Raw genomic sequence first — 126,344 nt, forward strand, 5'->3', positions numbered from 1 at the left:
ATCGGCTTCGATCCCCAAAACAGGGCGAGCTTTGCTTAAGTTTCGAAGCTTGAATCTTTCGTGGTAGCTTGTACGGGCTTCCTTTGTATCTTGGCTCTAGTTTCGGGTGGAGAATCAATGTTTCCTTTCGTGAAACTTTCATGCAACTCGCCAGTTTCCGTAGAAGGTATTTACTTAACCTCGTTTCTTCATCATCACGAGGTCGCACAAATGCAGGTTATCTTACCCTCCCTCCGGGAGTGACGTCTGCGTTTGCTTATTTGATTACTCCAGAGAAGCGGCACGAAACAAAACATAAAACGAAACAATGAAGAAGAAAACGAGAAAGTGCTGTCCGAAAAGTGAAACGCGCATCCTTCTGCTCACACGCGCGTGTCAAAACAAACAAGCCGATGAACACTGAGCAGTGCACGCTTCAAGTAAAAATTTACGGAGAAAGAGACAACGGATAAAACCAGATCGCACAGCGACAGGAAGCGAAGCCGTCAGGCTGGCGGCGCGTCTGCGTGGTACGTCGTGTGTGACCTAGATGGCGCCTCAAGCATTGCGGGTAGCAGCTCCACACCACTCCGCTATTCAAGCCTGCGTGACGCGTACACACGCGTGCAAGCCCGCCTGTTGACGTCGTATGAAAGGAGCGCGCGAGGCGCTCTTAGCCAGTGTAGCGCAGCCGTTCTGTCGGTTCGCTCGCAGGATAGCCAGGCTAGCTCAGGCACTGCTACTCAACCTCGCTCGTGAGCGGACGTGGTGATGGATGGGCGCGGCTGCGTGAAAGATGTCGGCTCGTGTGTACGGCCCGAGGTGCATGCGCCGCCGGTGCCAAGTGCAAACACTGCGTTAAGAGTAATTGCGCCCGCTGCTGCGAAGCACGCTGCTCGCCTGCACGACGGACGGTGCAGGTTTAGGGGAGAGAGAAGGAGCACCGCTGAAAATTAGGGGGAGGGAGGGGGGGTGCAACGCGGGCAAAGAACACCAAAGCACTCTTCTGGGCTGAGCAGCCGAAGCGTGGTGGATTCGATCAACGAGCAGCAATGTTGCTGCCTCTGCTGCTCTTGCGTTCTTTTTGCTTGCGCTCTGCCTATGGCTACGGCTACGTAAAAAGGGCCGCGAAAGGGAGGACTATACAGAGCGGAGAAAACTACGGGTACACTCGTGTTTTACACGGCCACCGACGCTATATACTAGAGTGCGCGTCACAGTGCGCGGCATCGCGTTGTTGCTTTCCTGTTTATCTTGTCATTGTTTCCGGATATCGCTTCGTCATCGCTCTCTCTCGTTGTTATTTTCTATTTCTTCTCGTAATTTTGTCCACCGCGCTACCGCGTGTTTGTGTTTACCGAGAGGTAACAGAGGCAGCAGGCGCCCGCGCGATCGTTGGCGTGATGAGCCTGAGATGAAATTGTTGTAACGAGTGACGTGGACGTTCTCCTGCGTAGTATACTAGTCGGTCTACGCGACAGCTCTATACACACGCAGCGGAGTTTCGCAATTTCGTCCGGGGACACGTAGAGCGAGCGTGCACGCCGGAATCCCTCCGCGACAAGGTTTAATGCCTGCCGTGAAGATAGGATGCTCGTGTGTATGACAGAAATAGGAGGGGAGGGGGCACTGGTTGGTTGGTTCCGGCTAGTTGAGCCGAGCGAAGTGCACGAGCCTGGAAAATTATGGAGAATTGCAACCAGGGAGGTCACTGACAAAACGGCATGTGCCGTTTCTTTAATGAGTAATGGACCCGGAAGAAAGAGGAAAAGAAGAAAAGGAAAACTTTTGTGGGAAAAGCGATAGGAAGAGAGGGTAACTAAAGATTAACGCAGGGGTTTCATTACGAAGAGCTATCCGATTAAAAGGAAGTTAAGGCTAAAAAGATAATGAAAGACACACAAAGAGTAATAAATGCAAGAAAAGGGTGAGGAAGTGGTTGCTATGGAAAAGCAGAGGTAAAGGATACTTCGTTTCCAGGACCGTGAATGTCTCGTTTTAGGCTGGGCAGAAGAGACATCATGAGAATTCAGTGGTCCGAAGTCCCTTCCACGTTCGGGGACCAATGCCAGTAAGATAATGTGGCGATATTTCATTATAACAAGAAAAAGACTAACAACGCGACGCGCCGTTATAGCCGCACACAGACAAAAGCGAGAAACTAACAACCTGTCGACGTTTGCGGTACCTGGTTGTCCTGTTCGTAGAGTTGTGTGCACTAGGTACGGATGCGGACGGTTGGCCTTTTGCCCATTGGTTTAAAACATGTGCCAAAAGATTACTTGCTTGAGAGCCATTTAGACACGTTTACTTTTCCTGACGGGTCTGCGAGGGACACAATGTTGAAAAAAATCGGGGTAGATTGCACTAGTGGCGCAAGGGTAAAGACACAGCGGAGCTGATCGGTTCCTAGCTGGTCCTGGCTATACGAAGTGATGCTGAGTTATAAGAAGTAATTCCAAGTGACGCTAAGTTATACGAAGTGTACAAGCATTTCCTCGTGGTCCGTGGCATCGGGGAACGCCTCGCGAAGCACTTGCAGTTCGAGCACACGTAGGGGAAGTGGAGCGAAAGCTATGCATAGTGTACGGGCGGCGCACAGCGGACGACACGTTGGTATGACGTCACGCCGCATGCGCAGTAGCGCGCAGCTGATGGGAACTCAACCGAGCCGCCGCCAGAGGCGCCTGATGCAGTCACGGACACCGCGAGCGTTCGGCGCTATGCGGGGAGACGTCGAAGTGCGGATGGCGTCGGCAGCACCTCTGCGCGTTACCTCGTTGGTGCTGCTACAATTTGTTTCTCGGTCTCTCTCTCTCTCTCTCTCTCTCTCTCTCTTTCTCTCATTTTCTCTTTCTCTCTCCCGAGCATATCGCGCGACGCTCCGCGAGGTGGTTGCTTCTGTCTCCTTAGAATAGCGCGTGACGCGCGCACCATCTCTCACTCTCATTTTCTCTTTCTCTCTTCTCCCGAGCACAGCCCACGACGCTCCGCGAGGTGGGGGCTAGGCAACGCAGTGGCAGGCGGTATACATTACGGCCGGCTTAAACAGCCCCGCTGTTACAAATATCGAAAGGAGATTGGGAAGATTCCATACACGGTGAGAATCTATGTTATGCGAAGCATTTTTGCGGGTACTTGGCTATCCAGCATTGCTTGGGGTTCCCCAAAACGATGCCAGGTGAACCAACGTGTTCCTGTAAGCTGAGTAGTCGTGTGTTTGGGTCACGAGCGTACGTGCATGTGAGTACATCAGCACGACGACAACCACATTGTGGACGATCGTATGGCCTCAATGGCACAATTTCCATGTCGGCCATTCGGACGCAAGCCTACGACGGCGATTGTTGGGTTCTGCATAGGTAGTGGACGAGCGTAAGGGAGAGAAACATGGATTGTGACGTCATCAGCGACTACGTACGTGTTATACAGTCGTACGTACACATGGTTATTTCGTGTGGTGTTTGTTAAAACGAGGGTGGCGCTTGCACTTCAGCGAATAAGTGTTAAAACTTGGTTAACTTGGGCGTTCATGAAGTCTGCACAACGTTGCACAGTTTCTACGCAGCGTAAGAAGCCGCTACGAGGAAAGAAGTGGGCAAAGTGGGACAGTCCCGAAGATAGTACAGTCTAACACAACGCCTCAAAGCGCGAGTTGTCAGAAGGAAAGAAGATGACAAAGGTGCACGTGGTGCACGCGCCGAGTGTTTCAGTCAGATGGCTGGCTGGGAGTCGTGTGCGCAATCGTGGCCTAATAGTTAGAGCACCCGGTTGATGTGCTTAGACAGTGGAGGTTCGATTCCCACATCGGTCACACATTGTCATTTTTTTTTCTCTCAAAGCAAGGCGAAACAGGAACCTACTTACCGCAAAGTGCCAAGAATGAGGCAAGAAATGCTTCACATTAAAAAAAAGTGCAATTCTCTCCTTGTCCTCTTCTGGACGCAGCATGCAACTTCAGTGGCCTTCCAGCTAGGAAAATTCGAAGGTTATTGTCTCCGCGAAGTCGAGAGGTCTGCAGAAATTAACAGTATTACCGTTAGAAACCATATCACGGCTCGGCGTCGACTGCAGCGGCGACCGCCTGCAAGGCACATCACCTTGCTCCTCAATCCTTTGGTTCAATGGTGTTTTCTTTTTCTTTGCATTTTTTTACGTATTGCAATTACCATCGACGCTCGGCTGCTTCGATTCCCGACTTCATCACTTCTCCGTGGCCGACTACTTCCTCACTTGTTGCCTCTGGTTGGTTCCTCACTTGTTGCCTCACTTGTTTCCTCTGGCAAGAAACTGAAAGCTGCCAAACCACCTAGATGCAACCGCTAAATACTAAAAATTTTTGACCTTCTGTAGCGGTGTTCTTTAGCATGCAAGCACGGTAAACGAGCGGTTTTGAATTGCGCCCCCAATCGGAATGCAGCCGCTTTGGCTGGCTCGGAATCGAATCCGCAGTAGACAAACATAGTTAACTTTTCTTTTATCCGTTTCCCCCTAACAAGACATTTGATTTCATAGGGGCTGAAGTACTTTGCAGGGCCCGCTGAGTTGCGCTTCTGAAGTCGCTTATTTAAAGCCCTCATCTCAGGTGTGACCACTGTCAGTGCAGTCTGTTGGAAACAAGAAAATTTATCCTACTTAATTCTTTGATGCCAAAAATTCTCGTGTACCGTGCCTTGGGTGCACGTTAAAAAGAACCCCAGCTGGTCAAAATCCGTAGCTCTCCACCACGTCGTCTCTCATGAAACAAACTCTGCAGTTTCGGGACGTTAAACCACACAATTTAATTTTAAGTCATATGACTCCTGTCTACTCTTTTTTATGCATCTCTCACAACAGCAGTGGCTATCGGCTATTCTATAATCCAAGATAATAAAAATGAGGATAAATTCGCACCAGTGTCTATAAAATTAAGATATAACGTCCATTTCGCGTAATCAACTAAGCGGATGATAACTAGAGTTGCTGAGCTACTCTTATAATAACGTCGTTAGAATCGACTCTGAAAGCGTTGAGATCGAAGATCCCAGACAAGCGCATCCATTATAAACGACCCTGGAGCGATGGGTTCAAGACTAATTTTAACCTGCTAGTGTTAATTAAGGGGAATAAAAAAATCGCTGAGCATCTATCCTTTGGAGCTGATTGAGAACTTTAATGCGATTTGCAATCTTTCTTATGCGATTGGTGATGCTATCTGTGATATGTTATGATTGTTATGGATGCTTTATATATATGGTGACTGTTTTACATGTTATGCTGATCGCAATGGCTATCCCTCAAGCCACCGCACTCAGTGCGGATGGGGTGCTGTATATATTTAAGGCTACATAACCCTCGTGTCACCTTGGCACATCCATTCTGGGACATTGACCAAGAATGGGCACATATACCAATACCGCATAGGCAAGGGTAAAGTTGTATGCTTGTGCATATACCCTGCGGCTCCACACACTGTGACCCAAGTCGTCTACTATATAGGCCAGACAGCAGCCAGTTGTATATTCGTTGTCTGCATGTTGTCTGCGCGGAAACAAAGCAGTCTATAGTAGGCAACTTGGGTCACTGGATGTGGGAACTAGGTTAACAAACATACCGCCAGCTTAATGAATTTCCCCAAGAATGCTAATCACATAATGTCAGCAGACATGAGTTGCAGTGCGGCAGCAGCAGCAACTGATGATGATGATGATCGACTGATGGAATTTAACGCCCAAAAGCAACTGAAGGGCTATGGAGAAGCGCGGTAATGGAGTGCCTTGGCCTAATTTTGATCACCTGAGCTGATTTGAGGTGCGCAGAATTATAAATACAAGAGTGTTTCATGCTTTCCGCCTCATGTCAGAATTAAATTATGGGGTTTTCACGTGCCAAAACAACGATCTGATTATAAGGCATGTCGTAGTGGGGGACTCCGGAATAATTTGGACCACCTGGGGATCTTTAACGTGCACCTAAATTTAACTACACGGGTGTCTTCGCATTTCAGCCCATCGAAATGTGGCCGCCGTGGCCGGGATTTGATCCCGCGACCTCGTCCTTAGCAGCTCAACACCAGCCTCATGTCAGAATACAGCCGAAACGAACGGGCGAATTTATGCTCGGCAACAATACGCCACAGTCACTGACTGGCGCCGCAGGGCCTGTATTGGAATCGAACCTACGACATCATTCTGGGGGTGGAACGCTATAACCATTCAGCTACCGCGGTCCTTAGTTTCTTCAATGACTTGTCGACGATGATTTGTCAATTTCCACTGCGGCATTTTTAGTACTTTCTGAAAATTTTATTGTGCATAAAAAAAAAAAACAGAAGCAGAAACGTCTTACATCACGCGCCAGTACTGAGTCAGAATGCGTCACCGACCATCTGCTTGCGCTCCTTTATATACGAAAATGCCACTACACTTGTTTCGGCAGCTGGAGTTACAAAACACAAAAAGTCGCGAAAGATTTCTAGCGAGAATCGCAATCGCCTTATCGGCGGATTCGGCTCTTATCAAATACCGCGCACAGTTGTTGCAAGCACAACAGCACGCGGGATTCATTTCGCGTTATTGCTTTTCTGCTTGAAGTGCCCATCCCGAACGGTCGTAATTCTAGCTTCAGTGGTTTCTTGTCTCTATCACAAAGGATTGGGTAGTCGCCGGTCGTTTCTTTTTACGCGCGCGCGCGCGTGTGTGTGTGTGTGTGTGTGTGTGTGTGTGTGTGTGTGGTGTGTGTGTGTGTGTGTGTGTGTGTGTGTGTGTGTGTGTGTGTGTGTGTGTGTGTGTGCTGTGCGTGTGTGCGTGCGTGCGTGCGTGCGTGCGTGCGTGCGTGCGTGCGTGAGTGTGCGTGTGTGTGGTGTGTGTGTGTGTGTGTGTGTGTGTGTGTGTGCGTGCTGTCGTGTGTGTGCGTGTGCGTGTGTGTGTGTGGTGTGTGTCGTGTGTGTGGTGTGTGTGTGTGTGTGTGTGTGTGTGTGTGTGTGTGTGTGTGTGTGTGTGTGTGTGTGTGTGTGCGTGCGTGCGTGCGTGCGTGCGTGCGTGTGTGCGCGCGCATGTTTCTCGTCCCTTTGGCGCTAGAGCAACTGCTGCTTTGCGCGCAGCTGCTCCGATTGCAGATGTAGGAGAAAATAATACACGGAACAACCTAACAAAAATATTTTAGAGGACAAACAAGTCTCTCACTTCCTCCAAATAGTATTCACACGCACTCTTGTTGGCTTCCACAGTGGTATGACAGGTCCAATGTGCGTCATCAGCCCGCCTCTACGTTGCTACGCAGCAGTCACGTTTGCAAGGCCGAAGTCCTGTTTGACACAGTAGCACGCGTACAGTGTACGTTTCATGAGACGTTTGCCACGATGCTCATCACTAATATTGATAACTGAAAAGCTTTCGACAGCTATAGCCAAAATAAGGCACGTCTTGGTAATTTTGAATTCGCGTCTTTCTTGGAAGTGCGGCTGTATCCAGTTAAATCTTTTCTCCCAAGTGTTTACAACAGAAGCGCCAGCCGTCACCACGGCGTGTGATACAGTGCGTTCTTGCAATATTTCAACTACGTAAAATAGTGCTAGATTCGTAGTCGGCAGCGTGTATTCCCAAGGCGGCTGAGAGTATTATGAGGTGGGATCATGTATAGTAATGTAATGGACACTTCAGACATGGCGTTGAATTCAAGCGTTATGCGAAGAATGCACTGCTCCTTTTAATCGACAACCAGCATTTAGCTCCTTCATTTGTTTGTTCCGAAGCAACGAGCCGGCAATTCTAAGAGACCATACACAAAAATACCAGGACAGTTTGTTCAGTTGCATTAATTAGCCACCACGGGGCGCGTGACAGGCTTCTGTCGAGACTCCAGCTCCAGTCGAAACACTCTGCTAAAAAAAGCATTTCATGCTTAATAAAATTCCTGTTGGCGTTGCACGCGTGTTTTCTTTTCAAGGAAGCAAAAGCCGATTCAGCAACATACGAAAAGCCACTTGTGCACTCCAATTAACGCAGTACATCGCGAGCAAGTCGTTCTTTACTGGTCATCATTCGACGATTTTCATCGTTTTCATTAGTTTGAAACCTTGCACGCGTTTAGCAAAGCAAAACAGAATGGCGTCGAAGAGCATTACTGCTGCCAAGAGAACAGCGCACAATAGGCAAATTACAAACCACACGCACAAAAAATAAATGTCACAGTTTCGCCCTAAGGGCGAAGCAATGAATGCGATAGCAACACAGCAATGTCATACGAAGTAAGGTGAGCGGCTTTGGTAGCAATATGAATTGTAGTAAACATGAGCTGATTAAGTAAGCAGGTGTGCTGCGGCGTAAGTAGACCGACATGAAGAGAGACTCGATGACCACGAGAAGGCGCGTGTGAAACCGTGATGTTGATGAGAAGCGCTTCCCGTGGGCAGCGCGTGCGAAGGGACACACCTGTAGTGCTGCACTGCCGATCCGGGCAGCATTGCATGTGTTGCGTGCGTTGGAAAATGTGGCCCGACTATTACGAACTGAATGAACAAGCGTGGTGTGAGCGCGCACAAACAAACAATCACACTGAACGACTGCAGACAACGACTGTCAAAACGCTGGCAGCGAGCGTATATACGCCGCAGCGGGCGAAGATACGTGCGGTCTATCGCTTCAACGGAAACTGAGCGGCGAATGCACGGCGCATAAAGGTCAGAGCCGTGTGGAGATAAGAGACGGTGCGGACGAGCGACGAGCGCGGTTGTTGGCAGCGTAGAAGTGCGCCCCCCCCTCCCCCCCCCCCCCGCGCTCCCTCCGGCGCTGGCTTCCCGCTCCCTTGCTTGCGCGTGGGTGATTGAGTGCGTTCGCTCTCCGTGAAGCGCGCGTCCCCGCACGCTTCCGCTCGGGCATACGGCGCGCGGCGAAGATTTTATCTATAGGGAACCTCACGGCGACGGCGACGGCGACGGCAGAAATCCGGTAGAAGTGTCCATATAATTGCTATCGCAATAAAAATATGCAAGGAACAGAAAGACCCAAATGTACGTGATAGGAACATGAACCGCGCTTGCGGTAAGAATTATTTTTCTCGGTTGCTTTCGCTACCTCTCTGATTAGTAGCTATTCGCCAAAAATGACGCGGCATTGCAGGGCCCGTTTCGACCTCCCCGTCGCTATAGATACGCTCCAAATGCACGTGTGTAATTTGAACTCTTGTCTTCTCTCTATCTCTTTTACTCCTACCTCCCCACGTGTAGGGTAGCAAACTGGTTAACTTTCTCGCCTTTCCTTTCTTCTTAACTACGGGTACGGTTGAGTCAGCCACAGCACACCATCTGCTATATATATGGATACGTCCCGGCCTATCCACACAGCGAAAAATCTGTCTTGCTGGGCTACAGAGCTCAGCCGTTACGTTCAAGGCCTGGATCCTGCAGCTATAGCCTTTCTACAGGCCACTGGGTTAGACATCTGACTTTAGAGGTGCTGCAACGCTGTGGACTTGCACATACGCTCCTCCTTCTCTCATCATCGTCATATTCATCACCATTCCCTTTTTTTCTTCCCGTCCCTAATTTCCCCAGTGTAGAGTAGCAGGTCAACGCAAGCTATAGCTCAGGCCAACCTCTCTGCCTTTCTGTAAATAAATTTATCTCTCTGGATCCTTGTTTATGTCTATGCGCTATACCGTTCCCAATGTCAGCCGAACCCAGACCTATCAGCCCCATCCCCTTGAGCGGTGGGAGGCACTGCTGTCCCAGGGAGCTGGACTCAATATCCACTGCGGCTGGTTTGCTCCGCATTCCAGCCTTGCTTCATCTATCAAACACAGTTTCGGCGCCCTACCAATGGCTGCGGCGCGCAAGCGGTGCGTGTGCTCAGACGCATCAACGCCTCAGCGGGTGTAGCGATGGTCTTTCACCGCTGTGCGGCGGCTTACCCATGCCTGATTCGAGGCTGCTGGATTCGTTGACCTAGTGCTCCCGCTCATACCGCGACAGACATCGCATGCCATCCCTCGACGGTTGTGCACCCATTGCCTTTGCTCATCCTTCTACACTCTGAGACAGTGGACATTCACAGATAAATTCTTTTGGCGCGCAACGCCAGCTCTCATACCTCCGTGTGGTTCCGGCCTCCCGGGTGGACTTACCCATCAAGAGGATGCATCGCTCCGAAGAGTTCGCGTTAGTGTGGCTGTCACACCGTCTATCCGCGCGCGGTGGAGTATATCGACGCCTCTTCTAGATGCCCGTACTGTCCTGTGCCAGCACTGGAGGCTGAACTACAGCACTTGCTATGGACATGCCCTGGTCTGCAAACGGCTAGTGACTTCATATCAGCCGTGTGGGTCATCACCCTTACCAGGCGCCAGACTTATACAAGTGGACTTATGGCCGTCATCACCGCTTCTTTTCGGACTTTATGTAGGAGGCAGAGCTTCCTAACCATGCGTAACCTTTTTCTTTTGATGCCGTAGAGCAAACTGACGGAATAAAGAAAATAACTGCTGCTGGTCGAACCAACACGGAACACGTCTACCTGAAATAAGGATCCACCTCATATACAGATCTGATCAATAAACATGCTTTCTCTCTCTCTCTCTCTCTCTCTCTTCGTGAGAAACAAAAATTGCGGATTACTGTGCGAGATAAGCCGCGCGAATTAGTTGTAGTCTATTCGATTGAGACATACGCAAAGGTAACTCTTAATTTATAACCATTGATTACTACATTTCAAGGCAAATTCGTGTTCTTCGACGCAGGATGCGCTATTGTCTATTCTGTGATTGATATTAATATACTTTCATTGAAAAAGGTCGATACCGACATTTGATACCGACCCCGCCGTCGGCCTTCCCTTCGATACTGCAGCACGGAAACCATTGCAGAACTCCCGCTAAAGATTCACAGTAAAAACAAAAAACAAAAATCGGTCGCCATTAGCAGCTTCATTTGTCCGTACGTATATAGGGTCAACTTTCTCCTTCATCTGGCCATCAGACCAACGCATCTCTGACAGCTTCCAAGATCGGTGAATCGGATGCTCGAACGATGGTTCACCCACTTCTTGCTCAATGTCGTAATACATTCTTCGGCCATGTGAATTCACGTCCTCCTCTGTAAATCTCTATCCAAGCATCTTCTAAACAGGATGGCGACGGTGCGTACATATTCTTTAGCCACGACACAGCCGATATCGTGCGCACAGTCCAACATTTTCCATTCGTCTTCTGATGCGCGACATACGCTATGCCGACGGGGGAAGCGCCGAATGGCTCACGGCTTCAACGGCACCGTGCCGGTTTTGGAATCGTCTGTGAGTCGTGTTTCATTTGCAGACGATTCACTGTGAATTGTGAATCACTGTGAAATCGCCTGTGAAATTGCATACGAAAACAATGAAAAGAGTTTAGAAAAGTATAAAATAACATTGTGTAATAACAAGCTTTTGAGCCAACTAATATTATCTGTGTTTATGGTACTTACATAAGGCTGTGATGCAATGCTGTATTTAACAAACATTGAGCTTAGGTTGTATAATTAGCAAATAATTTGTGTAATCTCACTTTTCCTTTCTCTCCTGTTGTCTAATCTGTAACCCACATCCATCTCTCATGCCGAAAGGTAGTGAGGGCACAATAAATAAATAAATAAATAAATAAATAAATAAATAAATAAATAAATAAATAAATAAATAAATAAATAAATAAATAAATAAATAGTTGCAATGAGGCAGCCACATCAGATGTACTAGCTGTAAAGAGCTTTTCAACGGACCTCTCCACCCCCCCCCCCCCGGCCCTTTATTGTTCTAATCGAAGAATGGAATGCATTTTTTATTTTATTTCGTTTTTATTTCGTTATTAGTATTTAATTAATTTTTCAACGGCAGAAGCCTAAGAACTACGACGCACTTTTCCAATTAAAACCCCATCTAGATGCTTTCTAATAACAGTTTATACTTAAACTAATTCAGCAACAAGTGTCTTTAAAATGAACTGTGTGTCTAAACTGGCTAATGCGATTATATTTGGGGTGATTATTCATAATACTTAAGAATGTACCAGTTAAAGAACCTCGAAACGAGCAACTGATCTTCTTTCTTTCTTTCATTTATTTATTTATTTACTTGTTTATTTTTGCTTACTCGTGGTCGTCATCACTTTAGCCTTTTATTACACAACTTCTTGCCGTTTGAATCAGCATCACAGCGCTGCGGGCTATTTAAGTAAGAAAAAAGTAAAAAGAAAAAAAAGTGTTTTGACGTTTCCCGGCAAGCTGTCTTTCTTGTGCGCTTAAGTGCAGTGCAATGAAGCCACTTTTGGGGCAACGCATCTCGGGAAGAGAACGGCATTTTGCGGCGCCTTGCTGTGTGATGCAAACTGCTGCGAGATTGAAAAATAAAGAGGCGCAATAGCAACAGGCAGCAAGATTGAATATCAATGCAGCCAATGGCGGAAGAAAGGATAAAGCTATATAGCATAAATGCTTCGGTCTCAATGTGAACGAATGATTGACGCCTTTGCTTGAAGAAAGATGGCGCCATGTCCTACATGTTTCGAAATAAAGAAGAAAGCGCGCCGGCATTCTCACAGCTTATGATATTTTGCGGTGAAAAAAATGCTACGAATGACAAGGGCCAAAATAGCAACATCATCGTGGATCATTGCCACGGATTTAAACAGCAAGTGTTCGCACGAACACGGTGCTTTCTATCGGCGCTTATACGAGCCCCTTTATATAAAGGCTTAGATGTCATATACTAGCAATTTTTACGAAGCGGAATGACATTCTACTTGGTTTGATTTCGTAAATGCCTGCACGTACGCCATGCGGGACAAAGCAATGTAGAGCTGTGTTGAACGCCGGGCCAACAAGAGCAAAATTTGTCACGACGACGTCAGTGCCAAAAAGGACAACCGTAAGTTCATCGAAGAATAGCAACGAGTAGTAAATTGTTTTTAATTATAAGCACATGTCTCTGTAGCAGTCGCGGTTTCTAACTTTATTCGCGAAATGAGGAAATGAAGATGTGGCGCATGAAAATCAAACGCGCCACCAATACGTGGAAGTCATACCCGCCATTTATTATATTTCGGTTCACGTTCTCCATACATTGACCTGTTTCGGCGTATAAAAGCCCGATTTTATAGCTATTTACGTAACGGCGTTTATCACTATAAGTGGAAAAACTTATATCTGCCCAGTGCTGAACAGCCTATAAGGGGCTCAAGATAAAGACTAAAATCTTTAGACTGACAAACTATTTTTTCATAAGTCGTTTTTCGTTAATTTGACAGCAAATTGTCAATTGTTAGAAGTGAAAATGAAGTCAAAATTTATTTTTTTTAATTTCTCGTCCGAACTGCAGTGGTGATACGTCAGTGCGATGCCATGGATTTCAAGTATGTTTTCGTATTCGGCCCACTGCGGCGCAATAAATGTCCTAGAAACTTGCTAAATTGAGTCTTTGGTTCATTTATAGTGTGATATAGTGCATCTGTATAGTGTTCTAAAACAAAAAGAAAGTTAAAGTAGGGCCAAGCAAATACCATTATATCTGTGCCGTTAGCCGGCGAATGAATGAGGTGAGTCACGAATAAGATAACCTATGTTTGGGACGAGAAATGTCCAAGGTCTGGCCGCAGCGGTCTGCACTGGTCCGGGTTCATCGTCCGAAGGTCACCAATTTTGTAGGAGTCAGCCGGGGAATAAACGAGGCGGGCCGCAAATAAGGGAGCGTATTTTTGGCACGAGAAATGGCCATTGTCTGGCCGCAGTGGTCTGCCCTGCGTCTTTAGAGGGTTGAGCTAAGCCCCATGACGGTACCACGTCTCCCGATGCGTCCCTGCTGGTTCTTGCCCCTGCTTTGCGCCACGCGAACCGTGCGTGTCACGCCGTCGAGAAAAGACGGTGCACTTCGTCGTCGTTGTCGTCGGAAGCCGGCGCGTCCTCTGTTGCAACCGTGAATTCGCAGCAGCTAATGGCGTTTGCAAATCTATGACGTCACGGTGCGCTGGCGCGGGAACTTCAAGGCGGCGTCACCACGGGCCTATTGTTCTCGCGTCTTTTCTGGCTTGCCTGGACTCCTGTGCGGTATGACAGCCTTTTAGTTTTTTGGTTTTATATTGTCATTATGGTATATAGGGTAATTTACTAATATGAATCACCTTTATTTTCTCTTTACGCTCGCGGACAACTTCTTTCGCGTTTTCAGTCGCATTACTTTAAATCACGGCCTTCGAGCATTTCCCAGTTTATTGTTGTAACTGAGAGTAGAGGGGATAATATGGTTACAGAAAAACGAAAAAAAAGAAGAAAAAGGACTCCAGCTCTCAGCGCACATTTTAACTGACTGCTGTACCGTTCAACAGTGGTATAAAAAGTCACATTTTCGCCCGAAATGCGATTGCGATAGCAAATATTAGACAGTTCTACGAAAGAGAATTTTTCTGACTTGGTATATAAACAGTAAACCAAGGTTTCAAATGCTGCAGCTCTATAAATTTTAGTCTCACATCTGGTAGAAACAAGAGGTATGATCGTGACTGCTTTCGTTTTAAGGCGAAATCCTTAGGTGTCAATGTTGGCGGTGACCTTGGCGAAACTGTGCCGTGACGTAAAATGGCCGACACTGCAAAGAATAAAAACTCATCTAAAATGATCGGATTGACGTCACATTTCTCAGGGAGGTTCCTGTAAACAAAGTAAATTAGTGGCTTTGAAAAGAAAATTTTGTAAATTTCGGTCTGGGTGGGAATCGAACCCGGGCCTCAGCGGTGCCAGACGAGCACGCTTCCCTGAAGCCATGGCTACTTTTTCTTCTTTTATTACATGAGAGTAGAATCTTCAGCAAAACAAAAAAAAATAAAAAAACGATGTGTTACAGAAATTTAAGGTCACTGAAAACACATTCAAAAGTCAGGCAAGCATGTGCAAGCGTCCAATAAAGGCATCCAGTCCGGCGCTGTTTCTTGTGCAGCGTACATACCCTGAACGCAGGCAGCAGATTCCCGAAAAAAAAAAACGATCGACTGCTTCGCGGTCGTTCAGCGTGCCTGTCACACATTCTACTGCACCAAAGGCTATGTAGGCCAAGTGCCATGAACATGTCATATGGTGGGCCACAGGAATCTTCAAAAGGTAAGAAACGAATTGTGTATGGTGCGATGTCTAAATCATTTGTAAGTGTTCTTTGGAGAATGTCCCAGAAGAACACGGCATCCCTACAATCGACAAAACAGTGATCAGTCGTTTCAGCATGTGGACACAAACGGCAGTTTGTCGACCACGGCACGAAACAGCCCCTTCTTTTCTAAGCAGGTTTTGACAGGAAGGGTTGTCGAATGTAACTTAAAGAAAAATGTTTTGATCCCTGGAGGAATGATCGTTCGACGGGCACGCTTAAGTACATCTTCGCAGACATTCCAAATAAGGCGCACGATAATGTGGAACAGGAAACTATGTGGCTATGTGTGCAGCAGAAATTTCTTTACGGGATGCAGTGAAAATATAATCCATGCTAAAGCGAGCCTTAAGAAAGTGAAAGCCTTCCACAACCTCCTTCAAGAGGACCCAAGGAGCAGGTGGTGCATTTCTGACAGATGACGACGAAACTATTTCTGGAAGGTAATTGATTAATCGATGTTTCAACATCTCTCTTATAAGTGGACTGTTTACATCACAAAAGGGGAATAACCTGGATACAAGTTGCCTAAAAAAACGGTGTACTAGTCCAAGACTCCCACACTCAAGAGGAAAAAGAAGGTTATCACGCCGCATGGCCTCAACACGTGAGCTCCATACATAGGTAGCAAACACACGATGGAAAGCTTGCAACCTAAGCCGCGAGCAGTGTTATACTTGCAGGACATACATAAATCGAGCTGCTAGGAACACATTGAAGCTTCAGCTCGGCTAAACATGGACAACTGCCGCCACTGCCAGTTAAGCTTACGTTGTACTTCTGCAAATTTCGCTGACCAGTGTGGATTACTATTGCGATATTGAGAGAGAGGCGTACACCTAAGTACTTAAAGTATTGCCTCCACTGAATACCTGCGAAGTGGGTTGGAATTGTACACCATAGACCGAACCAAAACCCTGAACTCTTCTCAAAGTTTACTGCTGCAGCAGAAGCTGAACAAAACTGTTGCGTTATGACAAGGGCAGCCTCTACACTTTAGTTGTCAGCACAGAAGGCGGCTATGTCATCTGCATAGGCAACTCCCCGGAGCTCATTGGATAACAATTTGAACCCGTGAAAGGGATTCATTTCACATGATTGCGATTTCAACAATGCGACTGATGCGACGCCCAGGGTTGCTTGCTGCCAGGTTTTGTCGCACACACCGCATAATTCCTTTAATGTAATGAAAAGGACGTGCGCGTTGTAAGATAATTGACCTCTCTTTATTAGGACCAAATAATATGTGTATTTTGTAATTTCAAAACGTTTTGAAGTTTAAATTTGTTTTGGAGCGCGCAGCGAGGGTTCCTATGCATGACTTACGTAAACAGCTTTTCGCAGCTGGTTGTTCAGCGCTGTGTGTTGTCTCGTGTGCCTTCTATGTGTCGCTATGCCTGAATAGAATAAACATTCCTCGATATATTCAAGGTTTATTGGTTTCTGCGTAGGAAAAAAATACTCCATCAAAGAAGATGCAACTTAACGTGCATGGAGTATTCGAAAACAAATTGACTCTGTTTATTCAAGCCATGGAGTTAAATAGAGATGCTGTTGTAGAAAATTGATCACGATAGCCTGCACGCTTGGCATGTCAAATTTAATAAGCAAGTGAGGCAAGACAACCTTTCAAAATGCATCAGGAAGTTTACGCCTGTGGAAATCCGACAGGAAAAGAATGCATCTAAACGGTCGCGCGTTCAGCGCAACTTTGAAACTTCGGGTACTTTGCTGCCTTGTCATTTGCCCTTGCAGAGGTTTTAATTATTTAAACTGCTCCGTACGCGTGATTTTTGTATGCTACTCAACAAATTAAAATTGTGAAGACACCAAAAGGCAATGTCGTCTCGTGGGGATCGAAGACCTCGTAGCATTGGGAACTCGCATAGAAGTGTCTACAGAATACTAAGCAAAGGTGAAAATACACTTCGTTTGCTACGTAACGCGTCAACGAACGCATAGAAATGGGAGAATGGAACCTGCGGCACAAGTTTTTTATTCTCCCTTCGTGTACGTACCGGATTCAGCAATTCACCTCCACGCGCATAGCACTTGTTGAACGAGACGCCATGTTTCAAAACAGACCGCGAAATAGCTCTCGGCGCAATTTCGACGGAAAATCGCAGCGATCGTAGCGACGTTGCGACCAACCGGTTGGTCGCAGCCAAGAAACGCAGAGACTGCGATTTTTGTCGCATGCGACAGAAATCGCACTTACGGTGCGATGAAAATCGCATCATGTGAAACGGCCTTTATGCGACGCGTTTCAGTTTTTCTTCGACCGTCGGAGAACTGGGCCCGCACAAAGCGCGGGGGTTACGGAGCAACATTATGGTACTACCGGGAGCTGGGAGAGTGCGCGTGTGTTATGCTCCAGGTTTGGAAACTCTGTGCGCCTCGGAAACGACGTCAATGCGGTCGCTATATTTAACGGTGCTTTTTTCCCGTCAATTTCGGCAGGCAGTCTGTCAACATTGAACCTAGAGTCTGGCAAGCGACTTCTACCACACCAGTCAGAACTTTGTCGTTACAAGCGCGCGTAGACTGTTGAACATCCGTTGAGGGCAGGCTATCCAGCTGTATCCAAGCGCATACATGCACCCAAACACAGGACAACTTCTTCGATGCCGCAGCGTGCAGAGTTTTGTAGACGAACGGAAACACATTCCGCGCAAATATCTCCCCGCTATGATGGCACATGACGAGCACACAAGCGTACACCACACGGTGACAAATTCGGAGCTTTGCGAACATGCCGAGTCAAGCTGCCTAACCATGTATCGCTTCTGTTCGTCACTCACGATGCGTCAAACTCTGTTCCCTGAGCCTTGCTCCACTCTTGAGTACAAATCAAGACATATTTACAGTAAACTAACAAACTGTGGTGGCGTGGATCAGAGGTCGAACACCCGGCTTCTAATCTGAAGGTCGTAAGTTCGAATCCTCCTCCAGTCCATTACATTTTCAGGCATTGAGTGGCGCCTGACACGGGCAAAAAAAATATCGCCGAGAGCTAGTCAGGTGTAACCAAATTAAGAAGGCCCACTAAGCTTCAACAAAGTCACTCCCTCACCAGAACAGAAATTGGCCTCCCTGGTGCAGTATTCGGCCACTACCTCCCTCATGACTCCTACAATTAACCCATGGCCCTCAATCCCCAGCGGCTGCGGAGCACCTGACCTGTCTGACCTGTCACACCTGACACCTGTCAGACCTGCGACGCGGCAGAGGGTGCTAAGAATCTCTGGATCCGAACAGGCCGCCACTGGAAACTGAACCTGGCAACGTTCAACACGCGCGCCCTATCGAGTGCGGCTAGCTTAGCAGGGCTATTTCAAGAATTATCAGGTATTGCCTGGGATATTATTGGCCTTAGTGAGAGAGGAGCTGGTGAGGCTTATACAATGCTGACTAACGGCCACGTCCTCTGCTACAAAGGTCTTCCAGATAAGAGAGAATTCAGAGTAGGATTTCTAGTCCATGAAGACATAGCGGGCAACGTTGATGAATTCTACAGTATTAAAGAGAGGGTAGCAGTCGTCGTAATAAAGCGGCAAAGGAGATGTAGAATGAAGGTAGTACAAGCCTATGCCCCATCCTCCAGTCACGATGATGAAGAACAGTTTTATGAAGATGTTGAATTAGCAATGCGAAAGGTGCAAACTCAGCATAGTGTAGTCATGAGCGACTTCAATGCAAAAGTGGGGGGAAAACAGGCTGGCGAGCAAGCAATTGGCAACTAGGGCATCGATTCTAGGAATGCAAGAGGAGAGATGTTGGTAGAATTCGCGGAAAGGAATCGGCTCCGAATAATGAATACCTTCTTCAGGAAGGGCAGCAACAAGACGTGGACCTGGAAAAGCCCTAATGGAGAAACAAGGAATGAAATAGATTTCATACTCTCTGCCGATCCCAGCATAGTGCAGGATGTAGTGTAGTGTAGTGGATGAAGTGTTAGGTAGGGTAAAGTGCAATGACCATAGGTTAGTAAGGTCTAGGATTTCTCTCAATTTGAAGAGAGAAAGAATAAAATTAGTCAAGAAGAAACAGGCCAACCTTGACGCAGTAAGGGTAAAAGCAGACCAATTCAGGCTGGTGCTCGCAAACAAATAGGCAGCTTTAGAACAGGAACATGAAGACAACATAGAGGTAATGAATGAAACTGTAACTAGGCTGATTTCCGAAGCATCAATTGATGTAAGGCATCAAGGCGATCAGTAGGTAAGCTCTCCCAAGTAACAAAGGACCTAATAAAGAAACGGCAAAACATGAAAGTGTCAAACTCGAGAGATCAGACAGAATTCGCTGAACTGTCGAAATTGATCAACAAGAAGAAAGTAAGGGATATCCGAAATTATAACGTGGAAAAGATTGAGGAAGCAGTAAAATATGGACGCAGCATGAAATCAGTGAGAAGAACACTTGGCATAGGACAAGGCAAAATGTATGCACTGAAAGATAAGCAGGGTGATATCATCAGCAATTTCGATGACATAGTAAAAACAACGGAATAATTCTATGCTGTACAGTACCCAGAGCAGCCAAGCTACTTTCATTCGAAGTAGTGATGAACAGGATACAGAGGCCCCTTCTGTAACTAGCGATGAAGTTAGAAGTGCCTTGAAAGACATGACCAGGAGAAAAGCTGCTGGAGGAGATGGAACAACAGTCGATTTAATCAAAGATGGAGGAGATATCATGCTTGAAAAGATCGCGGCCCTTTATACAAAATGCCTCACGGCTTCAAGTGTACCAGAAAGCTGCAAGAACGCCAACATTGTACTCATACATAAGAAGGGAGACGTTTGTTTAAGAAGGGAGACGTTAAAGAATTGAAGAATTATAGACCCATTAGCTTGCTTTCAGTATTGTATAAAATATTCACCAAGGTCATTTCAGATGGAATCAGGGAAACACTTCAGCCAACCAAGAAAACAGGCTGGCTTCAGGAAGAGATATTGTACGATGGATCATATCCATGTCATCAATCAGGTAATCGAGAAATCTGCCGAGTACAATCAACCTCTCTATATGGCTTTCATAGATTATGAAAAGCATTCGATTCAGTAGAGATACCAGCAGTCATAGAGGCATTACGCAACCAAGGAGTACAGGATGCTTACATGAATATATTGGCAAATATCGACAAGGATTTCACAGTTACCTTGGTTCTCCACAAGAAAAGTAGAAAGTTACCTATCAAGAAAGGGGTCAGGCAAGGAGACACAATCTCTCCAATGCTATTCACTCCATGCTTAGAAGAAGTATTCAAGCTCTTAGACTGGAAAGGATCAACATCGAATATCTCAGGCTTCTCAGCAACCTTCGGTTTGCAGTTGACATTGTCCTATTCAGCAACAATGGGGACGAATCACAACAAATGATTGAGGACATTAACTGAGAAAGTGTAAGAGTGGGATTGAAGATGAATATGCAGAAGACAAAGATAATGTTCAATAGCCTGGCAAGAGAACAAGCATTCAGGATCGCCAGTCAGCCTCTAGAGCCTGTAAGGGGGTACGTTTATCTAGGTCAACTACTCACAGGGGACCCCGATCATGAGGGGGAAACTTACAGAAGAATAAAATTGGGCTGGAGTGCGAACGGCAGGCTTTGCCAAATACTGACTGGGAGCTTACCAATATCGTTGAAAAGAAAAGTGTACAATCATTGCATTCTACCCGTGCTAACATATGGGGCAGAAACTTAGATGTTAACAAAGAAGCTCGGGAACAAGTTAAGGACCGCACAAAGAGCGATGGAACGAAAAATTTTAGGCCTAGCTTTAAGAGATAAGAAGAGAACGGTGTGGATCAGAGAGCAAACTGGGGTAGACGATATTCTAGTTGGCATTAAGCGGAAGAAATGGAGCTGGGCAGGCCATGTAATGCGTAGGATGGATAACCGGTGGACCGTTAGAGTTGCAGAATGGATACCAAGAGAAGGGAAGTGCGGTCGAGGACGCCAGAAAACTAGGTGGGGTGATGAAGTTAGGAACTTTGCAGGTGCAAGTTGAAATCAGCTAGTGCAAGAAAGGGGTAATTGGAGATTGCAGGGAGAGGCCTTCATCCTGCCCTGGACATAAATATAGGCTGATGACGACGATGATGATGAAGGTGGATGGAAAAGGATTAAGGTGCATTAAGGTCTTTGTCTTGATGCTTCTGGTTTGCATGGAGACCGCTAGGGGCGCTGCGGTGCACAAGGGCCATATAAGCGCTGTATATAGTGTACACATGTAGAGTATATATATATATATATATATATATATATATATATTGTAGTGAGAAATACGGGCACCAGCAGAAGACGAAGAATAAGACGTTTGTTGTTGGTGCTCGGGCTCGCTCCGTTTGGCCGTTGCCTGTTTCGGCGCATTCATAAAAACGCCGAGCGTATCTACTATTAAACGCCTACAATCAATTGGTGGAGGTGCTGGGTGTTGTGTATATATATATATATATATATATATATATATATATATATATATATATATATATCATCATCATCATCAGCCTATATTTATGTCCACTGCAGGACGAAGGCCTCTCCCTGCGATCTCCAATTACCCCTGTCTTGCGCTAGCGTATTCCAACTTGCGCCTGCGAATTTCCTAACCTCATCATCCCACCTGACTTTCTGCCGTCCTCGACTGCGCTTCCCTTCTCTTGGTATCCATTCTGTAACCCTAATGGTCCACCGGTTATCCATCCTACGCATTACATGGCCTGCCCAGCTCCATTTCTTCCGCTTAATGCCAACTAGAATATCGTCTACCCCAGTTTGTTCTCTGATCCACACCGCTCTCTTCCTGTCTCTTAACGTTACTCCTAAGATTTTTCGTTCCATCGCTCTTTGTGCGGTCCTTAACTTGTTCTCGAGCTTCTTTGTTAACCTCCAAGTTTCTGCCCCATATGTTAGCACCGGTAGAATGCAATGATTGTACACTTTTCTTTTCAACGACAGTGGTAAGCTCCCAGTCAGGATTTGGCAATGCCTGCCGTATGCACTCCAATATATATATATAGATATATATATATATATAGCTCAATGGTGAGAGCATCGCACGCGTAATGCGAAGACGTGGGTTCGTACCCCACCTGCGGACAGTTGTTTTTTTCATCCACTTTAATTTCTGTTAATTTATCATTTTCTCTAATTGAATTAGTAAGGACAAGTGATATCACCTATGTTGTCCTTGGTGTCATTGTTTGTTGGCTTCTTATGATATGATTAACAAAAATCGGGCCCCTCGGTTCCCTTTCTTCTCGTTCATTACATAACGAGGGCTCGAATCCGGCAACATTGATGCCTTCAGGTAGCATATATCTGGGTTTATTTACCGGTTGCCATCACCCAAAAAGATCACGTGCTCGTGACGCCTGCGGCAGAAAGGATGTTCCACATCCGCCCCTAGGTTTGTGAGTGGTGGCGCTGGCTAACTCTCCCAGGGCGAGTTCTAGTTAAAAACATAAATACCCCAGAAAGTGGATGGGAAAACGGCTCCGCGGTAGCTCAATGGTGGGAGCATCGCACGCGTAATGCGAAGACGTGGGTTCGTTCCCCACCTGCGGATAGTTGTTATTGCAACCACTTTAATTTCTGTGAATTTATCATTTTCTTTAATTGAATTAGTAAGTACAAGTGATTTCCCCTATGTTGTCCTTGGTGTCACTGTTTGTTGGCTTCTTATGATATATATATATATATATATATATATATATATATATATATATATATATATATATATATATATATATATACATGGTGTTTCAGTGAACACTCAAAAATTCCTAAAGCTTGCCTGCAGCAGATAGCACAATGCTAGTTCATGACCTGGTCTACTCGAAGAGGCGGGCATTACTTCCACAATAAATTGAAATGCATAATCGCATAATTAACAGAAAATCACTAATTAAGTTTTTAACTAATTACCTGATGGCCCATATTGCAATTTACAAATTGTAGCCGTGGAGTTCGCAAGGCGGATCCACTTGGAACGAATTCTCGGGAAGACACCAGTTCCGAGATATCAATTCCCGAACTTTGCGGAGAAATGCAATGGCGTTCCAGTTAGGTTCTTAACAAACCGTCGCTTTTTACATTGAAGCACAAAATTAACTGGAACGCCAATGCATTTCTCTGCAAAGTTCAGGAATTAATATCTCGAAACTGGTGTCATGCTGAGAATTAATTCTAAGTGGATCCGCCTGGCGAACTCCACGGCTACAATTTGTAAATTGCAATATGGGCCATGAGGTAATTAGTTAAAAACCTAATTAGTAAATATTTGTTAGTCGATTATGCATTTCAATTTTTTGTGCAAGTAATGTCCGCCTCTTCGAGTAGACCAGCTCATTAACTAGAATTGGGCTATCTACCAGCGGCAACCTTAAATTTTGAAAGTGTTGGTTGAAACATCCTGTATATATATATATATATATATATATATATATATATATATATATATATATATATGATGGGGGATTCACGGTTACCTGAATGATCCCCCGGTGCTTCGCCCACTCATCATCATTCACTTCGTGGATAAGCGGTGTTTCTTTTTCCTTCCTTTTTCTTTCAGATCAAATGCGTGCTTAAATATGGGAAATGGACCTTTTCAGGAACATGCAGCTCCGCGCTTTCCTTTGGCGAGAAGGTGCGCCGGGCAACTGCCGTCAATACGAATGTGAGGGCGTTGTGCGAAGTTTTAGCCTTTTCCAAGTTTTGACTTATCCTTCATGGTTGTCGTTTGCGAGCTGCTAGTGTGCATATACTGCGGCACCTTCGGCAAGCATTTTACGATTATTTCACTGCCTTAAGCATGTCGCAGAAGAAGAAGACCGGTGGCAGGCGAAGGTGATGTATACCCGGCTAAATGTTCGATAGGCAATAACTACAACAAGAGCTTAAGAAAGGAGACGTCATGGCAAAGCGCTTATATGGCTTCGCCGAACAACCTTTTGCCAAATGTGTTAAAGCGTAAATGGTGTATTCTTGAGAGAAGTGCGAATCGCGGACAGCCGATCTTGTAAGCGAACACCTCTCGGCGGGCTCTGGCAGCCCCAATCCACGGACCGCACCTGCTATCCTGCTCCATCAGCTTTATCATAATATCAGGTCCTGAGGCTTCCGTTGGCCGGTATTATTTTTATCTTCGTGTGCTAAATGATCTCACTTCGATATATATGTGTAGGGGGTGGTGGTGAATTGTAGCAACAGGCGGGTTTAGACTGGCGATCAAGGCTGGCAATTGATCCGCCCGAGCGTCTCTTACAATACCGCTGAACGGTTGCACCATATGTGCCTCAAACCAGTCTCTCTTAAGAATTCCATAAGGAGACATGAAGTTTCTTTGCGGGCTATAACTGATCCCTCGGGAAATACAAGGTGTTGCAGGCACGGATGCGGAAGGTCTTTTTTTTGCAGATTCTCCAGGAGAGCTACTTAAGCACATTGAATCTCCCGGATACGAGGCGCTAACATGTAGAAGATTGGGAAACACAACAACCATGGTGATCACATTCCTGGGGAAAACAGTACCATATTACATAAAATTTTCCGGCCTTCTTCTGCGGTGCTACCTTTACAAGAGGACCGTGCCACATTGCCGAGCCTGTAACGAGACAGGCCACAGAGAGGACGTCTTCCCCCATCGCGACGACGGACGCCATCCCATGGCAGGACCTCGAGCCGTGGACGTTCCGCAATTGGCAGGAGGGGAAGCAAGGGAGCAGCGCAGGTCACGCAGCAGGTGAGCTGGGCACAGGTTGTTTCTCCCAAAGCTCGTCTCCCCCCCCCCCCCCATGCTGACACAGAGCTTGCACAGGCACACGCCCACTTTAGGCGTCTCACTGAAGAGAACGCAACACTCAAAGCAGAAATCACTAACGTACATGCAGAGTTCGTAGCACTTAAAGATGAATTGTTAGGAAGAAATAGAAATAGCGGAAACGGGAAGAGCAACCCGCTCACACAGTCACTTCAAATCCGACACCGCAACGAGCAACCGCGCAGCCCACTACGCCACATGGAGGCATTCCCGTCCAATATTCCACTCCCCAGAAGGTATAGGAGATAGTAGCAAAGGCCATTAAGAGCCTTCAGACATCCCTACAAGCTACTATGCAACAACTCACAGCTACACAACAGTCAGCTGCACAACAACAACAATTCGCAACTCAACAACAGTCTAACACTCAGATGGCGGAACGCATCATGAGACTAGAGGAACGCATACTAGCACTGGAAGCTCGTCAAAGCCGGCGCCCCAAGAAAGCAGCTCATCAGACCCTATCAGATTTTTCAGATTCTCTAGGCTCACCAGAAGCCCCCCCCCCCCCCCTGGTGCACGAATCACCAGCCCTTAATAACCAAGATGGTTCCTCCTCAACATATATGCACTATGCGCGGGGGCTCCCCAGGCGAAACCACGGTGTGGCAGTGGAATTACCGGGGCTACAAGAACAAGCATGGATCGCTGATACAATACATCGCCACATCGACAAGACCACCTGAAATCATCGCACTGCAAGAGACGAACACACACGTCCGCCTACCCGGATACGTCACGTATGGCGCCGATACGGGTGACAGCCTTCACACTCTGGTCAGTAAGAAGCTAGTGGCCGTTCAACACCATCTGCCACAATCCGAACCGCTTGCCATTCTGCTCGAAATTATCCCGCAGGCAACAAAGAAGAAGGGTCCCATGTTCGTTCTAAACGCCTACTGTCGGCCGAAAAGCACGCCATCGGTCCTCAAGCAGGTTTTGGAGCAAGCCACGCACGCAGCAGGCAACCATCCGCTTCTAATAGTGGGCGACTTCAATGCAGCCCACCCCATCTGTGGTTCTACGTACACCAACCCCAGGGAAAACCTGCTTGACAAACTTATTGAGGACATGGACCTCACACTCATCAACGATCCAAGGAGTAGCACGAGGCTCAGCACAAGTGTTACAAGAGACACGAACCCCGACTTAACCCTCACCAGAAATATCCCCCAAGCTTGCTGGACCAATCTGGAGGAGTACCTAGGCAGCGACCACGCGCTGCTAGCCACCACTCTCCATGGCCTCGAATACAAAGCTAGGATAGGCACTGCTCGCCTCACGGATTGGACCAAGCTGCGGGAGATAAGAGAAGAAAGAGCTACAAACGAACAGAGCCAACAGCTTCAGTCAATTAAGGACTGGATCATTCAGCTTCGCCAGGATGTGAAGGCGCATACTAAAATACTTGAAACGTCCACCACCACTCCGAGCATCGACACTCGCTTGCTCCACATGTGGGAAGCCCGGCGTAGCCTGCTGAAGTGTTGGAAAAGGCCAAAATTAAATCGCAAGCTCTAGAGGCGAATCGCACTACTCCCACAAGAGGCTGAGGCATGCGCTAACACACTATGCCGTGAAAATTGGCTATCCCTCTGTGACAGCTTGAGAGGAAGACTGAGTACTTCCAAGACGGGGAAGTTATTGAGGTATTTAATCAACCCGGCCAGCATCAAAACGGAATCCAATATGGCCCGAGTAATCCACCAATTTCCAGGAAACGAGGACCTCCTTTTGACTCTCAAAGCCCAGTACTTTCCCACACAGCCATCGGAGCCTCTGCCACCCTACACCGGCACTCTAAACGAGCTCCTAGATGAGGACATTCATCTACATGAAGTGACAGCGGCGATAATGGGCTTGAGACGCCACACAGCCCCGGGAATGGACCAAATCACCAATAAGGCACTTGCCAATCTTGACAACCCCTCGCTACTATAGAGCTTACCGCTCACCTTAACGAAGTATGGAGAGAAGGAAACCTTCCCGAGGACTGGAAAATGGCCGAAGTTCGTCTCATACCGCAGCCAGGCAAGCCACCAGCCATTGAGAACCTAAGACCGATATCCCTCACTTCGTGTGTAGGAAAGCTCCTAGAGCCCATCGTTCTCAACTGGCTACAACCATTCCTGGAGGACTCGGGGAAACTTCCAACAACGATGATAGGATTCCGTCCACACCTCTCAACTCAAGACATCTTACTTCAGCTGAAAGAGGAGGTGATTTTACCAGCGACATGCAACTCCCCCACGGCTATCCTCGCCTTAGATCTTAAAGGGGAGTTCGATAACGTCAAGCATACAGCAATCTTACAGAGGCTAAACACGCTGGACTGTGGGGCCATGGCGTATTCCTATATCAGAGATTTCCTCTCAGATAGAAAAGCCATCTAAAGGTCGGGGACCAAGCCACAAACCCCTTTGTATACTGGGCGGGTGCGGCATACCACAGGGCGCAGTGTTATCCCCTCTCCTTTTCAATATCGCCCTAATAGGCCTTCCGCCGCTTTTCGATAACATCCCGGGGATCCGGCATCGCCTATATGCCGACGACATTACCATCCGGTCGTTCACAGGGTTCATCGGGGCAATAGAGAGCCGCTTGCAGGAAGCGGCAGACGTGGTGAGCCACTATGCTAAGTCATGCGGCCTCAGCTGCGCCCCCAAAAGTCGGAGCTACTCCTGGTCTCACTGCGAAAGAAGCACGCATCCGACTCGCCCACTATCAACATACAACTGGAGGGACACACCATCGTTCCGTCTCAGAGCGTAAAGATATTGGGAATGGTTTTCCAGTCGGATCGCACCAACACAATATTAATTAACAAGCTTAAGAATACAACAGCCCAAGTTACCCACATGATCCGGCGAATAACAACCAAGACAAGAGGCATGGGGGAGGCGGACACGCTTCGGCTTGTCCAAGCCTTCGTCATGTCTCGAATGACTTACGCTATTCCATACGCACTACTCAACGCGGCGGAATTCACGAAAATCAACACAATGATCAGAAAGGCACATAAGCAGGCGATGGGCCTGCCGATCAGTACGTCCACAGAACGCCTACTACAGCTAGGTGTGCACAACACAGCCGAGGAGCTGATCGAGACACAATTATCCAGCCAGCGAACAAGGTTGGCGGTTACGGAAGCAGGGAGGTCCATCCTCTTACGTCTGGGGCTATCTGCTCTTTTCAGCCATCCGCCACCTCAGACTGTTAGCTTACCCCATGCCATCCGGAGCAACGTCACCGTAGCCTCCTCTACATCGCAACATGCACCCAGTGCGCCACGCACAGCGAAGGGAGGCCTGGGCCCGGGCCATACACAAGCGATACGGGACTTTACCCTCTACAGCCTATACGGATGCGGGGTCTTACTACAGACGCGCAGCCACAACAGCCACCGTAATCGTCAAAAAAGAACATCGGAGCAGCATTTCGCTCACCCGATACAATCCCCTCCTAGCCGAGGAAGCGGCCATAGCCCTCGCGCTCTCCCAAACACAGGTTGAAGTCATAGTGACCGACTCCCAACAGGCGCGCCGCAACTTCGCTAGCGGCAGAATTCATGCCACTACGCTCAAGATCATCAATCAAAAGCCGCCAACCAGATCAGTCATGATCATCTGGGCGCCAGCTCATCACGGCATTCCTGGCAACGAGGTCGCCAACCATGTGGCTCGATATTTGACCCACCGAGCCGACGCCGAGGAATCTGAACCCGAGCGCATGCACCCTCTAGTCTCGTACCAAGACATCACACAACACTACAAGCTAACCCGCAGAACATATGCACCCCCACACGTCACTACCTAGAGAGCAGGAGCGATTCCTCCAAGCTCTACAGGTTAATACATCCCCCCCCCCCCCCAACCAGAAACCACCTCATAGCCCCTACACAATTCTCTCCGCAATGCCGCTTCTGCGCAGAGCCCGGGTCCCTCAGGCACATAGTAGGTGGTTGCAGAGAGGCACCACACAATCCTCCTAACCCTTACCACACCAACCAACTTTGGGAGAGAGCCTTGGCCAGCTCCGACCTCGCAGATCAGCAACGGCTGATTGCAAGGGCCCAGGACGTGGCCCGAGCTCAAGGCATTCTAGAATAAAGACGCCTCTCCAAAGCTGCATTTACATAATAAAGATGTTTATTCTCTCTCTCTCTCTCTCCAGGAGAGCGTCCCTTTCATTTTGGAATTTTGGGCACGACCACAGAAAGTGTTCAATATCTCCTGTCTCGTCGCATGCCGTACAGTTTGGAGGATTGATTCGCCCCGTCTTAAATAACCAGGCCGGTGTACTAGCAGATCCTGTCCTGATTCGATATAAAAGTGAGACTTCCTCTCGGAGGAGGATGAGGAGAAGAAATAAACTTTATTTTTGTACAGCAGATTTGTGAGGCCTAGGCCTCTCTACCTAGATGACGGCCTCGAGCCCTTGGGCTCTGGCGGAATCTTCGGCCTGCTGGATTGCCCTAATTTGGTCTTCCGATGCAGAGCTGAGCAGCGCGGTCTCCCACTGCTCTTTGGTCTTGTGCGTTTTATTCTGTGTGGGTGTCCCAGGACAAGCCCGAACCATATGTTGTAAGTCCGCCCTTTCTTGAGAGAATCTGCATCTATCGGTGTAAAGTTCTGGATAGTAACGATGGTTGGCCACCGGGTTCGGATATGTTTCTGTTTGCAACAAGCGCCACGCTGTCGCTTGCCGTCTACTTAGCGAGGAGTGTGCCGGGGGGAAACGGGCCCTGCCCAATTTATAGTGTTTGGTTGTTTCGGTAAAGCTGGTCATCCGGTCTCTCTCCGTTCCCAGTATTCGCGTGTCACCTGCTCGGTTCGTCAGTTCTCGAGCCAAGTTGTGCGCTATTTCGTTCCCGGGAAGGGAGAAGTGTGCGGGTGCCCATATAATGTAAACATCTCGATCTCCACGATAGTTGGCTAAAATTCTTAGCGCTTCCGGCGAGATTCTTCCTTTGGTATAATTCCTCTCGGAGAAATCTTTTTATATCTTTATATCTTTATATCTTCATAGCGATGAAGCTTAAGATCGACTATTATGAAGCGCCTACAATCGTAGAAAAAAGATGTTCTGCTTACCGCAGCTGCGTTCTTGAAGAAATAGCACAAAAATTACCCATAAATATCACTATTTAAAGCCGAGATCGTTCATTGTAACACATCGCGTTATAACTTCCCTAGTTTGTCAAGAGATAACGGGAAATTTGTCTTCGTCTGCACATTTCAGATGCAACCCAAGCAATTATTGGAAGCGAATCTCGAAAGCCATGCTCAGCCTTATTGCAGACGACGGAAGTCCCATAGCCGGCGTATTTTAGAAATTATTTTAGACATATAAAGCTTTCTGCAATTACTTGCCAGGTCTGTCAAGAAAACAGCTGCGAATTGGTAATGTCTGCGCAGTTGGTAATGTCTGAAACATACCTGTAATGTCACTTCCGCCATCTGCAATACGTCCAAAAAGAGCTGCGGTAAGAGTAAAATGTTTTGTCTACATATTAAGAGAAAAACGCACGTCCCTGTATAAAATAATTTGCCGACGGGGCTCGTACTAAAACAAAAAACAACGTAAAAAAGTGCTGACCTACATAGTTTTCCGAGCTTTGAAGTGCGATGACCGAATATTTGTACATAAGGGGGAAATTTAGCAAGCTTGCACATCACTTGCTAACGTAAAACAGAAAGAAAACGCTTGATATTGCTTGCACCCGCCCCAACGCCCATGCAAATAGACGATAGCGGAGCCGGCGCACTTTTATCCGGGTTCCTAAGTGGGCTGCCGCTAGAGGCGCACGTGACTTTCTGAAAAGGTCCGTTGTTGTTACGCTAGTCATAAAACCACTAAAGTTTTGCTGTACTTTCCTTGGTTCGGCCCTTGTAAAATATAACTTTCCGCTTCTATGCGCGTGTTTCCAAAGCATTTGTGAAGGTTGTCATAGCTGAGGCTGCTGGCCACGTATGCAAGGTCGGATCCTTGTATGCGACATTCATCACCAGTCATCAGTCTTTTGGTGCTCAACCCACGCCCTTAAAGGTCCCTCATGAGGCCACATAGAACATTTTGGTTATACAATGGAAGATGTTACGTGCCCTCAAGGCAGCGTTCGACTGCAAGAATTTGTCAAATTGGTACGTTAATAGCCGAGATAGGAATACTCAAGAGTCGCGAACCCATGATTTCAGGAGGCTAGTGTCACCGCCAATATCACTTGCCCCCCGCCTAGCCCAGGCAAACGAAACTCCTTCCCTGCATTCTCCCATACCGGAGCTGGAGAATCGCGTGACGCATACGTCGCGGGCCCCGCCTTCTTTATTTATTAAATGCGAAGCATTTCTTGGCGAACATTTGCTACTTTGACAGTATCTATCGGTCTATCTATCTATATCTATCTATCTATCTATCTATCTATCTATCTATCTATATATCTATATATCTATCTACCTAGCCGCCTACGACTCATAGTCGTTTCGTTAACTTGGTAAGTACCAAAATTGGCATACTATGACAGGAGTGTATGACAAACATAAATTGCATGTCATGACATGAATTTCATGACATGCGTGTCATGTAGGCCATGAAACAGTCGCCTACATCTTGGTTCTCTCATGGTCGTTTCGTTAACTTGGTATGTACCAAAATTGTTATAGTATAACAGGAGTGTATGACGAACATAATGATAGGTCATGACATAAATGTCATGACATGCGTGTCATGTAGGTCATGACAATGACCCAGCGAAAAACATTAACACTCAAAAACCACTGAAATGGGTTCTGAAGTCGGTACTAAGTGAAGGAAAGACTAAAGGATCCTAGTAGAAGTCATAGTCATGAGCATGACTCCGCAAAAATGATAATGACCTCAGCGAAAAAAGATTAACACTCGAAAACCACTGGAATGGATTCGGACATGGACACTAAGGGAAGGAAACACCCAATGAGGATGGTAGAAATCATAGTCATGAGCATGACACAGCAAAAATGACAATGACTCAGCGAAAAAAGTTAACACTAAAAAGCCACTGAAATGGGTTCTGACGTGTGTACTAAGTGAATGAAACACTAAAGCATTGTCTTAAGTACCGGACAGATTTAATTTTGAAGCAATTTAATTTCGAAGAATCGCAAGCGGCAATCTGACAACGGCGGACTGCGGGCATATACCGTTAGTGACGTCGTTCTCTCCGTCGCAGCCTAACATGTGTGTAACCTCATTAAGAAACACAAAGGCGTAACCAATAATCGAGAAATACTTTAATGAACCGTCGGGATTAACCTAGTGATAAACACAGGGGCCGCGCGTTTTGAGCTTCGCTGGTTAACAATCTGTACGGAGTGCTTGGGCGGATGATTTTTAAGAAACACAGCCCACTAAATTCCTGTTTGGTGAAAGTAATGTTATTTAAATTTATTTGATATCTATTGTGACTAGACAGACGAGAAAGGTTGTGGAAGCAGTGACAAGGAAGCGCCATCTCAACATTTTCGGGTTACATGCTGTGCTTTTAATTCTTTTTTTACTGAATATTAGTTTGTGTACAGAAAAGGAACGCTCAGCATCCACCGAAGTTAAGGTACATTGGACCGTTCGATGATCCAATGCCCTTTAGAATTGCAGAACGTTCGCCCACCAGAACCTATGACAGTTCTTGCAGTTACGAAAACCGGAAAATTTACGAAACACGTATTTACTACTAAGTGCCGTAAATACGTGTGTTATTAAAATGGCGTAGCCTCTCGACGTTGCTAACAGAAACTTGTCGAAACGTGGGCGGCCTACTCAAATATCATTTTTTTAATGCTGCCTATTGACTTACGCTGGGGCATTGCAGTGAAGACAGACAGATAGCCGAAGGGGCATTTTCCAAAGTTCCTGGGAATGAAAGGGGGGGGGGGGGGGGGGGCAGATATTTATGAAGGTTCGTGAATAACTTCTCGACTTCTGTTGTCACGACCGTATACATAGGCCGGCACTCCAGCATTCTCTGCTTCGGAAACTGCTGGTCGTCGAGACGGACAAACGCGGTCGCGAGCAATCATCGGTGCTCCCTATATAACGAGGACGCTGGCAAAGAACATGCTCGAAAATTTACTCGCTGCCGCAGTTGTCACAGACTACATTGTCTACCATTCCGATGCGGAAAGCAAATATTTTGTAAACGCTACGACAAGCCACAGTCGGCAAAGCACTGTTGGCTCGGGTCGGCGTAGTCCACATGAAAGACGGACCAATAGGGTGCGTGCGTGCGTGCGTGCGTGCGTGCGTGCGTGCGTGCGTGCTGTGCGTGTGTGCTGTGCGTGCGTGCGTGCGTGCGTGCGTGCGTGCGTGCTGTGCGTGCGTGCTGTGTGCGTGCGTGCGTGCGTGCTGTGCGTGCGTGCTGTGTGTGTGTGTGTGTGTTGGTGTGTGTTGTTGGTGTGTGTTGTGTGGTGTGTGTGTGTGTGTGTTGTGTGCGTGTGTGTGTTGTGTGTGTGTGTGTGTGTGTGTGGTGTGTTGTGTGTGTGTGTGTGTGTGTGTGTGTGTGTGTTGTGTGTGGGTTGGTGTGTGTGTGGTGGTGTGTGTGTGTGTGTGTGTGTGTGTGTGTGGGTGTGTGTGTGGTGTGTGTGTGTGTGTGGTGTGGTGTGTGTGTGTGTGTGTGTGTGTGTGTGTGTGTGTGTGTGTGTGGTGTGTGTGTGTGTGTGTGTGGTGTGTGTGTGTGTGTGCGTGTGTGTGTGTGTGTGTGTGTGTGTGGTGTGTGTGTGTGTGTGTGTGTGTGTGTGTGTGTGTGTGTGTGTGTGTGTGTGTGTGTGTGTGTGTGTGTGTGTGTGTGTGTGTGGTGTGTGTGTGTGTGTGTGTGTGTGTGTGTGTGTGTGGTGTGTGTGTGTGTGTGTGTGTGTGTGTGTGTGTGTGTGTGTGTGTGTGTGTGTGTGTGTGTGTGGTGTGTGTGTGGTGTGTGTGTGTGTGTGTGTGTGTGTGGTGTGTGTGTGTGTGTGTGTGTGTGTGTGTGTGTGTGTGTGTGTGTGGTGTGTGTGTGGTGTGTGTGTGTGTGTGTGTGTGTGTGTGTGTGTGTGTGTGTGTGGTGTGTGTGTGTGTGTGTGTGGTGTGTGTGTGTGTGTGTGTGTGGTGTGTGTGTGTGTGTGTGTGTGTGTGTGTGTGTGTGTGTGTGTGTGTGTGTGGTGTGTGTGTGTGTGTGTGTGTGTGTGTGTGTTCTTCAGCCATCTGTTCGAATGGACTCTCTTTTTTACAAAACGTTCGTGAAATGGAAAGTGTGCTTAATTTTCATTTTCCTGTCGCAAATCTTTTGTCGATGAAGTCACGCATCCCTGTAAACAGAGTCACGCGCTGTACTCCAGTCAAAGGCGCAATGCGTTTAGAGGTGAGTCACGCAGCAGGCGCAAAAGCTACTATTTGTTGCCAGAGAGCTTTACTGCCTCTCTGCACGATCGTGTTCCTAAGGCTGCCGGCACTTATCGCCAACCGAAACGGAGATCTTTACTCGTCATTCACGTGGTGAAGATAAGTACCCGTACCGGCCATGACTCCGGAACAAACGAGGAGGGAATGGCCGTGGAGAGCATAGTATACCCGTCATTCTGTCACAACAACTTTGTCGACGTGGAACCACTGGGGCCGCGTTCTTATACCTTTGCGCTTTCAACTTGATGCTTTGATCGAGCTGCGATTTAGCGAAATGTAGGTTCGCCACCTATAGTAGTTGCCCAGAATTTTATTCGAATTGCTTGTGCCTTCGCTTCTTTTGCAGGCTCAGAGGCGACGAACCGCTTTTACTCTTAATATATTCTCGCAGACAGTCGAAGCATTTGCGTAAAATCGGGCCAACGACGCTTATAACGCTTTCATAGTTATTTGATCAAGATCAGTGTCTGCTTGTTTATGCAACACGCAGTAGCGTTTGGAGCGAGAATAGACAACGGTACCACGCACGGGTCCGGTTTGCTTCCTTGCACGGGAGGAAAGAGGTTAAGGGAATGGGAGAGAAACAACATTGAGGGCGCGGCTTCATACGGAGGGGCACATCGAGATTCAGTTGGTCGCTGAAGCCTGTCGACTTTCAGAGCTTCACATAATTTTTTTCTTCATGGAGCTGTACAACATGGGAAGCATAAGAGAAGTTTGTTCAAAAATAAAGGACCACTTTGCTGTGTCCGCCACAAGTTGAAGAGTTGATAGACTCGTAGCCAGATAGCTAATAGAATTAGATTAGATTGGAAGCAGGTTTGTGAAAACGCACTGACGTAAGGATCAAATGCAAGACCTGAAGTCTCTAACGTGCCACTGGAATATCTATGCACTTCGAAGCAGTGACAATCATAGAGTCATGGTGCCTACTGAAGGCTTACTAAGTATGCAGGTCCTCCAGTAGATGTAATGCGTTTCGAGCTGTTGGTGTCTGCTGGCACGCAAGGAGCGTCAACCACTAACTCCAGTATGGCGACGACCTGCCGGTCTTACTCTGGCAATTTCTCGGTAACATATGAGGTGGTCGATGACGTTGCTGTTACAATGGAAGTCAGAGGATGGATGATGGTGCGATCGGAATGCAGACCAATAATCAATAGTCGTGCTCTCCGCAGCTTCCTTGTCCATGTCCTCTTGGGCTCGATGGAGGGTTGATGACGGTCATGACATGCGTGTCATAGACGCTGCGGTGGTCCTTGATGAACGGTGGTGACGGGAGCGTCGCCGGCGCCGTTTTCGAACGAAGCCGGCAGCTTCTTGGCGACAAGAGTTCTCACTGACCATCTACTTCAAGACTGCAAATTCTCTTTGCGTTTACTGACTCCCTATACAAGCGCTGTCCACGTCGTTCGTGTCGTCATTTCCATCTAAGTAATCCCGTATAATCTATCGTTAACACCGGGGCTGCCGTTAGTGTAATCGACGCCGACTCTCCTAAATGAATTCCATGACAAACAATCCTGCTCAAATATTTTAACGGCTAGTATCTGTCAATGGGACGCGCAGTCGAGTACGGCAGAAACCTAGGTGGGCTGATGAAGTTAGGAAATTTGCAGGTGCAAGTGGGAATCAGCTAGCGCAAGACAGGGGTAACTGGAGATCGCAGGGAGAGGCCTTCGTCCTGCAGTGGACATAAACATAAGCTGATGATGATGATGATGATGATGATGATGATGATGATGATGATGATGATGATGATGATGATGATCTGTCAATGGACCAAACGTTTCAAAAGAAGGGCCAATTGCACTGTCTGTGTACAGCGTCTAAAATGCATAACCGTCTGTTTTGTGGCCGTGAGGAACCTTTGCTGGCCTGTAATTTTGGGGTGCGACTGGTGCAGTCTTGGATGCTATGCATGTCCTTTTGTGGGCAAAAGGAACCACATGTTGCGTCTGCTTTGCTTGTGAAGTTACCGCTAGAGCCCTTGTGTACCGGAATAAAATAATTAATTGCGCAAAGGGAACGAAGGAGTCCCATATAGTCGAACTGGTTCGGCATTTTTCGACCGATAGTTATCTGTTACACTAAATGTTTATTTTCGAGCGTGAAAGGTTGCATCCGGGACCTTCAAGGCATCTAGGCCCGACTTTTCTTATCGGACGTCACTGGCCTGCGTATGCATCCTTTGCCCATAGCCTCACTTCCTCTGGAAGATGTTGTGCCTCATCGACCACGGTGGCGACGCAGGTCAACTGATAGTTGCAGCAAGGTCGCATATCCTGATGGGTACAGGTGCCTGGGTTCGAGTCATTGTGTTTGATCGGACATGCTCTGGAGAGCCGATGGTAGGCGGCCATCTCGAACAATCACCTGTGAGTGGGTACGTAGTGCCCTCAAGCCAGATATGTCGTGAAAAGAGCGCGGCAAGCATCCTTGTGCTCAATCTGAATGCCAAATACATTATTTTAGATGCCGGAAAGAGGCCACCAGTGCAGCTCATTCCTCCCTTTCTGTAACATTTCGAAGTGATTAACATTGATCCCATCGGTCCGCTTGCAAGAACGCCGGACGGTAACCACTACGGGGGCGTATGCACCGACCATTCGACCAAGTATGTGGAGTCTGAGGCTGTACCGTACCCAAGAGCGGCGCACCTGGTTGCCTTTCTTATTGAGAGCTGGGCATTGCGCCGCGGAGCACCGCGCACAGTTATCGCGGACCGTGGCACGCCTTTCATGTCACGGCACTTACACGGCTGCCCTTTAAGGTCATAGAATCACGCACAAGACCACCTGGGTTTGTCACCCAGATACGAATAGCTTGGTAGAGCAGACTAACCGTACCTTGACAGACGTGCTGGCATGTTATCTAAACAAAACTCACAAAGACTGGGAAAGTACTTGGCGACATCAGTCTTCGCACTCGACACTTCGTGCCACAATACGAACTGCAATTTAGTTTTCGAGCTTCTATATGAAAAAATGTCACAGTTTCGCCCTAAGGGCGAAGCAATGAATGCGATAGCAACACAGCAATGTCATACGAAGTAAGGTGAGCGGCTTTGGTAGCAATATGAATTGTAGTAAACATGAGCTGATTAAGTAAGCAGGTGTGCTGCGGCGTAAGTAGACCGACATGAAGAGAGACTCGATGACCACGAGAAGGCGCGTGTGAAACGGTGGTGTTGATGAGAAGCGCTTCCCGTGGGAAGCGCGTACGAAGGGACACACCTGTAGCGCTGCACTGCCGATCCGGGCAGCATTACATGTGTAGCGTGCGTTGGAAAATGTGGCCCAACTATTACTAACTGAATGAACAAGCGTGCTGTGAGCGCGCACAAACTTGAATAGATCACACTGAATGACTGCAGACAACGACTGTCAAAACGCTGGCAGCAAGCCCATACGCTGCAGCGGGCGAAGGTACGTGCGGTCTATCGCTTCAACAGAAACTGAGCGGCGAATGCACAGTGCATAAAGGTCAGAGCCTTGTGGAGATAAGAGACGGTGTGGTCGAGCGACGAGCGCGGTTGTCGGCAGAGTAGAAGTGCCCCCCCCCCCCCTCCCCACTCCCTCCGGCGCTGGCTTTCCGCTTCCTTGCTTGCGCGTGGGAGATTGAGTGCGTTCGCTCTCCGTGATAGCGCGCGTCCCCGCACGCTTCCGCTCGGGCATACGGCGCGCGGCGAAGATTTTATCTATACGGAACCTCACGGCGACGGCGACGGCAGAAATCCGGTTGAAGTGTCCAGATAATTGCTATCGCAATAAAAGTAATTTTACCGGAAGAGCTGTGCCTCGGACAAGCTTGGAAGCCACGCCACTGCCTTCGACTCCAGGAACTATACGCAAAGCAACACGATAAATTATATCGAATAGAGAAGACATCCTTTACGATTAAATTGGCTACACCAATGGGCCAACACATTTGTACCAGACACAGATCCCACTGCCACCACCGAAGCATGATATACGGCAGGCATTTGCTATCTTCTCGAAAAAATCGGCCTAATTATCTGCCACAGCATGTGGCCCATATGTGCAATTTTGTTGCTCAATAATGGCACTCTCTCGCTACTACTGGTACGTGCTTTCCGCGCAGACTGATGCATATGTGCAACTTTTGTGCCAGTGTACGAGGATAGCGGTGGTTTGTAGTAACTAAAATGTCAATCCTGACTCTTTAATGCATTTATGCATAATCAAGAAAACGACACGTGATGAAGGCGGGAACGACAACCCAAGACACTATATTCATTTTTTTTTTTTTTTTTTGAGCCAGAGGATAGCAAAAGAGCTTGCCAAAAGCTGGCATAGAGCAAGCAACATGACAATGCGATAGTTCGGTCGCGGCACGTTATACGCAGCATAAGCACGGTGTGACTGCATGTGCGAGAACGAGCCGGAACCGGCGGAACCGGTTTCGCGCATCGTAAGCGGCGGCACGAGCGGGTCGCGTTTCAGGGCTACTCGGTCACAGGACACCTTGTACGCTTTTATCTAGCGGCCGTACGCGTGCTTTGCTGACAGCACAACTTGCTGTGACCATAAATACATGAAGTTATCGCGAGAGAGGGGCCCAGTCAGTCTCTTTAATGAGGGGTCGATCCGCCCCCACTTTTGGCTACAAATATTGTTAAGTCGTAGGAGCGGTACCGTACAGGCATGTTTCACTTGCGCTCACGCGGTTGAGGAATGTGCTGAGATAGTTAATGCTGCAGCTGAAATATTACACCGTGGTGGTGGCGAATGAAAACAGCATGCAGGGTATGGTGTGAAGAACTTTATTGGGTCCTGAAGGTCAACCCAGGGTTGACGCGGGCCGCTCCCACGTTGGGCCTGTCATGGCCAAGCCCTTCAGCCACATCGCGGGCCTTCTGGACAGCCTGTCGGATAGTGATTCACTGTGTCGCATTTGCCGCCACCATTCTTGTTCCTTGTCACAGTCTGTGAAGACAGCGGGGCACTGCCGAAGCATGTGGTCAAGAGTATTGATGCCATTGCACTTATTACAATAGGTTTGAATTTCCCTCTCCGGATATATCCTGTTAATAAAATCTGGACTTGGGTATGTCCTTGTCTGTAGGAAACGTAATGTGACCGCTTGGGCTCTGCAAAGCTTAGCGTGTGGCATTGGGTATTCCCTTCTGCTTAGATAATAATGCTTCGTAATTTCGTTATAGGTTAATAATCGATCCCTGTGTTCCCCGGGTGAAGTGCAAGTTGCTCGGCCTTGAAGAGCACGGCTAGAAAGTCCTCGTGCTGCTTCATTTGCCACCTCATTGAGGCCTCTCCGAGTTCCGTCCACCAACCCCCCCTCGCCCCCAGATGTGCTGGAAACCAGCGGATTTCGAAACTCTCACGGCTGACCTTGTATAGTAACCTGGTTGCTATCCGTGTCACATATCCGTTGCTGAAATAATTGCTAAAAATAATATCCGTTGCTAAAAATAATATCCGTTGCTGAAGAATTCCTGAAAATATGTGTCCACCGATTGGCCCAGATGGCTAAGGCGACTGCTGCTTGTTCTGCTACTGTTGGGTCCTTGGTATAGACGGTGATGGCATCCCGTATGTTACCTTGAGTGTCTACCACAACTGAGGTATACAGATCCTTATTTTTAACCGCGGCGGCGTCAACAAACACCACCTGCTGCTTATGTTGATCTAGGCTTTGAAGGAGTGCCTTGGCCCTCGCCTTCCGTCTCTCGAGGTTATGTGTCGGGTGCATGTTCCTAGGGAACGGGGTTGTCTTAATTGTTTCTCGTAGTCCCGCTTGCAATTATGTTAATAATTCTCCTTTGTTGGTTTGGTTGTCAATTTCTATGCCTATTTCTTAAAGTAACGCCCTCCCAGGTCGTGTCCCCATTAGTCCCTCCTGGTGGGACACTTGTTGAGCCTCAGCTATCTCTTCTAGTGTGTTATGCATCCCTAGGTGCAATAATATATCATTGACCGTGCTGATGGGAAGTCCTAGTGTATAGTCTTTTTAAGTCGTCTGATAAAAGCGTTTGGCTTGTTCTTATCAGCTTGTGTTCAATGTAGCATGCCTGCCACGGACGAGAAGTGGCAAAAGGTGAATGCATGTACCAATCTTATGGAAATGTCTTCTCCTAGCCCCTTATGCTTGTTGGTAATTCTACGCAGAAGCCTATAATGACTTCTTCTGACTTGTTGGAGATCTGTTGTATCATCCTGCAATAAGAGCCTGCCTGATTGGTTCTCCATTCTGGGCGTATATGTCAATGCGGGGTTCTCCCTCAGGGATATATCCGTTCGGCTTGCCCCCACGCTTACTGCTCCGTAATACCAATAGTTCTGACTTTTTAGCAGAGCAGTTCAGTCCCATACCCTCAAGTATTGTTTCCACCATATAAATGCTCTCCTGTAGTTTGGTCTCTGTTTGTCCCATATTGCCTTCAGCACTCCAGATTGTAATATCATCTGCATATACTGCAAAGTGGATGCGGAAGAAGATTTCTGTTCTCTACGTACTTAGTCTATTGAGTATGAGATGCTCCATGGTTTTGCCCAAACATGATGTTAACGATATAGGTCTTAGGCTATCTAGATTGAGTTGCTTGCCTGGTTTGGGAATAAGAATGGTGTTAGCATTTCTCCAGTCCTCCGGATAATCGCCGTTTTTCCAGAGTTCGTGGAAATACTCTGTTAAATATTTTATAGAATCATCGTCCAGATTTTTCAACAGCCTATTGGAAATTCCATCTGGACCGGCAGCGGATCTACTGTTGAGGAAGTACAGGGCTGCGCGAACTTCGCTTTATGTGAAGTCTTGATCCATAGCCTCACAGTCTTCCCTTGTATATTCAGGCTGGTCTGTACTCTCACTGATATCCTTAAGTGGTAAATACTTAGTTTCGAGCCGATCCAGAATGGCCTCCTACTTTGTGTCCTGACTCTCACGATGGACGAGTCGTGCTACTGATGTTCTCCTATTAGACTTCGTGTCGTTCTTATGGAGCAAATGTCTAAATAAGTTCCAATTTCCACCTCGTTTGATTCGACCATCTATGGAATTACAAAGCTAATCCCATTGTTGTTCCTGTAAACTTCTGGAGTGTTCTTCAATCTCCCTATTCAACAATGCTATACGCTTCCTGAGTCTCCTGCTCAGCCGCTGCATTTTCCGTCTTTTTAAGATGGATTGTTTGGCTTCAATCAAATGCGCCAGCCTACTGTCGATGAAATTTCGATATCTTCCTCTGTGGTAATATCCTTCGTTGCCGCCTTTACATCCTTCCTGCATGCCTGCATGCATGCGCCGCGCCAATTTAATCACGTGTATTTTGTTTCCTAGCAGTTCGAGCCTGTGTATCGCCTTTTGTTTGTTACTCTCTCCACGTGAAACCAGCATGTGCCTCGCGCAAGGGGATCCGCGCATGCTCTATTGGCATTCAGAAAGAAAAAAAGAGAGGCTTATTGACAAGGCTTATCATTCTAAGAGCTGCTGTACAGTTGACAGGTCAGATTGATTGATTGATTGATCGATCGATCGATCGATTGCAACATCCGGGCTATGGAAGATTCCGAAGGGTAAGGCTTTGGATTATATTGGGCACCTTAGTTTGCTTAGTGGCTTTATACTATAGCGTCACACACCCCGTGAACGAGGTGCCAACGCCGGACCAAATTCCAAAGCCGACTTATCAGCTTCCGAAAATAATCCCACGAAAGCAAGGACAATTAGTAATGGGCCCTTTGGTGCGCCAGCGAACGCAGGTTGCTGTCCAAAGACCGAGTCAGAGCCCAGAATCGTCAAAACACAACAAAATACATTCTTCACACAAGGCAATTACACACACACATGCAAACTTAGGCTGGACAAAACACAAGACAAATCAGATGGGTATACACAAAACACAGGAAAATAATTTACGACAAGCACTAAGAGTCCAACACGTAGAGTACAAAATAAATAGGTACACTAAGTGTCCAATCGTATTCACCCATGCTGGTCTTGAGTCAGACGATCTCGGCGTAGTTTAGGGCAAATCTCTAAGAAGGAACTTCTTCAGGAAATGCATACGCTCGATGAACTCGTCGACTAGCTTGCCGGGGAATCCCCTTCTTCCGCAGACGGTCAGTCTCCACGTTACATCTCTTCAGCGGAGCGGTCTGATCCCCCTTCTGATTCTCGCACGGCGGTTATATAGCCGTCACAGCCGTTCTCGAACCTTCCTATCAGAGTCGTGCTCTCGTAGCATGGCCAAAGCCTGGGAATCTTCTAGTCTTTTCTCGCAGCTTTGACCGCCGCCGTCTCAGCATCGTCGAGGGGGTGGTGAGTCATCCTGTTGGCGCACGCTCAAGCTGTAGAATCTCTTTCTCTCTCTCGACTCGCCGGGTGAGAAGGTGTCTTGGCGCCCGCTCTCTCTCTCTCTCTGGTTACCGTCACCTCGTCTATGCTCTTCTAGACATCTAGACGCCGTTGGTCGCGTCGCCCGTTTGAAGCGTATGCGCTCTCCCCCTCTGTTGAAACTGTCGCGGTGCGGGCGTGCTTCATTCGCTGGCTTGCGTGACACGCGGCGCGTGCCCCGACTACGCGCTCTTTTGTGACATATAGACAAGTCGGCACCTCATCTTACGAATCGCTCTAGCGCATGATCTGCCTTTCTCAACTCCCGGACCTAGGATACTCGTACATTCGACCTGAAATTCGGGACAGTCGACGCTCTTGTGGTCTCATTTACCCAGAGTTTCCTACAATTACTAGAGGGAAATCTGGCACTGCGATCATTCGGTAACCATGGGAACGATGGGTAGTACATGGATTTGTCTGATCTTCGTGCTTGGGGCTTCAGACGTTCTAGAGGCTTCGTTCATTACGCTTTATTTGGGTCCAAATTGAACTAAATTTCAAAGCAATTCATACTTTTTTATTGCAGAAGGTAATAAGACTCTGCAAGCACGCATAATCACTGCTAAGTGCAGAGGTTTTGTTTGTCTAAACGTCCGTGGCGTAATGGTTTCAATATGGCTTCTGTGCTGGAGGTCCTGACTTCGAATCCTGCCGTTGGATAATTTTAATGACTTTTATTTAATAATTCATAAAGCAGTACGCAGTATCTGCTATCCCCGTTTGCTCTCTCATCCACAAGAGAGCGGTGTAGATCAGAGAGCAAACGGGGATAGCAGATATTCTAATAGACATTAAGAGAAAAATAAAAGCCGGCAGACCCCACGCCCTGTGGGAATCGATGTTATGCGAAGCAGTGTGCGGGGAGCCTACCAAGTTAAGGAAATGACCATGAGAGCACCAAGACATAGGCGGCTGCTTCATGACCTACATGACACGCATGTCATGACATTCATGTCGTGATTCCTCAGGAGTTCATTTAGCTACGCCTGAGAAATTAAAGCGAAAGCTTTAGTCATGATGATAAGTGGTTCTTGAGGGAAAGGGAAAGGTTGGCGCTATCTTCTGCAGCCCTTGAGGGAGCACGGCTCAGCGCCAAATTTTAGTCATGCTCATGACTATGGCTTCGACCATAAAGAGACAGAGAGAGAAAGCGAAGAGAGGAAAGGCAGGGAGGTCAACCAGACGAACGTCCGGTTTGCTACCCTACACAAGGGGTAATGGAAAGTGGGAATAAAAAGAGGAAGAGAGTGAGCATTGTGTGTGCAGCGAGGCACCATGACACCAAAGTCAAGTCCCATAGCTGGTGATGTGCGTTGAAGACACCTGACATGAACCAAGGGTCAGTGGTCGTTGCGTGAATAGGAGGCGGTGGGTGAGCCACGGGGCTTACTCGAGACTTGCAAGCACTGGATTAAGAATATCCAGTACTTGAACTGCGCTTCGTGCTGACAGAGTATGCAGCTTGCTTAACAGTATACGAAGGGTATTTACAAGAGACCGAAGCATCACAACCACTTGCCAGTCTTCTTCGGGCAATTTATCGGGAGTCGGCATTCTGGACTCTACCGCGGTGCACTGTATACTTTGATCTGACTGTGGTGCCGGCTGTGGCATCGGTTGTGGCTCCGCCTGTGGCCTCGGCTGTGGCGTCGGCTGTGGCTTCAACTGTGGTGTTGGCTGTGGCGTCGGCTGTGGCATCCGCTGTGGCGGCGGCTGTGGCGTTGGCTGTGGCCATGACTGTGGCTTCGACTGTGGCTTCAGCTGGGGTATTCGCTGTGGTTTCGGTTGTAGCTTCTGCTGTGGTGGCGGCTGTAGCTTTGGTAGCGCGGGCCAGGCTTCAGTATTGTTCTCCGGCACGACCTTGTCAGTATTAGACTCGACTCCGCCAGGCCTAGGGGGCAGAGGAGGAGGAGTTGTCGGATGTGCGGCGCTCTTCATAGAGGAATCTTCGTTCTTTGAAGTCCGACGGCGTCGATGGCGTCGGGAGCGTCGCCTTCTAATGGCCGCAACAGCTTCCCGACGAGACGAATGGTCTCTTGCCATCTGCTTCAAGACCGCCCTTTCTTTCCTCATTTTAGGGCAGTCCTTTGAGGTAGCATCATGGGACCCAATGCAATTTGGGCATTTGAGCACCGTGGCTACACAGTAGTCTGCAGCGTGGGGTTGTGCGCAGCGCGAGCAAACCCTCGTATTCTCGCACACAGCGCTCACGTGACCCAGCCTCAGGCAGTTGCGGCATTGGAGTGGTCTTTGGATAAATGGACGCACGGGGTGTCTAAAGTGGCCCACCTTGACGTGTGAGGGAAGAGATTCACCCTTGAAAACCACCTTCACACAGCGGGATGTGCCGAGTCGAGACACGTGAGTGGTAGCGCAGCCATCAACGGCTGGCTTAATTAAAATCGGCAAGTCGGCGCTGGAGATGGAGACGTCCATGTCGCTGATGACACCAGTGGTGGTATCACTGTCCAGAGGAATGCACGAGCGGACCTTCATGCCGCCAAGTTCCGTAAGTTTGCTCAAAGTGATCCGTGCCATCTCATGTATGACGTCAATAGCCAAGACATTTTTGCGTGCGTTGACTCTGACATCCGTGACTTGATTTGGCGCCACCGCTTCGAGAAACACCGAGACACACTGTCGGTTGAGTCGCCTCAGGTTGTCGGTAGCGAGTTCTGGTATAAATAAAATTGTACTGACTGCACTATTCCGAGTTGGTCCTGCAGTCGTCGTGCTTGAAGACAAGTAAGCCCTGGTGTTTCTTCGTTTCGCCTTGCGGCTCTGCACAAGCTGAAAGTCGTCATCGGAGAAGTCCGCACAGCTGAGCGAGTAGACACTGGTATCGTCGCTGTCGGTGTCGCTCTGGAGGCCGGTCCGCTTCCTAGACGCAGCCACCGCTGAAGTCGCCATCCCCAGCAGAGGCACGGGGACGTCAACTTGCATCCGTGCAACAATCCATGACGGCTACCCGGAGATATACAGAGAAATCAGGCGAAAACAGCAGAGCTACAGAAGATGATGATGATGATGATCCCTTATCATGGCTCGCACCTACTGAGGGGGATAGGCTAAGAATCGGGCGGCAGTAGGTAGCTAAAAAAATTCTTTTTGACAATGAGATATGCAAAATAAAAGAAGGCAAAAACAAAAACAAAGAAAATTTTGCATAACTAGAGTAGTGTGCCAACGAGCAGTCAGACTAACTGAAGGGTGAAAAATGTAGTTATTATCAAGGTCAGAAAAAAATACAATGTTACTAACGAAGTAGTGTTCTGACTCGCAGAAACTTCGTCTTCGTCCTTCGACCATAAACATTTAGCCTTTCCGTTAGTACAACAGCCGAACCTATTCCATTGGTTTTTGAGTTAATCTTTTTTCGCTGAGTCATTGTCATTGTCATGATCATGACTATGACTTCTACTATCATCCTTTAGTGTTTCCTTCACTTAGTACCCACTCCGAACCCATTTCAGTGGTTTTAGAGTGTTAATGTTTTTTCGCTGGGTCATTGTCATTTTAGGCGACTGTTTCATGACCTGCATGACACGCATGTCATGACATGACCTATCATTTATGTTCGTCATACACTCTTGTCATACTATGCCAATTTTGTACATACCAAGTTAACGAAGCGACCATGAGAGCACCAAGACATAGGCGGCTAGATAGATAGATAGATAGATAGATAGATAGATAGATAGATAGATAGATAGATAGATAGATAGATAGATAGATAGATAGATAGATAGATAGATAGATAGATAGATAGATAGATAGATAGATAGATAGATAGATAGATAGATAGATAGATAGATAGATAGATAGATAGATAGATAGATAGATAGATAGATAGATAGATAGATAGATAGATAGATAGATAGATAGATAGATAGATAGATAGATAGATAGATAGATACTGTCAAAGTGACAAATGTTCGCCAAGAAATGCTTCGCACTTAAAAATGGAGCTGGGCAGGCCATGTAATGCGTAGGATGGATAACCGGTGCACCATTAGAGTTACAGAATGGATGACAAGAGAAGGAAAGCGCACTCGAGGACGGCAGAAAACTAGGTGGGGTGATGAAGTTAGGAAATTTCCCGGCGCAAGTTGGAATCACCTAGCGCGAGACAGGGGTAATTGGAGACCGCAGGGAGATCGCCTTCGTCCTGCAGTGGACTCAAATATAGGCTGATGACTTTCTTTAAGAATGATCACTTTGCAAGGTCACGAAGCCATTTAAAGCCAGAAGGACGAAGTTTAGGCAAATCAATGTAACTACCCATCATTCCCATGCGGGCATGAACTGCCCTGCTTGCAGCTGCCGTAGACAGTATAGCGCCGCATGCAGTTCCCTCTATAGTAATCATATGAAGCTCTATTATGGCTTAACCCACTGTTTGCCTATTCGTAGGTGACTGTTACGACGGAAATAACTTATCGCCACTCTGAACTGACATTGCAACATTGTAACATCTGTCTATCGCCGTGCGCGCAACCGAGAGTCGCGTACGCTCGTCACGTCCGACGGCGTCACCGACGCGCCGCCAAAGCGCGACCGCACGCGAGGCCGTGTTCGTGGGAACCGGAGGCCACCGAACAAGCACGTGTGGTTCCAGCGTATCACGCCGCACGCGCGTGTTCGGCGTCATGAAACCGAAAAGCGAAGCGCAAAGCCAAATCATCGCGCGAGACGACCACTTCCGCTTGTGATCGGACGGCCGCCGCGGTATAAACAAACGCGCGAGACTCGGATCGCGGTCGGAGCTCGTCGTGTCTCCGCCACCTGCTGAAACCGATGAAGGGCAGTGTGGTACGGTCCGTGCGTCAATAGCGACACGTGATGACAACGGATGCCGCTATTATGCTCCGGGACCTCGCTCGACTTGCATATGCGCAATGCAATATTGATTGCGCTGCGGACTTCTCCCGATTCGTCAATTTCGTTGCGCGGAGTTATTAGCGCCATGAAATACGCACCACCATTCAACGCTCTCTGTATCATCCTATAACGCCGCTGCACCATGGTGGTTCGGGGATTATGGAGTTGTGCTGCTGAGCACGGGGTCGGTGGGCCCGATGCCCACGGCCGCCATGTCAAGAATGCTCGATGTACCATGCTTGTGCACGTTGAATGTCAACAAGTGGTCATCCAATGTTATCGTGTGGTGAAGTTACCAATGCTATGTTATCGTGAGCTAACTTAAAGGAAGTGTCGCACTTCTTAGCCGCTACCTAGATACGGTTAACTTCAAAGCTTCATATAGCTAGCCGACGCGAGTCGCTTGACACAAGTCATTGCACATTGAGCTAAAACATGAGACCATACAGACAAGGAAAAGAGCCTATATACCCATCGCGGTGGCTATGTGGTTATGGCGTTCTGCTGCTCTGAACGAGACCGCGTGTTAAAGACCCAGCCACGGAGGCCACATTTTGGTGGGAGCGGAAGACAATATTTCCTTTATTATAATGTGCAGTAAAGAATTTCGTGGACAGAGAGAGAGAAAGAATGCATAGAAAGGCAGGAAGGTCAATCAGAGGTAGTTCCGGTTGGCTACCCTGCGCGGGGGGGAACGAGTAGGGGGACAAAAAGAGAAAGAGAGTGGAAGGGGGTGAGAGAGAGAGAGAGACACGAGCACAAACAAACCGCGAGCTCTCTAATAATTCTTCTCTCATAGCCCACTGAACAGCTACCCATCTATCTAATTTAAATGTGAGGTTTTACGTGTCAAAACCACGATCTGATTGTGAGTCACGCCCGTAGTGGGGGACTCCGGAACTATTTTCACCACCTGAGGTTCTTTAACGTACACTTCACTCTAAGTACACGAGCGTTTTTGAAATACTGCCCTCATCAGAATACGGCTACCGGGGCCTGTATCAAACCCTCGACCTAGAGCTCGGCAACGCAATGCCATAGCCACTGGGCTACCGCGACCGATCCTGTGCTGTGAAACTCGGCAACCGTGACAACTCAAAGCCGGCAACTCAAAGCCGTGAACTGCGCTGTCTTTACAGGGTGCCTATTCCCCATCCGTCCCTTAATTGCGATTCTGCTGCGACAGGTGTCGTGGCGCTCGCCAGCAAACTGCGGTGTGTCGATGCTAGTGCCCCGCCCCGGAGGTGGACATCGAGCCACCCTACTGCATACTCCACTGTCAGGAGCGTAAAACCACAGCCCCTCCATCCACGCGCCACCGCCGCTTTTGTACGAGTCACAGCAGCAACAGCCGAAGTGTCTGGACGTGGCAAGGGTATGTGTGTGAGTGATTTTAAAGGAAGCCGCCTTCAGCTCCTGGCCTTGCTGCTCGTTTTTTTTTGTTTTTTTTTTTTGTTTTTCTCTCTCTTCTCCCCTCTACCCCACTTTCTCGTGGCAAGGGCGGCGAGGAGAGAGACTACTACCCCAGAGCTTAGGATCACGCAGCCTTTGGTGAGTCAGCCAGCGGTTTCTTATTTTCAGCGCAGTGTTTGTTGTCTCTATCAGTCCTTGTCCTTTCGCGCTGTACGCGTTTTTTTCTTCTTATTTCCAGGTTGTGTTTTGTTTTTCGACGCGTGCTAGATAGGCTCAGTTTTGTATGTCTAGAGAGTCACGCGGTACCGCAACCGCGATGGCTAGCCAAAAGCGCCTAAAGCCTTTTACGTTCTTCGGGCGCGTCCCGCAAGGCGTAAGCACCGCAGTTGACCAAGGTTTTGGCACAGAAGTTCAAGAATAATGAGCTAGTCCCAGACTTCACTGGCGGCAAGTACGAAATCTTTCTGAAGGCGCGTGTGGCTGTCGAGAGGTTCCTAACCGATCCCGCCGTCGTAGTTCAGTTTGAATGCAGAGGAACAAGAGCAAAGGTGGTCCGAGTATTCGGGTACTCTGCCGAGCACCAGGCATTGAACTGTCAAAGGCTCTAGAAAAGTATATGAAGATCTTGAGCGTGCACACGTGAGAGCGTACCCGGGTTTTCCTCGGTGACCACCGACGTCCGCCGCGTGGAAATTGAAATGAAATCCGCGCTGCCAAATTATTTGGAGGTCATTGACCCTACAATTCAGTGTGAGTTTGAAGGCGTTGTGCGAGTCGCAGGCGCTGCGTCTACGAAGGCTATCTTGGCGACGCCTGTCACACTCGCGATACGAGAGATGCGGGGCATACGGCCACGTGGTCGGCAACGACCCATGCCCGAAATGTGGGGACGACCACGCGGTCAGCAAGCGCCAAAAACGCACGTTTGCTGCGGTGGCAGTGCCCTGGTTTGCCCCCCTGTGACGGTGATAGAGAAAACACTGTCCTGGCCGATTACCGGGAGCCGACACGTACAGTGTTCCCCCCACTTTCAGTAGCACAGGCAGGGGATAAAGGCACCCAAGAAGCTGAGAAGCCAGTGGCATGTCTAAGCCAGCCATCAGGTGCAATCTCTAACAATGGCCGGCAGGCTACCCAAGATGGTGCGCAAGAAAAAGGCCGAAGCTGCCCCCACAAGCATCAACACAGAAGACCCTGGGGAAACCCCAAAGGACGCAGCCAGGCGAAAACCGAAAACGAAAAGCCCCACCACCACCCCACCAAGGAAGAAATACGGGGATCTGATGATGAGAGCTCTAGCTCTAAGCGTTCGAGTAAAATGCCAAAACACAGGCGCCAAATACTCGCGAAAGCAATTCAGAAAGCGAGCCAGAGAGTGTAAAATAAATGCACCTGGAGGCGCCCCTATGCAAATTTTGGCACTTGAGTAAATGTGATTCTTCCGAGATGTCGGCCAACACATACTCGTCGTCCAGGGAGGGTCTGCCCTCTGTTGTTGCCTCCCCGTAAGGGAGGGTGTGTTGCAAACTACACACCTAGTTTGCAACACACACGTCTGCATCGACTGGACCCCTGTCTTCGACTTCGACCTCCACCTGGACTATCCCGACCCGAAACAACAGTACTTTGCCGATTGTGGCTTGGTGTCGCATTTACAAAGTCCTTTGCTTTCCGCATTGGATGGGAGGATAGTGCTGCGTGTGACCACTGCGGCGACGAGGAAACAATCGAGCACGTACTGTGTCACTGTCCCCAATACCGCGCACATAGGCAGTCATTCGCGACCGCGCTTGCACGTCTTGACGACCGGCCGCTTTCGGAGCAGACAGTCCTGGAACGCCGGCCTATACAGTCGTCACACAACAAGTCAGTCAAGGCACTCTTGAAGTTTTTGCGATCGAGCGGACTTTCTGACAGACTATAGTTCTCACAGACGTTTCCAACCTCCTCCTTTTTTTTCTTTTTTTTTAATTTCTTGATTTTTTTTTCGTGACTGCTTTTTCTCTTCCCTATTCTTTCCGCCTTTCATTTCCCCTTCCCCTTCCCCCAGTGCAGGGTAGCAAACCAGAATCTTTTCCGGTTAACCTCCCTGCCTTTCCCACCACGTTCCTCTCTCTCTCTCTCTCTCCCCGTAAGGGGAAGGCTGCCCTTTACCATTTCTTTTTAGGTGTGCCTTCTCCCGTCCTTCCAAGATGTCTATATGAGGGATATATCGCTCATATTAGCTGCTCTCAACTGCCCGGGTTTGACATGACCAGTTAAGCAAGCGGAAATAATGCAGTTGTCACGCCGAAAGAGAATTTGCATCCTGGCGCTTCAAGAAACTTACATTCAACACATCGATCAGATGAGGCAATTCGATGTAACTTTTGGAACTAAATCTTACTGGAATTATAGAAGGAAGGGTTCAGCATTTCTTCGAGATTTAAACGTTAAAATGCTTCGTTATGAAAGGGACAATGCCGGTCGTATTTTAAGCATTGATTTAGACAATAGCACACAAATCATTAATTTTTTGCCCCCTGTAAACGCGGTCAAGGAGAATTTTTCCAATCAACAGAACATTAAGCAAAATATTAAGCAAGCAAAATATTAACAAGGTAATTCATGCCTATGGAGGTTCAGAAAAAGACTTTCTACAGGAGATTAAAGAGAAATATATCTCCCAGGCTAGACCAGTTATACACCCAGACTACACAGGAGTAGCAAACAACGAACTTGACAGGGAAATTAGTGAAGGGCAGCCTCGCAAAAACTTCATACTAAATCAGCACCCGGACCAGACGTAATCACAAATAAGATACTCAGGAACCTAGATGATGAGTCTCTAACAAAATTGACAGAATATATCAATGAATGCTGGAAAACCGGCAAAATGCCACAACAATGGAAGACGGCACACGTCATCTTAATACCTAAACCAGGCAGGCGCTTACAGCTGGAGAATCTGAGATCTATATCTCTCACATCTTGCGTTGGAAAGCTGATGGAGCATGCAGTCCTAGCGAGACTAACTAACTATCTCAAGGACAGGGACCTATTTCCCTCCACGATCCTGGGTTTCAGAAGGAATCTTTCCACGCAGGATGCAATGCTCCACCTTAAACACCAAATCATAGACAACCCAGGCAGATTCACTAGAGCCATCCTCGGCTTAGACTTAAAGAAAGCATTTGACAGGGTAACACATCAGAAAATACCTTGAAGCCTTGAAGAGCTAGGATTAGGAAGGAGAATATACAATTATGTTCGAGACTTCCTAACCGGCAGAAAGGCAAAGATCACCGTGGGAGACCTCGTCTCGGAAGAGATTGAGATTGGTAGCGCCGGCACACCACAGGGGTCAGTGATATCACCGTTGCTGTTTAATCTGGCATTATTCGGATTACCAGCGAAACTAGAAGAAATTGAGGGCCTTAACCACACTATATATGCCGATGACATTACCTTATGGGTGAAGGAGGGTAATGATGGGCAGATAGAACAGACACTCCAAAGTGCGACTGAAACAGTCGAACAATACCTAGAGGGAACCGGATTGGTTTGCTCGGCGGAAAAATTGGAATTATTATTGTACAGGCCAACTCGCAGGGGCCGTAAACCAAACAGCTACAGGGGGGCAGACAATGTAGAAACGGACATAGAACTGAGGACTGCCGATGTACCCATATCTAAGGTTGATAAAATCAGAGTTTTGGGACTGCTCATTGAAGCAAAAGGCAACAATGGAGAAACAATTAGGAAGTTGGAAGGGGCAGTATCTCAAGTTATGAGGTTGATCAAAAGGATAGCCAATAGACACAGTGGAATGAAGGAAGGAAACATGATCAGACTGGTACAGTCGTTCGTTATCAGCAGGATCGTGTACGTCGTACTCTACCTTAGATTGTATGCCGCAGAAATGATTAAATTAGAATGCCTCATTAGGAAAATTTATAAACAAGCCGTAGGACTACCAATCAGCACTAGTACCGACAGGCTATTAGAATTAGGCCTGCACAACACAATAGATGAGCTCATAGAGGCGCAGCGGATAGCGCAGTACGAACGCCTTTCCAAGACCAAGACAGGAAGACACATACTAGAAAAACTAGGTATTGGGTACCATACTCCAAACAGAACCAAAGTGGACATCCCGAATTGTGTCAGGGATACGATAACCGTTCCCCCATTACCAAAGAACATGCATCCCGTGTACCATAAAGGCAGAAGACAAAGCAGAGCAATGGTCATACAAAAGAAATTTGGTAATAGTAAAGACGCAGTATTTGTAGACGCTGCTAGATACAAGCACAGGCGCGGCTTTACAGCCGTAGTAATTGATCATGAAAAGAAGTGCAAAACATGCGTTACGGCAACCACAGTAAACATCGAGACTGCAGAGGAGATAGCTATTGCGCTAGCACTATCACAGACCGAAGCGGACGTAATAGTCAGTGACTCTCAGGCGGCAGTACGAAATTTCGCTAATGTCCGAATCTCTCCTGAAGCACTACGAATCCTAATGGCGGGTACCAAAAGTCAAGAAAAAGATGTTTATTTAATATGGACACCCGCTCACAGCTCCACCTCGCCAGCAGACAGCAATAATAATAAGACGGCGCATGACGTTGCTCGAGGGCTTACGGACCGAGTCACGGCCGATAATACGGCCGGCACCTTAGCGTCTCCTGAGAACGAGGATGGAGAGGAGTGGGAATGGAAGGATCGTATGACCAGATTTAATGACATCACACAACACTACAAATTGCAAAGGTGCATTTTCCCACCACCTCACCAAAAGCTCAGCAAAAAGCAATCTGTCACATGGCTGCAATTACAGACCAGAACTTATCCGAACCCGGCGATCTCACATCTCATTTACCCAGACATGTGCAAGACAGATAAATGCAAAAACTGTGGTTCTAGAGCCAATCTGGAACATATGCTATGGGAATGTCGAGGCATAACAAACAATAATGGGGATGCAGCCTCTCGCGATCGCCTCCGCGTGCGCTGGGAGACTGTGTTGCTCAGCTCTGCCCTTGACGATCAACTTTGGGCTGTCCAGTGGGCCTGAGGAAGCCGCCAGGGCTCAAGAGCTCCTGGTCGTCACCTAGGCGGGACCATTTGCCCGTCCCACAAACTCGCAGGGCCTTTAAATAAAGTTATTTGACTGACTGACTGAACAGGACATTACTTTGTATAACCAGCTAAGGTCATTCTCTTAGGGTATTTTAGCTGTGTTTTAGAAATGAATGATGGGCCCTCCAAACGGGGCACGTCCAGGTGGATGGGGCGTGATTACAATGGTGCGCAGACATAGCGCTCTCTGGTAGATGAAACAGGACTTTTAGATGCATGGAAAAACCTTGGCACCTGGGCGGTCAAGAATGATGTGGACAGGTCGCGGTCGTGAGAGCCGCATCGACAGTCTACATGCGTCAAACGCGCTGGTACTTTCGCTACAGTCCACGTGGGTATTTCCCACTGCGTTAAGTCACCATGGATTGATAATCTTCCGCGTCTCTGATTATGATCTAGCTCCGCGAGCAAAGAGATGACGGCGCCTTAATTTAAAACTTCTTGAGTATCCGCGCGTAGTAGATAAAATTAGCAACTTGATAAAAATATCCGTTAAGTCCGCGCCGATCGCTACGGCATGGGAATCTTTTAAAGGGGCCGTTAAAGAACGCCTTCAAATTTGAGGCCCCAAACTAGTCAGAGAAGAACGTGAAGACATAAGGAAAGTGTCAGACGCTATTTTAATCCTTACCGCACCCCTATCCGAAGTCCCAAGCATTGCAGGCGCTCTATGCGATCTTAGAAAAGAACTTTATAGCCTTCTTAACAAAAGATAGGACCGACTGTGCATAAAGATGGGATAGAGAAACATGGTGTTCGAGACATCTCCACCGCTGCCCTCTGGCTACAAAAAGTACCACCCTTTGCGCAATCTCCGACCCAGCCACTGGGGTTACAACAACAAAACTAGAAGAGATAACAGAGGCTGCCAGGCCCTTCTATGAACAATTGTACCAGGAAACCCAGAGCACACCCCGCACCGTCCCTCTGAAGAGCCCAGAAATGAGTCCTGTAGTTGTGAACACGCCCTTTAGTACTGTAGTTGTGAACACTTCGCTTGTGGACGCTACTATTGAGGTAGTAGGACAATTAACGTTGCTCTATTGGCACTCACGCTCGCCTACTCGTGGTATGGTAACAGGGCATTCAATTTCTTCTACCTCATGCAATAGTAAACTGATTTGAATATTAGGTGAGTAAAACGACCCCTAGACGGCGTGTTATAACTTCCTGCGTATATCTAAAATTTGCGATTGGGTCTGCATGAGGGTCTCTTTAATGTGATCGTTTTACTTACAGTAGAGGCTGTGTTATCCAAATACACATCACGTATGCTGTCTTGAAGCTATTGAGTGCTGCTGAACGTCGCCCTCAGTTATTTGTCCTTCGATTCCATACCCGTTTAGTTAACATTATGCATACATGCATACACGGCGGGTACTGAACAAAAGCTTTCTTCATACATTTGCGAGTTCAAAGTAGTCTTATCAGTCACGCTTCTCGAACCTATGGAGTCTGAAAGGCAACACAGTTTCTGTTATGACAAGCAGAGTGCGCTGTTCTCTCATACAAACAGATCGTTATAGTGACACTGAACCCTACTGGTAGCGTTTGCTGGGGAAAAGATATCAGCTGCCTTGTCTGTCACTGGAAACAGAACGTTGAAAAAACGTACCGCCTGACAAGACGACGTAGAGAAAAACACCGTGAGAAAAAGACAAAAACAAAAACAAAAAAAAACAATTGACACTGTACCAGCTGCGAGAGGTTAACAACTGCTCTCTCGTCCATGCGTGCGACCCTTCGGCTCTATCCGTTCCCGCAGCGGGGCTGTAAAAGAAAGTTTGGAAAGAAAGCAAAACAAAAATGTGCGATAACTCAAGCGAACGAATCCAAATACACGAGGAGGGGGCGACGTCACTTCCGTAGACAGCAACGACGTCTCTTCTACCTCACTGATCACGTGGACGCCGACATTGCCTCAGCTGTGCCGGCTGTGCTGTTGCGGCTTCCGGGAGAGAGTGTGTGCTCGAAGCGCTGCCGCCGCCGTCAGTCTCACAGCCGCCAGTTCGCAGTCGGCCTTGAAAGCGCGCGAAAAACCGAGCGTGCGGCTCGCGTTGAGCCGAGTGCGTCGAACGCTGCGCTGCCGACTCGTCCAGGGCGGGAGGTTCCGACTACGTTCTCTCGGTTCTCGGTCGCCACCCCTGCGCTGCCCCTGCCGGTAGCAGCAGCGAGCTCGGACACACAGCTCAAGTCACGTACGAATAAAGCATCCCATCTAGTCGGCACATCGCATTCAGTGAGTACTGAAAGGATTTTGTTGGTACCGCTGCTATAGTGTGTTCGATAGGGAGCCTACATAATGTTCGAGTCAAGGATGGTGTGGTTTCGTTCGAGTTTGCTGGCGGTCTATCCGTTGCATTGACTAGGTGGCATGCGTGGTACACTGCTGCCGAGCGCTAGGTCCTGGGTTCGATTTCCATCCGCGGCGGCCGCATCCCGGAGGGGGCGGAACGCAAAACATTTTGCGCACTTGGATTTAGGTGCACGTTACAGAGCACAAAATGGTCGAAGTTAATCCCGAGATCCCTGCTACGGCGTCCCTCATAATCGATTGTGCAGTTTCGGAACAACGCCACGATTTGCTTTTTTTAGCGTTATTTCTTCGTTTGAAGTCGTTCTGCACTAGCTTATGGACTTGAGCTATACCTCTTGTAGCCTCATGGTCAAGAATCTATTAGACCCGCGAGCTGCAGAAGCGTCCTTTTTGTCACATCTACCGCCAGTACTACCTTTGCAGAGGAATATTTTTTCGTTATTGCCTACAGTTTTTCTTTCTTTTTTAAGATTTCGCCTGCAAGAGGCTCTCGAGTTGCCCCTTCTTCATTCTTTTATTTTTTATCCAGCAGGCACACCAAGAAAACAATCTTGAATTTTGTACTACATAGAACTACGCAAGTCCAGGCGTCAGTGTTTTCCGCGTGAATTGATCACGGGTGACCAGAAGTAGATAAATTCAAGTAACCTGAGAAATGTGGTGGTATTGCTAGCCAGAAGTGTAGAAAAGAAATATATGCAGTTTCGACATCAACAAGAGTGCTTAGGTTCGCGTACGCGGTAATCATGGCGCCTAGTAAGGTTTTAAAAAGCGTGCAAGGGAATCAAAAGTTTCAGCGAAGTTCGACTGCGTACCATTAATCTTTATCCATCGATATAGAAGGAATCGTTCAACGCGCTCTAGAGAGTTCCATAATGTAAAAGATGCTACAGCAATGCTATCGCATTACGCAATGTGTTCCGCAAGTCGTCGCCGATCGCCTATGTTATTTACTATTTGCCAAAGCAAACTTTCTCATATCAGCGTGTGACGCCTTCTTTTTTTGCCTTATCAGTACCCACCAAGACGCGTGAATGATTCTTCGAAAGCACACGCGGAAAACTAATCTCTTCCTCTTGCCAAAACACGCGTTTCCCTGACTTGACTGTTTATGACCAGATAGCCGCCCTTTGGACCGCGAGCAGCTATAGCTACAAGAAAGGCTGGCGTTTTCTTATTCTTTATTGTTTCTAGCTTGCTCGCTCTCGGCGGGCACACGCTTATACGAAAGCGCGACGAAAGCGCGACAATTTATACGAATGCGCGACATTTATCAGGCAAGGTGGTTCAGTGGCTATAGTGTTGCGCTGCTTGAGCACGAGGTCGCCCGTTCGATTCCCGGCCGCTGCGGCAGCAATTCCTATGGCACCGGAATACAAAAACGCTCCTGCACCGGGCTTTGGTGCACGCTAAAAAAAATGGTCAAACTTAATCCGGAGCCCCTATTAGCGCGTCCCTTATAACCCACTGTGTAGTTAAGCCTCACATTTTTATTTTAATGCGCTAAAATTTACTGGCTCTTGCTTCTGCAAGGTTTCACTTTGGTGTACCAGCCAAACGTGTCCACAAGAAAACGGAGTGATAAGTATCGTTCGTTCATTTACTACATGTACGATGCTTCCGTGGACTTGCATTACAATTGGGTTAATTGATGCGACGACGCACGAAGAACGAAAAGCAGGCGAGCCTTGTGTACCAGTCATTTTTCTTACTCCTTGTGTCGTTGTCGCAGGGCTTCATTTATCCCGATATCTCAGTGGAAAATTTTTGGCTATACCTTGTTTTGTATTTCTTGTGAAGAAGAAAATGCCAGCGAAAATAGTAATCTGGCGAAGGAGAAACACTGGAAGAAGCCGTAGCACCCGTTGATGACGCTATAAAATCATTCGGTATGATGATAGTCTGATAAGCTCGCGCTTGTGCACCCGCGAAAGTCGCGACCCGCCATACGAGTGCTGTAACCTCGGTGCGGTTAAACTGCAGCGCAGCGCTCGTTATCGGGTGTTTGAACCCACGACATTTATGGCGCGCGGCGAAATTCTCGAAGCTCGCTTCAGCCCTTCCGCCATACGTATATGGTCCGGACATTCTGCTCCACCTGAGATCAGAGCACCTAGGCGATCCTCTTTTTTTTTTCGGACGCGAGGAAAGGGATTTCATTTACAACTGAAGATTTACAGCTGCGCTCGTTGTCTCGTTCCAACCATGAATCCGCCACAACTGGCCCGGTTATCCACTCTCCTGAAGATGTTAGTCCTGCTATGCAGAGCTGGCTAGTTCAGATGATTGATGTTACACAAAAAATTACTTAAGCGAAAGGCTAACAAGAATAAAATAATGAAAGTAGAACAAATATAAACAAACCAAGCAGGAATAATTAAAGGTCCAAGAGTGTCAAATCAATCCGGACAGACATAAACATAGCAGCAATGGTCTTTATCGCTCGGATTGCGTCCCCATTTCTGTTCCAAGGTCCTGGGAAATGTCCGCGTGTGTCAAGTAATGCCGCTGTCGCATGTCGCGCGGTGGTGTGGCACCGGCAGCGATATAATACGTGCCCATTATTCTCAAGAAGCATGCTCAGGGCCCCATAGCAAACTCGGTCGCCCGATACTCACACGGGATATGACGTTCCCCATGTGGAACACCCGAAGTTTCCAAGGCAACCGGCAGCACCTCCTATATACTCTTCTCTCCGCCTTCGCATCCCAGGTGGACTCTGCCGACGCGATGCTACGCCTGATTTGTCGAATATGGTTAGATAATCAAGGGTTCGATGAAAGTTCGTCTGGTCAGACATGTAAATGAAGGGAATCACGGTCACTGACCAAGTCTGACGAATAATCCGACGTTTCGGAACCGCGTACGGGTTCCTTGTTCACTGAGTTGGACAGGAAATCGTCGTCACTTACGTAGCCAGCACGGGGCGTAACTAACGTGCGTAAATGGCAGGCACAGTCCCTGCTGTCCGGTTCACCGTAGCTGGCGTCGATTGAATGATTAGCGATTCTATAAAAGAGGGGGGGGGGGGGGGGGGGGATCACATGTTCTTTTCTTTGGTGACAACAGTGGCATTGGCCCAGTCAATCTTGTGACTATGTTCCTGCACCTTTGGCAATGAGGCGTTGAGGCGTCTGGAGGACTTCCCTGTTTCGCCAATATATATACTTGGTGGAAATCAGCGCATGGTATCTTATACATGGCTCCTCGGAATGATTCAACGGGTAACCTGCCTTTCACATTCATTAGCTGGTTCCCGAGCTTGCTGGTACGGTTAGGAGGGATGGTTAGGAGTGACTTTTACGAAGTCTTTTGCAATGCGAATCGGATGGGCCTGACGACGCCTCGTGTGATGGCTGTGGTAGCGAGGAGACTCTTCAACACGTTCTCTGTGACTGACCTCGCTGCGATTGACTGAGACGATCGCTCGCAAGTCGCCATCAAAGATCTTTAACAGATGAAATTATTTTAGAATCATTTCTTAAATCATTTTAGAAACGCTTGTGTATGCGCTGATACATCGATGCTTTTAAATTATTACAAATTAATTCGTGTGTGCTTCTGCATGGCGATTGTTGTGTGGTTACAATAACTTTTTTTCGAGCTGGAAGGCCAGCGATCTTAAGCCGTTAGTGCCGACGTCAGTTGCTCTCTTGCTCTATCGGGATGAAGTACGTAGTTCAAGGAGGTCGCGGTATTAAGTTCCCGGTCGCCTTCCGACGGAAGCCGAATGCTTCAGAGAATTCTGCAGATATGTTGGTCTGCGTAAAAGCACTCCTGGTAGTCGTTGGTGAACATTTATTCGCGGGCAGCTGCTGTGGTGTCGATCAGTTATTGCAACAATGCAACGCATTCGCTTGTACCTGCGAGCCAGTCAGCAGTTCCGCGACGGTGTAAAAACGAAAAAGTCGGTAGCATTCCATGGTTCGAGACAAGGATTCGATAGCTTTGCCTCGAATGCATTTTTGATTGCTTTACAAGGGTGCAGACTGCGACTGGCGCGTTGCATTCGGCTCAGCCTGTCATTGTGCCGGTATACCGTATAGGAAACGCTGAAACTTCGCTGCAGACGATTTCACGGGAAGTCACGTGGAACACCAATCCCAGAAGTTGGTTTAAGCGCGTGCGTGCGTTCTTCGATTATAAAGTGCAGCATGCCGCAGCTGCTGCAGCACTCAACGAGTTCCAAAGAGCCTCACTATGTGCCTTGCTGAAACTTGTTATAGATCACAAACTGGGCAAGTTATTATTCCAATATCCTCGTTTTAAGTACTGTCACCTTACGACGAATCTTTGCGGAAACGATGTGTACGTGTTTGAAACAGCCCTGTGGTGGTCATGTGTGCCACATATTGTTACGTGTGGAGAAACAGAATGGGCTGTGTGTCATGTCGCACTGAGGCCGCAGTGTCATTGTAGCGAGCGTTATGTACACAAGCAACTTGTCAAACGAGTCAGTGAAGCAGATGTCGGTTCCTGCTCTGGTCACGTCCTGTTTCTTGCTTTCATGGAGCGCCGTAAGTCACTATTTATGTATTTATTTCCGGTTGTCATGTTCAATCTCTCGCAGCCGTTCGAACTGTCGGGCTCGTTACAACGTTTACATAACTTGACAAGAAAATTTAATAATGATTCGCATAATAGCATAGACTATAACATAGGCAATAACCTGGTCAGCTTGTCGTTTGTTTTATAGCGTATCACACCGCATAATTCGATATATCTTTTTTTCCCGGCTCGGAAAAAAAAAAGAAATCCTTCTTTGGCTTTAAAAGACGTTTCTTTAGTGTTTTGTGGACTTATGGTTTATATGCTCTTAAAAAGGACAACCTAAGTCGCGAGGCTAGAAATTATGTTTGAAATTTCCTGGAAACAATATTTAATCTTGAAGAGTTCGACGGAAACCAGTCTGGCGAGGGGAAAACCCGGCAAAATAAGGCACTCGCCAAAATTAAAAACATAGTGACTAGAACGTGTCATTTCGGGGCCCCTACGTGTTTTGTAGCCCATGCAACCTTGTTCATGATCTCAATGTGTGTTCACAATGTGAACAAGGGATGTGTGTGTGTGTGTGTTATTCGATTGTTATGATTGGATTACTTGTCTCTGATTGGAGAAACTGCAGAACGCGCTGTTTTGTTCCTGATTTTTGTTTCCTGTCATTTTTTTCTATATTGGCTGCTTAATGCACGTTTACGAAATGGGCTTTATTGCCAAGACTTCCTTCATATCACCTCATGTTATCATATAATCACTGAACAATTAATGTTTGGGTGAAGCCGGCGATACAATAGCTGCCAACATTTCCAATTAAACCAAAAGAAAGAAAATAAAATAGAAAACAGATGAATAGCAAAGAATAAAAGAGGAAAGAGAGATAAAACGTCAATTAGTCCACTGGGTGCGCTGAAAAAGCACTCGCTGAGCACTGCATGGTCACCCGTAAAATATCATGATTGGTCTAACGACTCAAACTCGCACCTCAATTGTCCTATCGCATGGCCTAAAAAAAAACGTGGATTATCTGGCATTAGCAACAACATTCTGCGGCATAATGTATGTCGTGTTCTTATACGTCTAAATCTAAAGGGCCGGAACTCATTCCAGGCAAGAACGCGTCACTAAAAAAACAACCAGTTGTTTGAGCGCACGACGTCAAGACGAATGATCTCTGATTCAATTCCTCACACCACTGCGCTGCGTGAGAATTGTTCAAATTTCATACAAATGGACGCACGCGTTAATCGAAATCCCTAACGCGTGAATGTCGTTCGCAGCAAAACGTTCCTAGAACATTCGTGTAGCTCCACACGAAGCTTGACACTACATGACTCGACTAAAGTAACATTTCAAGTGCTTCTCCTTGCCTTGTGCGTGGTTGTAGACAGCTGCTAGAAATAAACAGCAACGTGCACACTAAGAGGCCCAATGGTTACTGGAGCGATCCAAAAGCAGTAATGGAAAACTGGGTGTGAAGCGGTGAAAGATGTCGCGTGTTTGAGGCACACCGATGACATCACTTCCTGCTCCATAGAGGTCAAGTTCAACAACGCAAGAATTTTTTTCACAAATTGGCCCTCATACACAAGTCGGTCGCAAGCTACGTTTTAGTCGTGCCACCGTTCCCTCCCAGCCCTCCTTTTTAGAACTACGTTTTTTGCATCCTGGGCCGCTATCTTGAACGCGTTCGAAAAGCCGGCGTTCGGTTTCGCCTCACCCGATTGGCCTAGGCCGCGATATCGGCACGGCCTGGACAATCGCGTGAGACGAAACCGAAAACGTCCGGTTTTCGAACGCGTACGAGATAGCGGCCCTATCGAAATGAAACTCGCTCTGATACTGATTCCGCGAACTGACGTTAATCAGTGTAACGTAGCACTCTCGGAGTCACCGCGACAAGCCAGGGGTGACTTAAAGTGTAACTTGAAAAAAAAAACTGTCAGACGGTTTGGCTGTACTCAAAACTGTGGATCGCTGTTCTAGTTAGCTATACCTGCGGTGACATCTACCTAGCACGCTAATATAACTACTTTCCCTTTTTGGATTTTAACTTCTTCCGGGCTCCGAACGCGATCGTATTCTCACTTACCATCAGTATGTACGCAGCAAGAGTAACTTATGACTGGAAGGCCTCGTGGCCCACATGTGTTTGTTTATTGTCTTGGGCAAAGCTCGCTTCCCGCCTTTTCCACGCGCGCGTGTGTGTGTGTATCTACATCGCCGCGTCTCTTTGTTTCTAGTCTTTCTACAGAGGCAGAAAGAGCGCACGCTATCCCGGCGTCTCGTCTCTTTACGATGCGCTTCGAAGCGGCGCAGACCGAACACCGTCCCGCTCCCCTTCGGGGTCGCGCGCGAGGGCGACCGACTCCGTACGCATTCCTCCGTAGCCGTAACATGTGACGCCGTATATCACGCAGCACGTTATGTCTTCTCTTGTCACCACGTGAAAACCCCGAGCATTTTACTCGTCGACACAATACTCGGCGGCTCGTAAAGATATACACGTGCAAGCTGCGTCAGCGCCATCTATTGCAGGAATGGCAAAGGCGCTTTTTTTTTTTCGATATGGAAAAAGAAAGCGTCTGCGCGCTCTGTTTCTGCGTGATCAGATTTCGTGACCCAGACGTCCTTTGCGCTAGCAGTAATCCTCTATCGCGAACCATTTGTGAAAAAAAAAAAAAAGCGTCGGTATCATACAGACGCTCGAGTAGAGCTTTCTGGTATAGCAGGAGTTTCAGTTAAGCGTAGATTCACGAATACCCATTCGTTTTTCGCTACGATTGGCGACATACCTTCGTGCGACAGTTTTCGAGTGTGGGGAGTCTATTGATCATCTCCTCTGCATCTGTACCCGCGGCGACGACCAGCGTTCTCTATTAGGCAGCACAATAGATCACTTGGATTCCACGTTATTCTCGTTGACACCCTCGCTTGAACTATGGCCACGTGCTTCAAGTCCAGAAAGCGGTACGTAGACTACTGCAGCACCTTAGGTAGACAGACCTCGGTGAGCGACTGCATAATTTTGATGTGTACCTCCCGACGAACCTCAGTGTTTTCTCTCCTTTGTCTTTCTTTCTTTCTTTCTTTCTTTCTTTCTTTCTTTCTTTCTTTCTTTCTTTCTTTCTTTCTTTCTTTCTTTCTTTCTTTCATTGTGCATGGTAGGCAGCCGGACGTGCGTCTTGCTGACCTTCGATCCTGCCTTTCCTTTCTCTTTCAGTCGCTCTCTGGACAGGCTTCTCCCCTGGACTTCTTTGTCCCGTTCAATAAACCTGCCCATTTCTGTGTATAAAGTTTAGTGTGGTTGGAGAAAAGCCGTAAACATTTCTTTCTTTCGGTTTGTTATATTTGCTACACCTAGACTTGAAGTCGCGTTGTTTACGTAGTCTGCAGCAACAAACGTCTACCAACAAATGTGTAAATTATAAATTCATATAAACTGTCGATAGACAATAAATATTAAGATGCTCATAATATGTACTACTTTCGACAAAGTTAGAACTTACTGCGACAGTCGTCACACTTAATTCGGCTTTCGCGACGTGCCTCGAATGTATCATGTGCACCATGCTGGTGTTTTTTTTTTTTTTTTTTTTTCGAAGAGCTAGTGGGGCCTTGGGATAGGGGCACCACCCTGCTGGACAAACTCCGTCTTTAACCCCCTACCCCCTCTGGGTACTAGGGTAGGAGCCTTTCCGGTTTCTGAATATAATAAAGTTTTACTGCTACTACTACTACTAAGAGATTTTAATTGCACATAAAAGTGTTTAATATGCTCGAACATTAAAGATTAGTCTCGCACTATTTGTTACATCATGATATTTTGTGGTATTTGTAGTTCTCCATGAAACTTAAACAGGGCGCTTAGTGTCAAAAAAGTGCCCGCCTTTTTTTTTTAGGTCGCTTTGACTTGGGAGTCAAATCGTACGCACTTTATGGCACCCTGATAATGCAGTTGGTAATGCGTAGTGGATGACGACTGTACTTTTTGTGACGTCAGAATGCGCACAAGCGCGCGATTTTCTGGCGTAATTAGTTTCGTTGGTTTTGAGGGCGCAGCGCGTCATTTGCCGAGACAGACGCTGACACAGTTTTGTTAGACGATAGACAACTATGCACATGAACGCCAGTTACAGCTTAAGAGAGAAAATAAAAAGGTAAATCGGGAAGGTTAACCAGGTGGCGGCTGGTTTGCTCTACACTTGGCTATAGGAGGAAGCGGGCAGGAAAAGGAAAAATTAAGGGGATAACAAGTGATGCGTGTCGTTTTGATATGGGAGCTCGCAACCGGCTGCAGCCCTGAAATTGCGGCAACTGACTATAAAAAAAATAATAAGGCCTTCCTTTGAATCGCTCTCTGTAATCCTTGTACAAAGGACAATTTATTAGCGGCAGTTCGCGGGCACTAAAGCACACACACACGAAAATTCTAACACAGCCGATAACACCGGCAATTCGGAGGCCAAGTCTCGAAGGCCACGAGCTGGATTGTCTCTTTGCAGCAGCTGCGAGCCTCGTGCTCGGGGCGTGTATGTATATAGCATCGCGCGTCAACACTCACAGCCTTCAAAAAGGCCGATTTCTTCATTTATTTTGTATTCATATCAAATGTTACTGGTTCGTTTTGATTAACATTGTACGTAGTACATGCATTCTGGATCCCTAAATATTTCTACTGTGTGGCACTGAGTACAGTGACGTAAAGCGGCCATGAACTTTTTTTTCTCATATCTTGGGAGCATTCTTAGTGGCCTGATGGGTGTCATTTTCTTGCGACTACTCGTGCAAACGCTTGCTTACGGGAGTCTTAAGTTACAATTTCAGTCTGTGCGATAGGGGGAACCACGAAGTAATTATGAAGCGCGACGCAGCCGTTACTCAAAACTATTTGACTGACGCCATGCTAAAGGGTCGTCTAGTGTTGGGAGAAACACCTCATTAGCATTGACGCACGCATACCAGCCTAACTTTGGCATGAACTCGAGCAGAATTGGCTTTCGATAATTTGCAGATATACGCCTTGCAGATATACGCCGTTACATATGGCACATTTCCCCCATGAAGAGATTCTGAATTTAAACTGGCTTGAATACTGATGAAATGCTTCCACTAAGAGTGGATGACTTTGTACGCTGTACACACTCTCCGCCAATAAAAAAGAGAAGGAAAAAAGCTAGCACCGGAATTTGTGTTCAGAGCCGCTTAATTTCCTTGTGTGTGTTCTTGTAACCAGGAAAAGTTCCACCAGGGGGAGTCTTCAGCAAAAGAACAAAAGAAATAACAGTGAGTGAGGTACTGACTTGCAGTTTCCCAGGAATCGCTGCTTGAACACGGACCAAGTGTTTTCTTTCATATTCGCTTAGAGTGGGAATGCAGTGTAATTTTCTCCGCGCATACGTACGCATCACGACACATCAAACAGAGCGGGTGCGATAATTATCGAAAGTTTGCGTAAACGAGAGCCGGAATTTAAAGAACTTGGCAAACATTTTGTTATTTTTTTTCCTTGATAATCTACCCGAACCACTGCGAATAGAACATTAGGTGTGGCCTGCTTGTAATCCTGACTTCGTTGTATAGGCATCTCTTCAAGATGAAGCGCTCCGTTATGTACGTTGGCTAGGATGACGAAGCACGAGGCGCGCGGTGTCCAGCTAAAGTTGACGAAGCTAATATCGAATGTGATTGTGCTGAGGATTCTATTGCCGCAGCTGCTGCCTTCCTGATCGGAGAGAGAGAGAGAAACATGCTTTAATGAGATGCTGGAGATGTTAGCCTGGCTTTTCGCCTGCCATGCTACTCCAGGTGCTGGATGATGAATATGCAGGAAAGTGTATCTGATTATTTCTTCGTTAAGTCTGATAAGTGCAATACATTTCGACAGAGGAAACCTCAAGCATTTTGGACAGTTACTAGAGCGATGGAATACGTTCTGCGTGAATTGTTTTGCGTAAATATCCGCGTGCTGCAGTTGAAGGCTTATGCGAAAAGTGTCCAGTAATGTTTCTTCCTTTGAAGATGGCCAAGCCTCTTCAATGTGTTAATCGGCGTCGATGAATCAAGGCAGTTTGGAGATGAGAAACTTGGAGAGATAATGCACCAAAATTATCCTGACGACTGCGCCAGTAAAGTTTGTTCTTTCTTCTTTGGAGATGACCAAGTCTCTTCAATGTTTGTTTTTGTTTGGTTGGACAGGTCTACGTTTGCTATGTACCGTTTGCCCAAGCGAGAAGAAGCAAGCCTGGTTTATGATGAACGTCTCCTACGCACACACGTTTAATAAAAAAAATTACAGGGAAATACAATACAGCAATCTTTCATTGCAAATGTAAAAGCCGAACAGATTGGGGCTAAAATCGCCAGACTCCTTTGACTCTTTCATTATGCTAATTGCTTTTAACAGCTATTGCGAGCCCCTGATTCCAGGACACACTTAGAGAATACCACGTTGTCCCGAGCGAAAGCCCAGAGTGCGTCTGGAAAACGCAGAGCATTCATGGCAACTGATCAACAAACGTTAAGAGGCGCGGCAGAAATCTGAAGAAGCATGCAGGTCTCAAGAGCAGCAGCATCAGACGAGCGTTAGGCTACAGTAACTCTAGATGCGCGCGCTCTTTGCAGCTCCGCTCATTGACAAGCAGAACACGCAAAACACGCCCGGTTAGTGAGCCATCCATGAGGTGGCCTTTTGCTGTGGTTGCGTTTACTTTATACTACGTGTATTCGTTCGGCGCAGCAAATTCATAGACGTGTGTAGCCGAGCTACGTGAAATACGACTCCGCAGGGCTGTAACCCGCTTTTGGTTATGCATCTGATGAATGAGGGAATAATAGCTCTGTACAGCAGTTCGGTGCAACGCAAAAAAAAAAAACACCGCATATCCACGGGGTGAATGATGATGAGTGGGCGAAGCTCCGGAGGAAATCATCGGTAAACCGTGAATCTTCCGTGTAATTCGCCCAGTCTCGCCGCACTAAATCGAACGATTGACTTCCACCAATGACACGCGCCATATGTGACGTCATTCCTATTTTATAACAGCGCCCTTCATTATAATTGCACCATCTCCCGCTTAAGGGGACGCTAGCACAAACGCGTTAGAAACGTGCAGTACTCTCTAGTAAGGGGGAGAGGCCACAGCGTCTTACGCAGCCGTTTACACATGCCGGAACGTGCACCGCGTTTGCCGACGCCATCAGCGTTTATGAATACGGGGGTAAGGCGGAGAGGCCACAGCGTCTTACACCAGCTTCTTGCACGGGCCGTAACGCGCTAGCACAAACGCGTTAGAAACGCGCAGTCTTTCGTTAATGTTGGGTATTTATTGCCATCGTGGTGCGTCTGTCCATGTGCGCTTCGTGGCGTATATAGTGGTTAGCGCCACGCGCTCAGAAACGAGGGGTCCCTGGTTCGATTCCGCTACGGCCACAACTCTCGGAATTTTTTTTTCTCATAAAAGTAGACGTGGCTACCTATATACTACGACGACTACTACAACTACAGAGGAGGGACAGACCCACACCCTAAGGAGCTTCGCCCCTAAAAACTACGTAAGCTGTATAATTGCGGCCATGGCTTACGCGTCCCGCAATAACGTGAGTGCCACTGTTCACTGAGCAAATGAAAGACTACAACGTGCACAGCTCGTAGTCCTAGAGCACTACACTCGTAACTGCTCGCTAAATAAGCCGTATATTAATCGCTTTGGTTACGTGTTTGCCTAGCGTAATCGAAACCCGTAACCGAACACCGCTACGTATGTACTATGCCGAGCACCCCTTGTTTCTATAGCGACGTGTTACGTCACACCCGGACGCAGCCACATATGAGAGCAGGTGCGCGCGAGGCATCGCTGTACAGACCCCGTGTTCCCCGTCACGGTCACAGCTCTCGACGAGGTTGTACGCAGACGCGGGGCCCACCGAGGTCGCTCCGGCTTTTCGCCAGCACAACATGCGCCTTGTAACGGGTTGCGTGGAAACGTAAGGCCAGCAGCTTTTACTGTGGCTGTGGCTTATTTGGCGTCGGCGAAAACACTCCTCGCGGCCATCAGGCCTTTGACGTCATATATTGTGAAGTAACGGCCACCTGCGTCAGTGGCGTCTTTTTTTTTTCGGCATCCTGCCTATAGCGACGTTTACATCCGCACAGTGTATGGGCACGCTTTGAAACTGTTGCAGCGCAGAGAGTGATAACAGGTAAGAAAATACCGGGAGATTTACCGGAGGATATCTCCGGTTTGCTACCCTCTACTGGGGAAGGGGAAAAGGGGTATGAAAGAAAGAGAATAGAACAAATGGAGGAAATAATTATCAGGCAGAGAGGCCAACTATACAATATCTCTGTACCGGGCAAGAAAAGGAGAAAGAAACAAACAAACAAAAGAAAAATGAAAAAAATATACGATTTTTGTGTGGGGTGTTGTCTGTCATGCAGTACGGTATGTTTGCAAGGCCTGGAAGATGTAAACATCGTCGGCTCACCCTCGCGTGCTTTCACTCGCACATGCAGCATACGGCGCGCGGCGACGATGTTATTTGCCTTGAACGGAACTTCACGGCGACGCCGACGGCAGGAATGCGCCTGGAGTGTCCACATAATTGCCATCGCAATAAAAGATTCGGCTGCATGATGCTTCATGTAGTCGAAGGCCGCGCGTTGATAAATGCCTTCAACATCTCGCTCTTTTGCTCATACACAGAATACTCGGCATGTGTGCTATAACTTTTTCATTTTTACTGCGTCATTATGAGGCCACGGTATGTGAACGTGCGCATTAGAACCGTTGAAACATGCTAGGAGCGTCTAACGTATATCTCCAGTTGTCTCGTGACTCGCCGCGAACTGTCAAGGTTAGAGAGGAAGTTGCAACGTGTCTAATGGATTGAATCCCTGGTACTGTCGAAGACATCTTGATGCGCTGTTTCTGTTGCTAGGAGAGCGAAAATTTCACGGCCGTGTTTTCACAAAAGCCGCGTAGATGACGTTACCAGGTTATGAATAAAGCTGTGCGGTCATGCCCGCCAAATGTCTGTGCCTGGCATTTTTGTATGAACATCGCCTTTTAAAGTTCCATTTAACGCTCTTTGGAGGCAATCGTTCAGTCACCGGCTTCTAACATGCCCAGGACAACGGCCTAGAATGCTTCCATGCGATTTCCGCAGTTCGCATTTGTTCGAGCATTACTTTTGACCACCGAGGGTTGTTTAACCTGCACTTAAATCTACGTACACGAGCCTTCTTGCATTTCGCCCTCATCGAAATACGACCGCCGCGGCCTGGATTGAACCCGCGACCTGGAGCTCAGCAGCGTAGTGCCGTAGCCACTAAGCTACCGTAGCGGGTCATGCATAACTCGCAATGCAGCAGCACTGTGCCGCGTGCACGTTTCCGTTAGCCCTTGATGTGGCCTTTGATGACGTAGCGCTTTGCCGCGGCTACATCCGTTTTCCTTGCAATTATTTTGGTGTTTTTTTTTTTCGGTCGAGTTACTTATTTTTTTTTTCGCTCACTTGGCACGGCCACACGCACTCGGAAGACCCAATAACGCTTGTCAGGCACGAAAGATATCTTACAGCGATAGCTGCGTCATGTAGCGAACGAAACATCCCCTAATCGTGTAAGCGCGTAAGGTCATCACCCGTGCAACGTAAGGTGTGTTTTCGGCGCAGCATTGCTCGGCGTCATTTCTTCCATATTAGGCTACGCAGCGTCCACGTTGTCTGGCCCCAGCGCATACGTCATTATGTTACCAGTTCAGTCGACTACCATGCCGAAACCATTCATGTAAAGGGAAAAAAAATGGCGCATCTCACGGATATGTGTGAATCGGTGATATACGCTAAGATCTCTTTAGTGTTTACTGAAACGGCCTTAACTTGTGTGTATAGCTCAACGCTTCTCGCTCAATGCATGCTCGGGCTCGTCCCACTTTGTTCCCTTCCCACCGGGGGGGAAGAGGCGAACAGAGCTTCGCATTAATGGGAAGCGATAACCGCGTGCTGTTAGGTGAGATATACGCCAATGCCACGTGTGGTTGCCAGTGCTGTGCACGACTGTGGATGCGGGCACACATACGAGACAAACCGCACTCACTGTTAACCTCCAGTGTATACGGCACTAAAACGCATAAACCCTTGTCCCGGATAGTCCTGGAAAGCGAAAGCAGTTTGTACGCCAAATGTGCAGGCCAGCGTGGCCTAATCGGGTTGTTACCAGTCGCACGTTGGGCCTATGCACTTCTCTGCCGCTATACGGCAACGACATGCGTCGTCGGGCTTGTTCTTGTGCGCGTTCAGTGCGTGAGAGTTCGGCGAAGCGTTTTACTGTTAAATTTGGAGCAGTGATAGATAAAAAGCAGGGAACACGGGAACGTGTAATCTGCTAGCAGTGTTTTAATAACGCTTCAAAGTAAGTTTCCTCATCCAATAGCACGCGCAATAATGGAGCGAGCCGCCCCACCACCAGCTTAGATTCTACGGCTGCTGCGTGACGCGTGCGTGAGCGCCTCCCAGCTCTCTTGACGCATCGCGCGTGCGTCGATACTTTGTGTGAGCCAAGAACCGCAGAGCAAGGAACTCCACGTTGCCGACCAACTGCTCGAGCTCGTCTTTCTTCGGCGAAAAAAAAAGTGTTCGCGCGGCGCGTGAGCTCTCGCTAAGCCGCGGGGGCGTGCGGCGTGAAAAAGCCGGTGCATTCACAGTAGGCAAATGAGGCTCGTGATTCCTTTTGAGCGTCGGCGCCGCTTCGCGCGCCCCGCCATCAATCAGTGTCGGCCGCGAACAACACGTCGTTCTCACTGGCAGGTGTGATAACGAGAAGGGCCACGTTAAGCGTCTCGCACCTGCTACGAGAGCGCCGGGACCCGAATGGAGACGCAGCGTGTCGTGTTGTGTGCGTGCGCATACCGTATACACTCGTCTAAGGCCCGCAATTACGGACCGCGGTATCTAAGTTAGAGGTCGCGGGTTCCATACCGGCTGTGGCGGCCCCGTTTCCAAGAGAGCGAAATGCAAAATGGCTCGTGTGCCTAGAATTAAGTTCGCGTTAAATAGCCCCAGGTGGTCAAATGTAATTCGGAGTCCCCCTACCCCCTCATTTTTGAAATTAAATTAAGGAGATTTGCCGCCATTATTGGCGCAAGCCGCATCTCGCCAGCGTGTCATTTCGGTACAATTCTTTTTTTTTTTCGGCCGCGCTAGATCCCCATCATTCTTTTGGACCAAAAGAGTCAACGCTATTGTTTCTATGACGCATTCATTTGTTCACGCATGCGCACCACGCACTCGGCTCCTGTCTAGTTTCGCGCCCCCTTATCACTGTCTCTGTCACCGCTGCTCAGGCTCACTTCGGCCGCGCACTCGTGGATACGTGTCATCCATGGCGCTAATTATGCATCTTACAAGTTTTTCGCGACAATGTCCGAAGACACTGCACAGACTAGCTCGAATCGGGGCGTGCGCTTTCTCTTTCGATTTAACTCACTTTCTCATTTATTTACTTTTTCGAGTTCCGGACTGCTAATGTGGGGGTGCGGCTCCTTAAAGAGCGCGGCCGTTATACTCCAGTGTATACGGTATGCTTAAGGTGCGCTGTGTACGCCGTGTATTGTGCAGCGAGCGCATCTCTGGCGAGAAACATGTTGCGTGCCGGTAGTCGCGATGCATGGTGCGTGTGTTGCCTTATGCTATATATTAGGTTCGTGCTCTCCTGACAGACCCTGTCTTTCAACCTATGTCTGCTACTAGCTGTATAGACTTCCTTCCGCCCACGCTCGGAACAGTAGAAGCACACGTTGCGCGTGCGATCTATACTCGGCGCTGTGGCTTAGGCGCTAGGGCTCTCTGCAGCTGAGCCCAAGGTCGCGGGTTCGATGCTATTTAGTGCTGCTGCTGTCTTGCCGAATAGTTCATGCTTTAAAAAATTGGAGGAAGCTTAAGCTTCGGATTTAAGAGTAGAATGCCATAGTGTTATCGGGACCCGTTCGCATCGCAACGCGCGGCTGTAGGTCTGGTAGAAATGCTGGAAAATGGTTTTGTGTATGAGTTTCCTCGTAGTAGAATTAGGTTTTCTCGTACATTCAAATTACAGCCCGACGCCGATTGATAAACAGTCTGACGGCGAATCCGACGCCGAATGGTAAAGTCGTACTTTACCATTTTCCTGACTGATTTCACTATGAGAAATTCAATTTTTGTTCACCAAAACCTTACACCACGGGGAGCGCCTGCGTGGTCAGGGTGGTTGGGGATTTTCTCCGCCACCAGCATCGCACGCCGGTTGCCAACGCCGGATTTTCTGCGACACTGGGCCCTTAACGCTGTCGCGTCAAAATTAATTACGTGCTCGATCGTGACGTCGAAGCTTGGTCTCCCAGAACAGTAGCGCGATACTCTAACCATTAGGCCACAATCGCTTTTTTCTTTTCTTTATTGCCTTTACTCAATTCACACCAGAAATGCATTATACAAACATACCAGCCCAACAAGGGCTGAGGAGAGAAATAATAAAATAATAATAATAATTTGCGTAGCTTGCACTGGAGACGCAATGCTAAAGAGACAGCGGAGCTGATGGGCACCTAGCTAGTCCTAGCTTTTGGGCTAGGCTAAGCACTACCAAATAAAAAAAACATTTTTAAAAAAATAAGTCATCCCCGGCATTTTCCGAAATTTATTGACTATTCCGAATTTATTGATAATTTATTGATTATCGATTAGCTATCGCAAGGTATCGGCCACGTATTGGGGCTAGACTGAGCACTGCCAAGTCATCCCCAGAATTTTCCGGAATTTATTGATTATTGATCGATTATCAATTAGCTATTGATTGGCTATCGATGACTAAGCTTAAGTAGTCCCAACCATGCTTAGCTAGACTTAGCCAGGCTCAGCTTCGCTAGTTCACAGGGGTATGTGCATTGCGCTTGGACCCTTTCTGCACTATACCGTCAGGATCGGCCCACATTTTCTGTTTACGCGTCACGGACTTACGGCCGGCTTAAGCAGCTCCGCTGTTAAAACTCTTGCATGTACATCAGCCCTTCTAACCTAGGAAGCCAGCCTGGTTGCGGTTGTTGCAGTTTATACACTTAAAAATATTCTGCTTTACAGCACGTGCATTCTATCGTGCCAACTGCAAGTAGCTCTTTGTGATGATCACCGTGTGTGTCACATTGCGTATACCATGGATGCGCCAGAGTGCGTGCGCGCACCCCTGTTTCCTTGATGCCAAAGACGCAGGAATGAAATCGGTAAATTCATAGCATTTGATTAACCACTTCACGAAAGCTTCGCTTCACATAGATTCCAAGATGTACATATCCAATGCACTCATGGCGCAGCTCGCTAAAGCGTCGGTGTGAAGCGCGTTCCCTGAAAAGCGGCACATACACAGTGCACTTGTGGCACAGCCTGCTAAAGTGTCGAGTCCTTGAGTAACCCTTGTGACTTGAGTTCGATTCCGCTCAGCATCGGATAAGTTTAAAGGTTATTTTAATGGCGTTAACACTCTTACGGTACTTCATGCACTTCCCGGGGGCCAAGTGTTTGTGTGTGTTTCTGTCAGTATAAAAAGAAAGTTTCTAAATCCGATTATGCTACGTTTCATATCGTTCTATTTCTGGATAGAATTATTTCCTTCTGAAATCTCACATATCCCCATTTTTTCTGTTTCCTTCGTGTTTCCGGCTTTTGCATCCGGGCTCGGGAGTTCTGTGCTTGGAAGGTGGCCCTCGTGGGGGACCTTAATTGCAGTTGTCCAGGAACGTCTGTACTTCGTCTACTGCCCAGGAACGTTTGTGTTCTACGTGAACTTTGCAACCGATGTCGCTGTATATGTTTATCCTCATCCTTGCTTCTAAAGTTTTTGTCGTTGTGAACACAATTGTAACGTAAGAGGAGTGAACAAGCCGGTGCCACGTACACGCACTAACATCTCCTGAAACGTAGCTATTTAATAATATGGCAATAGGGTTGAAGTTCTAGCCATCGCGTAGAAAACGCGAGGGCACAAAGTGTATCCACGTTCCGTGGACCAAAGGGCAGGAGGACCCTTGGGCCCTAGGACCTTCCGCGGCGCTCGTTAAAAAGCACGGCCCTTTCTTGGTGCGCGCAGCTGTTCTCACTGTGGAGCGTGTAAGCCCTGCCGGCAGCCGCGCGACCACGGACTGGGCCACGCGGCCAGTTTGTGCAGCTGCTTACGCTGTATGACGAGAATTGGAGTCCGTTCATTGTCAGCGATCCTATGAGGAAGGCATTGGGAACGCCCTGCCTACTTTGAGAATGGTCTCTACAAACGCGCTCTGTAGTAGTCGTTGAGATTATTTTGCTTACCATCTACAAAAGCTCAGCGCTTTCCGGTTGAACATGAAATAACATAAAACTCAAGTTGGGCAGGCTACTCGCCGGAGCGGAGCCACCTTTATGAGGCAGCATTGAAAACCGCTAACCTTACTTCTCAGTTGTCTTCCACTAATGAGCTGATTTTATTAAGAATATTAAGGTTCTCTACTGTGGGGACTGCTGCATGTATAACTAAAGCACGAGCAATAATTTCTATACATCCAATCTATTTGTGTCGTTTCGTGAGTCCGTCTTGCTGTTCACAGCGCAATGTTTTCTGCTTCTTTATTTATATAGACGGCAGTCTATTGTATGTTTACATTTCTATTGTTCGTTTGATTTAACGTATATTCCGAGCGTGCGTTGACTAGTTCAGTGCTTTCTCGAGCACCTCTAGTGGAAGTCTACCGTTCGTTTCTTTGATTCGATTCATATTCCTTCTAATTTCTTTCCTCTGACGCTTCTGTGTGCCTTACCTATACCCTCCAAATTTGGTTTTACGGGCGGTTGTGTCTTTTCCGAAGGCAGTTTCTCGTTTTTACCCTAGTTATTGTTTCGTTCATGTCTCGCTTTTATCGTTCAGTTTGTTTTGAACAGAGAGAGAGAGACAGAAGGGGAAAGGCAGGGAGGTTGACCAGATGGGAAGATCCGGTTTGCTACCCTACGCTGGAGAGAGAGGGGAGGGGGAGGTAAAGTGACAGGAAAGTAGAGATAAAGTAAGAAGCACAGACACAATCACAATCGTGTCCCAATTGTACCCGCATGAAGACCCCCGATATGTTTCATGGGCAATTAATCCACAGTGATTGATTGATTTTCACTCACTCACTCACTCACTCACTCATCTACGAGAGTGACTCGACAATGCAATAAAGGCCACGTGAGCGCAAAGCTTTATCGACGGTGATGCGTTAGCATTGAATCAATATTGTGACGCTACGTATTGTCTCTACTAGTACGCGTGTTTGCTTGAGAACTAAATTTAACATCGCAGGCTAGCCTGCAGCTAGGCCCGTCGTAGAGTACAACTGCGTAACAGATATTTAATCGCGGCGGCCACACTGTCACGTGCCATCACATCACGCGTCATGCCTCGCCAACGTGTGAGCGCAAATACGCATCCTGTTCCTCGAGTCATCGTTTCCCGTTTATACCGAAAAGCATTATCGAACGCGAACTGAAATAGTCTCGTTGTCCCACGTTAGCATGTCCTTCTTTGAGCAGAATGTATATAGGTAGCCATCGGCCTCCATTCCGCTTCCTCGCCAACAGGGCCTTTCAGACGGCACAAGCTTGCTCGCTCATCGGCCCACTCCACCGGATGGTTGTGCAGCCGTCAGGGCTGCGATACCCGCGCAGGAAGGAAATAAGGCACGGTCATCCCTTCTTTGCCGTACACGTACTCAAAGACACGGGAAAGTTGCCCGATTCCTTCCGGGCCACAGCACCGGAGGGCGCGTTCCGGACACGGGCCCCTGTTGAGTCACGTTCCTTTGCCCGACGGACCGCGCGCGGATCGGGTCCTTGAGCGGCAGCCAACCGCGCCGCCTGTGCGAAAGACACGAAGGATTCCTTCGCGCCGTGCTACGCCAGAGTCCCCTTGAACTCGCTTGCCAGCGAGGAGACGCAGCGATGAACCCTGGTATAGCAGTGTACTCATCGTACGCGGCGTGCACGCCTTTACGTACACGTTGAACACGATACGTCCAATGAAACGGGGTGGGGGCCTACACGAAGCGGAGAAGTTTGAGAGGTGATCGGTGGATGTCGTGTGCAAGCACTACCTGCCACGACTCACTGGCTGGTTTCTGAACAAGAATGGCGCGTCCGCGGTGTGCTGCGGTGTGTTTGCTTGCTCGGTGTTAACTCTCACTCTTTGTCCACGATGCCGATGTTCCGGGGCTCTTTTATAAGGCCTCGTTTTGAGTTTGTTAGCTAAGCTCCATCCTTACCTTTGATCATCCGTGTTGACCCTGGGCCGACGACCTCATAAGCGGTGTGCTCAGGCGGCCGCACGAGGCCAATTAGGCAGGGCTTACGTGGAGAGCGGTGCGGCTTGTCGTGGGTCCTCTAGGCTCTGTAGAATCGATCTCGTCTCCTGGAGCGCACCGGTGAACGCGAACGCAGCCATATGTGCTAAGGACCTCTCCTCTGAGAGCGAATGCTTCGAACGATTCGTGGTCTACTCGCCGCAGGCCTCCGTAGGATCTGCTCGTTGAGCCGCCCAAAGTGCACTGTCGTTTCTCGGAGCCCGTAATGAGGTAAGATGAGAGCAGTTGTGCTCAACCCGAACGTGCGTGAAACACAGTACGTACACGCAGAAAGTGTCGCCTGAAGCACGTCCGTAAGATCTTAGGGATAAATCTCCGGTCTGTACTCGGTACTGGGAAGTGAATGTTGTTGACTACGAGTGACTTATGGAAATAACGTACGTAAAAGCTGCTCTTTTTGCGTACGCAAAAGCAGAAGTACGCGAGGACACGAGCGTGCTCGTGAACTTAACTTTATAGCATATGGAGGTTAAGCGTTTGCCGCTCTTAGTGAAACTGCGCACGTTGCATACTTCTGCTTCCGCGGTTTCGACCTTCGCAATGAAATGTCTTTCTCGTTACCCCTGCTTCTTTTTTCTGCTAAATGTCCAGCTTTTATTTGATTGCCCCGAGAGAGCATTGGAGTACCATTCGTGGTTTTGAAGATAAACCGATGAATGAACCGGCCTTAAGGTTAGAGCACTCAACTGCGGTGATCGATGGCAGAGGTTCGATTCTATCATGGGTCACGCGTACATTCTTTCATTTTTTTTTTTTTTTTTGTTCTTAAAGCGAGGCGAGACAGGAACCGATCTACCGCGAAGTGCCAAGAAGGAGCCAAAGAATGATTCGCATTAGATTTTCGTTGTGTACTGTTCGGTGTCGAGCCCGGTTATAGAAATCAACAATTCAAGCCGTCCAAGATGCTTTATAGTAAGTCACCTAAGCGCCATAAAAGCATATGAAGATCAACTCTTTCAAAAGCACAGGTAAACCATTCATCCTTGAGGCCTGCCGTTAGCATTTCCCAATGAGGTGACATTTTCTCGGTCACACAACAGAGGTCCATTTTAATGAGCTTTTAGTGTGCGGTGAAACTGCTGGCTTTACATTTCGTCAGAGCACATGTGTGTCTTGGGCCTCGCAGTTAACGTTAATTTTACGGTCATTCTTGTAGTACAATGTGCCTGCGCGCTCCACAGTTCACTGCTCACTTCTGAACGCAGGCTAAACGTTCATCCGGTTTTGACGGCGAGTTTTCTTTTTGCTGTAGCGTTGCTCGTCGCTTCCCGCCCTCTCGCTCGTTACGTCACGATGACGTGCGCCTGTGTGACTGCCGAGGCCATCGCATCCCCTCGTGTCTATGGAGAAGGCAATGTTTACTTCCGTTAGGGGGGGGGGGGGGGGGGGGGGGGGCTGTTGTAGCCACCCTATACTTCCGTTCCCAGAGGTCAACCGGCAACATCCCGCTTCCAGCGCTTCCGCGTCGAAGCGTTTCCTCGGCCCTCACACCTTTGGATCCGTGCTTTCGAACTCTGTTAGCAGGGAAATGCGTGCCCCTTGTGTCCATTCGCGTTGCTCTGATTGATCGAGGAATTCCGTGCATTCAGCTCGCAGCTGCGCGCCTCGTCCAAACTGCTCTGCGGTTGTGACATGCGTCGGTCTCCACCGGGACATTCCACGCGCGTTACCGTTATTCTGCGACACATGCATTCCATACCATCGCGCCCCGTATCCCGAATGTCAGCCGCCGTGACTTACTGGCTGTGGCGTTCGGGCTGCTGAGCATATGGTGGAAGCTTCGATTCCCGCTCGTGTTCTGCGACAGGATCGAAGCGGAAAAAAGTCCCGTGTACTTAGGTAACTTTTAAAGAATACCCGCATTATCTATGTTAACCTACAAGTTTCTTGAAGATGTCGATTAACTCAGCGAGAAGTGACGTTTAGCAGTATACTTGTTAAAGACGTCACCAATCGCTTGATGTATAGTATAGGTCTGCTCAGCGAGCGTGAGGTCGACTTGGTGGTGTCGTGGCATCCTGCGTTTATTTGTAGACTTCGTGCAGCGTCTCTTTTGGGCAGCGTTATTAACTCGAGAGCTACTCGCGCTACAGGTAACGTTGTGATGTGCTTATCCCCGCACTTCGCGAAAAGACGCTCAGGAGGAGTAATGGCCGACATGCCTTTGCAAAGCTAGATTTGCCTGTTGCTAACGTCCTCCTCCAACCTGAAGCCACCTCCGCAACACGGTCTCTCTCATTGCCTGGGTGTTGCTTTAACGCGTTAAGTGCCGTCAATCAAATCGCGCTTTGCATGTTTCTTGTTTTTGTTTTTTCCCTGCAGCTTTAGCGTGCGTGCCTGCTGTGTCCGTTCCACTCACTTCAAAAAACGCGGCAGTTGCCGTTACGTATATATAGGCACGGTCGGCGCATTCTCTGCGAACTCTTAAAATTCCATTTCCTCGTTCCGAGTGACGCTGCTGCCACGCGAGTGTGTTTTGTCAGCCTCTGACGGCCGCGCGCGGGAGTTCATCACCGCGTGACGGACGCGTCACAGTCAGTCGCACGTTTCGGAGTGGCATATTGCGCCTGCCGCGTGCGATATGCGCTTTTCGCGACCTTCGCCGCGGTCAAAGTTAGACGAACGAGTAATCCCGAGCCGCTAGTGAGTTAATGAGCAGGTAGTATGCGAGACAGGTTTCGTCGTGTCGCCATAGTTGCACGACCGGCAGTCGCGTAGTTTCTAATAAACAATGAATGAGAACGACGGTAGAAGTCGCTTGAATGGTTCGGAGACGTATTAGCCGTGGTCATTTGTGTTCCATCATTGCATCCCTCTTTTTATTGCGATAGCAATTATATAGACACTTCAACCGGATTTCTGCCGTCGGCGTCGCCGTGAGGTTCCGTATAGATTCCAAGGGCAATAAAATCGTCGCCGCGCGCCGTATGCGCGAGCGAAAGCGCGCGGGGGACGCGCGCTATCACGGAGGGCGAACTCCCCCGCGCGCTATCACGGAGAGCGAACGCACGGCGGAAAGCAAACGCGACCGTCGCGCGAAAGGCCGTGGGGGTATGGGAGGAGGGAGGGATTGAGGGAGGGAGGCGGGGCGGTGCTGTGCTCCGGCACCAAAGGTGCATCTTGCCACTCAATCTCCCACGCGAAAGCAAGAAAGTGGGAAGGCAGCGCGGGAAGGAGGGGGGCAGCTTCTCCTCTGCCAACAACTTCTCCTCTGCACACCTCCTCTGCACTTTGCCCTGCGTTGGCGGTCGCCCGCACCGTATCTTATCTCCACACGGCTCTGACCTTTGTATGCGCTGTGCATTCGCCGCTCAGTTTCCGTTGAAGCGATAGACCGCGCGAGCCTTCGCCTGCTGCGGCGGCTGCGCTTGCTGCCAGCGTTTTGACAGTCGTTGTCTGCGGTCATTCCGTGTGATGTATTCATGTTTGCTTGTGCGCGCTGACACCATGATTGGTAATTCAGTTATTAAGCGAATGTGTCCAAGTTTATGCAGCCGATAAAACCACTATCCCTACTCCGAATAACTCTCTACTAATTTGCTATCGCAATCGATGCTTCGCCTTTTGGGCGAAACTGCGACATTTTTTTTAAACTATCTAATAAAGCCTCTTGCTTATCCGGCTCATTGATCGGCTAAGAGTGCGAAGACGCACGCGCGAATATATATATATATATATATATATATAAAGCACGCGGTGCCGTTACTGCAAAATGCCCCCCCCCCACCCCCCCCCCCCCCCCCTGGCTGGAGCGCCATCCGGACGTTACTAGTGAAACTGATGAAACAAGCACAGTAAGGTTTTGAAAATGTTCAACAGAGCCGCAATAAACAAATAGAGCCTACGCAACCGGAAAAACAATGTGCTTGAGCAGATCACGCAATGCGCAGGACGGATAACCGCTGGTCCATTATTTGCAGCGTGGGTACAAAGGTGAGGAAAGCGCAGTCGAGGACGGCAGACAAACTAGGCGCTGTGTCGATATTTGCAGCAGATGGAATCGGGTGGCGCAAAACAGGAGTAATTGGCGATCAACGGAACAGGCCTTTTTCCTGCAGTGGACATAATGTGATGATGAAGTGAGACCGAACACTGAAGTAGTTCAATTGTAGACCAATTGTGGAATTCTGGCTTATACAAGAGGTGTAGGAAACAAAGCAATTCGCCACAGCATCCCATAGAACGGTGTATTAGTGGAAAAAAAATGGTGAAATGTCTTGTTACACCCGTGAATACGTGGCTCGCCTCGACGCTGGAAACATTGATTTAGTACGTTTGAATACTGATTATAATGAAACAATTTGTGGTGCCGAATAAACCTTACGCATTCTTTATGGACATGGTGGAATCGTCTGGTCGGAATAATAGCAGCTCATGTAGAGCCGTTTGAGTTTTTAAAAGCCCGTTTCGGAAGAGAACCCATTTCGAACTCATCAATAACATGCTGGCAAAAGAGTTGGTCGTGTACTTGGTGAGTGCAGTCTCTTGCTGACCTTCGAACAATGTCGACTCGTCGGCGCACATTACTTTCAAAGCCCAAGCTGGCTGTGAACATTTATATATATTACAATGATGCGGCGGCTCGTGTGATAGGACTGGAATGTTTCCGTACTAAATTCGATGCGTCGTACTCCATTTGCGTCAGCCTTTATCGTTTGCGTAATATGTAACCAAGAATGCGGGTGCACGTTTGTACTGTTTTTTTTTTTTTTTTGCGTCGCTGTGACGTGTCCTCGGAGCCTCGTACTTGGAACAACTTCTGCGCATGCGGTTTCAAAATTGCTGCTTCAAAATTGCTGCACGCGACGAGCGTCAAACTGAAACCTGCCTGCTTGCATTCGCGTACGTCATTCGACGATGTTTGTGCAATGCAGTCGAGCGCGCGTCGTCGCCAGTGATTTAGCAACAGGTTAGGCGTGAACTCAAACACGACGAGGCTGTCAATTCTTGGCCAGCTGGAGGCCGGTGAGTCACAAGCGCGATTTCCGGCTTCGACGCCTGGCCTTTTGCGAAGGAGGGGGCTGACGTTCACACAATCTGGTTGCGATGAAGCTTCCGTACATTGTAGGAGACACGAGCACCGGGTAGCGTTAAATACAAAAAAAAATCACTGACTATAACACCCCTGCAATACTTGGACACATCACAATGTCCCCACTAGATCCATCGTCTGCTATCATTTTCTACGTCCTCCACTTTCATTACCACCCTTTTTCCTTATTGCTTATTATCAAATAACCCTAACAAATAATTTCTCATATTCTTTCTCCACCTTCATTGCCTGTTTCTTCATATGGTTGTAACTAAGCTAAAACCGAGACCTCGGATTCCCTTATTTTTCCCACTACAAACAACGATCTAATTTTTTCTTTTTTTTTTTCGATTGAACACGGGCGTCGGATTGCTTTGCATCACTTTTTTTCCAGCTTCGTCAAAGGCTGCTCGTTTGGCATCGAGTAAGGCACGTTTTGACAGCCGCGTCCGCTTGTTTACTCGGTGAAGATGGAAGGAAGGAAGCAAGAGAAAAGCAGAAGGCAGGGAGGTTAACCAGGATAACGTCCGGTTGGCTACCCTACACCGGGGGAATGGGAAAAGGGAACACAAAGATGACAGGGAGAGAGAGGAGGGAAGGAAAGACGGGAAATGAGCGGTTAGTTCGCTGATTAGTGCACTAATAGTCACAGACGTTGACACAAGCCCGTCGTCCTCAAGAAGCACAAAAGTGCCTTCACCGCTTTATGGGCCGACGAGCGATGGGGGCGGTGTTCCAGCAGCACCTCCACGGAAAGCGTCCGATTGTCCAGCTTTTTTAACGCGTTAGCAAGTTGTCTTTCTTGGGCATATCGTGGACAGTGGCACAGCAGGTGGTCAATAGTTTCGTCGGTGCCGCAGACCTCGCATGCTGCACTGTCGGTCCCTCCAATCAATGTAGAGTATGCCTTTGTGAAGGCAACTCCTAACCAAAGGCGACAGAGAAGCGAAGCTTCACGTCGAGGAAGTCCGAATGGAGGTCGGAGTTGCAGTGAGGGGTTTAATTGATGCAGTCGTGTAAGTCGTAAGTTTGGCGAGTTCCACTCGGTCAGTGAGAGACTGCGTGCCAGGTGTCGAAGCTGCCTTGCGGCGTCTGTCCTCGAAAGGGGAATTGGAACGCTGAGCTCTTCTTGGTGTGATGTGCGAGCAGCGTTGTCTGCGGAATCATTGCCACTGATTCCACGATGACCAGGTACCCATTGAAATACAATAATGCAGTAACTCAGCAGTGGCTCCTTTCCTCACCTTGCTTTCTCTCTCTCTCTCTCTCTCTCTCTCCCTCTCTCTCTCTGCAATTTTTGATGTATTTATAGGCAAGTGAATATATGGCAAATGAGTTCTCCTGGAATTTGTTTTCACGTAAAGTGGAGCTTCATTTTCTCCCCTTTCATGAAACTTCCATAATGCCAAGCATAACTAATCTGTCATTTGTGTGACGTGTGCACGTGCAGATAGCTATTCGCTCCTTCAGTTTTATCATATCGGGACAACTCGTTCATTCTCCGCCTTCGGCTGTTAACATTGCTCGTTGAACTCGCAATAATTTACACTGCACAATTTTCATATTCCTAAGTGAAAAGGAATAATAGCACATCACTGTAGAATGCGCAGTACAGAATAAGCAGTAACCTAAAAGAAACGTTGACAAGCGCTGGTTAATGTCTTATGTTTGTCTAGTGGCGCGACCCTAATTCCAAAATACGTCAGCTGCATACGGTTATGGCTTAACGTCCGTAACGGCTAAACGCGGCGTGTACAGTCGAACCTCCATATAACGAAGTTGCACTTGCAGCAACTCGTTATAAACTTCGTTATATCGCCAATTTCGTTAGCTTGAGATTTCGTTAATTCAATAGAACTAAGATCGGGAAATAGAAATAGTTCGTTCCATCGCGAATTTTGTTAAATCGAGGTTCGTTATATCGAGTTTTGACTCTATTAATTGCTCCGTTTTTATCCATGAAGTCCGTCAAGGCTGGTATGCTGCCGCCTTTGTTTTTTTATTCTGCTCTCGCACTTCAGCGCGACCTCATCCTGGCCTCATCCTGGTAAGCAGCAAAATGCACTTACAGCCGAAGTGCCCCTAATCTCTACGTCTATACTACAGAGTGGAACGCGTGGGTGCAGTGCAACGCGGCTTCTTTCTTGTAAGCGACGTTGTTTTTCCCGCGTCAGCGGTGAAACGGAGGGCATCGCGCTGCGCCTTTCGAGCGCTCTGTACCTCGTGTCCACGTTTCGAAACCCTCGTGTGCTTCACGTCAGCGTTTTAATGCAGTCGTCAAAACACCGTCGTCTCGTGGTCAATGACGGAAGACCGTGTTGTTTTTTGTTCCGCCAGTCGCTATTGTACTTGCAGCGTGCTCTCCTGTCTGTACTTAATACTATCTACGTGCATACCGTTTTCTCTATCTCGATATTTTATTATTATTGAAATTAAAATAAAAGAAAGAGATGTAGTCACCCTATAACGGTGACGGTTACTCCTTTTCGCATCGCAGAAACAATATAAAAGCATATGTTGTAATAAAAGGAAAATAAACGTCATAGGCACGGTGAATTGCAGTTTGCGCGCGATCTATGCGCCACTACAAGTGAATCTTTGGGACGGCCAGTGTCAAAACCAGCAAAACTCGAGAGACTCTGTATACATTCGCCGTGATACTTTCGATCGCTTATCACGAAAGAAGACTGTCCGAGTTGTGAAAATATCAAAGTGCGCATGCTCTGCATATGATAGCACGCGTTCGCAATCGATATGAGCAGCGGGAACAATTGTGAGCTTGATATCGTCAAAGCGCAGGGCATACCTCTCAAACGAGCGACGATAAGGAAGCCGTTGTCGTTCGGAATGGCGTATCATTTTCATCGCCTCTCTAGCGGCCGGCGTCGGCAATACTGGGGCGAAACATGAACTGTCGTAGCACCATCTGAACAGTGAACGAAGCCCATATGGCCAAAAAATGTGGTTGATCCCTCTTATATAGGAATCGGTATAGAACACGAAAGTGAAACGTGTCTTCACAGAAGTAGTGTAATGTTTATTGCACATTGATATATAATGTCTATTGGTGTTTTGTGGCTAAAGCGCCCTTAGGCGTTGATGCACCCACGCTGACGCCTGGTGGCACGTCTCCTCCATCACGACTACCAACGTCGATGACCATGAGCAACCGTCGTGCATATGGAAGCTGCACTACGCTGCACACGCTAGCACAACGCGAAAGACGAAGCACGTAACTGACACACTAATACAACGCGCAAGACAAAGCACGTAACTGAATCGTCACCGAGTCAAATCAGCGCGTACAGCGCGTCGTAATTGCAGCCTCCGCGATCAACTTCAGAAACATTTTCAGAGCTAATTGTGGAGGCCACGCTCCGCTGTGCTGAGTACGGTGAACGCCACCTAGGTGGCGTTGGTAGTGCTTCTTGATGCCAGCGTCCCTTCGAATGCTGGCATCGAGGCGTCGTAGTGCTGAGACCACCGAAGCGTTCACTGTCGGTGCGCGTTAGTGTCATAATGCAGTACTTCTCTTTTCTGCTCGTAGGCGGCGGCACCGCCCCGAGCAAGAGCGCGGGTACACGGAGGAGTGTTAGATATATAAGGCGCGTCTGTGTAGCTCTCTGCAAATGCGTTTGTGGCACAATGGGTTAAACGCTCGGCGATCTATCGTCGCGGACCGAGAGGTCGTGGGTTCGATTTCCAAATTTTGCATGTTTGTGGAACTTTTTCTTCTGGTTTCTTTCTTTGTATTATGTTCTATGACGTATTTCTGTGACGGAAATACGTCAGTGAAGTCTTGGTGGACCCCGGCATAAAACACTTTCGTGTTAAAATCTGCAGCACACACGCACGAACGTATAGATATGAATGACAAAGCCAAGTCGCACCACAACGAGTTAGCAAACAGTCACAAACACACACAAGCGGCCTTGATGCAGACTGTGATGAGCAGGTAACCAGAGACGTCCAGTGCGTTTAGCTGCAAAAGTGACGAAGCCAAGTGGTCGCACCGTCACGCGCCGCTGAGTCAACTTTAAGGTCCCTAGATAAAAAAGAAAACTTGTTTTATCTATAGGGACCTTAATCGGTTTTGCCGGAGCCAGGGTGGCGTTCTGGCTTCCGGTGCTGGCATGATCGTTGCGCGCACCCACATTCGCGTTTTCTTTCTTTTTTTTTTTTGCCGAGATGCTGTGCGCACGTTACGCCTGTTGCGCAAGGAGGTTGCGTATATACACTTGTCTGAGCAGAACGGCTATCAAACGTCGAGCTAAATCTATCGAGCCTTTTCCTTGGACGCTGACGACCGCCGATGGTTTTCCTTCGGTATGAACTCGTGTCACCGTCAAGGTGCGGCGCCTGCAGCGCCACTGGCGGCAATCCTCACCATGCTAACGTAATGTTCTGAGGGGCCTTAAGCGCAACGCTGAACATTGCTGTTGCTTTCAATGCTTCGCCTTCGCCGAGGCTGCTAAGTTTTTATTGGATGATGGATGAATGGAACTTAACGTAAGAAGTGTTCTTCTTTGCAAACCATCATTTGACCATAGGCCAAGTGATGTTGTCGTTTCAGTGTAGTAGTACCAGGGTCCAAGGACCCTGGTAGCACCGCTGGCGCAGCGTCTGTGTTCCTAGCACCGGTGCGAAGCAACCTGTGTTACGTGGCCCGCAACGCGTATGCTTATAACACACTGATAATTCTGGTGGGCACACCTTCACATACCTCCGGCCACGCGCTCACGAATCCGTACCGTTGCGAAACAGGTGCGCCATTCTTACAGAAAGAAAACCTCACAATCGGGCACAAAATTCTAGCCCGCCTTCATTCTCTGCGGCCGCCCAGCTCTTGCCAGTTTCCTGTGACAGGGCCAGCCTGCTAGCGTGACAAAGGTGTTCGAGTATAAAGATAAGATAAAGGTGCGGTTACGGGGCTGTCTCACGGGATAGTAAAAAAAGTGGCCCGTCTAGCCAATCTCGCCCTGAACTCGTTCCTCGGTTTTTCTCGTTTCCTGCCAGCATACTTGACACCGACAAACTCTGGTGCTGAAGTTGAACGGCAAACGCTATAACGAGCTCCACACCTGCGGGTAGGCTGTTTGACGCGAATATTATGACCGCAGTACACTGCTTTCATGCTGTTTGTAAACGCTGTTGTAGGGTCCGTTTTACGAGCTACATTGCTTTTTCTTACTGTATTTCGGGACGCAGTCTTGCCTTCCGCGATGACTTAGCGACGAAATCCCGTAATCCACTGGCGGGACTGAAGTTCTCGAAACTTCGACTCCGCTGAATAACCATGGATAAGCGTCTGCTTGAAATGTGATAGTGGTGTATGCCAACAAGCTCGTTAGCTGTTCTTTTTTTACGTTATTTTTCTTTTATTGGCTCTTAAGTTCCGTCGTTAGTGTGAACAAACCATCGAACCCTGTAAAAAAATTATTGCAATAAATAATGCATTTTCGATATGTGCTTGCTGCCACCAACCCAGCCTTCCTCTACTATTCTCCACCGCTGTGCTATAGACCACTCTAGCTGCGCTCAGCCGAGTGGAGCACAGCGCCGCCCGTCACTAAGTACGCCGAGTTTCACCTAAGCTTCTCGGTGATTTCTGCGACGAGTAGTTGCTTGGGAAGACGCGCTTTCGCTTCAGAGCATTCGAGCAACTGCCTGAAAAGGTCTGGCGACAAATGTTTCGCTCAAGAATCTCGTGGAGTTTCACTCAATGACCGCTTCGGTGCCTTGGTTTTTCTTTTTTTTTTTTTTTTTTTTTTTTTGATGTCAGAGCCAGCTTCCTCAGGGCAAAAGCACACTCAAGCAAATATTCGCAACAGGTTGAGGCTGCTGGAGAAAAAAAACACCGCATATCCACGAAGTAAATGATGATGAGTGGGCGAAGCACCGGCCGGGGGATCATTCGGGCAAAACGCCGGAAGCGTTCTCCGGAAGCCAGAAGCTGGCTTCCGGTTCCGGCTTCCGGAAGACGGAGCGTGGCGTACATATACTATATATATACGATACATGTGTACAGTATATACAGCACTTATATAGCACTTGTGCACCGCAGCGGCCCCTAGCTACGGACGAGAGAGAGAGCGCGCGCGTCGGGAACGAGAGAGAATGAACAGCTGCGCCTCTAGCGGGAGCGGCGAGTACTAGCGCGGCCACGACGGCGCGACGAGGGACAAGGCTCGACCCTAAGGCGCTTCGCCCCTAAAAACAAAACTGCGGAGAAGACATGCCCCATCGCAATGGAATGCAAATATATTCACCCAGACAGAACCGTAAGGAATGTCCGCCTTCCAGAGGCGCCAGGTTTCAAAGTTGGTGGGAGCGTTATTTAATCAGATGTTTAGAATATTGGTGAAAAAAAAAACACTGAAGAAATGGAAACCGGGCTCGCCGCCACCAGAGGTAGTCTTGCAAGCTAAAGTAGAGATATGCAAAATATTAGACTGCAATAGATACAGTAAAGCATGATTAACTCTCGCTGGCTGCTATTTATCGCCAGTGTATGCCAACAGAAATCATCATCATTTTGTCGAGATTGAGATTTGAGTAGAGAGAAATAAAAGGCAGGGAGGTTAACCAGACGCACGCACGATCTGCTACCCCCAGCCCTAGGGGAAGGCGATATAGGGATGAAAAGAGAGAGGCTATAGAACAGTTGCACGCACCTTTGACGGTTCGCACCAAGTCTACACACGGTCGCCAAGACCTGTCGCCTTCAAGTACTGTAACAACGCTTTCGTGGCAATACGGGGTTCAGACGATCTTCTGCTGTGCATGAGATGCAACGTTTACCACTACAAATGCCGCATTTGAATAATGAACGCTAAGATATGATTGATCGTTGTGGTTTAGCGTTCAAGTACAACGTGCGGGCAGTGACAGACGCCACAGTATAGGGTGCCTCCCGATTAATTCTACCACCTGGAGTTACGGGACACTCTAACGTAAGCACAGTCGGAAAGCACGTGGACGAAAGAAAGCGCGGGAGTGCCAGTCAAATGCCGTTCAAGAGACCTATATACATGAGCATAATATACAACGCGTGGGCATCACGTGATACTCCTTGGTTCTCGAGGCGGCGTTTATTTCTTCTTGGCACCTTTCATTCCACCTCTCGAACGTTCTACACTCGTTTGTTTCAACTTTTTTTTGTAATTGTTTTAACCTCCGAGAAATGTATCATCGTCAGCAGTGAACGGTTTAAACCGAATGCAGTGGTAACTCACCTTCCACCATTTTTGTTTTCTTGCTATAGTTTGTTCGTTTCATGCTACAGAGCATCTGCGGCACTTTGACGTCCGCACCAGGCAAAAATGAGCGAGCGCAAGCAACTCGTCGTTGTGCAGCTGAGAGAAGGAGCTCGGCGAGGTAGCGTTTCGGTGCCAGGTGTGTTTCGCGATTCTGCAGCTCTGCGAAGGCTACACGCGATAACTCGCGGTATATTTGCGCATTCTCAATCTATGTATAGGCGCAAGACCATTCACGAAGATTCTTTTACACTTATAATTGCTCGAGTATCACAGTATAACTTGATTCGTTGAGAGAAAGAGAAATATCCATCTCATTCACTCGTGCTCGCCGCTAGACATACGCAGTCGTCGCTCGTCACTCCCGTCAATGATAAATTAATACTCTTCGAGGATTTTCGATATACACCTTTCCTCTCTCTGTCTGTTCCAACTACTTCATTCGTTTACGTTGTATATTTTCTGATGAGTTCGCCTATCCGCTTCGTCTTATATCATTGATCGATTTCTTTCTAATTTGGAGGGTAGCAAACTTGACAGTCGAGTTAACCACCCTGCCTCTTCTTCCTTCCTTCTGTCTGTTTCTCATTTTTGTCATTGGTTTTGTCTGAATGACGACAGTCGGTGGAAAATGGCATTCCGGAGAAATGCGTATCCCCAAATTCATAAATAAAATGCATTCACAGAGAAATAAATTTGAAATGGAGGACATTCCGATATCATCAAAAAAGAAAGTCAGTTATTTGCGTTTTTAAGCCTCTTGTCATCAAATAGCGACTTTATTTCCACTCATCGCTACCTTTAGTCGTCGTTACCTTCTTACCGATATAGGTTATTCATTATACCTACAACAAAGGTCGATAGACGCTTGTCACATATGTTGCCGGGTTCTCTTGGTAACTATAGTTAGACTATAGTTAGCTTATATAGCGTTGAAGCCCCGACTCTAATGGTAATTTGGCACTGGCTCAACTTTGCATATGTTAATAGCGTAGAGTTTAACCGTGCATACTACTTGTGGCAGGTAAGCCTATTCTCAACTGCTTATTCGTGATAGCGCACTCCTAATAATAAAGTTGACAAAATTGACAATGCTTCAGCTCCATTTCGTTTAAATATATATGTTGCCGCGCTTACATGGTGCCGGCTACTCTTATGGTCAGAGCAAACGAAGAAAAAGCGCACGCAATAGCCCGACAAGACGCGGAGATGCAGTTCCTCAAACGAGTGAGCTGTTTATTAATGCGGGACACTGGCCTGAACCAGACACCTCGTATATATAATTGTAACTTACCGCGTTTGCTTAGGCTTGTTAATTGCGTGTATACTGTGCGCCTGTACACAACTTCAGAATGTGCACGCATGGGTAGATGTGTCACTATCATTGTGTCATATCACGCATCATCGTTGTCATCTGTAATAGCATACGGGGCTTATTACCCGACAAACATATCCATTCAAGAATATCCCGCTCTCAGACAAGTGCAGGGACCAACGCTGGAGTAATGTTGAAGCTCGTAAACGCGAAATTCCGCAGCGATACAACTCGAGACTGCAAAACACAAGGCGGCTCTTCCTGAAGCTACACGAAGTATGCCTTAGAGTTACTCTGCAACAACCTTTCCTAACCTATTATGTATCATGCCAGCATTGCTCATCACATCCTCATTAGTACCATATGACATAGTTTTCGTTTTTAACACTGTGACTGATTATTGACACTCTTAAAAGTGTACCGTTGTTTTGAGAAATCCGTAGGACTTCTACACATTTATATATCCAAACATTCGCGTTTAATGGCAGCTGCAACCATTGCATCATTAAACAATGACAATAATATAATTACCTTGCCGCCATCTAGATTTACAAGCTTTTTTGTTAGCAAGAATTACCAAAAGTTTCAAAGACCTAACAAGCATAGATGCGCTTTCACCGACCTTTGTAAATTAGTGCTAAGACTGATTTTACCGATTTTTTATGTCTTTTAAAACAGCCGTTTCCATTACTCTTCACTGCGCCGAACGTGTTCTCTTTTCTTCAGTCATTCCGTAACCTATGTCAAAGTCGCTTTGAGTTTCGTCTTGGTTGTACGTGGAAATATCGCAGAGTGTGCAATCGCGCGCACACGCGCCTGTCAGCCGTGCGATGCCTGCGTGCCCGTGCGACCTTGTAGATCTTTTATGTTCGGCCAATCGCCCACTGTGTAGCTGTGCGCGCGCACGTGGCTCTGGCTGTGCGCGCAGCTGTCGCATCGGAGGCGCACCCGCTTGTTTGTGCAGCATATGCTGCCATCGCCGAATGTTTTTTGCTGTTTGTGCAAAGATGAGGGCTCGCAGTCACGGGGCGCTGCGTTTCGAAATGCGGCACTGGTATATACACACACCCATCACCGTGCTTCGTCTACAGCCCAGTCTTGCGCAAGACGTGGTTCAAGCGCGCGCAACAGTGAACGCGTTGAAGGCAAAGCATTGCCGAAAGGAAATGCGCCCGTCACCATCAGGCCTCCAACAACGAATTTCCACAGGTACGAGCGCGCATTAATTTGCAGACCCTTTTCCCCGTGGCTGTTTGTGTCGAGGATTGATATTTCTGCCGTTAGTTGCAGCTGTGCGGCTACGTTGAAATATAGTTGAGAAAACGCCCATTAGTCTGAGATTGTGTCCAGGCTGGTGGTACGTAGTTTGATGCTAACTTGTCCGCGTCCTGGGGAATTTCTCCGCACATATTGGCATACAATTGGTTTTCGTACGTTTGTATTATTGTGTTCGATCACTCGGTGCGTAGCTAAGCCTTTCCTCTTGCTCGATTGCTGTCTTGCTGGCCCGCTTAGCGGCCTTTACCTCTCATTCAGTTCAGTAGATACCTGGTTAACCGCCCGGCGACCACGTTTGGGCGTCTTGTGTGGGACGGTTGGCAGTTCAATTCAATTCATTTTTATTGATAAGTAAATTAGTACATAGACAGTAGTATACAGATCCCAAAGTAAAAACTGCAGGCGGGACCCCTTAGGCTCAAAAATCATCTCGCCGCAACCAACCAATTTGTACCTATGTCCAGTACATGCTGCAAATTCAGAGAAACAGCGCTGAATTTTCAGTTAGCGTAGCTATGCAACGGTTTTTCCTTGACTTGCTTTCGTATTGCTCCCAGTGAATGTAAAGTCTCTTGCATGCGTTTGCTTCTCAACAATGGCAAGTTATAGCATTGTGCGTTCACTTTCATGTGTCGCTTTCCACTTGGTTTAATCACGTTTGGCTGAACGTATTTCCGTGACATGATTTAATCGCCAATGCTTGACAAGCAATCTACCTTCACAAGCTATTGCTTGAGCAAGGTCATGAATGAGTCTGATTTATTTTTTCCTCGAAGGGATATGAGCCGATACCATATATAACGAGTGTATCTCATCGTTTCTGAAAGCATTATAGAGTAGGCGTTAGGGAATCGAGCAGCGTATTCAATTGGTCCTTTTACAGCGCTTTGGAAGCGCTACAAATGTAGTGTAAGACGAGCAAGCTTTAGTTGAGCGGGCTCCGATGGCAGATGTGAAGCCAGATTGTCGCTACTGTAGATTCCGTTGTTCGTAATACATATTTAATCTTTCTACACTTTCACAAGGCCAGCGCACACCGATGCGCGCTGCCGAATATAGGGACAGGAGTCTTACTGGCCTACTGCGTCGACCTCTCTGAGCCCCATAATGCGACATGTGCGCACGTAATATGACGGTGCTTTACTATATGGTCGAGTTATGGGAGCGTTTGCATTATCTATTCCATCTTGCGTGACCCCAAATCCGGCTGTGCCTGTGAGTTGACGTTCGCGTAAGTGTTGTGCATAGTTGCGTTTGTCCTTTCTCTTCGCTGACATTGGTACCGCATCCATTCCGCATGACAGTAACTACGCCCTCACCTGTCAACGTTTTTGGCGCCAGGTGGAACCACCGCAACTGCAAAAGGAAAAGAAAAAAAAAAAAAAAAGCCGGGCGATAAAAAGGTCGACCGTAATGTCGGCGATTGGCGCTGTTAATGCACCGTGTCCCGTCACGTGACTTCCCGGAAGTCAAGGGCGAGGGTGTGATTTCCGCTCGCAGGTGCCGCGGCATGCATACGCGTGGCTTTCACGTGTCCGATGTGCTCGCGACGTTCTTTCTTTCTTTCGTTTATTTCTTTTGTTCGTCTCTTATTGCTGCGTTCACTCGCCCGAACTGCGGGGCACGCTCTTTGATATTCGTGGAATGTCGCTCACAATGGCTCGGCAGAACAGATGCAATGCATCGAGGTTCGTTCATTACGAGCGCCTCCCAGCCGATACTTCGTTCTCTTTCCAAACTGCGTTTCTGCGCCAGGAACAAGAACAAGGAAAAGAAAAAAAGATAGGATGCGGTGAGAAGGAGTGGAAGACAGCGCGCTTAGTTCAATCGAGGAGTGCTGTGCTGACGAAATGGTCGCTGTGACATCGTATCACCGTTGTGTCTGCGCGTGTGGTGCTGACAGGTTCTTCTCGTGCGATAGGCATTGTGGAAAGTCGGAGGACAACTTGTTTGACGTTGTTTGCTTTTAATGGTCTTCGTTATCTGGTAAGTTAACCAGCTCTTCTTCATTGCCTGTATCGGATGCCTTTGTTTTTTTTTTTTCTTCATTGTTGTCTCTCGAATTTCAACTACGTTGCCTTAAAATATAATTCTACCAAAATATATCCGTCTCTTCCTATGGTTAAAAAGCCACTAAAAAGCTGTTTTGAATAGCTAAGGTTATCAGATTATCAGATCGGTATTTTGTAATAGTTTTATGTGACAATGCTGCACAATTGTTGCTTCAATGACTTCACTTGTACATTGGCACTGTTAGTAGGCGTTTATATCTTTTGCTTAAATTTCTGATTTTGTCAGATGGGGAAATTTTATATATCTGTACTGTTACATTGGCTAGGTATGTCTTGCCTAAATTTTTTATGCCTCATGGCATTTCTCTCTATTAACTATTTCTAATGTTGGCTGGGTATTTGTCTTAGCCAACTTTTGGTTTGTTTTTCTTCTTGTTTGTAATTAGCTTCTGTTAGTTCGTAAGGGGGTCCCATTGTGGTCTCCGGACCTTGGGACCTCCTGCATATTCTGTTTTTGGAATCGTGTTTATTTCCGAGTTTCACGAAACATAAGCATTGCGCCGTGGAAACTCTGTCTAAACCTAACCAAAAGCTATTTTGCAAATGCAATCTGGAGACTTCGCCAGATGTTCTGTCCTCAGAACACTGAAGATTTTCGCTAGGACGCTTGAGAACGCTGATCAGTTTTGTCCCCCTTGATTTGCCGTTTATACGTTCTTTCCGAAGACACTAAACGTTGTTTTTTTTTTTTTTTCATTTCCTTTAGAAGTCCCTGAGATTACTTTGGCTTACGTTTTTATATATGGGATACATTAATATCGTTGCACTGATCCACGGAACGGACAATACCAAGGTGGTCAGTGGACAGACAGAGGCATCAAGGTCTCGGAAGTTCTACACTGAGCCATAGGATATAAGATCGAAGCTTCGGAAAACGCTTTATACATGGTACGAAAAACATGGCACAACTGATGAGAGGGAAGAGAAGAAACTACAGTCGAATCCGGATATATCGAATCTGAAGGGTATCGCCAAAAAGTTTGGTATATAGGTAATTCGATACATAAACTAAACATTTTATACAAAACTTTTCAATTGGACTTTACTGCTGTTCGTTATAAAGAATAATTCGTTATATGTTGGTTCGTCATATCCGGGTTCGACGGTATTTGAGACTCTGTCTGAGGTGCTGCTCGACACAGTCTATCTGTGACAAATAGCGACGCATTGTCACACGCAGAACCAGTGTCACGCATTTTGTCTATCACTCTATCCGGTTTCTTTGAAGCAACGTTACAGCGCCTTTTGAAGTCGCTGGCGCTGATGTCAGTGGAGGCCAGCGTCCGAGAAACGCAGCCTCATTAAGCTAAATTTGTGCTAATTGATTGACAAAAAAATAAAGTGTAGCATTCTGACGCGTGTGCGCGCCGCGCCGTCTTTGAAAACGCATTGATGGGTCAAAGGCGTAGCCGATTCTCCTGTCGTCAGCGGCAGACTTTTCCTAAGCCTTCGTAATTCCATGCATCCGCCTAAGGCTGTACACGTGTCCTCCGGCGCCGTGTTCCTTCGGTTCGCAATCGCTCTTACGGTTCCGGTGCGCGCCTTGCCGGAAAGTTTTGCACGGAACTGTAGAGCTTCCTTCAGCTTTAAAGGATGGGCACCGATTTCGCAGCGATAACTCAAGCGCCTTTGTGCTCGGGCCGGCGTTGCTATAGTCAATCTTGGCCATGCGCAGTCATTGAGCCCTCAGTCTTTTTTGCGTGCGTGGCGCGTCTGATGCGTTTGGGTGTTCAGAATGTTTGATGCAGATTCTTTTTAACTCCCCAAGGTGAACTTGGAGACACAGCTTACCAGTTATTTATTTGTACCTTGTCTGAGCAATAATTATTCATTTAAAAGCGCTAATGTTGTGCCCAATAGGTGGCCGTGCACCCTCCGAAGTTACTACCCACTTAATGAGCGAGAGATAAAAAAAATAATACTGTGCACTGGGCGGATTAGGACTGGCGACCTCGCATCATGCCCCGACCCAACGAATTGTCAGCGCACTGAAAAAATGCTTCGTGTTGTCAGAAGATTATTTCACTATTCTATTTCTATCCTGGCATCTCTCACCTTATGACCCCCTGCGCTCCTTGACTTGGTTCTTTGGGCAGCACACTTTAACGCGGAACCGTTCAACGTCTCTCGAAACATGCAAGATAGCGTATACCTCAGTGCCAGGAGAACTATTAATTTAACTTAACGTCCGGGCTTATTTGGTTAGTCGTTGTTGCACAACGATCGTCTTCGTATGTTGCTTCACTTTACTTCATCAGTAGTATAGTGTGTTTAACATAAGGAAACCAAAGTTTGAAAGGCAACAAGAAAAGTACTTATCTTCACAAACAAAAAATGAGCTACGCCAGCGTTTGTGCATACTTACAACAGTTGCAGCACTTATTCGCTTGATACTTCACGAATCACCTCACGGTGTCCCTAGAATACTATACGATGGCACTAAAGAGAAACACTAAGTCAGTTTTGACTGGCCAAGTACTCGTTCAAAACTATCTTCGTTCATTTGGTGAATAAATGCTCATTCTACGAGAAAATATAGTTTGAAATTCACAACGTTACAACGCAGCACATTGGTTTGAGCGCGAAATTCAGCATAGCAGAACGCGGACATCCATTTCGAGTTCTGCTATGTTGTCAAAGTCCGAGTTCTGCTATATTGAATTTCGCACTTAAACCAAAGTGTCGGCACGCCGTTTTAACGTCGTGAATTTCAATGTATATATTCTCGTATATATGGGCCGTTTCGGCGCAGGAAAAATTTTCGAAGCCTTCCAGGCTTTTAGCGCGGTTATTTTAGGATGCAATGTAGTCCTTCACCTTTAAACTGATAAAACTCCTCCCGAGTAGATGGATGTCACTCATCCATGACGTCACAGAAGCTGATTCCGAAACTTCAGGACCGGCGTCGGCGCCACCGGTCCCTTATTTGTACGTCCTTTATGGCTTTTGTAGCAAACTTCCTCTAGCGCGGTGAGTGTGACCGTTTTCGCTCTTGTAGCAGCGTAATTTACTAATTTAGCTTAGCTTCACGCTTTTCTCTATAGCGTCTCTCTAAGAACCGATCGGAGATTTCATGTTAAATAATCAAGTTGACTACAAAAGTAGTTCTGTATGTTTTCCTCTTCTGTATATTAGTGCTACCGTTGTGCTCCGTTCTTTGTTTTGACTGCGGATAAAAAGAAAGCGCATTTGCGGGTGTTACCTTCGTAAACTTTTTTTTTTTTTTAACGCCGCCTTTTTTGCCTCGCCCGCCGTGGTTGCTCAGTGGCTCCGGTGTTGCGCAGCTAAGCTCGAGGTCGCGCGATCGATTCGCGGCCACGGCGGCGGCATTTCGATGGGGGCGAAATGCAGAAAGCACCCGTGTATACTAAGATTTAGGTGCACGTTAAAAAGCCCCAGGAGGTCCAAATTATTCCGGAGTGCCCCACTACGTCGTGCCTCATAACCAGATAGTGGTTTTGGCACGTAAAACCCGCATAATTATTTTGTGGTTGTTCCCTCAAGCCTCGTATCTTCCGTCCAAGCCGCGACGTGTGGCTATCACGTCTCGTTTGGGGGCGACCGTTGATTCGTGCCGCCCATACCGTTCGCGTGTAGCGCGAATGCTGCTTCCTCTCGCTCAGACCTGCATGCATATATATATATATGCACGCTATCGAACGACACGTATTGCGCGTGCATGCGGCGAACGTTTCACGTACGCCCGCGTGGGCCTCGGAGGGCTGCATGCAGAAAAAATAAAAACCCCGAGACAGCTCGCGCAGCTGGTTCCTCTTTTCTTCCGAACCTCAAGAATGGAAACTCGTGCTGTCGCGTATAATTGGCTCAAACGGGCATATGCGAACGTAAAGAGCCTGAACCCCGGATGAAAGCTGTTGCGTCGATCCACATCAAAGCGAATCATAACGACTTGTTCGCCTTATATTTTGCCACGAGGAGTACATTTGTACAACAAAACAAGGAAATGGTAATTGTTGTACAAATTGATTATTTCATTAAAATAATTACTCGCTCACAGTAGCGTCGTACTCAAGTGTGGTAGGAGCCATAGATTTATCGGCGAATCCGGGGTCCGCTGAAGAATATCGAATAAACACGACAGATTTCGTTCCAGTAAATCAGTTCCATACAAACTTTAGGCAGCATAGTGTTGCGACTCGAGGTGGCGTTTGGACCAGGAATCCACCAAGCCCATCGATGAATACATCCGGTAGTAGGAAAAATGGTTTAATGTACATTATTTACACTCGCCCCTGGTGTACGGAAGCCCACTCCGTAAGGAGCATATGCGAGTATTCAACGTCTGAGTTCGCCTCTGGACACGTCAAAACCACCTCGTTGCACCACACGTCCCCGCTTTCAATCCCGTCGTCTTCCCTAGGAGACTGGACTGGTGAATCTGATGTCGGTAGCTCGGCCAATTCCAATCGTTGAATCCGTTCTGCCGGGCCCGCCTCCAATGCCGCACCCCCGCATTCTTGAGTATGCGTGGCCACCTGGGAAACTTAGCTCGATGCTGTTCCCACGGTTTTGGGCGACGATGGCCGCTTTCATCAATTAGCGGGCTTTCCGTGACGACCCTCTTGTCAGGATCAAGATTTGGTAGTAATCTTCACGGTAATTACTGTTTCCATCGATGGTGGTGGTTGCTGTTGACTCGACGCTAGCTCCTTTGTTAGCGCGTCACAGTCTATGACACGCCTGATTGCTTTCGGTGCGCGCGCTGATGACTGGACCACCTCGTTGAAAACGTGCAAGTTATGCGCTTATCCAGGTTGAAACGTAATAGTATGCTAAAATACAAATTACGCATTGTTCAAGTTCACAGAGAAAAGTAACAAAAAATGCGCGAAACGTAAATATACAGTAATGTAGAGACTTGCACTAAGAACTGAGATAGGTTCAAGGACAAAATGTTTCCAGCTGCTCAAGCGTATTTTTTTTTTTTCACAAGCATAATTTTTTTTTTCCTGATTTGCAAATTTCTGGGTATTTCATTCCCAGCGGTGACTCGAGCAAATTCTATAAGCCTCCGTTCATACGCCTTGTGGAATGTCGCTAAGTTAAGTTGGTTATGCATTGCATCTCTGACTTTACGAGTTGGGTATCTGAATAGTGAAAGGCGCAGTGCGTCATTATACATCATAAATAAGGAAGCCAATTCAGTTAACACTATTATCTTCTTCATGTTAAAATTGGTATAGGATATAGTCATTGGTTTCCTCAACTAGCCGCAATGGAATGCTCGCCTCTAAGATTTCCTGTTTTAAACACACTATAAACACTATAGCTCTGGGCTTTGAGTTAAATTGCCCCGTATTTAATGCAGAATTGGGAGGTATTAAAATGAGCGTATCAAAAGCGGTATGTTGGGCGTTGTGGCGTTAAGGGGATATGCGTCTCTAGCAAACACATTATTAGTTGATGAAGTTGAGATTACGAATCTTTAGGCATTGAAAATTGTTTGTTCTTCGCCACGCTTATTTCCTTGTACGTAATATCCGCACCGTTGCAAATGCGTGTGGCCCGCAGTGACAAAAATACCGGGTTTTTATGTATTCTTTGTCATTTGCGAACATTTTAAAAATGTCTATGGGCAATTAGTTTTTCGTTCCTCAATTACCGAAGAGTACCATTAGAGTCAACTTAAGTTTGCCTAAAATGACACGGAGCCTTTGGCGTCTCGCATAAAAGGCGTCTCGTCACTGCCCGATCGCTCAACACCATACGGCCGTGGCCAGTCGCCTAGCTGAGGCTCACCTATCCTGTCGTAACACGTGCTAACTTAGATTTCTCATAAATAAATGCAACAAAGTTTCATTTCTCTTCAGAATAAACTGCAAGTGTAAACCTTGCGCCTACGTTCATCTCCTGCGTGCACACACGTTGAAATCTGGCGCACGCACGTACGAGGAGGGGGAGGCGGTAAGAAGGCGAGCGCGGCACGCAGTCGCGTTATTTCACTAGGGACATCTCGCAAATCTAGGGAACCGCACAAGACGAGATCTGGCAACACTGGTCTGTTCTGGGGGGAGGGGGATTTAGTCGCTCCCCATATATTATAGCTTTAAGGGCCCCGTGCCGCAGAAAATCCGGCGCCGGCGTGCGATGTCGGCGTCCGTGGCGGAGGAAATCATCCCGTACCACCCCAACCGCGCAGACCCTCCACAAGGTGCAAGGTTTTGGTAATAAAAAATTGAATTTCTCACAGTGAAATCCGTCAGCAAAACAATAAAGTACGAGTTAACCACAACCTATAGACATAGTGGCGTAGGATTGTAATTTGAATGTACGAGAAAACGTAATTCTGTCACGAGGAAATTCAAACACAAACCCCTTTTCCAGCATTTCTACCAGACCCACAGGTGCGCGCTCGGGTAGTTTACTTGCGAAAAAGATATCCAGATGGCGCTCGCATCCTCGGCAGGTCAAATTGGGACTTCGCCTGCCTACTGCGTTTTGGACACGCGCGCGCGTCGGGGCAATATCAAACAATTATTAAAATAATAAATAAGGTGCTATGGCCTTCACATTTTAATATAACGAGACTTATATTGCCCCTGGAAAAAAGTCTTCCCAGCAATGCATTTCTGTTTAAAAGTGAAGCCGACTTTAAGGGGATCGGTGTAAGCTTGGTCTTTGTAAGCTGGCTTTCCCACGTTCTTCGTTGCAGTGGGAAAGCCAGCTTACAACTGGGCCTGATAGCGGGGCTCGAACGGGGCCCAATAACGCTATCACGTTCCGCTCTTAAAGGCGAAGCTTAAGCGTCCTCCAATTTATAAACTTGTAACGTGTAAGCTCCATAACATAACATGCGTACCATGGTCGCTTCTTTTTTTTTTTCCTCGTGTCGGTTTTCGTCATATCGCTTCTGTAATAGCTTTTATATTACACGTTTTTTGTATTGTATTTGTCCGTGAATCGTATAAAAGCATCTGTTTTTAAAAATAGCAAATGAAAATAACAAAAATACATGACAGCGCTGTGTTCCGCCCGCTTCTTTTCTCTTCTGTCCAGTTCTATACTTGCGCGCTGTCAATTTGATAATTCTCTCCTGGCTTCTGCTTCCGTTCCCACGTTTGTACCGAATTCCAGGCGTAGGAAACCGCAATCGTTAGCGTAACGCATGCCAAGGCATTTAAAACTGAGCCATCAATTTGCTAGGTGCATACTTCTGCCATGCGATGCCTATACTCGGACAGAATATAAACTGACAGTGACTGCGCTTCAAACTTATTGTTTGTTTCACTTTTTTTTTACAAACTTCCATCGCTTGCTGGGCTTTACGTGCTCAGCGTTAAGTACAATTCGCTTATTTCAACTTGCTGTGGTTACTGTCTGAGCTCTGTGTGCTTCTTGTGACGTAACATGGTGCTTACTTGAACTTTCGTGAACGCGATACAATTTTCGTTTCTACTCGGATTTAATATTGTTCGTTTCACATTGTTCGTTTCATGCGCTCACAAAAAGTGAGCGCATGGGACACATCCAGGAGCCCTTGCTCAAAGGGCCTAGCGTCCGCAATGATGGGCATACTGACGTTTTCCAGTGTATTCAAGAGAACTCCAACTACATATAGCCTTCATTGAGTTCCTGCACAATGCGCGGTTGCACCCTTGCATACGTTCCTTTCCTGCTATGTCTTAATTTGAATGATAAAATGAAACATCGATCCCTGTTCAAGGAATGTCGTTTGCTTTACTTCCCAGGTAGTATCACTATGGGTCTCAAGAAGCTGATCAAGTGGGCCCTGGTGTGCGGCCAGCGCAAGATGCAGTCCCGGAAGTCGCCCATGCACTTCGTCTGCAGCAAGTCGTACGCTGATGGAAATCGGGAGACACGGTAATTATAGTCTTGTCCACTCCGCGCGCCAGTCTCTGCCTTCGTAAAACGGCGTAATTCGAGCAGCGGTATCGGAACTATTTATTTATTTATTTATTTATTTATTTATTTATTTATTTATTTATTTATTTATTTATTTATTTATTTATTTATTTATTTATTTATTTATTTATTTATTTATTTATTTATTTATTTATTTATTTATTTATTGTGTTCACGTCTCATTGTAACACTGGATCAACTGTAGCTGTTTAACTCGCGCCTGACCTACGTACACTAGTGTTTCTTTAATTCTGGCCCCATTTCGAATACGGCTACCGCAGTAAGGAAACGAACCCGCGACCTCATGCGTAACAGCAGAATGCCTTTCGGGAGAGAGAGGTTAATCGGAGGAAAAGCGGAGAGATTGAAAGGAAGAGCGGGTGTCTCGCCTGTCACTGCACAGGGGGGGGTAAAAGGAAAAGGGAAAGACGGGAATGTAAAAGGATCATCAGGTATGGTGGGATAATGCCATGAGACAAGCACCTGCTGTCTGACCTGTCCGATTTTTATTAGTGTTCCTGATAAGTACACAAGAAGACATACGCCATGCATGCGCACACTCGCTGCATAACTATGTATAAAGGCGCCTGTGCACGTAGGCTATCTGCAGGTACCATAGTTTCAGAACTCGCTGAACTAGTTGAGCTAATGAAAAGAAGTGCAGGATTTCACGTAAAGACCGGGCTTCGACCTTTAAGCCAAGCTTGCACTTCTGCAACTTCGCACGATTGGATCGTAACGACTCGTCGCGGTAGCCCGTGGCTACGGTGTTGTGCTGCTGATGTCGAGGTCGTGGGCTTGATTAGAGCCGCGGCGGCCACATTTGAGTGGAGGTGGAATGCAAAACACTCCCCTGTACTTGCATTTAGGTGCACGTTAAAGAACCACAGGTGGTGCAAATTAATCCTGAGTCACCTCACTATATACGGCGTGCCTCATAATCAGATCCTGGTATTGGGTGCCAAACCCCCAAATGAAATTACATCTTCAATTGTTTTTTATTGTAGTAGTAAACTGTTGCGAGAACTTTCCGCGATTGCTCAGCAGGTATTGTCTTATGTCGCTATGCCTACTTCAAGGGTGACCGCAGCGGAAATCGGATATTCGAGGAGACGGAAATGTAAATGTGGCCGTGTGTACTTGGATTTAAGTTAACCTTAAGGATCTAAACCTACAGGTATGTCTTCTTGGGCAAGGCAGCAAAACATCAGTTAAAAGTGTTTTTCCACCCTCTGACCACAAAGGAATCGCTAACCGAGCGTCGACTTCCGACCACATTCGATTTACGCCTACCCCGAGTAATCCGCACATGCGTAGGAGAGCAATAAAGTAAATGATAACGTCCTAGTTAAAGCTCACATGCCTGACAGGGGCCCGTCGCTCTGCACAAGCACTCGTCCGAAAAGTATAAAACTGTTACTCTGAAAGAAGGTGCGTGAAACATGTAGCACAGGATTCGCTGTCACGTTTTAAAATTACTTTTATTATGACCTCGTCCTGCGTGTTTCTCTTTTTTTTTCTGTTGATCTGTCCTACATTCTGCCTAATCCTCGTTGGTAATAAATGCTTACCGTGGGCTACATTATGCGTCCACTTCCCAGTAGATATGTTGTATATATAGCATATTGATATCTTGGATAATGATATCCAGGAATAAAAATAAAGCCACAATCCCCTCAGCAGAAAGCATATATTAACAATGTAAGAATATGAAAAGTAAGAATAATAGTGTTATATCTGGCCATCACCAAATTTTACTGTTTCGCTTTTGACGTGATAATAACGAGACGTTGGTGCGCGAATGCGGCGCCGGCTACTTCTTATATAATGGAGGATCAGTGTTTTACACGCATTCACCTACACTCTTATTACATAACTTTCTTTTTGTGCTCATGACTGCATTTGTCATCTTTCCTTCCCTTCAGTACAGAGCAGAGAGCCGGCCTACGCACTGGCTAACCTTCCTGTCTTTTTCTCTCTACCTTCCCTCCCCTGATTATTTTGTACATATGCACACACTGAATATGTACAGCCTCCCGCATATTTAGCTACATCGCGCGAGCGTCCATCACGAGTCATTTTAGCGCCTTTAAGCGGCGATAATCGGCGAGACCGGCCGAAGTGCTCTCAATGCACTTCGCACTCTCCTGTGCAAGAGTCGTCTAATGCGATGTTCCCTTCAAGACGTCGTACGACCACATTATAGTGTTCTCGCGCGGCGCGATGTAGTGGCTGTACATAGCATTACCTTTCCTACATAAGTACCAAACAACACATTACGGAGAAACTCAAAATGAAAGGGCGAACAAAATAGCGCTATCATTTGCCATAGAAATCGCAGTATGTCAGTACAAATAAATCACTCACATAAACCAAACTTTCTTGGAAAAGGATTGCGTGAAAAAAAAAATATGGGGCGGTGTGTGTAAATTCACTAATCCACTGTGTATGTAATCCACGTGTAGTGTATGTAAATCCACAGATTCTCTCCTTCCCTGCCTCTGTTAACATTGCTGCAATCGTTGTTAATCGTAATTGTTATTACTCGTCGTCTTATCAGCCTTCCAGTTGTGTTTTTAGTTGTGCGCTAGGCTTATAGTGGAGACCTTGGTTTCTGTGCTATTACATGGTACGTGTTCTGGCCCTGGTTGCGCTATAGCTGTTTACCTCCGAACATTTTTTGTTAATTTTTATGTCTTGGATGTCTTTTCTTCTCTTGCTTTTGTGTACAAGTACTCTGTATCTCGGAATGTCTACCCCCTACTGTAATGCACACTGGGCGATATGTAGGTATACATGTAAACAAATAAAATAAAAATAAGTACGCCACTGTCCTCTTTCTGTCACCCAGGCGACTGCTGGTTCTCCTGGAAGACCTTCGGCAGCTATACGCCGCCGCGTGGGGCAAGGTGATGGCCAGCCTGGAGACCTGCTTCGACGCGATGCAGGGCCGCGAACCGGGCCTCCTGAAGAGCATGTGCTCCGTGGTGCTGCTATGGGTGCAACTGGGTGACACAGTGGCCAAGGACTTCGACCCCGACCTGTGGCGCCAACCGACGCTACAAAGCATCAACGACCTCAACGACGCCCTTCTGCGACTCTGGAAGGTCGCCATGGACAAGACCGCCGAACTCGTCTACAAGGTGCGCTGCAGCTCTTTCACTGCACCTTGATGATCCTCATTTCAGTGTAGAAAAGTTGCTTGGATCACGGGGTTGCGCGTCATTACAGTGATCTGCTCTAAAAATTAAAAATAAATTACTGAACTTAATTTTGTACCAATATGCAATAATACCGAGTTTGACAGTGATAGTTATTAGTTTATTTTATGAAGTTTTCGCGTCGTATGTCACAGCTATCATGTTTACTTGCCACAAAAGCTTCATTTGTCCCCATCGAAGTTGTTAGCCATGGGGCAGACCAAGCACCGTTATATACACCCATAAGGACGTATAAAGAGCAAATGAGGAAACTGAATGATTAAGGGTATAAGGAGGAAACTTTTGCGTCCTGCAACACGCAAGCGTAGCAGGTCCTCACTATATACGAACAGGGACTCGCCGTCATTGGACGATTAACGACCGATCAGTGGGAAAACCCCCACCGAAACAAGTACGAAATGCACAGTGACTCGAAAACATGCCAACCGTCGTTCTTCTCCTGCCTCACGCGCAGATCATTCCCGTGACGCCGCCGGACGTCGCCATGGTGATCGAGAAGGAGTACCAGGCCTGTCGCCAGGAGACGTGGTCGCTGTTCCAGGTGACGCCGGAGACGCTCGAGAGCTACGTGGACACGCTCAAGGTGTACACGAGCAACATGTCGCTCTGGCACCTGGACGAACGGAAGTTCCTCAACACGGACGCCACGTTGGTCAAGTCACTGAGCCAGTTGAACATCGCAGCTTCCTAACCCACACTCTTGAGGAGGCCACGCCGCCTTGCGAACCGTTGAAAACAGTGGCGCGAGATATGGTGGTCGACTAGACTGAATAAGGATCCAGCTAGTCTTTTAAGTTAAGAAAGTTCATTGAGCGAATGCCAAAGCATGAAAAAAAAAACGCATGTAAAAGCGAGCTTGAGTGCGCCTCCCTGTTCTATCGCGCCGCGTTATTACCGTGGGTGCGCAGCAGGCTCGTGCTATTGCTTATTGACATTGAAAATCGACTTTCGTCGTCTGATTTTCGGCAATGTGCATGTTTTTTTTTGACTGAGGACTAGACAGGTTTTGCATTGTGTAAAAGCTTTTCACCAAAACCCACACCACGAACATTTGCACCTCATACTCGGAAAAAAAAGTGGCGGGAACTAAATCTAGTTTATTTGTCAGCCATCTTTAGTATAATTTATTTACCTGTGGCATCATTTTGCTTGAAGTTACGCGAATAAGGAAACGATTAACATACAAGATTCCTAGCACTAAAAGCGCTGCATGCTAGTAAGGCAAAGGCAGATATGATAAGACCAGTTTTTTATACTTTTTTTTTTCAGATTTTAAACTCTCGCGTGGACTGGCATGACACTTCACGATAGTCGGCGATTCTTTTCCAAGCTTTGCTGTTTTTTTAATTACATCAACTCATGAAAGGACAACAAGCCCAAGTCACACAGCAACATTTGTGACTCGCCAATTTCGCACGACGCGTGAGACCAGCACCCGTTCTGGTACCAGAACGGCGTTGGCACCTTGTAAATAAAAACTGCCGAACTACGTGATCTGCCACGCAACGTTGTCGCGTACCGCCATATTTGTACAAAACAAGCTGTTTCGTCGGTGTTCTGTGTATGCCGCCACGTGTGTGTGTGTTCGTGAATTTGTCTGTATGTGTAATAAACAATACTAAAGTGCAAAACCGAGTTGTATTCTTTTATTTCGTCAGATTACGACGCAGACTCGCAGAGAAACTGTCGATTACGACACAGAGAAACTGTTGAGGGCGAAGCGCCTGCTTACGTGTGAAGTAACATAGAACTTGCTGTTGAACTAGTTGGTAACTCATTATGGTAAAACAAGTTAGAGCGCAAAAAAACAGACCAGCCTACACGCACACGCACGCAATCACTCCAAATATTGCCAACAAGACCCTTGCTCTCGCTATAGAAAAGTGGGTATACAGACATTATTTTGTTTCAAGTGCAGTGTCCGTTGCTGGATCGTGAGATGAGACACCCAGCGGTACGTCAGCTCTACCGACAGTATGCGACCGATTGGTCAGACAACCTGTCATGAGACTGCGTGTGACAGACGAGCCCGCGGGCCAGCCCGTCATGTAGATCATGCTTGTATGCGCGGGTACAATTGACCGACGGTTGCAGTAGACGCGCACAAAATAGGGACACACTGTTGCACGACGATTAAAATCTGTGCGATTGAATCAACGGAACACAAATAGCTAAGCGCAGGGCAAAAAAAAAATTGTATCGCAGAAGTGTACAGAAATCGGTCGGTATGCAAGCCAAAGTCTTTGTAGCTTTCATTAGATGCAAAACGACTTTCCCTGTTACGAGGTTGCGCTCAGACGCTCCGGCACCGCCGGACTTCATCGCTGTGCCTAAGCGTCAGCAACGACGCGTGACGAACAGTGGTAGCCAAGGTTTACTTTCTTGCAGAGCTATAAGATGCCATGAAAAGGCTGAACGACCGAAACCGCGCAGTGCGAGTAGTAAGCTAACTAAGCTCAAGCACCCAAAGATGGACGAATCGTGTCAATCGGTGGGACATTTGGAAATACATCAATGCCGCCTTGTTTTTCTTTGCATGCGAGGGCGTGAGAGGCAGCACCCGGAGACGCTAAGCACGAGTGCTAATACCTCGGAACGTGAAACTTTCCACTTGCGTACTGTCCCCTGAATACGTTGCATCTCACATGGGTTCCCATTGTGCGATCATCTGTACCACACTGCGTTAGACTCGTAGGTTTGGTGTGCTACGCAACGTAGCCTTTCCTACAGGGTCAGATATATGCAAGAGAAAAGCTGAATCGCTGAGGTTGTTTGCCTATAGCCCGTCATCTCGTAATATTAGGTTGTTTGTCGACGAACTACGACCTTTTGTGGTATTATCCTATCGCCGTTTTGCTGGCGGAGTTAAGGTAATGTGGTCGTGGGACGCACAAAGAGAACGAAAAAAAACAATTACACGAGAAAGTTTTTGCCAGCCAACGGGTGTCAGCCATCGAGCCGACAGCGGCACGAGCTTTTATACGTACCGTAGCGTTCAAATCTGGCAACGTCCTTCATGACCCACCGTGGTTGCTCAGTGGCTGTGGTGTTGGGCTGCTGAGCACGAGGTCGCGGGTTCGAATCCCGGCCACGGCGGCCGCATTTGGATGGGGGCGAAATGCGAAAACACCCGTGTACTTAGATTTAGGTGCACGTCAAAGAACCCCAGGTGGTCTAAATTTCCGGAGTCCCCCACTACGGCGTGCCTCATAATCAGATCGCGGTTTTGGCACGTAAAACCCCATAATTTAACGTCCTTCATGTTGCTGACTGAATATTTCATAACGTTTTGACCGGGCTATATTACCGGTCACGCTCGCATCCGCACGATGCTGTTGCGATTGGGTTAACGAAGTGTAAGCGCACGGAAATCGGTCATTCCTATATTAAAACAAAACCTGGCTCTTCGAAGGTAGTTTTCAGTGGCAAGTGCCAAAACGGAAATATGCAGACATTTTGTACGGTATGAAATTTATGGGCTCTCTGTATAAAGCTTCTTTTTTACCGTTTCTTTTTTATAGTGCAGAGAGTTCTACATATATGTTTATAAAGACGGTAAGTGTGTACGCAACATTATACTCATTGGCCCATGGTTCTAACACTTCTGTACAATCAATATTTGTAGGATAGCTATACATATCGTGCGTATACGAATAAAGATACATCTATAGAGAGGCTCCTTCTACCGGGAGCAAATGTTTGTCCAAGAATTAAGTTCCTTTTCTAGGGTTCAGTACGTCTACTCTACTCTTCTCAGAGCGAAACGCGGCAAATGGCAGTTGTCTAAAAAATTTGTCCCCCGCTCAGCACAATACTCTTAAAGAACTCGCGGAAAGAAAGGATATTGTAATAAAATGAGTAGACAAATGCGACAGTATCGTAATCTGGACAATAGAAAAGTACAAAAATGAGGCCTTCAAACAACTGAGCACCCACGCCCATTACACAAAACTCGACTCTAACTCAACTTCGGTTTACAACAACCTTGTGCAAAGTACAATAGCGGAGCTCCTGTGCCAGGAACTAATCACCCAGTCTGAATATCGCTTCATGTTGCCCTATAATAAAGCAGCCGGCCGCTTTTACCTGCTTCCTAAAATATATAAGGTCCCCGTAGAAAAAATATTTACGGCAGAAATCTCAGGCAGGCCTATAGTGTCTAATAACAACACACCTACCGAGTCACTATCTAAATTCTTAAATCACCATCTGTCAAACATCCCAACCACCCTACCATCTTTTGTTCAAGATGCGCCTCACTTCCTTCGAATTATCGCCTCGATTAACGTTAACCAAATCCTCTACGACCATGCTATTCTAGTAACTTTAGATGTTTCTGCTCTTCACACTAACATAACCATGAGTGAGGTAATTGAAGCCGTGTCGAAGTCCCTCGCAGTTAATCCTCAAGTGCACGCTCCTGAAGTTTACTTGTCAATTCTCGAGTTAGTTCTCACGCTCAATTATTTCGAATTCGATTCTATTTACTACGTACAAACTTTCGGCACAAGCATGGGAACACAATTTGCTCCCACGTATGCCAATATATTCATGGGACAGCTTGAAGCAAACTTGATAAAATCATACCCTTTAAAACCCCACACCTACCTGCGTTACATTGATGACATATTCATAATATGGGAACAAGGCACAAACGCGCTAACCGACCATTTCAACCGCTTTCGCCCGAGCATTAAGTTTACTGCTCACCACTCTCCTAGTCAGATCAACTTCCTCGACACGACGGTTTACATAGAAAATGGAAAACTGAGAACAACACTTTACCGCAAGCCTACGGATAGCCAGCAGTATTTAGACTACACCAGTCATCAGCAGCGACACTGCAAGCAAGAATTTTTTTGCTGACAAGCCAAACGAATAAGAAGAATCTGGAGCGAAGACAACCTTTATATCCACCACCTAAATGGCCCTAAAGTAGGCAAGCGGAACGAAACTATCCACAAATTCCTCTCGACCGGCCTTATGACGTCTCTTCAAGATTAAAGAGGCAGTCGGCATTAGCTAAGAAACACCTAAACCAGAATCTGATATACTGCGAGCCTTTATAACGAAATATTCTAACGCCCTCCCAAACATAAACAACATCCTACGAAAATACCACCCAATATTATCAAGTAACGAACATCTGAGAAAAGCGTTCCCGGATGTACCAAGAGTAACCTATCACCGCAACAGAAACTTTGAAGACATGTTAGTGCATGCAAAAGTCAGCCAACATCATTTTTCCGTAATAAAAGCATGTTCTCGCCCCAGGTGAAAAACCTGCAGGCACCTTCAAAGTGACGTTAAAATTAAAAGCACTGCAAATAGCTATACACACGAAGTGAAAACTAGATTTACTTGCACTAGTTCCGATGTAATTTATATGCTGGAGTGTTCCTTCTGTAAGAAACAATATTTATTTATTAGTACCTCAAATACCCCTTTCGGGGTTTTACATGAGGGGTGGGCATATCTAGTAGGTTACATTTGCGATGAATGCCTTGAACGATGAATGGCTGGATTGGTGCACCGCTTCGGCAGGTAGATGATTCCAGTCTTTCGCTGTCTGTACGAAGAAAGAGTTAAGACGAGCTGGCGGTGCGAGCTGGGGAGGGGGGATAAACAGCCTTTGAATGGCTATGACGGGATGAAGTTCGATGCGCAGGTATGATGTCGGTCTGGTGAGGCAACGAGTGATAAAACTGGTAAAAGAGACATAGCCTTGCTGTTTTGCGGCGGTGCTCGAGGGTTGGAAGGATGACTTAAGTTTAGTGACGCTAGTGTGGTAAGAGTAGTCGGAGTGAATGAACCTTGCTGCGCGATTCTGTATAGGTTCTAGTGCTGTTGCCAGGTTAGATTGGTATGGATTCCACACTGAGCATGCGTATTCCAGTTTGGGTCGAACAAATGTTAAATATGCTAGTAGTTTTACTGAAGGGGGAACAAGACGAAGATTACGGCGCAGGTAACATAGAACACGATTGGCATCATTGCTAATGTTGCAAATGTGTGAAGACCAACCGAGCTTACTGGACAGGTTAACACCTAAGTACTTATAAGAAGTGACGGCACATACTTCAGCACCAGCGATAACGTATTTAGTTGAAATACGTGATTGGCGGCGGTGGAAAGTTAAGTAGCGACGTTTTCTTGACGTTGAGAGACATTAGCCAGTTATTACACCATGTTTCAATGATGTTAAGGTCGGACTGGAGAGAACGAGAATCAGCGTCGTTAGTAATAGGACGATAGATTACGCAATCATCAGCGAACAAACGAATTTTCGAAGAACAACCTTTCGGTAAGTCGTTAATGTATATTAAGAAGAGTAGTGGTCCTAGGACAGTGCCTTGCGGCACACCGGAGATAACGGTTGATAGATTAGACGAGCATTGGTTAGCGAAAACGAACCGTTGACGGTTAGTCAGAAAGTTGCGTACCCATTGGAGAACAAAAGGGTTAAGATTTAGACGCGATAGCTTTAGGAAGAGTCGTTCATGAGGAACCTTGTCAAATGCCTTTTGGAAATCTAGGAAGAGGGAATCTACAGGTACGGTTTGATCAAGATGTGAGCTTATGTCATTAACGAACAGAGCTAGTTGAGTCTCGCAGGACATGTCTTTCTGAAAGCCGTGTTGATTAGGATTGAAAAAATTAGCGGATGTTAGGAACTTTACAATATGAGAGTAGATTATATGCTCCATTAGTTTGGAACAAACACTGGTGAGGGAAATTGGGCGGTAATTGTGGCACGAAGACGATGATCCTTTTTTTTTTTGGCACTGGAATTATTTTACCTATTTTCCAGTCCTGCGGCACCCCTCCAGATGATAATGATTGCTGAAAGATATGACACAAAATTACACTAGAGATGTGCGCAGTGTTCTTAAGCATTTTGGAATTGATTCCATCGATGCCGGCCGACGATATTAATGTGAGGGATTCTATTAGCTTGGTGATGCCGTATGCGTCAAATGTTATGTCTGGCATGGTTTGGTGGTTGAGGCAAGGACACTCTGGGAGGTCAGTGTTAGGTTCAGAGGTGAAAACGGAGGAAAAGACTTCACATGACAAACGGCCTCCTTCATTCCAGTTTATCCTTCAGTTTAGTACTTCACATGCTTTATGGTCAGGAACACGGTTATTGTCATCATCATACAAAATAATGGTTTATAGTTATTTGGGTTAATGTATTTCCAGAATTGTTTGGGATTATTTTGCAGCATGCTAGGGAGCGTTGATGAGAAAAAGGATCGTTTCGCTGTTGCGGCCAAAGAATCAAACGCCTTTTCACTGGCGTGATATTTTTCCCATGCAGGAGCGGTGTTAGAATGTTTGGCTGTGCGAAATAGTATTTTATTTTTATTATTTAGTCGTTTAAATGAGTACTTGAACCATGGGGATGAAGGTCGCTCGGTTAAGGTGATAGTAGGTATGCAAGTCTCAGCCAGTTCGAGCATTTTATTTTTAAAAAGCGTCCAGTTGGTGTCAACTGTGCGCTTCGGGAAATCTATAATATACCAGCTGTAAAACTCGGTTAGTTCATTGTTAATACGGACGTAATCACCGTTATCGTAAAGTGTCATTTTTTTCTTTCTTTTTTTTACTCTGAGGTAGTTGACAAGATAATTCCGCATGCAGTACTGAGTGATCACTTAATTCTGGTAAATTCCTCCACCGACTATCAGTAGCGCATTAGCTTTCCTTTCAATTCTACACCCTCGCCGCTAACACACTCTCGCTCGTTACCTCACCCACCCGCCTCACCTTCTCTCCCCTCTAGAAGAACCCTACCTATACATACTGTGCCGAGGAGAGCATATGTCGCCTTGAAGAAGGCAAGTCCACTTGTCGAAACTTGCTCCTGCTCCTGCTTTTACCTTGTTCTCGGGTTGATCATCGTCTCGAATTCCCATCTCCCGCATTCCCCGTGTTTTCCCTGGTACTCTACTATTAGTTGTTTTTCTCAGTTTGTGTTCTGCTACTTGTTTGCTCTGTGTGTGCTCTAATCGTGGTGAACGTACTCCACGGGGTTGAACAGAACATTCAAAAATGGAGTTGTGGATGGTGTTTTTGCAAGGAAGAAACCGCGGCGCGCCGCTGTATCAGTTGTAGAAATGCTGGAAAAGGAGTTTGTGTTTCAGTTTCGGCGTAAGAGAATCATTTTTTTTCCCGTATATTTAAATTACAATCCGATGCTATCACGTCTGGCGGTTGTGGTTAAGTCGTACTTTACGATTTTTCCGACGGATTTTACTTTGAGAAATTCAATTTTGCTCGCTAACGCCTTGCGCCACGCGGAGGGCCTGCGCGGTCCGGGTGGTTCGGGGTGATTATTTCCGCCAACGACGCCGGCGCTCCCGCTCCGACACCGACGCCGGATTTTCTGCGACACGGGGCCCCTATAAACGCTACCGCGTTAAAATTCTCCGTCGATTACGATACTCCCTATTATCAAATTTGAGCGCAGCTCTATACGCGTTTTCATTTCGCGATATATTAGCTCGCGTGGACAATCGGTACGGTGCGTCACGTTGCAAATGGAGCGAAGTGTGGCCCGACTGCCTCGCTAATCTTGAGATCGCGAGAGCCAGCGCGTGGGTGACGCGTGGGCGCGAATCACAGCAGCCGCCACTGACTGACCTCCCAGACGACGTGCGCTACTGTGGCGCCATCTCGCAGTCATTGTCGCGCCGCACTACGCTTTTCTTCTCACGCTTTCGCCATACCGCGTCATGGTTCCGCTGCACCCTCCTCTCCATTTTCCCCCTCGCGCCTCGTCTCTCTCGCTGCGCTACGCGCCGCGTTCGCTCTCATATTTCGCTGTGCTCGTTCGCTCGGTTACAAGTGACGCCGACGCCGACGACCGCCGCAGGAACGGGTGCCTAAGAGCTGCGCTCTAAAAATGTGTACAGCTATGTGAAGACATGTCAGATGTGTCAGGTAACGTAAGCGAACTACGGACGACCCGGAAAGAAAATTACCGTTTTAATTTACCAAAAGACACATTTCGAAGTCGCATGTCTTTATTTTCGACATAATATACTTTATAAACAAGGGTGAAATTGTCCATGAGAGACATGGTTTCCGAGTTATCATTGCTGAATGCACTTAAATGTCTTTAGGGTGTGCCACGTACCGGGATTGGTCAGGGTACGCAGTGGAAAGACTAAATTGAACGTTTGAAAGTTGATAAAGAAGGATGACAGAGTTCACAAGAGACATGGTTTCCGAGTTATCATCGCTGAATGTACCTATATGTGAGATGTGTCGCGTACAGACATCGTAAAATGTGCCACGTACCGGGATTGACCAGGATACGCCATGGAAACAATACTAAATGACGTCATCCCCCCCCCCCCTAACTTGATAGAAAATGACAGCAGGATAAACTGGAATGAAGGAGGCCGTTTGTCATTTCGCTCTTGAACCACGATATGTCCAACAAAATAAATGTTATCGCGTGCGACATCAGATCAAAGATCGAGAAAATTGGCCGAAGAAACAGGATTGGCACCAATTTAACCCTTTGAACACTGCATGACCCCGAATGCTCAGACTGAACGGTTAATACGATATTGATGAATTCCTAGCCATGTATGCGGGTTTCCGTGGGCGTGGAAATAACACCCTGGAATCAACTATCAAATCGCATAAAGGCCGTTTCACATGATGTGATTTTCATCGCACCGGAAGTGCGATTTCCGTCGCATGCGACGAAAATCGCAGTGGCAGTGCCGACTCTGCGATTTTCGGCTGCGACCTACCGATTGGTCGCAGCGGTGTAGCGATCACTGCGATTTTCCATCGAAATTGCGCCGAGAGCTATTTCGCGATTTGTTTTGGGAAATGGCGGCGTTTATAGATAGTTTTTTGTCTATAAATGTTGGCTCAACAAGCCTCGAACAGTGCAACTAATTGAGTGGAGCCGTGGATTGCGCAATCGGCACGTACCATCAGCACCGACACGCGAACTGTGCAGATAAAAACTCGTAGGTCAGATTCGATTCTGTGATTTCTATGCGTTTGTTGACACGCTACGTTGCTAATCACGTGACTGCTTCCTTTTACGTTGCCTACGGGTGCTGATAGTACGTACTTTTGCGTGCTTTTCCGTTATTCACACGCGCTGCGAGTTGGTAAATACTACGAGGTGTCCCTCACGGGAAGGCATGGCCTTCGGATGTCGTCCCAATTTTCTGGTTGTACAAGCTACTCGCGATATATACGCAAACGCCACAGTTGTAGAGCGGTATGCTTTTACGGACGGAACAATTTAAATAATATGCAACTACGGACAAATGGACACGCTATACGCGCGACCATTCTGTTGCAGTCAGTTGGTCTGCGCTATGCGCATTTTCCCCAATGAATTATCTAATTTCAAGGTTCTATTACTTCCGCTGCGATACGCGACTGCTTATCAAGCTCGCAAAGTGAACGTGCAAACTATATATTGTAATGAATGTTCTTCAATAGCATATTTAACGCTTTGACTGGGAATAAACAGCATTGTCAATTTGTTTTCGAAGCATTATTTAAACAGTTTTTTCTCATTTTTCGTATGTATCATTTTACTCCTGCACAAAAACCAATAAACCTTAATGTGTTGCAGACTTTGTATCCTTACTGCACCTGTATTAACCCTCACATTAAAAGGTAATTGCATGTTTCGCTTACTTCAATGCATCGAATTTCTTTTGCTTATGCTGGTCGCAACATATCACAGTATTCTATAAAACTACTTCGCCATAAACATCCTTGCCTTTGCTTGCTTCCCTGTCTCTTCTTCCGGTAAAACACATGCAACAATGCCAAAAGCAGGCAAATACGTCGCTTTTATAGGCAGTAGATAACACATTAAACAAAAGCAGATCAAAATTGTGCAGTCAAGTCGGCCGGTTGCATTCCTTCCTGTAAATGATAGCATCTTTTCAAGTGTGGGTGGTTCTTACATGTCCACAGCTCATAAAGTGTGCAGACTCATCACGAGGCGTAGGCCTTGCCCATCAAGATGGCGGCAATGTTGCTAATGAGTCCGAAATTAGATGTATTACTGCATAAACTCGTATAACCATATCCCATCGTTACTCAGCCGAGCTTGCAATGAGTCATATTCACCAAAATTCTACTCAGCTGAGCTTGCTCTGACTCATATTCATCAAAATTCTACTCAGGCGAGCTTGCACTGAGTCATATTCACCAAAAATCTACTTAGCCAAGCTTGCTCTGACTCATATTCACCAAACTTCTACTCAGCTTGGTTTTCTCTGACTCATATTGATCAAACTTCTACTCAGGCAAGCTTGCATTGAGTCATATTCACCAAAAATCTACTTAGCCGAGCTTACTCTGACTCATATTCACCACAATTACACTTAGCTGAGCTTGCCCTGACTACCACGTGACAATATTCACCAAAAGTTCACTGAACCGAGTTTTCTCTTACTCGCATTCACCAAAATTCTACTCGGCCAGGCTCACACGAACTCAGAGTCGTCTTTAGTTCGAAGTCTTAGTGAGCCGACGTTTGAGTGAGTTCACCGAGCTATGTATACATTACATCATGTGACCTGTGCGGTGCATGAGCAAACATTTCATATGAGTACGTGTTGCATAGGATGAAATAAGGACAACTGTACACATTGCAGTTTGTTTTCTAGAGTTTAAGGGACCATTGCGTGAAAGCTTCGCCTCATGTCGATTCAATTAAGCAAGTGCATTGGATCTGCATCATATTTTTTGCCAATGCAGCCGGCTATCTTGGCCGTTACCGGGTGGCCACATTTTGTACATTTCAACACAAAGTTGAATAAATGACTGTTACGCAATATATTTTTAAAAGTGCTTGCATCACTGCAAGTACAACAATCAGAACATTGATACAAACACATGCACATAAGATGCACACGAAATGCTAAATACGTAAACAGATTGAATCAGTTGGCCACTACCTATTGCGAAAAAAAGAAAGAAAAGCACAGGCCAATGTTGCAATGGGACCACGCATAACCATTCCCCTTGCCATGTACAGGGGCTATAGGAGGAACAGGCGTGGAACCTAACAGTTACCTCGGGGTAGCAGCAATGGACGCTTTTGCATTCGCAGCTGGCCACTCAACCACTCAAGTGTGTACTTGTACTTAGGCACACTTTTTATTGTCTATATCTTAAAATTTAATGGGGTCTCCTCAAAAATTTGAGAATGTTTGGATTCTGAGGCTTGCAAAGGTAAATATTTTTATTCCATTCTCGTTCAAGGTGAAAGCTCATACAAAAGCTTAAGAGATATTGTCAGTGCCCCTCACTTTCCCTCAGAACATATGTAGTATGTTATTGACATTCAAGCAGCTTTTCAACAGCAAGAACGGGAATCAGCTTCCGCTGTTTTCAGCATTGGGTTAACGCAGGCAATTCAGGGAGGCATAAAGTTTTGCTAATACAATCGGTTCGGGAATACCAGACTAGATTGTACCTTGACGCTTTCCTTGCACTTTCTTATTTTGGTCAAATCTAGTTTGAAATGGCTCCAATTAGCATGCTCTAACATTGGTCTAATATAGGTTAAGTACATTACTAGCTTAACAGACTGGGATGCTGGCTTTCATTTCCAGGAAAGGAACCATAGCACCTGCTCCAGTTGCATATGTTTTTGATTATCTGGGGTTTTCAGCCTCACTTTTAAGATAATGTGCTGAAGAAGGTAGAAGCACACGCATGCTATTAGCGGATAGTTTCGATAGCTTCTTACTTTACACTTGCCACTATGAATACAATATTTTAGCGTTCGATTTTGTTATTAAACAAACAAACGTACTCCTAACAAGGTATTTAATGTTAGCCATTGGGGCTACGCGGCTGCGCTACGTACTGAAGCATATTAATTTAAGCTTCTTGATACAGATTCATACCACACTAACAGCGCGAGAAACAGGACGAGAAAGTAGACGACGCCCACGTCTATCAGAATGATATGAAATTTGTTTCTCCAAATTCGTTAGTAACATTGTATTTTTTTCTGACCTTGATAATAACTACATTTTTCATCCTTCAGTTAGTCTGACTGCTCGTTGGCACACTACTCTAGTTATGCAAAATTTTCTTTGTTTTTGTTTTTGCCTTCTTTTATTTTGCGTATCTCATTGTCAAAAAGAATTTTCTTAGATACCTACTGCCGCCCGATTCTTGGCCTATCCCCCTCAGTGGGTGCGAGCCATGATAAAGGATCATCATCATCATCATCATCATCATCATCATCATCATCATCATCATCATCATCATATGATACTACGTAAACAAGTGACTGCAGCTCCTAAAAAAATGTGGTGTGACTTATACGCCTTTAGAAATATTCAGAGAGCACTTGTATGAATAATTACAGCACAGGCGCCGCGACGGACGAACCAGGCTGGCGCTAAGATTGAAGTTCACAACACGAATTCTATTGCAGGTTCAGTAATTACACACAGATCATTTGCGGCTTCCTTCAGGGACAGACGTGAGCTTTTGGGTTGGTGCTTGCTGCTAAGTCTGGTGCAAGAATACTGCTAGGAGCAGGAACCACTTATGCGCAATTACGAGCAATATACACGCATCCTTTCTTCAGAAGCTGACGTTAAGCACGGGTAGCGCGAGGGTCTCGGCGTTGACATGACGACTTCGCTGCAGCCGAATTCCGAATACTGCGTATGCGATGACAACAGCTATATGGGTTTGTTGATAGGTCCTCTTGTAATTTGTTTTATCGCAGGAAGAACGACACGCCCATAAAATACACACGAGACAGCACACAGCGCTGGACAACCAGCTGCGAATAGCTGTTTGCGTCCGCCATGTCTCCTCGTATTTAAGTTCATAAACCCTTGTTGCGCACGCCAAAACAGATTAAACTTTGAAGCGTTTTAAAAACACAAAACACGGGTATTGTTTTCTCCTATGAAACACTGGTCAATAATTTTGTAACGCACGTGTGTTTTCATTACATTTGCAAAGTTACACGAGTTATGCCACAAAATTTGGCAGCAAGCAACCCTGGGCGTCGCACCAGCCGCATCGCTGAAATCGCAATCGTGTGAAATGAGCCCTCTAAAAATCGCAGTGCGACGCGTGTGACTGCACCGATTTTCGTTGCTCCAGTTGCAGCATGTGCCTTAACTCCTGCGCTGCCGACCTGGTAGACAGGTCTCGCAGACGAAGGCACTCTTGAGATTTGAATGTAGGACCAGGCATGACAGGTGCTAACTATTTTAGAAGTGGTGCATCAACCCAAAATTGTGCCTTAATTGAGAGGGTTAGCTTTCCCGCGTGCAATGCTTTGTTTTGGAACTCAGAATTTCGGCCCTTCGGTCTCCCTTTGAAAGAATACCAATGCAGTGAACTTTATTGGCACGAAAATTCCAGCTGTGCTGTCGGTCAGAAGTATCGCAAACTTATTGAATATGAAACGCAGTCTATTCCTATAGTACAATATCAAACTCAAACGCTAAAATATTACACCACTGTGCACGCGTTACATGCTAGGATTATTTCTCGCGAGTTGCTTGACTCGTGTTGGCAGATAACGCGGCTCTGTCCTTCATCTTGGTGGCCCGACGCTGGACAGGTCCCTTTGGCAGAGGCACCAGCGTGTCGAACATGGCACGCTTAGTACCCTCACTTGATGGACTACCGAAGCTGCTACCACGTGCCAAATGGTGCCGCAACCAAATATCCGCGTCGCTGGGCAGAAATTCGGCGCCGACAACGAAGAGTGACATCAAGACGGCCGCAGTGGCCAGCTGCAGCGTAGTGCAGTGGTCGCCCATTAAAACTGGACTCATCTGGCCCAGTGTGTCCCCGAATCGGCTAGAGGCGAGTATGGCGGCGGCTCCCCGGCAGTGCGTCTCAATAGGGTACGACTTTATGCTCATGGCTATGAAGAACGTGAAGCACACGTTGCCAGCCACCCGCATCAGGACCACGAGCGAATCACGCAACAATGCGCCTTTAGTGTACGTTGCAACGAGAGTGGTCAACGTCAAAGCGAAGCCGAGTCCCGAGCCGACCACGGTGTTCCGGAAACCGTAGCTTGCAACAAACGGCACCGCGGCGACACACGCAACGGCTGACAGGACGAAGCTCAGGCTGGTCGCGACGTCTCCGACTGGAATGCCATCCTTCGTGATGAATGTGTCGAAGCCGTAGCATAGCGCAGCCCACATGCCACACACTAAGATGGTGCGGACCCTCAGTCGCGCGCAGCAGAGACCGCTACTTTCCGGTGCTTCGCAACCACTTGCCTTGACGTTTGCTATCTGGTGCGCGATAAGCTCTTGGCAAACCTCCACGTTGACGCCGTTCATATATGCTGCCCGCAAGGCGACTCTCTCGGCTTCCTTGAAATTGCCGGTCACCAAAAGCCAGCTGGGAGATTCATTTACGGTGTAATAGAGCGCCACGAGCAGACACGTGGGGACCATCAGTATGAGTTGCACAGCGACCCACCCCGAGCTGGCGAGTTGAGCGGCGAACATCGTTACAGGCATTAGGACAAACGAGAGCAACGAGATCGCAACAATGTGTGCGGCAAGCTTCTCTATCGGTGACGCTTCGACAACCAGGGCGATCGCTGGTGGCACCAGAGCACTCGTTGAGGCGGAGACAACGGCGCGCACGGCCATGAAGAAGTGCAAGTCGTTCGGCATGGCACTCGCGACGGCCGATATGAGGACCACCGGAATGGTGATGAAGAGCGCTGTCCGGCGGCCGATGCTGTCCGCACACAAAGTAGCTGCGGCTAGAGGGACCACGCTGGCAGCCGCGTACACGGACCTCGCGACACCGATGAGCCAATGCCTGTCGCATACCAAGTTCCAGTGACTGACGATGTTGTCCCCGTACAGGGAGAAATCGTACTCCCACGACGCGCAAGGGACGACTCGCGCTTCGTCACCGCCATCCGGCGGGTCACGAACATTGCAGTGGCTGTACTGGCCGTGCTCATCGATTGGGATTGCCAACTGCTTCCACTCGTCCACGCTGAGGTTCGCGAAGGAATCGGGCCTCTTGCACCAGTGGTCCATGACGCCAGCCGTTAGCAGGAAGATCTCGCTGTGCAGCAAGTAGTTCCCCATGGCGACGACTGCACTGAATACGTTCAGCAGCTGGAAGGCACCGTGTCCGTACGGAACCTGTATCTCCCACAGCAACGGCGACTGTGTGGCTGTTGTCGCTGCCGTTGAGCGGGGCGCAATAGCTGAAAGAGTAAGCCGATTTCCAGGAGTTGCGTCCATCATTCAGGAAAGAGCTTTCTTCTTCTCCCATTGAGAGCACGTGCGCACCAGCTAAAAACCACGGGCGAGCGACTTCTTTTGGTTTAGCCACCAGCGATGACGTGGCAAAATGTAAAATATATATGCAAAAAGCTATCGCAGTAAACGAAGAAACTTAGAGGTGTGCACCCTAATATTGCACAAGTCTTCGTGTAACCTGAAAAGGGGGTGCGCAGGAGTTTTCTTCTTCTTCTTCTTCTTCTTCTTCTTCTTCTTCTTCTTCTTCTTCTTCTTCTTCTTCTTCTTCTTCTTCTTCTTCTTTTCTGGGGTTTCCACGCGGTACGAAAGCCCGTTTCATGCAGATACTGCAACAGTGACTCATGAAATGCATTTCCCATTGCTCATAGTCGTCAGGTTGGTTAGTTCTTAACTTTACATCTTTAGCTACAGTTTTGCGGACTGTCTTTGAGATAGGTTATGTCCAAAGTAGATGACGGGCATTCACACCAGACGCAGGATTGGTACACGTCCAACATAGAAGATTTTCTTCATACGGTAGGCCCCTGGTGCAAGTGATGGCTAATCTAAGGGCCGCGCCGGTTCGAAGTATCTGCAGAGGCACTTTCTCCACCCGGAAAAAAAACGTTGTGAAGAAGGGAGCAAAAACGAGGGGCGCGCCAAGGAGGTTTTAAAGAAGACTAACGTGGCACGTTGGGCTTGTTGGTATAACATGATGGAGGCAAAAGGCGTAGCGCATCAGGAATAGGACACAAGAAGGGGAACACAGACAACACACACCTTTGGCGCTAACTTTCAACAACAAGTTTTTATGGCGGGATCACAGCGTATATATATATATATATATATATATATATATATATATACCACTCTCTCGCCTGCAATAGAACACGTGCTCCGAGCAACCTGATAGCACATCTCGCTACAGATGTAAGTGATAAATAAGAAAATAATAATCACGTCATACGCATAAATTCCACCTCTTTTCGTATAATTAAATTGACGTATTTGCTGATACAAGACCCACCGAAGGTAGCGATGTGATATGCCTCAATAATGAGCGTGGTGATCTCGGTCAGGCTTTTAACAGCGAAGCTGGTAAAGCCCGCCGCAATTTGTGGTGCATATCAAGATACTTACCAAGAAAGAAATTATACTTTTTTGCCGAGGCGGGATTCGAGCCCGCGTACCCCCGGTCCCAAGGCGAGCGTCGTAGCCACTAGGCTATACAGGCACGCTTGCTGGACGTGCATTTATGCGAACCATATGATTGCGTTCGAGCGTCGTCGTCTTCGTCCACAGCTGGCGCGTTCGTACGCTCGTGCTCTGCGAGGTGAAGAGGTTTTGCGCGCTATGAGAGCGAGAGAGAGAGAGAGACGCATTCACGTAGCGGGTCTCCTGGAACGCGGTGTCGGTGTTCGCAAGCTGCGCTATGCAACGCGCAATGACGGCCGTAAGTCCGAGACGCCCGAAAAGAAATTATCATCATCATGAGTAATAAGATAAAGAGTTCACGCGCACTTCTGGAAAATGCTGGGCTACGATCGCCGAGCTTCGCTGTTTCAAGCCGTTGCGCGAGCAGGTTAAGCGTTTTTTCCCTAGAATCACCGTATCTTCAAAGATGGGCCGGCATGGGCAATTCTTGCAGTGCTGTGCAAGAAAACCATCGGCCTGCTCTTCATTCACATTGCGATTATGCTCACGTAGCCTATCATTTAGGCATCGCCCGGTCTGGCCGATGTAGCAGGCTCCGCAGGTGTAGGTATCTGGTAGACGACACCGCTTATACACTCTACAGGCTTTTCCTGGTGATTCTTTTCGCAAGTAGTCTTCTTTGCACCTCCTGGTGTGGTCTTCCTACATAGACTGCTCAATTTGTTAGGGGCTGAAAAGGCATTTGGAGTGTTATTTCGTTGCGCTATTTTCTTGAGTTGATGCGACAATTCATGCATGTAGGGTATAACTGTTATCCTATTCTTCTGTGTGTTGGGGCATACTGGCTAGGACACTTTCTATTGAATCTGCCCCAGCAATCCCTCAGCTACCGATACGATGATGTGGTTAGGGTACCCAGAGTCACTTGCTGTGTGAAGCGCGCCGAAGAATCCCGACAGCTCACCCGCCTGTGCATCAAGAACCAGCAGAAGACCGACAGCCGGCGCTACAACATTCGACGACGCCACGTGGAATACCAGGCCGGCGACCGTGTTAGGATCTGGACTCCAATACACCGACGAGGACTTAGCGAGAAACTGTTACGATCGTTATTTCGGACCTTACAAGATCATCCGACGTATTGGCGCACTGGTTTATGAGGTCGTGCCAGACGGTATTTCTCAATTACAGCGGCGCCGCGCACGATCTGAAGTCATCCACGCGGTGCGTCTTAAGCCTTTCTACGCCCGCTGACGAACTTAGGGATTTTTGTTCCATGTTGCGTTGTTGTTGTTTTTTTCCTTATTGTGCTGTGGTTTTAGCTTCGTGTTTGTATAGCATCGGGACGATGTTTTTAAGGGTGGTTATTGACACGTGTAGTTATTTATCTTTCTCAGGTGACCGCGTTTCACCGTCTAACAAATGTTATCAGCTCAGCGCAGGATGCCCCTGCATGTATCGGAAGTTTTTCGAATGTTATCGATGGTTCGATCCGCTGTCTGTTGTCACCGAACCGTGTTTAATCTTATTGCATGTATGCGCGACGCGAATTGTGTATAGTACTTTCTGGAAGACACGCGGGCATCAGCGATTACTCTGGAACCTTCGATGACTTAACCTTAACGCTTAACCCACAGATGAGATTTCGACGATCGCCGACTGTGTTCGCCGCTATCATTGTGCTTCGAGTGTCACTTGTTTTGTGGGCACAAGTTCGCCCAATAAAAGTTAGTTTCGTCATTCACAATTTTGTTACTGTGTTCTTGACCGTCACTACCACGTGACATCTGGTGGAGATGCTTGGTAGGTCCGGTCATGAACGGTAATTCTGGCCGTGAAGGTTCCAGTCGGCGTTATTAGGTGTCCTCGAGCGGTCCGAATTTGGGGACCTTCCCATGCAGTCTTAACTTTCTTCAACTGGGCGGCGAAGGGTCCGCTCATGACTGAGTAGTCAGCTCCTGTGTCTTCTAACGCGGTGATTGCGTGGCCGTCGAGTCACACGTCGAGTTCTGTGACTTTGTCCCGGCTGCGTCGCGTTGACGTGTGACTGGTACGTCGCGTCTTCAGGTCTTTGGTCGGTGCAATATTTGCTTCCAGGCTTCGTCGGGATGGCGGCGTGTCGTTGTTATATCGTCGAGATCGTCCCTTCGGCGTCTTCGTCGGCACGGAGGATCTTCGTCATTTTGACGAACAGCAACCGCACCTCTATTGGTCTGTTGCATTGTCTTCGTTTTCCCTGCAAAACGACATCCTCGTAAAGAATAACTCGCCAGTCCGCGCCAAGTACCTTCTCGTTGTTTCCTCAGCACAGCGTCCAGAAGTACTGCACGCCCTACATGACGGTCCGACCACTGGGCACCTCGGATTCTCCCGTACGCTATCGAGGATGCCGGGCCGGTATTTTGTAGCGATGCCTTATGACTTATTCTTTCCTAGTCTTATCATCCACCTCTCACGGCCGGCTGATCCCGTTGATAACGCGAGTGGACCGTCGCTCTGACCACAGACAAAGCGCGATAAGCGCGAAAAGGCATTATCCCCGGAAAGGCATCGCTACAAAATACCGGCCCAGGAAAGGCTACGCAGGTTGGTCAGTTCTTAACTTTACATCTTTAACTACAGTTTGGCGGACTGTCTTTGAGATAGGTTATGTCCAAAGTAGATGACGGGCATTCACACCAGACGCAGGATTGGTACACGTCCAACATAGAAGATTTTCTTCATACGGTAGGCCCCAGGTGCAAGTGATGGCTAATCTAAGGGCCGCCCCGGTTCGAAGTATCTGCAGAGGCACTTTCTCCACCCGGAAAAAAACGTTGTGAAGAAGGGAGCAAAAACGAGGGGCGTGCCAAGGAGGTTTTAAAGAAGACTAACGTGGCACGTTGGGCTTGTTGGTATAACATGATGGAGGCAAAAGGCGTAGCGCATCAGGAATGGGACACAAGAAGGGGAACACAGACAACACACACCTTTGGCGCTAACTGTCAACAACAAGTTTTTATGGCGGGATCACAGCGTGTATATATATATATATATATATATATATATATATATATATATATATATATATATATATATATATATTGTAACGATATTGAGGAACACAGGTTAAGAAAACAACAATATTTAATAAGGGCGAACCTGTGCCCACGACTAAAAGTCACTGCGGTCGTGAAGAATACCCGGCAGTCGCGTTCTAAAACTGGCGTTCCACCGTCTTCTTCTTTCTCCTCGAGTCCTGCCTCGTGCGCGTGGCGCATGCGAGCCCGGTCCAACCGGGTGCTCGTGCCACGAAGAACGCTGCCTGTTGTTGCTGAACAACACCACGGTACGGCGTGCACAGTGTCCAATACGAAGGGCGCGCAACTTGAATGTGGCCAAGTTGTCGCGGCATTATCCCCCTCCTTAACGCATCGGCCCGATACGTGAGAGAAAGTCGTGGTTCCTGCGAGCTCTCACTTTTTTTTTTTTTGTCACTCCGTAGTAAGGGTTTTCC

At 47.4% G+C, this 126,344-nt stretch overlaps 2 protein-coding genes across 5 annotated transcripts; one reads left to right on the forward strand and one right to left on the reverse strand.

Moving 5' to 3' along the window:
• Positions 1 to 56,254: 56,254 nt before the first annotated feature.
• On the forward strand, positions 56,255 to 107,053 carry LOC119441984 (uncharacterized). 4 transcript variants are annotated; one of them, XM_037706667.2, is made up of 4 exons: positions 56,255 to 56,392; positions 102,027 to 102,159; positions 105,053 to 105,344; positions 105,877 to 107,053. In XM_037706667.2, the coding sequence occupies exons 2-4, from the start codon at positions 102,038 to 102,040 to the stop codon at positions 106,111 to 106,113; spliced, it is 651 nt and encodes a 216-aa protein (XP_037562595.1). In that variant the 5' UTR covers positions 56,255 to 56,392; positions 102,027 to 102,037; the 3' UTR covers positions 106,114 to 107,053. The 4 variants fall into 4 exon arrangements, with proteins under 4 accessions (XP_037562595.1, XP_049517751.1, XP_037562594.2 ...); XM_049661794.1 differs by having other exon boundaries at positions 56,271 to 56,399; positions 102,037 to 102,159; XM_037706666.2 differs by lacking the exon at positions 56,255 to 56,392 and adding an exon at positions 91,994 to 92,176.
• Positions 107,054 to 119,947: 12,894 nt separating this feature from the next.
• Positions 119,948 to 121,537, reverse strand: LOC119440512 (beta-alanine transporter). Its single transcript, XM_037705414.1, has one exon. The coding sequence runs from the start codon at positions 121,535 to 121,537 to the stop codon at positions 119,948 to 119,950; it is 1,590 nt and encodes a 529-aa protein (XP_037561342.1).
• Between the last annotated feature and the right edge of the window lie 4,807 nt (positions 121,538 to 126,344).

Source organism: Dermacentor silvarum, chromosome 2 (genome assembly GCF_013339745.2).
Source record: "Dermacentor silvarum isolate Dsil-2018 chromosome 2, BIME_Dsil_1.4, whole genome shotgun sequence".
NCBI classification, from domain to species: Eukaryota; Metazoa; Arthropoda; class Arachnida; order Ixodida; family Ixodidae; genus Dermacentor; species Dermacentor silvarum.

Excerpts from the sequence above, each read along its gene's own strand:
- LOC119441984 (XM_037706666.2), top strand. The coding sequence starts at position 92,011 with ATGCGGCACTGGTATATACACACACCCATCACCGTGCTTCGTCTACAG. Across the intron at positions 92,177-102,026 it reads CCAACAACGAATTTCCACAG|GTAGTATCACTATGGGTCTC; the intron begins GTACGAGCGCGC and ends TTTACTTCCCAG. Across the intron at positions 105,345-105,876 it reads CCGCCGAACTCGTCTACAAG|ATCATTCCCGTGACGCCGCC; the intron begins GTGCGCTGCAGC and ends CCTCACGCGCAG.
- LOC119440512 (XM_037705414.1), bottom strand. The coding sequence starts at position 121,537 with ATGGGGAACTACTTGCTGCACAGCGAGATCTTCCTGCTAACGGCTGGC.